The sequence below is a fragment of the Triticum urartu genome, chromosome 1 (genome assembly GCF_003073215.2).
Source record: "Triticum urartu cultivar G1812 chromosome 1, Tu2.1, whole genome shotgun sequence".
In the NCBI taxonomy this organism is placed as follows: domain Eukaryota; kingdom Viridiplantae; phylum Streptophyta; class Magnoliopsida; order Poales; family Poaceae; genus Triticum; species Triticum urartu.
Window position 1 is genome coordinate 334,874,505 of NC_053022.1, and position 144,179 is coordinate 335,018,683.

At 45.2% G+C, this 144,179-nt stretch overlaps 2 protein-coding genes and 1 long non-coding RNA gene across 4 annotated transcripts; 1 reads left to right on the forward strand and 2 right to left on the reverse strand.

Annotated features, from left to right (window-relative positions):
• Positions 1 to 17,675: 17,675 nt before the first annotated feature.
• On the reverse strand, positions 17,676 to 37,574 carry LOC125510608 (peptidyl-prolyl cis-trans isomerase PASTICCINO1). 2 transcript variants are annotated; one of them, XM_048675837.1, is made up of 20 exons: positions 37,303 to 37,574; positions 36,695 to 36,779; positions 35,819 to 35,888; positions 35,234 to 35,331; positions 34,926 to 35,048; positions 33,221 to 33,253; positions 32,869 to 32,927; positions 27,933 to 28,014; positions 27,363 to 27,521; positions 26,412 to 26,469; positions 25,565 to 25,713; positions 24,855 to 24,952; positions 24,713 to 24,782; positions 24,397 to 24,456; positions 23,553 to 23,609; positions 21,039 to 21,107; positions 20,784 to 20,861; positions 18,711 to 18,812; positions 18,563 to 18,634; positions 17,676 to 18,176 (listed from the first exon to the last, which is right to left on the reverse strand). In XM_048675837.1, the coding sequence occupies exons 1-20, from the start codon at positions 37,371 to 37,373 to the stop codon at positions 17,895 to 17,897; spliced, it is 1,875 nt and encodes a 624-aa protein (XP_048531794.1). In that variant the 5' UTR covers positions 37,374 to 37,574; the 3' UTR covers positions 17,676 to 17,894. The 2 variants fall into 2 exon arrangements, with proteins under 2 accessions (XP_048531794.1, XP_048531802.1); XM_048675845.1 differs by lacking the exon at positions 21,039 to 21,107.
• A 6,639-nt stretch (positions 37,575 to 44,213) lies between these two features.
• Positions 44,214 to 47,802, reverse strand: LOC125510623. The gene is made up of 2 exons (XR_007284676.1): positions 46,906 to 47,802; positions 44,214 to 46,625 (listed from the first exon to the last, which is right to left on the reverse strand). It is a non-coding gene; the product is annotated as an uncharacterized LOC125510623 (long non-coding RNA).
• A 4,037-nt stretch (positions 47,803 to 51,839) lies between these two features.
• Positions 51,840 to 117,097, forward strand: LOC125532859 (serine/arginine repetitive matrix protein 1-like). Its single transcript, XM_048696744.1, has 3 exons — positions 51,840 to 52,144; positions 116,464 to 116,822; positions 116,898 to 117,097. The coding sequence occupies exons 1-3, from the start codon at positions 51,840 to 51,842 to the stop codon at positions 117,095 to 117,097; spliced, it is 864 nt and encodes a 287-aa protein (XP_048552701.1).
• Positions 117,098 to 144,179: the final 27,082 nt, after the last annotated feature.

Sequence of the window (144,179 nt, forward strand, 5' to 3'; positions counted from 1 at the left end):
CTAAATAACTCTGTTTTAGTTAGCTTAATCTTCTGTTAGTCCACTGTCCATGACAGGTGGGCCCCCAATGTCAGTTTTGACCAGTCAACCGGGTTGTTGACTGCTGATGTCACACATACGTCATGCTGATGTCATAATGAATTTTCTGTTAAATAATAATTCCAGAAAATACTTTAACCTTTAGAAATTCGTAGAAATTAAACCGTAGCTCGGATGAAAATGTTTTCTATATGAAAGTTGCTCAGAAAAATCCAATGAATCCGAATGCGCTGTCCATTCACCTGTCACATGACCCTAGCATGCTGAACATGGAACCATCCCCTCTCTTCCACCTATCTGGAATTTGTCTAACGTCGGGAGTTCATCCTCGGATGTTTATCCCCTCCGTCTGCAACGTGTAGTACTACGTTAGGACAACCCTAGCTCTGCCTATCGTCATGTAATGCTTAGTGATGCATCTATTTGCTCTGTATTTACTGTTTCTTCCCCCTCTTCTCTCTGGTAGACCCCGAGACCGATGCCGCCCCTGTGATCGACTACGTCGACGACGACACTTCTTCCTTTTCAGGAGAGCTTCCAGGCAAGCAAACCCTCCTTGAGCATTCCGATATCGCCCATTTCTTTCCCTCTCATGCTTGCATTAGAACTGCTACTGCTTTCTATATGATCCTACTTTGATGCATAGCCTGTTTTTGTTACCTGCTTATTGTTACCTTACCTGCTTATCCTAAACTGCTTAGTATAGGTTGGTTAGAGATCCATCAATGACGCCCACCTAGTCCCAGTTGCCCCGCTTTATGCTCGATGACTCGATCAACGTGATCGACGTCCCGGCCCCGACACCGCACATCACCAACCCCCCTAGTTGAATGACTCTGTAGAGTTACCATCGAGTGCCGAGGGTGGAACCTCATACATCACTCCTGATGAGACCTCTGTAGTGTAGCTATTCGGTCGTGGTCATCGAGGGTGATTTCCTCCTTAACCACTTCCGATATGGCTCTGTCGTGAAATCCCTCAAGTGTGAACCTCGAGGGTGGATCCTCTTACGTTCACCTTGATGATTAAATCGAGTGGAATTCACCGGGGGTGATTCCTCGGGGTTTCCCCTTGATGTTTGGACACACAGATACTTGGACTTTACAACTGTTACTTGGAAAGGCGGGTCGACCCTGAGGGGTACCCGTGAGTGATGTGGAGACGGGTTGACCTGGAGGGTGCCCGCGAGATACTTACGAGGCGTGGCCGGGCATTCTTAGCCCTTGCCACAAGTACTCGAGACGGGGCGACGGGGTCACATCTTTCATGAGTCTCTGCTTGTTACCGTGCGTTCCTAATCCACTACGATTTGGATATTTGATCTGAGGGGCCTTTGGCCTGATAGCACTAACCATCACGTGGGCAGTGTATGGGCGTTCTGCGTCGTATGCATCAGCCGAAGCTAAATGTTAGCGACTGAGCGGCGTGTGCTGGGTTGGACTGCGTAAGCACCTGCCTTGTTTAAGGAGGTAGCTAGGTCTGCTCACCGACCGCCCTCGCAACGTGCAGGAGTTCCCGGGGCGATGGTCCATGACCCCTGGGGGCATAGGTTTAGTTCGGCGTGCTGGCCTCTCTATTAAGCCTAAGTCCGCTTGCGGCGTATTGTTTGGCCGAGGTCGGGCATGACCCAGGAAAGTGTGTCCGGCCGGAGTTAATCGAGCGTGGTGGGTAAGTTGGTGCACCCCTGCAGGGAAGAAAACATCTATCGATAGCCTGTCCTACGGTAACGGACACTTGGAGTTGTATCCCAATCGATACAACTAGAACTGGATACTTGAGATGAGACATGGTTATGAGAAATGGATAGTATGCCTCTGGGATTGCTTTATCGCAGGGAGTCGAGAAAGGATCTCTGGCCGAGGTTGATAACACTACTACTTTACATTATGTTGATCTGTACTCTTCTATATGCTGCAAGATGCTTGATGTAACATCCCAAATTTTCAATTTGGAATGTTATACATTAGATCATCATTGCATATCATATTTTATTTGCGATTGGTTTTGATCCCAGAAATTCTACGCAACTCAAGGACCCACGTAGAGAGTTGGGGATTTCGTTATTTTCATATTTGAGTTTTCTCAAATTTTGAGAATAGGATCATTTGATTTTATTTATTTTATCGTCAATTATTTCTATTACAAAAATATGAGAGAGGGAATAAAATGACTTTCTCAAAATAAAGAAATATTGAGGATTTAATAATAAAATCAAATAAGATTTTATTTCGGAGTTTTTCGTTATTTTATTTGAATTTACGAAAAATGTGCGTTTTTCAAAATTGCATTTAGGCCCCAAATAAATGTTCACCTTGTGCGGCTTGATTTTAGAAGCCCGTAAAAATTTATTTAGGAATTTTTGGAGTCCGTTTAGTATTTCTTTTTATTTTTCTTCTGCGCGTAATATATAAAAAAACAGCGAACCGACCTAGGGCCGTGTCCGACTAGGACTTCCGGCCCGTTAGGATATATAAGCCGGGGGGGAGAGGCCCAGCCCCAGCCAAACCCTAGCCGAGCCGCCGCCGGCGCCCCAGCGCCCGCCGCCGCCGCCCCACCGCGTCGCCGCCGCAAGCCGCCCGAGGTCAATCACCGCCTCGTTTTCCGCGCCGATTTTTTTTATTTTTTTTCGAAAAACCATTCGGTTTTCCATCGGTTTTTTATAGTTCAGTTTTTTTTAAATAGATCGGATTTTCCGGTTTATTTAAATAGCGAGCGTTCGTCCGTTCGTTCGTTCTAGCGAACGTCCGTCGATTTTCTTTTTCTCGGATTTAATCCGCGATTTTTCTGATCGCAATTCCTGATCCGATTTTCTTTTTAGTATAACTTTTCGCTCATTTATCGGAATTAGGCGATTCAAGCGCCTAGAGTTTCGTCTCGAAACCCTCTATCCGTTTAATCAACTTAAAAAAGTTTTTGCTACTGTAAAATTTGCCCTAGATCCAGATTAGTAGAACGAAGTTGTTTTCTTTTGTCGTTTGACTTTCGTTGCTTCGTTCGATTTGATTCTTTTTGCAAACCGGAGTTCTTAAGTTGAACCTTCTGGTTAGATCTCTTATTTGAGTTTTACTCATGCATTAGATGAGTACTTATTGTATTCTTGTTTGTTGTTTGCGATAGAGTACCCGGAGTGCGCCGCTTGTTACTTCGAATCGCTAGGTTTCCCGGATCATCAGCAAGGCAAGTAACACTTTGATCATACCTTTCCTACTACCCAGTTTTATTGCATTAGATCAATCCTCACACATTACATGATTAGTATCTAATTAAATTGTGGGATGGGAAGTAGTTGAGGTAGTACCTATTACCTGTTTATTATCAAACCTTTGGGAGTTACTTCTACGTTTGCTTATTATGCCATGCTATGCTAGTAGACGCGGATTGGGTGAGTGATATCCATGACAGATGTGAGTTTGTTAATTAATGGTTTATCTAAGGTGGCAACTTAAACACACGTCTGGATGGATTGAGGCACCTGGGTATTCCAGGACTTGCCTGTTTTTCTTTTCGACCGACACCCAGGCTCAAAGGGATCATGAGACTATTCATACTAGAAACTTCCGTGTGCAGCCACAAGCTATTATGGGCTCTAGTATAGTTGACTAAGTCGTGCGAACTCTTACAGTGGTTGACTAGCAGATGTAGGGGATGTAGGTGGTACGGTCTACCCGATCGTAAGGTGCTAGCGCTTCTGAAAAACTATGTCTCGGTCATCCGTCTTCTCAAACACCATGTAGTGCGAGAAACCAAACGGAGGCGATCGAGTCTTGTGGGGAAAAGTGCGCAAACCTCTACAGAGTGTAATAAACTAATCATGGTTAGCCGTGTCCCCGGTTATGGACATCTTGAGTATCTAGTACTTGGATTATCATGTGAATCTCAACATGTTACTCTAAATTAATTTTGTTGGGTTTTGTTAATGATATTTTTAATTGGGATTGAGAATGTTGTCAACCATTCTCAATGTTTAACAACCACTATGATAGTAATTAAATTTATTCCTTTGTAGTAGGGAAAATTGGCTTTTCGCGAAACTGTAACCATAGAGCTTTCCACCAGCCAAATATGAATATAGTATAGCTGTTTCATTCCATTATTCTCTATGTGTTACCTTGCCAGCATATTCCATGTGCTAACCCGTTTCGGCTGCAACGTTAATGTTGCAGACTTTTCAGACGATGATTAAGGAGTTTTTAGGTCGTGGTTCTATACTCAGTGATGCCGTTGGAGTTGATGGACTCACTTATCTTCCAAGCCTTCCGCTGTTATCGTTATTAGATGGACTTAAGCCATATTTATTGTAATAAGTCTCTATGGAGACACTCGATGTAATAAGTGTGTGATTGCTACTCTGTTATAAATCCTCCGAGTACTATGTGGTGTCAGCATTACTGATCCAGGGATGACACTAGAGCACAGAGATCAGACTGTTTGAGGTCAGGTCGCTACAGAGATGGTATCAGAGCACACGCTGACTGTAGGACACGACCACTAAGCTAAAGACCTAGAACACTATTCACCCTCTTCTCTTCTGACTCCTCATCTTTTCCACTCTTTTAGGATGGCGGATGCAAGGAATAAGTTCACACAACCGGATGAAGATACACCCTTTGGACGACACTTGAAGGAAGTCACTAGATACCTGAACATAGGAGTACCAAGCTTCACCGGAACCTACAACGCCACTTTACCTGAAGAAGAGCGCTGGATGATTCAAGTTCAAGTTCCAGGAAGAACGTTCATGCCAGTCACTGAGCCCATCGAGTTTTCTTTTGATGCACCAACTTGGAGTCTAGGAAAGAGCATGGCAGCACATATCGCCATGGGACGCATTGGAGAAGTCTACCGCAATGATCTCAAGGATAATATCTACCAGATTTGTGGGCGCCAAGATGAGCACTGGGAGATGATCGGCACCCGAAAGGATAGATCAATTGCAGCTTTTATCCAGGAGTTAAATCAGCACATTCGATGACAGGAGAACCAGATGTGCGCCGACATGATAGATCTGAAGAAGGCTAAGACAAGAATCAAGGAACTGGAGGAAGAACTCAAGGCTACATGTGAAGATTATGAAGAGGAAATTGAAGTATTGGTGGACAAAAATGCCGACCTAACAAAGAAGATCGGGATATTTATGGGAGGCCCTACACCAGTAGACGAAGATGAAGAACCCAAGGAGATTCACCAGGAAGACTACATCATCATCGACGACACCGATTCGGATCCAGACGATAGTGATGATGATTATGTTGATGAAGCTGGAGCAGATATCATGGAGTCTGCAACCGAAGAATATTACTAGTAGACCACCTCATCAGTAGTAGTAGTAGTCCACCATGTAAATATAGTAGTCCGAGCACTTTTGCGATAGTTAGATCGATTGTATGCCCTTGTTTGATTGAATGAAGTGAATTGTTTGCTTTTGCCTCATGTGCATATGGGTAGTGTTTTCTCTTTAGACCCCCTCTATTCTTACATCTCATCTTTTCTAAACCCTCAGATGCCTCCGAGACGTGACCCCGGGTTTGCCTTTCCACCGGAGCTCACCCAGTTGATCCAGCAGCAGAACACATTGATGCAGTTGCTAGTCCAGAATCAGAATCAGGGGAACAACAACAACAACCCACCACCACCACCACCTGTTGATCACTTAGCCCGTTTTTCTTAGGCTGAATCCGCCGGTGTTTTCCAGTAGCACCGAGCCGATAGTAGCAGATGATTGGCTCCGCAAGACAGCTAGAGAGTTGACCACAGCAGGATGCACGGATGCGGAGAAGGTGAAGTTTGCCGCACATCAACTTGAAGGACCCGCAGCATCATGGTGGGAGAATTTCACAGCCACTTTCCCTGTCGACACTGTCACATGGGACCAGTTTCAGCAGGCTTTTCGTACTGCCCATGTTTCAGTAGGAGCTATGGCCATGAAGAAGCGTGAGTTTCGCAACTTGCGCCAAGGAGGACGGACAGTTGGCCAGTATGTGGAGGACTTTAGTAAGCTAGCACGTTATGCCCCAGATGACGTCGCTACGGATGCAGCGAAGCAGGAGAAGTTTCTAGAAGGACTGAATGATGAGTTGAGCATGCAGTTGATGGTAGCAACCTTCAACAACTATCAGGAGTTGGTAGATCGTGCTCTTATGATTGAAGGAAAGCAGCAGCAAATTGAGAACCGCAAGAGGAAGTATGGACAAGGGAAATACAATTCAGGAGCTCAGCAGAAGCCACGTTTTACCCCTAGACCGGGAGGACATTTTCAGCATACCCATGGAGGAGGTAGCTCGCATAATCACAATGGCACCAGGAATGGTAATGGGAATGGAGGAAGCAACGGCCAGAATCGCACCAACCCATCAACCCCAGCTAAGAAGGACCTAAGCCAAGTCACTTGCTTTAAGTGTTCAAAGACAGGACATTATGCCAATGAATGTCCTGAATTACAAAATGGAAATGGCAATGGAAGCTCTGGGAAGAAGCCGAACCCTTTCAACAGGGGACAGGTGAACCACGTTAACGTGGAGGAGGTTGAAGCTCAGCCTGATGCAGTAATAGGTAAGTTTTTGGTTAAGTCATTTACTGCACTCGTTCTTTTTGATACTGGTGCATCGCATTCATACATCTCAAGGGGATTTGTGGATAAGTATAACCTGTCAACCCAAGCCCTTAGGTCACCCATGTTAGTAACCTCGCCTGGAGCAGAATATATGGCTAGTCGATGGTGTGATCGGTTACCATTAAGGATTGGTAACTATGTTTTTCCCTCAGACCTAATAGTATTGGAATCCAAGGATTGGATGTGATATTAGGCATGGATTGGTTATCAAAGTATGAAGGGAATATTGAATGTGCTAGTAAGTCAATTTTGCTTACCACACCAGAAGGGAGAAGGATCAAGTATGTATCCCGACATGTGCCAAAGAGGACACAAGTAAATTGCTTAACAGGAGTTGTGCAGGAGGAAGTACCAGTGGTAAGGGATTTCCCTGAAGTATTTCCAGAAGAGTTGTCAGGCATGCCACCGGATAGAGATATTGAGTTTTTGATTGAGCTATTGCCAGGCACAGGGCCAATATCAAAGAGACCATATAGGATGCCAGCAAAGGATTTGGTGGAAATTAAGAAGCAGATTAAGGAGTTACTGGATAAAGGATATATTCGCCCAAGTTCTTCGCCTTGGGGATCGCCAGTGCTTCTAGTGGAGAAGAAGGATGGATCGTTAAGGATGGTTGTTGATTATCGAGGATTGAATGAAGTTACGATCAAGAACAAGTACCCACTACCAATGATCAATGATCTGTTTGATTGATTGCAAGGAGCTAAGGTATTTTCCAAGATCGATTTGCGATCGGGATACCACCAGTTGAAGATTCGAGAACAGGATATTCCTAAGACAGCTTTTACCACCAGGTATGGGCTGTACGAGTATACCTTATGTCATTTGGTCTGACTAATGCACCTGCATATTTTATGAACATGAACAAAGTGTTTATGGAGTTCTTGGATAAGTTCGTCGTGGTGTTCATTGATGATATCCTGGTTTACTCGAAGAATGAAGAACAGCATAAGGAACATTTGCGATTGGTACTTGAGAAGCTCAGAGAACATCAGTTGTATGCCAAGTTCAGCAAATGTGAGTTTTGGTTGAAGGAAGTAGGATTCCTCAGACACGTTATATCTGGAGAAGGAATAGCAGTAGATCTCGCTAAAGTTGATACCGTGACCAAATGGGAAGCACCGACCACGGTTGGAGAGATACGGAGTTTTCTGGGACTTGCAGGATACTACCGGAGATTTATTGAGAATTTCTCGAAGATTGCAAAGCCTATGACTGAGTTGTTGAAGAAGGATACCAAGTTCGAATGGATTGAGGAATGTGAGGCTAGTTTCCAGGAGTTGAAGAAACGTTTAGTTACCTCACTAGTGTTGATTTTGCCAGATCAAACCAAGGACTACGAGGTGTATTGCGACGCTTCACGTCGAGGACTTGGAGCAGTGCTTATGCAGGAAGGGAGAGTTGTTTCATATGCCTCAAGACAGCTTAAACCTCATGAGTTGAATTATGCTACGCATGATTTGGAGTTAGCAGCTGTAGTGCATGCATTGAAAATATGGAGACATTTCCTCATTGGAAACCATTGTGAGGTGTACACGGATCATAAGAGTTTGAAATACATCTTCACATAGAAGGAGTTAAACTCAGACAAAGGAGATGGTTGGAGCTCATCAAGGATTATGATATGAGATTGCATTACCATCCCGGAAAGGCTAATGTAGTAGCTGACGCATCGAGCCGTAAGAGCCATGTCAATACACTAATGATGGGAGAAATACCAATGGAGTTAGCAGAAAATCTTCGTGAAGTATGTTTGGAAATAGTTCCAAGAGGCTATGGAGCAGCATTGGAGATTCAGTCAACCTTGATGGATAGAATCAGAGAAGCTCAGAAGACTGACAAGGAGATTGCCTCTATTAAGGAGAAACTAAGCAAAGGAAAGGCTAAAGGATTTCGTAAGGATGAGCACGACACCCTATGGTTTGAAGACCGTGTTTATGTGCCCAATGACCCGGAGATTAGGAAGTTGATTCTGCAAGAGGCACACGATTCACCATATTCGATTCACCCAGGAAATACCAAGATGTATTTGGATTTGAAAGATATTTTCTGGTGGACCGGAATGAAGAAAGATATTGCGGAGTATGTAGCAGTTTGTGATGTGTGTCAGAGAGTAAAGGCAGAGCATCAGAAGCCAGCAGGATTGTTACAACCATTGCCGATACCCGAATGGAAGTGGGATAAGTTAGGCATGGATTTTATCACGGGATTACCCAGGACTCGTTCAGGCTATGACTCGATTTGGGTTGTAGTCGATCGGTTGACGAAAGTAGCTCATTTCATCTCGGTAAAGACCACTTACACCAGTGCTAAGTTGGCAAAGATATACATGACCAGGATCGTATGTCTGCATGGAGTTCCGAGGAGTATCGTATCAGATAGAGGAACCCAGTTTACCTCAAAGTTCTGGAAGTAGTTGCATGAAACTTTGGGAACCAGGCTAGAACTCAGTACAGCTTTTCATCCACAGACAGATGGACAGACCGAGAGAGTCAATCAGATTTTGGAGGATATGCTGAGAGCTTGTGCGCTAGATTACGGATCTAGTTGGGACGACAATTTGCCATATGCAGAGTTCTCTTACAACAACAGTTACCAAACCAGTTTAAATATGGCCCCTTTCGAAGCTTTGTACGGAAGGAGGTGCAGGACACCGTTGTCATGGGACGAAGTTGGAGACCGCCAGTTGTTTGGACCTGATTTGATTAAAGAGTCTAAACAGAAGGTGAAGTTGATTCGCGACAGGCTCAAGATAGCCCAGTCCAGACAGAAGAGTTATGCAGATTCTAAACAGAAGGAGACAGTTTACAAAGTTGGAGATAGAGCTTATCTTCGAGTATCTCCACTTCGGGTAACAAAGCGTTTTGGAGTTAAGGGAAAGTTAGCGCCACGATTTGTAGGACCATATCGAGTTTTGGAGCGTATGGGAGAAGTGGCCTATAGGTTGGAATTGCCTGAAGGATTGTCAAGAGTTCATGATGTGTTCCACGTTTCCCAGTTAAAGAAGTGTCACGCAGAGATGGCTGACATACCCTTGAGAGACACAGTGCCTTTGGAAACAATTCAGTTTGATAACGATTTGACTTACGAGGAGAAACCAATTAAGATCCTCGAGTTTGCCAGCCGAGTCACTCGCAGCAAGGTTATCAAGTTTTGCAAAGTTCAGTGGAGCAACCACACGGAGGATGAAGCCACCTGGGAGCGAGAGGAAGATTTTCTCAAGGACCACCCTCACCTATTTTCTAGCCAACCCGAATCTCGAGGGCAAGATTCATCTTAAGGGGGGTAGGCTTGTAACATCCCAAATTTTCAATTTGGAATGTTATACATTAGATCATCATTGCATATCATATTTTATTTGCGATCGGTTTTGATCCCAGAAATTCTACACAACTCAAGGACCCACGGAGAGAGTTGGGGATTTCGTTATTTTCATATTTGAGTTTTCTCAAATTTTGAGAATAGGATCATTTGATTTTATTTATTTTATCATCAATTATTTTTATTACAAAAATATGAGAGAGGGAATAAAATGACTTTCCCAAAATAAAGAAATATTGAGGATTTAATAATAAAATCAAATAAGATTTTATTTTGGAGTTTTTCGTTATTTTATTTGAATTTAGGAAAAATGTGTGTTTTTCAAAATTGCATTTAGGCTCCAAATAAATGTTCACCTTGTGCGGCTTGATTTTAGAAGCCCGTGAAAATTTATTTCAGAATTTTTGGAGTCCGTTTAGTATTTCTTTTTATTTTTCTTCTGCGCGTAATATAAAAAAACAGCGAACCGACCTAGGGCCGTGTCCGACTAGGACTTCCGGCCCGTTAGGATATATAAGCCGGGGGGAGAGGCCCAGCCCCAGCCAAACCCTAGCCGAGCCGCCGCCGCCGCCCCAGCGCCCGCCGCCCGAGGTCCGTCGCCGCCTCGTTTTCCGCACCGGTTTTTTTTTTGAAAAACCGTTCGGTTTTTCGTTGGTTTTTCCGTCGGTTTTTTTTATAGTTCGGTCTTTTTAAATAGATCAGATTTTCTGGTTTATTTAAATAGCGAGCATTCGACCGTTCGTTCGTTCTAGCGAACGTTCATCGATTTTCTTTTTCTCAGATTTAATCCGCGATTTTTCTGATCGCGATTCCTGATTCGATTTTCTTTTTAGTATAACTTTTCGCTTGTTTATCGGAATCAGGCGATTCAAGCGCCTAGAGTTTCGTCTCGAAACCCTCTATCCGTTTAATCAACTTAAACAAGTTTTTGCTACTGTAAAATTTTCCCTAGATCCAGATTAGTAGAACGAAGTTGTTTTCTTTTGCCATTTGACTTTCGTTGCTTCGTTCGATTTGATTCTTTTTGCAAACCAGAGTTCTTAAGTTGAACCTTTTGGTTAGATCTCTTATTTGAGTTTTACCCGTGCATTAGATGAGTACTTATTGTATTCTTGTTTGTTGTTTGCGATAGAGTACCCGGAGTGCGCCGCTTGTTACTTCGAATCGCTAGGTTTCCCGGATCATCAGCAAGGCAAGTAACACTTTGATCATACCTTTCCTACTACCCAGTTTTATTGCATTAGATCAATCCTCACACATTGCATGATTAGGATCTAATTAAATTGTGGGATGGGAAGTAGTTGAGGTAGTACCTATTACCTATTTATTATCAAACCTTTGGGAGTTACTTCTACATTTGCTTATTATGCCATGCTATGCTAGTAGACGTGGATTGGGTGAGTGATATCCATGACAGATGTGAGTTTTTTAATTAATGGTTTATCTAAGGTGGCAACTTAAACACACATCTGGGTGGATTGAGGCACCTGGGTATTCCAGGACTTGCCTGTTTTTCTTTTGGACCGCCACCCAGGCTCAAAGGGATCATGAGACTATTCATACTAGAAACTTCCGTGTGCAGCCACAAGCTATTATGGGCTCTAGCATAGTTGACTAAGTCGTGCGAACTCTTACAGTGGTAGACTAGCAGATGTAGGGGATGTAGGTGGTACGATCTACCCGATCGTAAGGTGCTAGCGCTTCTAAAAAACTATGTCTCGGTCATCCGTCTTCTCAAACACCATGTAGTGCGAGAAACCAAACGGAGGCGATCGAGTCTTGTGGGGAAAAGTGCGCAAATCTCTGCAGAGTGTAATAAACTAATCATGGTTAGCCGTGTCCCCGGTTATGGACATCTTGAGTATCTAGTACTTGGATTATCATGTGAATCTCAACATGTTACTCTAAATTAATTTTGTTGGGTTTTGTTAATGATATTTTTAATTGGGATTGAGAATGCTGTCAACCATTCTCAATGTTTAACGACCACTATGATAGTAATTAAATTTATTCCTTTGTAGTAGGGAAAAATTGGTTTTCACAAAACTATAACCATAGAGCTTTCCACCAGCCAAATATGCATATAGTATAGTTGTTTCATTCCATTATTCTCTATGTGTTACCTTGCCAGCATATTCCATGTGCTGACCCGTTTCGGGCTGCAACGTTAATGTTGCAGACTTTTCAGACGATGATTAAGGAGTTTTTAGGTCGTGGTTCTATACTCAGTGATGCCGTTGGAGTTGATGGACTCACTTATCTTTCAAGCCTTCTGCCGTTATCGTTATTAGATGGCCTTAAGCCATATTTATTGCAATAAGTTCTCTATGGAGACACTCGATGTAATAAGTGTGTGATTGCTACTCTGTTATAAATCCTCCGAGTACTGTGTGGTGTCAGCATTACTGATCCAGGGATGACACCGGAGCACAGAGATCAGACTGTTTGAGGTCTGGTCGCTACACTTGAAGATGCTTGAAGATGCTAGTCTTCGATAGGCTAGGCTTTCCCCTTCTTTCTGGCATTCTGCAGTTTAGTCCACAGATACAGCCCATTTCCTTCGATACAGATGCATACTTAGTTTAGATCTGATGTAAATCTTGCGAGTACTTCGGATGAGTACTCACGGCTGCTTTGCTACCTCTTTTCCCCCATACCCGTTTGTTGCGACCAGATGACGGATCCCAGGAGTCAGACGACACCACTGATGATTACTACTACCCCGAGGGTGCCTACTACAACGTGACGGCCGCTGACAACTTGGAGTAGTTAGGAGGCTCCCAGGCAGGATGCCTTGCCTTTTCGAACGTAGATGCTTTTGTGCTAGCCTCCTTAAGGAAAACTTGTTTAACTTATGTCTGTACTCAGATATTGATGCTTCCGCTGACACTTGTGTATTCGAGCTTATGTATTCGAGCCCTCGAGGCCCCTGGCTTGTAATATAAAGCTTGTATTATTTTAACTTGTGTCTAGAGTTGTGTTGTGATATCTTCCTGTGAGTCCTTGATCTTGATCGTACACATTTGCGTGTATGATTAGTGTACGATTGAATCGAGGGCGTCACATGTGGGGCCAGTCTCGCCAGGAGTAACGACCACCGGCGGGTGTGTCCGGGGCGTTACAGATCTCTTTGCTCTTGTACATATTGTTTGCAAGAGGAAATCATAAACATGAAGGTACATTTCTCATTCCTTTTCGGTCTGATGCATATAGCCAAGATACATGTAACTCATTACTCACTCTGTCATGTTGTGCATTCACATGTCTTCTAATTCTATCATTGCATGACTGCACACGTGTAGGGGGATCTTATGCAAGTACATGTTCCTCCAAAGCTTTAATGTACTACTCATCATATCATTACTTGAAGCTTTGATGTATGTTGTCATCAATTACCAAAAAGGGGGAGATTAAAAGCACAAGTGCTCCCTTGGTGGTTTTGGTAATTAATGTCAACATATATTTTGTTGGACTAATGGTTTTATCTAGTATATTTCAGACAAGTTCAACAGTGGTATGGAAAGGACAAGAGGATGTGGACCCCCTTCAAAATGCTAAGGACATGGATCGGCAAAAGCTCAAGACTCTACATTTTTGGTTAAGTGATCCAAGATCACATTGAGATAGGAAAGCCAATACTATTAAAAGGGGATGAGGTGTTGCTTAATGGTCTATTTGCTCGAGTGCTTAGTGATATTGCTCGAAAACCTTTAGCCACTTTCTCTATCCAAATATGTCCAAACCCTACATTCCAACGCGGCCCCACCGAAATTTCCCTATCCGGAGCCACCGGGTTCATCTGGACACCGCCACACCCAATCCTTAACAAATCGGATCCACCGATATGGTTCTCGGTCCCACTGGTTTTGCCTGCCCAACCTTTTGTAACCAGTTGCAACTATTTTGGTCTCACCGAGTTTTGCAATCGGTCCCACCAAGATGCTTGGTAAACCTTCTATAACTTGTTGCATTTATTTCAGTCTCACCGAGATTTGCAATTGGTCCCACTGAGACGGCATGCCAACCTTTCTATTTCCTTATTGCTTCACTTTGGTCCTACCGAGTTGATGCAATCGGTGCCACCGAAACGAGGCTTGCCCTAACCATTGCACATCGGTTCCTCCGAGTTGTTCCAGTCGGTCCCACCGAGATTCCTAACGTTCATATCTTTTACACAGGTCGGTGCCACCGAGATTTCTAATTGGTGCCTTCGATTTGGGTCAAAAGTGTGTAATGGTTGGATTTTGTGTGGAGGCTATAAATACCCCTTCACCCCCTCTTACTTAGTAAGAGAGCCATCAGAACATGCTTACACTTCCACTACTCATTTTCTGAGAGAGAACCACATAGTCATGTGTTGAGATCAAGAGAACCCATTCTACCATTTGAACCTTGATTTCTAGCATTCCCCAAGTTGCTTTCCACTCAAATCCTTCTTCCACCATAGCCAAATCTGTGAAAGAGAGTTCAGTGTTGGGGAGACTATCATTTGAAGCACAAGAATAAGGAGTTCATCATCAACACACCGTCCATTACCTTTTGGAGAGTGGTGTCTCCTAGATTGGTTAGGTGTCACTTGGGAGTCTCCGACATGATGTGGAGTTGAACCAGGAAGTTTGTAAGGGCAAGGAGATCGCCTACTTCTTGAAGATCTACCCGAGTGAAGCAAGTCCTTCGTGGACAATGGCCGTGGTGGGATAGACAAGGTTGCTTCTTTGTGGAGCCTTCGTGGGAGGAGCCCTACATGGACTCACGCAGCCGTTACCCTTCGTGGGTTGAAGTCTCCATCAACGTGAACGTATGATAACACCACGTATTAGAACCACGCGTTTGCACACTCCATTTCCCATCCCCCTTACATTCTTGCAGTTACATGCTTTACTCTTTTCGCTGCCTATACTCTTGTCATGCTTGTATGAAATGTATCGTGTGCCTTTTAACATGTGCTAAACTCAAGCTTAACTTGAAGAATTGTAAAAACTGTCACTTTTGTTTATTAAGGTCTAATCACCCTGTATAGACCCCTCTTCTCGATCTTTCAAGTCTCCACCTAGGCCGACCCACACAAGAGTAACAAGCGGTGTAAAAAGACCACAAAAATAAATCACATTATCCTGGTTTCGAACTCCCGATCACCTCTAATGGATGCGCGTATGAAACCACTCCAGCTGACCAGCCCTAGTGATGAGTAGGCAACACGAAATACTTTAGAACAAACTGCATTGGCCGATCCGAATATTTCCCCTTTTTTTCAATCATTTCACGGAAAATCTGAAAACTTTTAAAAACAAACATTTTTTTAAAGAACATAAACAAAATTTGAAAAAATGCCCAAATTTTGGATTTGTAACCAAATTTTAAAACCAGAAGAATGTATGAATTCATGCACAAATTCTAAAAAACGGGATTTTTTTTCTCAATTCCATTTTTTCACAAACACGAACAAGTTTTTAAAAAATGTGACCAATATGTGAATTGGTGAAAAAATTTAAAATTGGGATTTATTATGAATTTCGCAACAGATTTTGATACGGAACTTTTTTTAAACATGAAAATTTTGGACAAAAGCGAACATTTTTTTAATCTGTAAAAAACAAATTGAAACTGTGAACAAAATATGAGAAAGCGAATATTTTTTCAATTTGTGAACTAAAGGTGAAAACAGGAACATTTGTTGAACTTATGTTTGTTTATTGAAAAAGAGAACATTTTTTCAATTATTTGAACATTTTTTTGAATTTTCAAACAAAATTGAAAACATGATTTTATTTGAACTTATGAGCCTTTTTGAAAGGCAAACATTTTTTTGAAGTATGAAGACATTTTTTGAATTGTGACGAAAAATTTAAAAACAGGAACATTTTTTGATATTCCGAACATTTTTTGTAATTTAGAACAATTTTAATATTCTGAAAAACAAAAATGGATACAAAAAATGAGAAGAAAAAATGAATTAAAAATGAAAAAGAAGTAAACATGACAAAGGAAAAAAGATAACGAAAATAGAATCAGATAACTAAAAACAAGAAAAAAGAAAAACTAAAAACTAAATAATAATAATGATAATAATAATAATAAACCAAACAAAACCATAAAAGAAACAGCAGGAAAAAATAACGAGAAAAAAGTCAGACCTAGACCGGTTGGGAACCTTTTGGGAACTTTTGGAAGGTTCCCAAAACCCAAAATCGCTAATTAAGGAGTACTCGTTGCAAAGAACACTTCACTTTCTCAGGTCGCGACAAGTGGTGCACATGCAGCGCGCCACTTATCGCAATCTGGGAGTTTTCCCTTTTTTCGTAGATCCGTTTATTCAAAACGTTTTATCTTTTAAACCATGCGTCCAAATCTTGAACCGTTTTCATCATTGGATTCCTCACGTCGAGATCTTCAAAAGTAGATCCCATGTTGATAGGTTTTGACGAACTTTTTTCATGAAAAACCGAACGAAAAAACCGGCAAAAAAACCGAACCGGGAGCATGGTTTTTTTTTCTTTTCCAAAAGAGGCACGCCCGTGCCTCTCGCAAAATCACACCGTGCCTCTCGTGGAGGCAAAACTGTGACTCCATGGAAGGAGAAAAAATAGAAAACACGTTTTTTTCGTTTCCGAGAGGCACGGCCGTGACTATCGCGAAAGCACAACCGTGCCTCTCGCAGAAGCAAAACCGTGACTCTCATGAAAGAAGAAAAAAAGAGAACGCGTATTTTTTCCTTTTCTGAGAGGCACGGTCGTGACTCTCGCGAAAGCACAACCGTGCCTCTCGCGGAAGCAAAACCGTGACTCTCGCGAAAGAAAAAAAAACGCGTTTTGTTTTTCTCTTTCTGAGAGGCACGGCCGTGACTCTCGCGAAAGCACAACCGTGCCTCTCGCAAAACCGTGACCCTCGCTAAAGAAAAAAAAACAGAAAACACGTTTTTTTCGTTTTCGAAAGGCATGGTCGTGACTCTCGCTAAAGCACAACCGTGCCTCTCGCGGAAAAAATAGTGACTTTTGCGAAAAAAATAGTGACTTTTGCGAAAAAAATGGAAAACGTGTTTTTTTCGCGCAAAATTTTTTTTGATCAAAAAACTAAGAAAAACCGGAGGAAAACCAAAACATCGAAAAAACCCGAAAAAAACCGTTTAAAAAGCCAAAAACGTGTGTGGAAAAATAAAAAAATAAAAAAAATCCGGAGGAAACATCCAAAGCGCGACACGTGACGAATGACTGAGAGCGCGTCAAGTGGCGCTGATCATTGCGAGGCTCCCGAAGGAGCGCTCGTTAACTAGTTGCTCCCCCCAAAACCGGGATCAGTGAAACGCGCAAACGGGCGGGCCCATTTAATCGCTCGCCTCGCCATGTCTGTGCGTTTGCACACAACTTGCCGCAAAGAGCGTAGTATAGGGTTTCCCCTCTAATGACGCTGAACAATAGGCTGGTGCAGGTCGTTAAGAGGGCTTAGCGACCGGAATACAGTGTTAGAGGGCTATGTAGCCCATAAAAAATCGATAGATTCAGACGTTAGTTTTGATGGATTATGTGTACGCATAAAACTGACTTGGGAATCACATCTACAACATTAGGGTATGTTGTTTCTAACTTTGATTTATACACTATTGGTATTTTTACTCTGTATGTTGCAACAACTAACATTCATGAAATGTCATTGGGGTATATATTTCGCTTCAAGCGGAAGTACAAACAAAGTAAGGAAAAATATACAGTATATAAGTTCGCTTCAACAATGCATTAGCAGACACAAACGGCAATCAATTTTCACTGTTACAACAACCGGTGCTTACTCACGATTTTTCAGTATCACTCCAGTCCATATATATTGGTAAGATTTTCATAATGTTACAAGATTAATTCTGTATAAGTGAGGACTGTATATGTGAAAAAATTCCTTGTTTACAACTAAATCTCTCGTTACTGCTGGCTGCTCAGAGTATTGTGCACCTGTTCAGACCAAGGGAGGAGAAAATCCGCCTCGCAGAAGGCCAGATGCGGCCAATAAGTCCTGGCCTCTCTTCATCAAAGGCATGATCTGACTCTGCACTCGGAGGACTAGACTTCCCGCTTCCATTTCTATCCCTACTTGTCACTGCCTCGCCAGACCCTGCCGTGTCGCCACCATTCTTGGACTCCACACCAACTTCAGATATCTCTCCTGGCTTCTTGTCAAATAGTCCTTTGAACTGCTTCCTTGCCTTCTTTTCAATTTCCTTTGTTTGTGCATCAACTGTTAGTTACAAACTTTGAACACTATTCCCTCCGTTCCTAAATACTCCCTTCGTTCCTAAATATAGATCTTTGTAGAGATTTCACTATGGACCACATTCGTATGTGGATGCATTTTAGAGTGTAGATTCACTCATTTTGTTTCATATGTAGTCCATAGTGAAATCTCTATAAAGACTTATATTTAGGAACAGAGGGAGTATAAGTCTTCCTAGAGATTCTAATATGAAGTACATACCGACTAAAATGAGTGAATCTACACTCTAAACTACGTCTATATACATCCGTATGTAGTCCATAGTGAAATCTCTAGAAAGACTTATATTTAGAAATGGAGGGAGTATGAGTTTGTGCATGTTCTGTTGCATACCTGTTCCTTCTGTTTAAGTTTAACAAGGGCCGCTGTAGCATCAGGTTCCGAGGACTTATCAACGGTTACCATCTAATGAAGCGATGCCATTACATATAGATTAGGCCTCTACCAACCAAACATGATTCTGAAGCATGGTGCCACTAACCTTCTCAAAATCGTTCTTTGCATCATCAAAGTCCCCACCTAACATGTATGACATTCCTCGGCGGTAGAGTGCTTTGACATGCACAGGATTTGCATCAAGCACCTGTTCAAACACAAGTAAATCAAAACAACAGCAGGATAATAATGTGAACCTTGTGCAAATCTATACTTTGCAGAGGCTGATGTAGCAGACTTGAATGGAGTTCAGGAGGTGAAGTGCAAAATTGCAATCCATGAGGGAGTAGAGCAAAACTGTAAGTCCATTTGACCTTTGATCCCCCAACCCTAGTCCATCCGACCTTCACCCAATGGGCCATGTGGCTGTTTTCATGGTAGCACTGTCACAACCTAGATTATGGAGCGCATAGTGGTGGATGGTAGGAGGGCGAGGGCGAGGGAGTTTAGGCTTGGCGCCTTGAGGATAGATCTGTTCTGGAGGAAAAACGTCCCCTTTTACCGAAAAAGGCTTTCACCCCGCTTTATATATAAAGCAACGATTCTCAACAACCCGGTACAAACACCCGCCAACACTACACACGCACACCCAAGGCAAGATACATAGGCGCTGAGCGCAGCAACAACATCCCTAGAGCTACGAGAGCAACCGGGGTCCTCAACCGTGAACACGCCACCGTGAAGAGATGAAGCCACATATGACGAACCGTGCCTTCAGGAAGGAAACGGCACCAGAGCACCGCCACCGCCTAACCCGAGGATTAGAGTTTCCCCTGGAGCAACACGACGGGCAATGATACCCGCGACGACGCCTTCAAGGGAATGAGCTTCGCCGCCGCCGGTCCGTCCGAAGATAGAACAGGTTTTCAGCCCGGCCAACACTCACCGCCACCGAACACCACACCCCGGCGACCACGCCGCCCACACGGCCATGGCCACCGGGCAGCACCAAGCCATGGGCTCTGCCCATGAGCACCACGGAACCACCACCAGGGCCACCGCCCCGACATCCAAGACCTTGACACCCCACTCGAGACCTCCCGCTACCCCAACCAAAGATACCCCAACCAAAGATACGGGCGGAAAGGATCCACCTTTCGCACCCCTGGGCTGCCCCCAACGCCTCCATCGACCCGTCCTGCGGCACCGGGCGCGAGGCGAGGTCGGTCCTGCTGCCGGGCGCGAGATGAGCTCGGTCCTTGCTGCCGAGTGCGAGACGAGCGATGGACCGTAGCCAGGGGAGGACCGAACCTTCGACGATGGTAGCAACCAGACGACGAGGAGAGTGACCGAAGGTCGAAACGGGCCGCCTACAAACGAGCCGACGCCGAAAAAACAGCCGCCGCCGCAGCCGAACTGCCGTGATGTCGGCTCAACGAATGGAAGCCGCCACACCCAGAGGGCCGAGCCACCCCGCCGCCGCCGCCCACAGCCGGAGCAGCCACCACGCCGGGCCACTGCGCCAACCCGTGCCGCCCGCCGGAAAAATGCATCAGATCCGGCGGGCGCACACCCACCACCAGCAGCCCTAGCCTGCCTCCAGCCCCCGACTAAAACCAGAGGAGAAGAAGGGCGAGACCCACACCGCTGCGCCGCCACCTCCGCCAGCAGACCACCACCGCGGAGATGACCGCCCGCAGCCCGCACCCACCGCGTCTGGATCTGGCAGCCTGCCTTCACCACACTGGCCGTGCACCACCAGGGCATGCCTGTCACGCCGCCATCGCACCCGCGCGCCACCACCAGCGCCGATGCGACGCCGCGCGGTGGAGCCCCACGGAAGCGCCGCCACCAGGTCCAGGGCCGTCGGTCCACGCCGACCACCCCGCATGAAGAGACGAGAGAGGCCCCGCCGCCGCAGGCAGCGATCGGGCTTTGCCCGGCCCCGCCCTCTGGCAGCGGGGAGGGAGGATCCCCTTTTCTCTGTTTATTTCTTCAATACCTAATTACATGTTAAATTGTATAGCTTTATAGTGCAGCTTGGCAGTAGGCTAGGGAAGACTTGAACCGACTCAACTAATCAAACAAACTAGACATGGAAACCAATAAGGACCTATCCGGACGGGTCCAGTACCCCATGGCGTGAGAAGCTATGCCCAAGTTCCTTTCAGTGAATTACCTTATTGCACGCTTCAATAGACTTCCTGTACTCACCCATCTTCTGGTAGCAAGCAGCTACATTTAGATGTAGAGAACTCTGCATTTGTAACAACATAAAAGGTTTAACAGCAACAAGTAGAAAAACATATACTACTAATGGGAGGAGAAATGTGTGTGCGCGTGGGGTGGTGGGGTGGTGGGGCGGGGGTGATCTAGTGGTCAGTGCATCAATCGGTATGGTAGGAGAAAGCTGGAAAATAGAGTATCATCGTACTCTTGAATTGGCAAAGATTTTCCCCTCTTCATCGTCTTGAGGATGCACGTGGTTATACTCCCTAAGCAACTACATCCATAGAGGGTAGGGAAACCAAAGTCAGCAAAAAGTTTAAGAGCTGTTGGCATGGCTTGTTTCACATCCAAGCATTTTCTTTTGACAAGCAAAGTAAGTTTTAGCATGACTTTTCTTTTTATAACTGGAAAACAGAAGGGGAGCCCCAAAATAAAAGGGTACACTATATTAAAAGAAAATGAGCACAAAGGTATCCACAGCATATTTACAGAAGGAAAAAATTAATGGACCCAAACAAAAGGGGGGAAACAAACATGGATTTCCGTGGACACCTGCATGGAGTTGCATACTTTGTGCTATCTCACTGAATACATGGGGCTGCACAAAAAAATCTAGAACTGACAAAAAAGATCTCCCAACCCCCCTGTAAAATGCTTTTTGCCATATACTTTGCATCATGTGAGCTAAGCTCCGCCAAAATAATAATCTTAGTACAATGAGATATCCTGAACTCCAGCACATTTATCCCAACAACATGAATTGCAGAATTTGCATGGAGCACCATGATTAAAATGAGAGTCAATTTATAATTAAGAACCACAACGGCATGCTCATGCCGTGACGTTGGCATAGCTGTGGTGTTATCTCTTGTTTATTGTCAATATCGCTTTAATTCATTTACATTTAACATTTAGATTCAAATTGAAGAATTTCGACACTTCGCACAAACCTCAGGCTCCACTGAGAAAACTAGTGGTGCGGAGCACCCTAGGGTCATCACCATGGCTTTGGCTTCATTGCCAACACATCACATATACTAAGGTGAATTCCATCCTTTATGTGTGTCTACTTGGTTCTCTCATGGGTGATATACTACTTGACCCTCCTTCATGCATACATAGGTTTGAGCTGAGCTTCACGCAAGTCAAGGAGGAGTGCGCACAAGAGTACGCCCACACCATACACAGATAAGCTTGGAAGCGGAGATGGAAGAGAGAAGATGGGCAGCTGGAATCCAGTAGCCAGACTATCCAGCCTATAGCCGGACAAAAACCTCCTCTGGATCACCATCTGGCCCTTCGTCTGGCTACCACGCGCAAGGCAACGGAAGCTAAATTGGTGAAGTTAGACTGCCTGGCTTGGAACCCGGACAGTACAGCTCCTAGAGCGAGCCCTCCGAGTGGCGCCTGTGGAAGCCCTGATCCGGACGAGTTGCAGGCTTGCGACCCGGACAGGCCAGCATGTGCCTGCGTGCAAATCTGGCCCACGAGCTATGTATCCCCTCTCTCACCTCCCCCACTTAGCTCTTCGTAGCTAGGACTATATATACCTTTCCCCCACCTCCTCTCTAGGGTTAGCAAAGCAGAAACTAGATCTTGAGAGAGCATTGCTCCTTGACTCCTTGTACCTCCTCTTAGAGGATCAAGCCCTCCTAAGGGAGAAGAATCCCTTTGGATTACCAGGACCTCCACATCCTTTGGATTGGAGAAGACCATCTCTCAAGACCCTCACATATCTTAGAGATTGGGGAAGGACTACCCTAGTTATCCTTTATTTTCTTTGTTTTTCTTGGATCTACATGCACCTCATGTATTGGCTTGTGATCTGAGGGATACTTGGTGTGGATCTTGTCCAATTAGTGTTCTCTCGTGTTTTCTTGTGGATTTGTCCCGTGTTCTTCGTGAATACAGACAATACACCCCAAATCCCTCTCCAATTCGTGAAGATCAGGCCACCCTAGGGGTTGGTCCTACATCAACCAGTTTACTAGATCTCGTCAGTTTTGGACAAGACAGGTTTCCCTCAACCCCAACCCTTTTTTGTAAAAGAAAAGGAAGTGCATGGTGCACTTCTCCAAAAATCTGAAATGAACTCAGCAGATGTAGTGTCAAATTTAATCTGTATATTGAGCAATCAATTCTGGTGGGTAGCAGATGAACTTAGGCACTTAGCACATGCTATTTTGGCCTATTTTTAGCTCTTTTGGACTTTGCTTGTTCTTATATGTTGTCAGAATGTTAAACTTGCATAAAGAATGTTTATCCGCCTTTGTTTTCGTTTTCAGGGCTTGTTGAGCTGTGCCCTCAGCAGAACCCTCCTGTACTCTATGCTGTGTGACTTTGTGTGTGTGTGTGTGTGTGTGTGTGTGTGTGTGTGTGTGTGTGTGTGGGTGGGTGGGTGGGTGGACATTTGTGATACCTTGTGGCCGTGGTGGTTTGCTTTATTTATAAAGCGGGGCGAAAGCCTTTTTCGGTATATGTTGTTAGAATGTTAAACTTGCATAAAGAATCAAAGGGAAATAATATAACACCGACATACAACATGAATAGACTGGCTACTCTTCCTGGCCATGCCCGGGAACATCTTTGCAAACAAGAATAGTTGTTTTTAGGAAAGATGTAGAGACACAGATGAATATCGCTACCTAAGACTCAATTTATATAATAAATAGAAGTAATCAATTTATTGCACAGCAACTTCAAGTACCAGTGGACATACCTTCTCGTATTTTGCTTTTGCAAGTTCAAATTTTCCTTCTTTAAATAGTCTGTTACCCTGTGAAAGCGATTCTGTTTAAAGTCAGTTGTCTAAAATCTAAAACAATAATGAAGTACCAGATCAAAATTATGAAATACTTTGTAACTAAGTGCTGGTTGAATGTAGGCTCAAACTCTAGCAAAAAAGAGAGCTCAAAATCACTATAGACTAGACCCAGCTGATGGCCCAAAGGAAAGCTCAGGATTCTCATAAGCCTATACATCTAATGGCATCTTAAACCAAATAACCATCTTCAGGATTGCAAGACACTTGGTTGAAATTCATTTGACATGTTGCTCTAGCAAACAACATTTAAATAGCAGTTGAAATAATTTGTCCAAATAGAAAGGAAAGAGAGAAACTAAATTTTTATGCAAAGATGTCTCATAAGTTTCTTGCATATACCCATTTTCTGCAAAAGTGCATTTACGACAGTCTTGTTGAAGTGTATATGAGGATTGCCTAGCCATTTCCATCAGCCCGGACTTTTGGTTGTGTTGGCTAATGCATGAAGCTTAACATGGTATCAGAGCCCAAGGTCTTGACTTCAAGTCCTGACTTTCGCAATTTATCTAAAAATTGCTGCTGCCCCCCTCTCTGTCCACGTATAGGCCTCTCACGTGTTGACTTCCCGCGTCACAAGTGAGAAAAGGTGTTGAAGTGTATATGTGGATTGCCTAGCCCGCCTAGCCCTTTCCATCAGTTCAGACTTTTGGTTTTGCGTTGGCTAGTGCATGAAGCTTAACAAGTCTCACTCGAATACAAATTGGCGGGATTAAAGATAATATAATCATTGTAAGTATACCGTGTTCTTAATTTTATCTGCCTCTTCCATGATTTCTTTGAAGGTCAAGCCAGTCCAATCCTGCATTTGTACAATGATCATTTGAGAAAAGAAAATTCACTAGTTAAAATCATATGACAAGCATAACCAAAGAAAAAATATATTAAATATATAAATAATAGAAATAATTCCGTAGGTAAATGTTGCACTGAGTTATGAGAAAGCTCCCAAGGGAAACTATTAGCATTTACCTGTGCACATATGTGACGCATGTAACACAGTCTATTATGGTACTATGACACCATAAAAAGCAACAGAAAAACAAATGGTTTCATACCTTGGGAACTTCAAATCCAAGTAATTCAATTTCCCACCGAACATGAGCTCCTTCAGGAACATTCGCTGGCCTGTTGCACCATATCCGATTATTCAAAAAGCTTCATTGCCAAAAAAATTACGAATGTAAAGGTTGATACGACCTTGGGAATTTATCATACGCAAAATCTGGAGGGCAGGTGACAATAGATTTTTCACCAGGAAGCATTAGTCGAACACACATTTCAAATCCTTCAGGAACCTACGACAATGCATCAAAACATCTGTTACTCTTCTTCAATTGATAGGATGAAACATATTTTAACATTCAATACTAGAGATATGTAGTAACAGAATTCTAAGAGAAAACGATAACAGGAAGTGTATAGAAGTATTGCTCCCTCCGTCCGAAAAAGCTTGTCCCTCAAATGGGACAAGCTTACATCCATTTGAGGGACAAGCTTTTTCGGACGGAGGGAGTACTTATGTGATAACAAAGTCCCATTTTATTTTTTCAAGTAAGTATGTAATAGTTCTAAGAAAGGACAATAAGTATACAGAACCATCAATTTGGAAGCGAAGCCCTGAAACCCTATTGGGAGTTCAAATTATTAACATATACAAAGTTTAAAGGTCGATGCCATATGTGATCAACTTTCACAGTTTCTGTATTGTAAATTCTTATTTTTGAACTAAATAAAGTCTAAGTGATACTTTAAAAAATAGGAAACAAAAGTAGGATTCGGAGACCCATGGTTCTCGAAACAAAATGGTCGGTATTATTTTTGTTGTCCATTTGCCACATTCTGATAGCAAGATTTAATAAAGTAACTAAGATTGATTATGTAGATAAAATAAAAGCTATAATATTTACCAATCCTTCTCCAGAACAGAACTCCAATGGTTCCCCATCATTATCAATTTGTGTATCATAAAATACTGACTTTGGTTCATCAAGGAGCATCCCCTTGTAATGAACTCTTAACAAGCTATCATGAAGGGGGCAGTCCATAGGAAATTCACCTGATATTTTGGAAGAAAACAAAAAGCAGCTTAAGTAAGCGTGTTACATGGTAAAACAAGAACGGGAAATGATAACTTCATGTACTACTCATCAAGATTAAAAATCTACAATGACCACCCTATTAACGAACTTGCACTTATAAAGTAAAATTAACATGATAAATAGCAAATAGTTTTGTCTAATTTCTCACTCCTTAGTTATGTTCTTAATCTGTATTCCAGTATCCTTTTAGACCTATTACTTGAATCAAACAGAAAACCATCCATCATTCCAAGTAAAAAAAGGACAACAGGAGATAGGGAGATTTTAAACAAAATAGACAAATGTGCTATTACATTTATTACCTTTTAGATCTGTACTTAATGGATTTTCTACTAATAAAGTAAAACATTGAAATTCTTCAAATGGTAAAAAGAGCTAAAAAATGTGTATCCTCTAAAGTATCACAGTAACCAAGCACAAGAAAATCGAAAGGTACCAGTTTTCAGTAGGTGGACACACAGGACAGAAAGTAACACTTCCGGTATAGTTCTGTGAAAGATAAATTTTGCTACACTACAAAGGACAGAGGGAAGAAAGCAACATTTATAGTATAATTCTGTGAAAGATAAATTTTGCTACACTACAAGGGTTAAAGGTGTTGGGACCAGAGGGGACATAGGTAGTATCAACATGTAAAATACAAAAGGTTACCAACCACTTCCATCAACTACACGGCGCTTTATGAGGCGTCCATCACCAAGCATATCCCTCACCTATTATTACATCACACAAACTGTTAGCATAACTTTGTATGTTATACGCATAGTTATAGCTAAAAGAAGATTCTAGTGATGAACAAATGAATCACAGTAAAGTATAATACAATTAGGTGCGTATTCGATAAAGTAAACTAGAGTAAGAAGCCTTCAGTGTGTTGTATCTACACTACCAGCTATAAGAACCTGTGTGCATTGAAAAGTTAGGTAAGCTGGAGTACCTATGATGGCCCTATCACCCCTTACCAAGTGAATTTATTTTTATAAAAAAATGTCAGTTATCCATATTGGATATTTTAGGCCATGACACAACTCTAGTATCAATATCCAGTTCTCTACTGCTTCTTTAAATGAGCCAGAAAATCATAATAATTCGATTTTGGTCTTCAACTTTCTCAAGTAACATGAGATTTCCAAATTTCCTAGGTAATAAATTTCTTCGATGTATTTTAAAAGCCACAAATATTGATGGTTTGCCAGTCGTTAGTTGTGATTGGTTAGATATGGAAATTGACTAGGCTACCTTGCATGCTTTAGACTTTTGATGAAGCGAATTGTGGGTCTAGCGCCTTGATTTAGATTTATGTTATAATGGATAGTAGACCATGGTGTGGCATCACAAATGATGGGTAACAAATTACTTCATTATACAGCCCATAAAATCAGTTGTAGTGTAGTATATGAATCATAGTCATTTGGTGATAAAAGAAAGTATGACCAGACAAACTTCATCATCCTCAAGGAGAGCATGTAATTCCATCAAAAACACAGCCCGAATAAAGCAGGAATACTATGGTATGTAACGGAAACCCCCTAGAAGACCATAGGCCGTAATTCAAATTCTAAACAAGTGTTTAATGGAAGTGTCTAATAGCTAATTATGACTATACCTGAGTAAACTGAACAAGTTCCACCTCAAAATGAACTTCTTCAAGGCCTTCAAGTTGCGGCATTACTGAGGACTCTGTCAAATAGGTACTGGTAACATAAATAGTTGCTTTTTCCTTGCGTGCCATTGTTCCAATTCCCATCTCAAGGCCTTTAGGTGCCTAAACTAAAACAGGAAAAAAAATGCATAGCAAACAGAAGTTAGGAGAATCAATGGGAATGATATAGCTTTTTATGCATTTTAGAATGATAGAATCAGCAGATGAGTTTTACATTACACCAAGTATGCTAGACCTAAACTAGATAGCCCAAATAATTCGTACAGTGGGCACCATGTGGTTCTCAAATACTCCCTCTGTAAAGATATATAAGAGCGTTTAGATCACTGAAGTAGTGATCTAAATGCTCTTATATTTCTTTACGGAGGGAGTAAGTTGCAAATTTGGACAGAAGTGTTTAGACAAGCGCATGATATACCTATATCTTGCATTCCTATAAGATACAATAGAATGTCCAAAAGCGCAAAATTAATACCCTATGCTGTTACTACATGCAACAAGGATGCCACTGACCTCAGATTTACCCAAAGTGAAGAAATATGGCACTTCTTTACTGGGAAGAATTTCTTTTCCATCTGCTGTTCTTGCAGTTATCCTGGAGATGACAAACAAAAATGTCCTAGTTAAATTATTTTTCATAAGAAGGTAAGTAATATCATAGTAGGCTGAATATGTAAATGCAACTGTTAGGAAATATGCAACTTGTATTTCCTGGGGGCCAATGGCCAGTATATATATAGATGTACAGGTGGTAAATATGCATGAAACCCCTCATACAACAGGGAAATTATACAAGCTATAATGGAACATAGTATAACTCTAACCCCCCCCCCTCCCTCCCCCCTCTTCAAACTCAGGGTGGATCCACAACACTGAGTCTGGAGAGATAAAATCCATGTTGCGCTCTAGTCTGGGCCTTCGTAAAATCCGCCAACTGTAACTCGAAAGGCACATACTGAAGAGGAATAACCTAATCCTGCACAGCAGCACGCACAAAAGAAGCATTAACACCAATATGCTTGGGGAGCTCATGCTTCACCTGCACTGTTTGACAGGAGGGGAGTGGGTGTAGTGACAGAAACACCAAACTCCCGAAGTAAGTAACCATCATAACCAAGTCATAACGCAGCCTCCGCACTCAAATGGGAAACTGCAGTCTGTTTCTTCATCTTCCACGCGATGAGAGAACCAACAAGAAAATAAGAAGAAAGTGAACGGCTATCTGAGGGACCACTAGCCCACGAAGCATCTGAATAGGTCTGAAGCTGTAAAGAACTGGAGCAGGAAAAGAAAAGACGTTGAAAGATCGTGCCACGAAGATATCGTAGAACACGAAGGTGACTACAGTGAACCGAAGTGGGAGCAGAAACAAACTGGCTCAAAATGCCCATGACGCGTCAGATCAGACAAGGGACCATCAGAAGCACGGAGTTGAACATTGAGCTCCATGAGAGTGTCAACAGTGCACTTATCAGTAAGAGCAACACGAGCAAGAAGATCCTAAATATATTTCTCTTGGGAAATAAAGAAGGTATCAGAGGTAGAGGAAACCTCAATCCCAAGAAAATAGCAAAGAGAGCCAAGATCAAACATAAGAGACTGCTCACTAAGACATGCCTTAACAAAGGCATGTCTTAACAAAGGCATGCTCACTAAGACTGCTCACTAAGACATCCTTAACAAAGGCATGTACTCATGGTTGTCACCGGTGATGATCATGTCATCAACATATAGAAGAAGAGTTGACCGAGTCGGCCCGATCTGTGGAGGGTGACAAAGCATCCCAATCTCCGAAGAGCGTTGACCGGGGCGGCCAGATCTCTGGAGGGGACGAAGCAGCCCAATCAGGAGGCAACGCTGACCGGGTTAGAGAAGTAGTGGGCTGACAGAGGAAAAGGGCAGCTGCAGTCGGCCGAAGAGCGGCAGCCGATGCAAGATGGGAAGCAGCAACCGACCAAAGAGGGGAGAGCAGCGGCTCGACAACCACGTGATTAGGCAGTCACTTTATGGTTTTGATCAATTGGGGTTGCACAGTCGACAACCCAACATGCCAACTGTTAAGCTTCATGCACTAGCCAACGCAACCAAAACTCCGAACTGATGGAAAGGGCTAGACAATCCACATATACACTTCAACACCCCCCCTCACATGTGACGCGGAAAGTCAACACATGGATAGACTCAGAGGTATGGCTCAAGAGGCCTATACGTGGACAATGGGGGGCGACAACAATTTTTGGATAAATTGCTAAAGCCATGACTTGAACTCAAGACATTAGCTCTGATATGGCTAGGCAATCCACATATGCACTTCAACACCCCCTCTCACATGTGATGCGGGAATTTAACACATGAATAGACTCGGAGGTATGGCTCAGAGGGGGGCAGCAACAATTTTTAAATAAACTATGAAAACCAGGACTTGAACTCAAGACCTTAGGCTCTGATACCATGTTAAGCTTCATGCACTAGCCAACGCAACCAAAAGTCCGAAGTGATGAAAAGGGCTAGGCAATCCACATATACATTTCAACACCCCTCTCACGTGTGACACGGGAATTCAACACATGAATAGACTCAAAGGTATGGCTCAAGAGGCCTATACGTGGACAGGAAGGGGGGAGCAACAATTTTTAAATAAACTACGAAAGCCAGGACTTGAACTCAAGACCTTAGGCTCTGATACCATGTTAAGCTTCATGCACTAGCCAACACAACGAAAAGTCTGAACTGATGGAAAGGGTTAGACAATACTTCAACACCAACATCATAGAGGAGGTCAGGGTATACTTTCTTTGAGAAATAGTTATTCCTTTCCAGACTTGACCACTTCTATACCAAGAAAGTACTTGAGTCGACCAAGATCTTTAACTTCAAAGGTCTTACTCAGACACCCATTTAACCTTGCTATCTCTCTGTCAACATCACTGGTGATAATGATATCATCAAGATAAACTGCAAGGATGTTTATTTTCCCTTTAGAGTTTCTATAAAACAATGTATGATCACCATTGCATTGTCCATACCCCATGTCACACACCGCCCGTCTAAACTTGTCAAACCAAGCTCTTGGAGACTGCTTCAGTCTGCAATGGGCTTTCTTCGGCCTGCATACCTCGCCAACAGTCTCGGAAGTCGAGAACTCACGTGGAATCTCCATGTATGCCTCCTCTTGCAAGTCCCCATGCAAGAAGACACTCTTCACATCAAGTTGGTGTAAAGGTCAGCCAAAATTTGCTGCACATGAGATCAGAACCCTCCCGGTGTTCATCTTTGCTACTGGAGCAAAGGTCTCATAGTAGTCAATGTCGTATGTATGGCTATCCCCACCCCCCCACCCCCCCGGTCGCCGCCACAAGCTTTTCTTTGTACCTTTCAACCTTTCCTTCTGCATTTTGCTTCACAGTGTATACCTACTTGCAGTTGACTGCCTTCTTTCCTTTTGGAAGGGGTGTCAGTACCCATGTCTTATTCTTACGCAGAGCCTCCAGCTCTGCCGCCCGCCACTTTGAGTCCTCCTTGCCTTCTTCTAGTCAATCGGAATTGACACAGACTGAAGAGAAACAATAAATGCTTTGTGGGCTGGAGATAATGCTTCATGGGAGACGTAATTTGCAATATCATCGTCATCGAATCCATACCGTTTCTCCGGTATCCCTGCTGTTGCTCGAGTTCTCCTCAAAGCAATTTTCTCCTTTAATTGATCCTTTAGCCCAATCCCCGTCAGAGGAGATGGAGATCACATCATTATTACCCTGTTGTTCCGTCAGTGGTTGATCTAGTTGCTCCCCTTGATGTGCAACACCATCATCTCGCTTCCGTGAATACACCTTTAGCTACTCCTCTTGCTCTGCTGTCCACCTTGGCACACTACCAATCTGAGCTGGTGCACGGTTCCGTGAATACACCTTTAGCTCTCCTCTTGCTCTCTTGCCCACCTCGGCACACTACCAGTCTGAGTCTGTGTGCCAACCTGCACATCATCAGTGGAAGCTGGTGCTTGCATCGCAGGAGCCACATGAGTTACTAAAGGTGATTGTTGCATCTCCATTTGTGTGTACTACTCTCCCCTCTTGACCAATCTCCGGAGGAGACATTGGTCAAGTTCTTCAAACAAGACACTGAGATAAGTTTTCTCACCATAAAGGGTTCCGATTCACGGAACGTAACATCCATGCTCACAAATGTCCGTCTCTCAGACGAACTCCGGCATTTGTACCTCTTTGTCCTGAAGAATACCCAATAACAAAACAAGTGCAACAAAACACCTTGGGGAGAACTGGGAATTTATTTTCTGTGAAAACCAACTCACACGGTGATTTCATACCCGTCACCCGGGATGGCATGCGGTTGATGAAGAAGGTGGCCATCATGACAGCTCCACTCCACGGGATCTTGGGCATATTCAGGATGAACATCAATACTCATTTGCAGTTTCAGATTCAGTCACAATCACTCTATTGACAAGAGACTCCATCTCGTCTTCTCCTAGCTGTGCCACGAGTCTGCAGTAGGCTACAGCCAAGTGAACAAAAAGAGCCCTAAGTCTAACCATTGGGCAGGACGGTGTGACCCAAGGGTTTGCCTATTTCGTGTCTAGGAGGTCGAGTATGGATGGGGTATCATTGAGGAAAAGACATGTTTCCTTCGGTTCCAAATCCATGATGGAGCTTGTCCCGTGCCTCAGCGCAGAGGGAGTGGCCACAACCATTGTTCTCAACAAGTCAGCGAATTCTTCGCCGCCCGCCGGAGATGCCGCTGTTGCCGTAGATCTTATCCATGACAGCGCCTTGAACCAAACTAGATGCCAAAAGACGCAGTCGATCATGTCTAGGAGGTCGAGTATGGCTGGGGTATCATTGAGGAAAAGATATGTTTCCTTCGGTTCCAAATCCATGATGGAGCTTGTCCCGTGCCTCAGCGCAGAGGGAGTGACCACAACCATTGTTCTCAACAAGTCAGCGAATTCTTTGCCGCCCGCCGGAGATGGCGCTGTTGCCGTAGATCTTATCCATGACAGCGCCTTGAACCAAACTAGATGCCAGAAGACGCAGTCGACAAGCAGGTGGGTTCATTTACTCGTGGTTTTTGAAGGGAAACTGCAAGGGAAGCCCCCAACAGTATAAATAGGAACACAAATTCATGTCCATGAGGACTTGAACCCAGAAGTAGGATTGCATTCACTCCCCCGACCAAGTGAGCTAGGCTCACGTCCTTATAGTCTCAGTGGTTTGTATCCCCTCATCCCTTTCTGTGCAAATTGACCATTATATGTTTGTATCATCAAATGCAACTACAATTTCAGTTTACACTTCAGTTTTCTAGTAGTCATATTAAAGAAGTCAATTATGTAGCATTTGGGCACTAACCATAAAGAAAGAAAAACTATGTGCTAACGCTGCCAAGCACTAAGCAAATTTATTAGATTTAGAGTAAAATAAACATTTACCGTGCTGTCACTTCATATGGTTCTCTAGGTGTTTCCCACCCCTTGCCTTCATCAACTATCTGCCACATCCAAAGGGCAATGATAAGTTTGCCACAATGCTGAAGCATCTGCTCTCATTTACTTGACCTCTTATTGTATAACCAACAAAAAAAGTCTAACATGGGAGTAAAGGATGCCGATAACATTTGGGGAATCCCAAACTGAATATATGAATCCTTTTACTATGCTAACTTTGGAAAGCACAAAAAATATCAAACAGGTGCTCCAAACATAAATAAAATAAAGTATTTAAAAATCCCAACTGGATAAAACTGAATATATTTTATGCTATCAATATAGAATGTCTGTTTACCTTCTTTACAACCCCTAAATCCTCAGTCACGACCTGAAAGAGAGAGAAAACTAGAGTCAATAACCGAATCGAATGTGGCAAATAATATTATTATGTGTCTGATTGGTATTCTCTGTGACAAGAGAGTGCCACAAAAGCTTAAAAGGCAAGTTCGACAGGACGGCGGTTCGACCCGTAATGTTGTATGACGCTGAGTGTTGGCCGACTAAAAGGCGACATGTTCAACAGCTAGGTGTGGCGGAGATGCGTATGTTGAGATGGATGTGTGGCCACACGAGGAAGGATCGAGTCCGGGATGATGATATACGAGATAGAGTTGGGGTGGCACCAATTGAAGAGAAGCTTGTCCAACATCGTCTGAGATGGTTTGGGCATATTCAGTGCAGGCCTCCAGGAGCTCCAGTGCATAGCGGACGGCTAAAGCGTGCGGAGAATTTCAAGAGAGGTCGGGGTAGACCGAAGTTGACATGGGTGGAGTCTGTTAAGAGAGACCTGAAGGATTGGAGTATCACCAAAGAACTAGCTATGGACAGGGCTGCGTAGAAGCTTGCTATCCATGTGACAGAGCCATGAGTTGGTCGCGAGATCTGATGGGTTTCACCTCTAGCCTACCCCAACTTGTTTGGGACTAAAGGCTTTGTTGTTGTTGTTGATGTGACTGATTGGTACTAGGCATTGCAGTGAGTACAAAGCCATGGAGTCAGGAAATCAACTACCTGGGGCATAGTTTTAAAAACCGGACCGGACCAGCGGTCTGATCAGAAAAATCAGAACCGGAGCCTTGTCCGTTTTTTATGACGCATTGGTCTTTTAGTAAAAAAAACAGGGAAATATTAAGAAAATGGTGCATAAACTAGGGATCAAACCCTTGACCTTGAGCCATGGCACTCTAAAGGCCGAATAACCAACTGGGCTAGCAACACTTTGTGATTTATTAATGGATTACATCAAATATTATGTCTACCCATTTGATCTGGGGTCATTTTTTCTGAAAAATTAGCTTAAATATTGCTGTTTTTGGTTGTCAATTAACCAATGAGCTGGTGGTCTGACCGTTGAAAATCTGAATCGACAGTCTCACCGGTTCGGTTTTTAAACCATGACCGGGGGTTAGAAGGAGAGAAAAATAATTAGGGCATCGACTTGGCGAATGGAGCTTATATGAACCATATGTTTATCTGACCAACATGCTTACTTGCGTGTTGCACTTAACTCAATAGTTCCCATAGGGGATGCCATGTCATGATCGATATCATTCACCTAATCATGAAAGATAGAAATACAAATCTCTATCGTTCACACAGTTTATTATGCTGTATACTGATACATTACACATATGGTGATGTTGTAGTTCTTCGTGAGATATATTGGCCCAACATCCTAGATGGTAACAGAAATAATCGGTAACCATGAAAGCCATCATTATGGTGTGGGGCAAGCATCGTGTGCAAACAGTAGCAATGATGTGCACGGCAACAGCAGAAGGATGCATGCAGGGCGAACAGCTCTTTTAGGTGGCTATTATGTTGCGAACAGAGTCTTAATTAACATAAATTGCATAACTCTTCAGACTCATATCATGCTGAAATTGATCGATTTAGAAGTACAAAAGGAAATTAATGGCTGAAAATATATCAGAACCATTGTACCATCATGATTCCGAAATATATACAACGTATCATGCTCCAATCATAACAAGACTAACCTTGGCTTTAAAGAAATCCAACATCTCAACCTCAAACTGAAGCTCATCATCTTTTGGGAAGCCATCTGGAGGTGTAACCGGGCAATCATCCTCTGCATAGTGTATTTTCGGCTCCATTTTAAACTGAAAAGATAGATTGTGACCACGGGGTGGGGGGGGGAGGGGGGGGGGGGGGGATTAGAGACAGCAGTAGATATTTGCAAATTCAGGACATGCATATTTGAACCATAGCATTCTCAGAAATATGTGCCCTTCCTACAACATTCTTGTTATTTAATTTACAAGTTGCACTCTGTTTAACAGAATACCATAGCAATTTCACCCTTCAGCATCGTTGGAAAGCCTTCAGCAAAGCCAAGGATCATTTTGCTTTTCCCCAACACAAATCTGAGTGGGATTCCTTTTCCTGTTATAATAATAATGGTAAAACGAGATGATTAGAGCCCCAATACACTGAGCTGAGTACCTAAAAAAAGAGAAAGGTATAGATACTAATAAATGCATGTGGCAGTGAAAGTGAATTATAAGATAGATATCCTAACAAAAGTTTTTACATTTATCTCGTCTAACCTAATATATGTCGTAATGCAAGATGAAAGGAAGCATAGTGTAAGTGCTTTTACTGGAAGGGTTAACAAGCAAAGCTCGATATCACTGAACTGTTTTTTTTCTTTATTCGCAGCATGCACAAACTTTAATGTTATATCTGCTATTAGAAGACTGCAAATCTGTAGCTTGATACTTGAAAGCTACACCGACTGGAAGATGGCTATGGAAGCACTAAATTTCTATGAAGATAAGAATCTGTCGAGTCCGAAGCATCCTGATGGTGTTTGTAAACTAAAAGAACTGTATATATGTAGTGCTGTGCTAAATGTGTTTTGCCTAATCACCTCCATGTTCCCTTCTTGTAGAATTCACAACAATGCCCTCCATGGTTCGAATAGTGCAATGAAGTATGACCTGCAAAATGACTAGAATTAACAAAGAGTTTGACCACGAAATGTCCCACTGTCTCCTATAACAAAAAAAAAAATCAGAGATTGTCCAGTGAAAGGTCGAGAAAGCCATCACGAGGGCCCTGAACATTTATAGGACATAAAGGCACATGATTTCGTCTGTATTATCTTGAGTGCTGAACAGCACCTCAAAATTTGAGCCGTGATGTGATCATCCGTTTTTAAATGAATAGATGGATATTGCACAAATTGATGATTGGCTCGATCAACTAGAATTAAAGGACTTCTTCATTATTCAACAATAACAGTACAAAGGCCCTAAACCCTAAAACCTTTTTATATTAAGGTAAAGCATTTCATGAAAACCTTTGCAGGAAATATTTCCATTGAGCACCAGCTTTTTGTCATATGACTTCCAGTATTTAGTGATGTAGAACTAGAGGTATTTGTCATCAGAAAATACATAGAGTTATAAAGCCAGCCCAGCCCACCCGGTGACGAACAAACTTCTATCCTGAACAAACATCATTCAGAGACATCGTTACTAGGTACTCTCAATTCAATGTACATACTTATTCTTGACATTGTTTGTTTTGAGGTTGCTTACCACATACACCATGTGGTCAATGTACATACTTTTTCAATTGTTCATAAGTTAGACTAGCAGTAGCAATAAAATTCTCGAGAGCATTGGGCTTCCAGAAAGGCTGAGGGTAGTAAGATGGCAAAAGTTTGATTCACAAAGCCCTATGTCACAATAGTCTGCAGCAAATAAAGGTTTGGAACGAAGGGAAAATAACCGGCCCTGACCTGATCTCCATCTGCAGGAGTCGCGTCTCCCCTGCCTGACCGGATAACCGCCTTCATCAAACTCCCAGGAGTAAGCTTCTCCCTCCTGCAGCACAACCAAGGCATGAATAAAACCCATTTGCAGCTTACTACTCCCTCCGTTCCTAAATATTTGTCTTTCTAGACATTTCAAATGACTACTACATACGGATGTATGTAGATATATTTTAGAGTGTAGATTCACTCATTTTGCTCCGTATGTAGTCACTTGTTGAAATGCCTAGAAAGACAAGTACTCCCTCTGTTCCGAATTACTTGTCTTAGATTTGTCTAGATACGGAGGCATCTAGCACTAAAATGAGTCTAGATACATCCATATCTAGACAAATTCAAGACAAGTAATTCGAAACGGAGGGAGTATTTAGGAACGGAGGGAGTACATTACTAGGTAGCTAAGTAAGAACTTCCGCGACTCTGCCCCTGTTATCCAGCTAAATTCCGCACGTTGAACAAATTCTCTCTGCCCAATTTTCTGATGCATGCCTCGCTGCAGAGTCCCTAGCCGTACGGATTGCCGCGGGGGGGGGGGGGGGGGGGGGGGGGGGGGGGGGGGGGGGGGTAGTGCTGACCTCTTCTCGGCCGCCTCCTCGGCGGGCGATTTCTTCTTGGCGGGAGCCGGCGGGGGATCGTCGTGGGACATGGCTGAAGCTCGTGGAACAGCGGCTGATGCAGATACGGAAGGAGGAGGGGATCGATCTCCTCTCCAATCGCGTATGTGTGCGTTTAATGGCAGAGCTGGGAGCAGTTGAGGTAGGGGCAGCGCCGCTCACCTAGACTAGACTGGGTTGGACTTGGACGCTTCAACGCTCACGGCCGGCGAAGGATCCAAAGAAAAACCACGCGATCCGGTTGGCCAAACATCGCATAGGTCCATATAAGTCCATAAGACCATCTCCCCCCCAACAGACCCTCCTCAGACGATTTTGTCGCGCCGGCATCGGAAAAACGGCCCAGTCACGCCAAAAGAAGCCTCGTTTTTCGCCGGCTCGGGGCGAAACTGGTGCCGGCGGACCCAGGCCGAACCCGGCTTCCTGGGCGTTTGGGGCGCCGGCACAAGCAAAAAGGACGCGTGGGTCCGCCCTGTCGGCGAGGCGAGCGCCTGTTCCCGCCGCTTCTTCCCGCGTTTTCCCCACTTCCCTCCCGTACTCTTCCTTCCTCCCGCCAAACTCCCTCCCGCTCGCCTCCCTCCCAGTCGGCCGCCATGCCACCGAAGAAGTACGTCGCCCCCCGCGCGGTGGCAACCGCGACCGCCTCCGTCGCCCAGCCGAAGCAGAGGAAGCCGAGGGCGCCGCCGACCAAGCCACCGGGCATGACAAATGCCGAGTGGAGGGCGGAAGTTCAGTGGCGGGAGGCTGTCACCGCCGACCGGCGGAACAGGGCCATCGCCAAGAAGGCCCGCGACAACGCGGCGCGCGCGGCTGCGGCTGCCTCGACGGGCCAAATCGAGGCCGAGGCGGCTCACGCGGGGATGACGAATCCACCCGGAAGCCACGCCCTGGGGTCGGCAAGGCGCCGAATTCAAGTACCTCCACGTCTACAAACGCATTGACAAATGCGAGAAGTGGGCAAAGTTCGACGCACCCTCGACAAGGCCAAGGAGACCTACAAGCCGGACACGCCGACTCCTGGCGCATCGGAAGGGCGGCCGGACGGCAACAAAGTTGCCAAGAAGGGAAAATACGCCGACACGGCCACCGCTCGAGTGCAGGAGTCCATCGAGCACTGCCTCGCCGACGCGCAGGCCCGGGCCGTCCTTCGTGAAGAGAAGACCGAGGCGCGGTGGTCGGCGTTGATGTCGAGTGGCGCCGTCAAGCTCGACCTGCTCCGGACGAACGTCGCTGCGAAGAAGAGAAACACCGACCTGGCTTTCCTGCTGGGCGGGACGGACATGCTCCAGAGCACCGACGAGGCGGTCAAGACGTGGTACTTGGCGGAGCGTGGCCTCATCCTGAACCAGCTCCCCTCAAGAAGGCCGCCGACGCCGATGCCGACGCACACGCCGACGCCGCCGCCAAGCCCGCGTGACGACGCCTCCACGACGCCCAGCACCACCGAAGTCGCGCCGGCGCCGCCCAGCGCAGAGGCTGCTCCGACACCGCCAAGCCCACGCACGCCAACTCCGCCGACACCTGGGGCAGAGCCCGCTGAGTGATGCGCACGCGAACTTCTGTCGCTCTATTTTTTTGTACGCCGAACTGTGGCTTGCGATCGCCCGACTTGTGGCGCCTTTTGTGAGCGGGAACGACCAAGTTCGAATTTTTCGCGTCCTGGAGGCGGCGCCTGGGGGCGTGACTGGGAGCTAGGTCGCCCCCAGGGGCCGAACTAGCGTCGGTTCGCCTTCAGACCGCCCTTTTTTAGCACCCTGGGGGCCGAACGACTGGAGATGCTCTAAGTCCTACTAGCACATATGCCCGTGCCTTGCAACGGGGAAAACTAATGTTTTGCACAAGCATAATGTCCCACAGTATCGGATTCATTATGAAGAACATGTTGCAACGCATCATCGTCCTTCTACAAAATGAACATAAAAAAATGGTAAACGTTTCCAGACGGCGCGCCGGCCGAAGATTCGACCGGTCACGCACGCCTCGTGAGATAAAAACAAATCCACGCATCTAGTGAAGCCCCGCACCGCTCTGTCCCTTTCTCTTCCTTATCTTCTTCCTCCGTTCTAGATTTTTCTCGCTACAAATTCCCATCGGCCATAAATCCCCTTCGGGGCTACCCACCTCTCCCTTTCCTTCTTCCGCCTCCTTCGCCATGGGCGCTCCCCACCTCTCCTCTCCTTTCACCTGAAGCCGTGCTAGCTGGGGGTCCCCGGGGGCCGTGCTGCGACGGGCAGCGGGAGGTGTTGGACCTCCGGTGGCCGAGCTGCGACGGGCTTCTCCAGCGCCGATCGGCAGCTTCGACCCAAGCTGCAACGGTCTGCATCCAGTGCCGGAACCTGCGCGTCCTGGATGCTACCACTGGCTGCAGCGATGCTAGAACCAGCACGACAGCAAACTGCAACCCCGGTTGCGTCAAGTGCTGGAACCAGCGATCTCCGATGCTACTACCGACTATGTCGGGTGCTGGAACCAACTTCATTTTTTGCTGGAACTTGCTTCTTTTTTTGCTACAATTATGTTTTGTTTTTGCTGGAACTGGCCCATGCTTTTGCTACCACTCACCCGTCCAAGTTTTTGCTACCAGGTGATTTTCGCTGCAACTGATGAACCATTTTGCTACAACCGTTTTGATTTTTTGTTACTACTGGTGTTTTGTCGATTTTTGCTACATCCATCTTCTGTTTTTCCTGTCTTTTTTTGCTACAACCATATTTTGATTTTGCTGGAACTGAAGACATTTTTTGCTACATCCACCCACGGCGGTGTTGCTCAACGGCAGCGATGGCTTTTTTTGTTACAACCGTCTCAATTTTTTGCTACTACCGGAGATGCCATTTGCTACCATCAGAGTTTTTGCTACTGCCAGAGTCTTTCTGGAAGCATCAGGAGTTTTTGCTACCACCCTTTGTTTTTGTTGGAACCATCCTAAAAATTTGCTACCACCGTCTTTTGATTTTGCTGGAACCGTCATTTTTTGCTCCGGTGTCGGCGGTGAAGGCGGGTGGTGTTTTGGTTCGCCAGAGGCGGTGAGGCTGCGAGCGCCGGCGACAAGCAGGGGCAGTGGTGGTCCAAGCGAGAGCAGCACATGCCAGCGTGCGGGATCCCGCGAGCGGCGGCGGCGCTTGCTTTTTTGTTTCTCCTCTTTTTTCCCGTGGGGAGGATGGCGATAGGAGATGCGGGGCAGATCTGACAGTTACGCGCGTCCAGATCGAGCGGCTCTGGTTTGACTGGCTGAAACGTTCCGCCGGTGCGCCGGCGCAGAGTACTGCCCTAAAAAAATACGTCGCAATTTAGTCGTGTTCATATTTTCTTTATGGGGTGTAATGTCCCACTGATTTCATTTAAATACAATCCTTTTTAATGACATTTAAGTATGATCCTTTCATAATTACCATGAAGTCCTCACCTGTTTTAGTCGGAAATCAAATCCTTCCTTTTCTAATTTAATAGCCCCAACACATTAAGGCCTATAGATCCTTTCTTTTAATTATCCTACCTTTTTACCTCAAATCCTTCATATAGAATTTATTAAGACCACAGTCTTTCTAATAGTTATTCCACCAATTTACCCATAATCCTTTCTTTAATTAGCCACATTTGTTTAAGTATTATATTTAAGCCCACAATCCTTCCTTTATTAGCTCACTCGCTTAATTAGCTCTCCCTAAACATGAGCCTTGGACCTCACCCTTCCCCATCACCCTTCCCCATCTACAGGAACGAAGGGCGATTTGTGCGAACCCCGGGCTCTCCACCTCGCCATTGCCGAATCGGCGGCTCCCTCGCCCTCCGCCGGACGCTCCGGCGGCGGGAGGACTGGGGAGACCCGATTTGCAGCGTGTACATAGTGTAGGAGTGCCTAGGGAGCCAGCCGGTGGCGCCGTGGAGGCGGCAGTGCGACTTGATCGGCTTTTTGCAGTTGTTGGTCTCCCCTTCGACGGCGAAATTCCGGTGGACCAGCTCCTTTCTTCGTGCTCGCTGCTCGGTGGAGAGGCCGTGCACGGTTCCCCCATGCCGGAGATCGAGGGATGGCGATTCCGGCGATTGAAGATCTGGAGAAGGAAGGCGATGTTGAGCGGTGCAACGACGACGGCGGCCATGGGTGTAGGTCCTCAGGGACCGTTGATCGGAGACTTTCTGTTTTGCACGGGGGCTGCTTCGATCCAAGGCGTCAGCGAGCAGCGGCGAACGACGCGTCACCGGCTCGTCCACGGCGTCGGCGTAGTCGGGTTGCAGAGGGGCTTGGTTGTAATTTCCTTTTCTGTGTGGACTTTCAGTAATTTGGCCGTTTAATATCAACTCCTTTTCTCGCAAAATAAATAAATAAACATGATGACTGCCACTCGTATATTTAGAGTGAGTTGGGATTAGTAAATATGAAAGGTGCATAAGTCTTTGTTGTTACATCTAAGAGATAGACAAGAGGTCTTGTGTTCAATTCCCACAATGTTGATTTATTTTGAACCAATTATTTTTCGCGGTCTCTCTATGAAAGCCCATAAAAGACCCATCAATATACAAGTAACTGGCCCAGATCACTTAACGTGTGTAAACCAAACGTAAAGAACAAAACCAAACCGAGAATATCTATTCCTTTTAATAGTAGGTATAGATAAGCGCGTAGGTCGCGCTGGAGCAAAGCCAACGGGATAGATAAGTTTTCTTGTTTACTATGGCGCACAAAGCTAAAGGTAATGTAGATCCGAACACTTTGTCAAATTCGAACATGAATATTATTTTGCAAAAGTGTTTTTTATAAAGCGAACACTTTTCAAATTTGAGAAGAAAAATAAAAAGCTCGAACATTTTCTGAATATGTGAACAAATTTAACACCTTTTGAAAATCACGAACATTTTTAATATGTGAACAATTTTGTGTTAAACGGAAATTTTTTTGAAGCTCTGAACAAAAATTTGGAATTGCATACATTTTTCGAATCCGTGATCAATTTTTGAAACAAGAACATTTTTTCAAACTCAGAAGAAAATTTGAAAATGAAAATATTTTTTAAATTTTCGACCATTTTTTAAAAAACATGAACAGTTTTTATGAAATCAAGAACATTTTTTAAAACTGTGAAATATTCTTAAAACAGTTAAAAGGAACAGGAGAAAAAAAGCAGAAACAACGAAAAAGGAATATGAACATTTTTAAATTCCAAAAAATAATTTGGATATATGAACTTTTTAAAAATTGGCGAACACTTTTTGGAACTCCCAAACCAAACTAGAAACAGAGAAATTTTTACAGATTGCAAACAAATTTTGAAATGGAAACAATTTTGAAACAATTAAACAAAATTGGAAAATACGAACATTTTTCTTAAATTTTGCGAATGAATTTTGAAAAAGGAACATTTTTTCAAACTACTAAACAAAATTTGGAAGCGCGAACATTTTTTCAAATTATGAACAATATTTGAAAGGTGAACATTTTTATAAAATATGCGAACATTTTTATAAAAAATGGAGAATTGTTTTTTGAATTTGGAACAAAAGATAATAACAGGAACATTTTTTAAACTTCTGAACATTGTTTGAATTTTTGAACAAAATTTGAAATTTTTAAGAACAAGAAAGAGAAGAAAAATGAATTACAAAGAAATAGAAAAAATGAAGTAAAGAAACAGATATACGGAAAATAAAAGGTTTTTTTAAAACAAGAACATTTTATGAAACTACGGAAGAAATTTGAAAACGTGATTTTTTTGGAAACACAAACATTTTTTGAAAAACGAGAATTTTTTCGAACTCCCAAATTTTTATAAATTCATTTTTTTTATAAATATGTGAAAGATTTTCAAGAAACGCGAATATTTTTTGAAATAAAAATGAAAAGGATAAAAAGGAAAGAAAAAGAAATAGAAAAAAGGAGAGAAAAGAAAAAAAGTAACATGAAGAAAAAGAAATTGAGACAGGAAAAAAACCGGTTCAGGAACATCCTAGAAAGTTCCCAAAACCAGAAAAAACCGGTTCAGGAACCTCATGGAAGGTTCCCAAAACCGGGATGGCAGAAGCGGTGGGCGGGCCGGCCCAGATCGTCCCTTGCTCGCGAATGTGTGTGCGAAAGCTGAACAACTTGACAACATGCGTCACATAGGATTTTCCCTCCTAACCGGCACTTACAGAGTGTGAACATAATTTTGGCCGTGGCTTCAAATTTTATGAATGTGTTATGAGTTATGACAACACATTCTTTATGGGTACTGACTAGGATTATAGTGAGCTGCCCTAGTGATGGGCACCATTTTGAATTATCGACTAATGTAACTTTGGTCTTAATAAAAAGCTTCAAATGTTTTGGTTCAAATATATACTTTTCCATATTGGTTGGGTGACGTGGTGATCAAAGAATTTGAGTTGCAGGGTGATCTATCAATGAATTGAACTTTATTGAAAAAGCACTCGTTACCAATCGAAAGTTTATTATACCTATAAAGCCTTACTAGCAGGTAGTGCGCGGCGGCACGCCGCGCCATAAGGACTCCATAAGGACTGATAAGCCATTTAGTTTTTTTTGTTGTAATATTTGGTAAGTCGTCCCAAGATTTGATTCGTTGTAGAGTAGTTCATACAAGAAAGGGTACATCTATTTGGTACATACATAGGTGATCTATACAACATGTAGTGATAGTAGGTACTCGATGCAGAATTACGAAGCTCTTGCTCTCTTCTTATACCTATGATGTTGATCCCACAGCCGGGTTTGTCTCTCTGATGTAGTGGTAGTGAAATAACCACTGCTGGTCGCAATAGACATATCATCACCAACCAACCTACCCAAGCCGATCCACGCAAGCATGCCTCTTCCTCTTTGCTAGGTGAGTAATCTAAAGAATAGCAATACATACAACATTGTAATTCAATAGAAATCAGGTTAAGAAGCAATATATTCATTCAAAAGCAGCAAACAGTACACTTGAAATATCAATGAAGCACACATGTGCAATACTATGGAACAACCTCATATTATCCGAAAGCGTTTGAAATTCTCTAATTGTTATACGCCATTCTAACATTATTTTCTTGAACAACCTTTCTACCTGTCCCAGCCATATCATACATGCAAAAAACATACTTCAGTACATAGGCTGCTATAGCCAAATATGGACACCAGGTGTCCAATAATCAAGACCATAACATCATGACAGAGAAGAAATAGAACTTGGACCTAGTCAATATCATTATCTCAATCTGAGACGAATGCTCTCTCTCTCTCTTCAGATTTACTGAACGTGGTTAGTACTGAAAATAGAGCCCAATCTCTAGCATAAATCATATTTTTAACGAAGCATGTAGGTGAATAAAATCCAAGCTGCTCCATGGAAATGAGTGGCTAACTCAATACACAAGTGGAACTTGAATTTTAAGCTAAAGAAGAAATGAATGAGCTCGGAAATTTGGAATAAACCATTGAGAACTCAAGTGAATGATCTCACTTGAAGCCTGGGCCTTGGCAATTCAACATGAACATGTCTTCTCTGCCTACCAAGAAACTGCAATGTTTCAATCATCTTCTTGCTAGCTACAAATTTTGCAAGACACTGGAAACATATAAGGGAAGGGACGACAAAACATAGCAAATAACAAGGATATACATTGGTTCAAAGGGAAGCAAAGAAATGACATCTACTATGGCCCAGTTTTGGAGACCATTAATCAGTTAAGCAAATAGAAAAATATTTACATAGTATATAGTGTAACAGTAGGACAGTATATTATTCACCAAAAGAGCGCTTCTGCAAGCACAAGAGCCACTCCAATTTCCCAAGGAATTCAAAAAATTAACTTCTATCAAGGTGAACAGTTGTTGTGTTCTTTTAACCAATTCAATTAAAACGCATTATGTGCAAGGCGGTACAACTCATCTCCTCTAATTATAATATGGATATACTGCATAACAAAGGAAACCTTATTTAGAGCTACAGCTACGAAATTAAAACTCCAATTGACCACTGAACCTTACAACATAGCCGTTAAGTATAGAGAGACACATAAAAACCTGGATCTGCTACAAAGATGGTTCTTGTACGATTAGCTGAATATATAGTACTATAAACGCTAAGTGCAACTATGCAAGCTTTTATCTACCAATCACAAAAATACAAATGGCAATAGTAAATGATATTAAGCAATATAATAGGTCAAGAGCGTAGTTGGCTTGGCTCTGAATTTACCCTTCACCTTGCTGCCATGGCATAAATGCTATGAAACTGAATCACAAAAATACTTGAAGAGATAGCTGCAGAACCGTAAAGAGCATAAAACCTCATGTGAATACGTTTGGAATATTAATCTTCTCTATCAAAATTTCCAGAGAGAAAATTAATAGCTGATTGTGAGGTCCAAATTCAGTTACATAACCAACAAATACTCTCAAATTAAATTCACAAAAGCACCAGCTTTGAACTATGGAGTAAATAGAAAAATCTACAAAAAAGAAGAGTCTCAACAGAATAGGGAAGGCTGTGTTATCAATGGCCCCACATACAGGAGCTTCCATCACATACAGAAGCTTCCATCAAAAGGCTTGAAACCTGCAAAGTAATGTACAAGGATGCTCCATCTCATGCATAAGCTTTGTCAGTGTCACTATGAAAAACCTTATTTACATACTTCAGTCTTTACTGTCCGAGGTTTTTCAGGCACATGAATATTGGTGCTGCCTGCAATGTTCACAAGCGATAGCAGACGATTGGCAATGCTATATCTGAAAATTTATAGTAATCACTGGAAAATCTTGCACAATGAAATGAACTCATAGAAACTGAGAGCAGATCCATTATTCTAAGAACACCCATCATATGTCATTTGGGATCAATAAAATTTTCTTCTTGTTCTGTTACTGGTTTGCAATTAAGAGCCTTCATTTTTCACTTCTCTAAACGACTCAAATGAATACCAGGCACAAATTTATTGTCTTGCATCCATGGCTCTAGAGTGCTTGCGTACAAACCGAATAAACACATGTAAAAGCTAATGCTAGGAAAAGAAATCCATAGACGAAATCTACTGAACGCAGAACTCATGTAAACTTATTTTCGAAATTCAGACAGAGCAGGCACACACCAGCATACATGGCCGCCATCCGCCCCGTCGACGCCTGCTCGCAGCGGCCGAGCGGGCACGCCGGCGGCCGCAGGCCACCGAGGCTCGCCATGAGCGTGAATATGACCAATGAGGCAAGGACTGCGCGCACGCATGGCATGAAGTGGCCAGAGGAGCAGATGAACGCATGTGCATACAGTAAATCGATTAATTGTCAGTTCTTGCCACTTCGTCCACTGCAAAATTATGTGCTGCAAAGTAAATCCCATATACTACAAAATAAACAACATGAGATCAACTTTTTCTTGACAGTAAGAAACAGCAAATCATCAGATCAGCCAAACTTATCTCAAATCAACAAATTTCACTGAAACCACATGGAAACCTTCCAATTTTCAGAAGAAACAGAAATCAAGAATAGAAGCTCGAACTAATTAGTCACATCACTCATCCATCCCAGAAACTTTGTAGATCGAAGCCTTTAAACAGGAGTCTGTACCCAACTACGAAGCTCACCTTTGGATGAATAATATGGGGATTTGGCCTCACCGATGGGAGCGGTGTGTCATACGACTGGATGCCCGTGGTCACCCTCACATCGGGCCAGTCCATCTGACGTTGTTGTTCCCTCGCGTGCATATTGGACCTTGTGTGGCTCCCCGCCGGGCGGATCTCACCACACAATACGGACCTGACCGGCCATCGTACGGGCATCATAGCACCATGGGATGGCGACGGCGAGGCTCATCACAGTGGGCAGCAGTGAGGTCCATCTCCCACAGCTCCCGACGCCGCCGCCACGCCTCCTTTGGCCACTGCACCATCCCCGCTCCTCCCCTCATCCATCTCGCACCTATCCATCACTGAGGCGGGGAGACTGGGAGCTGGGGCGCGTAGACGCGTCGGATACGACGCTAGCCTAGCCGAGGCGACAACTCCCTCCGACGATGGCGTGGGGAGGGCTCCGATGGTGAGGGTCACCGGCGGCCTCGACGGGCGCTTTTGGAAACAGGACAGGCCGACAGGGGGATGGGGATGGACGGGAGGGAAAGGGATTAGGTGACATGCACTTGACTTGCGGCCTAAATTCATATTTAAACATTGTAAAAAAATTTGAAAAAAATCATGCATGTTCATAGCACATATTAAGATAATCCCTAAAAAATTCATATCAAAATTCGAAACATACATCAAGAAGCAAAAAAGAGAAATCACCGTGTGACTTGCGGCCTAAATTCATATTTAAATACTGTAAAAAAATCTGAAAAAAATCATGCATGTTCATAGCACATATTAAGATAATCTCTAAAAAATTCAGATCAAAATTCGAAACATACATCAAGAAGCAAAAAAGAGAAATCTGTTATAAATAGTTGCGAATGGTTCTCTGTATACTATTCACATATGAGTTTCTCTTTTTTGCTTCTTGGTGTATGTTTCGAATTTTGATCTGAATTTTTTTAAAATTATTTTAATATGTGCTATGAACATGTATGATTTTTTTAGATTTTTTTACAATGTTTAATATGAATTTGGACCGCAAGTCACACGATGACATGTAAAGGTGCATGTCACCTGATCCCTGTCCATCAGGGACACCGAGAGATGAGCCCGTCGGGTGGACTTCTTTTATATCCGCAAAGAGCGGCGGTGTCACGAGATTGGACTCGAGGCTTCGAGAGAGACAAGAAAAATATCTACAAAATCGCAGCGCAGGACATGTACAGCCCAGAAGGCCTAGTCAAAGTGCAAACCGCTTAAGAAAACACACGTGAAAAACGCTACAGGCCTGAGATAAAAGAAAATATATGATCGAAGGTTCTACCATGCGTCACACTTGTCAAATCCACACGGTGGGATAGAAACGTGGCAAGCGAAGGAAACGAAGCACTTTGTCACACGTGTAATTTTTACAGGCACCGTGAAAAAAATTCAAAAAAACCAGGGAAAAGAATCCCTTACGGGCCTAGTCTTCTTAGTATTTTGAGTTTGATCAGATAAGATTTTGGTAAATGTTGTTTGCATCCTTTTCAATTACCAATCCTATTTGTGGTTTTGCTGAACTAGTGTCGATTGTCTAATCTGTTAATTTTATATGAGGAAAACGACCGTTGCTGATGGGCTGATATTTTTTCACACGTCTCTTTGTTCTGATATCTCCCATTTTGAATTATTGGCCCTATATAGTTTTTGCTCCCGCGTGATTATCCATCGATCGCCATCTATCTTGGGTCACATATCAACCTCTTAATGTGGATTTCCAGCAGAAGCTTCTGGCCTAATTCATTTCCGTGTCATTGATAATTAGTATGTACCATAGCGAGTAAAAAGGTAGTCTTCCAAATGCCCTCTTCACGAACTCTGATTTGGTGGTATCCTAACCTCAAATCGAGTTTAGAGAATACCGAGGAACCAACGAGTTGATCATACAGATCGTTGATCCGGGGAAGCGGATATTGTTCTGAATTGTTGCATGGTTGATAAGTCGGTAGTCTTGGACCAAACGATTTGTACCATCCTTGTTCTTAACAAAGAGAGAAGGGGCACCCCATGCGGAAGAGCTAGAACGAATGAATCCTTTGCAAAGTGATTCTTCGATTTCCTTCTTAAGCTCGAGAAGTTCATGTGGTGGCATCTTGTATGGGCGCTTGGCGATAGGAATGATGCCCGGTTTCAAGTCTATGACAAACTTGACAGCTCTGGCAGGGGGTATTCCTGAAAGTTCTTCTGGAAAGACATGCTGGAAGTCACGGACAGCCGAAATGTTCTCGATGCTAATCAGCAATGATGCATTCAAAGCATTCACCGCGTATATCTGGGTTTCGGCATTCTGGATTAATTGAGTTGTGTAGTTGACTATCTGGCCAGAAGGGTGTATGAGCTCAACTGTTTTGGCAGCACAGTCGATCAAAGCATTGTGGATTTTCAACCAATCGGTACCAAGAATGACATCTATGTTGGAAGGTCCAAGGGAAATAAGAGAAGCACAGAAGACTAGACCTTCAATTTTGATTTGGTTATGGGGGCTTACCATTGTGGTTTGCCACTTGGAACCCAAGGATTGCATCGCTAAAGGAGTGGGCAAATATTCCATGGCGAAGCCGTGCAGCTGTGCAAACTGCCGGGACACAAATGAATGTGATGCTCCTGAGTCAAAAAGAACAGAAGTTGGAACTGAATTAACTAGGAGGGTTCCCATCACAACGGTTGGTTCATTCTGAGCTTCTTCTGCTTTAACATGGTTGGCATGACCAATTACAATAGCAGATGGTCTGACATTGGAATATCTGGCCTGGCGAGCTTGTGCACCATGACACCGATTCAGGCGACATTTGATAGCACACTGTCCTGGCTGTCCACACTTGTGGCATAAACCACCATTAGGAGGAGGGGCCATAGCACTGGGTTGTACACCTTGAATCTTGAGTTGCTTCGGCGATGGGGGAAGACGAGGTGCAACATAAGAAGGCCTCAGTGCTGGAGCAGGTTGGTGATGTACATTGTGCGGAATCCACACTCTGCGCTTCTGAGAAGACGGGCCCGAAGATGAACCAACGTCACGAGTGTGTTTGAGCGAATCCTAGTACTCGGTCTGACTAGTTCCTGCCTGAATAGCTTTGCTGATAAGTGTTGCAAAGTCTGTGAATTCATGGATACTAAGGGCATGTTTCAAATTAGGATCTAATCTTTCTCGGAACTTCTCCTGCTTGCGTGCGTCGGTGGAGACGTCATCTTCAGCATAGCGAGACAGTTTATGAAATTCCCTCTGATATTCATCCACTCTCATCTTGCCTTGAGTGAGGTTCAGGAATTCCTTCTTCCTTTTGTCCACCAGTCCTTGAGGAATGTGTCGTGCACGGAAGGCAGTCTGGAATTCAAGCCAAGTGGCGAAGGTTCCAATAGGGAGCATACGCCCGTGGCTTTCCCACCATTGTGCAGCTGGACCCTTCGGGTGAAAAGCCACAAAGGTGACGTAACTGACAGGGGCAACATTAGCTGACTCCATCTCGAATAGGATGCCATGAAGCCAATCGTCGGCATCCATAGGATTGGAAGAGTTGCGGAAATGGAAGGGTCGAGGCGCACAAACTCCTGAAGTGAGATCAGGTCAGGCTCCTAACGAGCGTTGTTGTTTCCCATGCGGTCCACTAAGCTCTGTTGGGAAACATTGCATGGAAAACAAAAAAAATCTATGCACACGCAAGATCTATCAAGGAGATGCATAGAAAGGGGAGGGGGAGAGTGTGTCTACATACCCTCATAGACCGTAAGCAGAAGCATTTCACAACGCGGTTGATGTAGTCGAACTTTCTTCGTGATCCAACTAATCGAGTACTGAACATATGACACCTCCGCATTCAGCACACGTTCAGCTCGGTGATGTCCGGGCCTTCTTGATCTAGCAAGACGGCGAGGGAGTGGATGAGTTCCGACAGCACGACGGTGTGGTGACGATGATGGTGATGCGATCTTCGCAGGGCTTCGCCTAAGCTCTATGAAAATATGACCGAAGGAGTAAATGGTGGACGGGGGCGCCGCATACGGCTAAGACAATCTTGTAGTGTGCTAGGCTCCCCCTCTCCCACATATATATAGGTGGGGGGAGGAGGCAGCCTGGAGGCACCCCAAGTGGGGCTGAATCCCACTTGGGGTCCTGCCCCAAGTCGCGCCCCCTGCCATGTATGAGTGCAGGAGGAAGGAAGGGGAGGGTGGCGCCCCCCCTTTTCCTTTCTCACTTGAGGAGGGAAAGGAAGGAGGGGCCACCCTCCCCTTTACTTCACCTAGGGCTTGTTGTCCAAAAAGGGGCGCACCAGAGGCTGGTCTGTCCCCCCCTTTTGTAATGCCCCGAGCTCGATGTGCCAGGTGTCGTCCAGTTATTCGTTGTTGTTACCATGTCATTGCTTGCGTGTCATGCATTGCATATCATGTCATCATGTGCATTTCATTTGCATACGTGTTCGTCTCATGCATCCGAGCATTTTTCCCGTTGTCCGTTTTGCAATCTGGCGCTTCGTTCTCCTCCGGTGGTCAATTCTACCTTTCTTTCATGTGTGGGGATTAAACATTTCTGGGTTGGACCGAGACTTGTCATGCGGCCTTGGTTTACTACCGGTAGACCGCCTGTCAAGTTTCGTGCCATTTGGACTTCGTTTGATACTCCAACGGTTAACCGAGGGACCAAAAAGGCCTCGTGTGTGTTGCAGCCCAACACCCCTCCAATTTGGCCCCAAACCCACCTAACTCTGCTCCATCATCTAGAGCGTTCGATCACGATCGCGTGGCCGAAAACCGCACCTCATTTGGACTCTCCTAGCTCCCTCTACCTATAAATATGTGGCCATCCCCGAAATTTTCGCGGATGAACCCTAAAAACTCCTCCTCTCGCGCCGCCGGACGTGTCCACACCGCGCCGGACGTGTCCACCGCCCGCCGCCACCTCACTCCCACCAATGGGGAGCCGCCACCTCAGCCGCGCCGCCGCTTCGGGCCAATCCCCGCGCGCCACCTGGCCTCCTCCTCCCTCCTCCGCCGCCACGGGCCAGGGCGGCCCAGATCTGGCCCGCGGGGCCCGGATTCGCCATCGCCCGACCGTGCGCCCCCGCGCCTCCGCCCGCCATTCGTCGCCGGCGCCGCCCATCACCGCCTCCGCCCTACGCCGTCGCCACCTTGCGCCTCCCCGCGCCGCCGCCTGCATCGCCGCGCCGCCGCACGCGCTCCACCGGCGCCGCCCCTCGCCTCCGGCCGCCGCGCTACCGCAAGCACCGTGCCTCGCCGCCCGAGACGCCGGCCATCTCCTCCGCCGCCTCGTCGCGGGTCACCGCCGCCCTCTGCGCCGTCCCTCGTCGCCGGAACCTCGCCGGAGTTCGCGCCACCTCGCCGGAGTTTCGGTCCGGCCGGATCTGGATCAGATCCACCAACCCCGCCATCCAAACGCCTCCCCATGTCCCGGATCTAGCCATCCCGCACCACCTCATCCCGCGTTGACTTTTCGCGGAGGTAAAATTCCGTTAAGTCCCAGTTTTCTCAGATCCAAGTGCCTCTGTTCATAGCTCCGTAACTTTGCATTCGTAGCTCCGATTCATGCATATAGCATATCAAAATGTTCATCTCAGAGAGTACATCATTTCATTCCATTGCATCATTTTCATTTGAGTTCATCTTGATGCCCGAAATTCTGTTCGAAGAGGGCTGCTTGAGTTAATTGTCAGATCTGCTACTCCGTTTAGTACTTTTGTCGTTTTTGCCATGATTATTGTGTGCATGATATGCCCATGAGTTCTACATGTGTTTTGTTAAGGGTTTTGCCATCTTTCCAGAGGTGCAACCCATGTATTTTTAGGATGTGTGTGGTGTCTTGTGCAAGCTTGCAAAGTGGTGCACTTGCTAATTCTGTTTTCAGGGACTTAGTAATTTCACTAAGTCCTGGAGCTGTTTATCTCATGTTGCCATATGTTCATGTTGTTTCCTAGTGATCCGTGCCTCTTTTGAGGATGATCAGTAAGGGAGTTTTGTTAATATTGTAGTGCTCTATCCATCCATGTCTTTTTTTGCAATTATGGAGCACCCTAGCTTGAGTCAATCGAGCTCTACTTTTGCTACTTTGTGAATCTGGACAGATTGTCAACTTGTTTGCAATTTTGCCGGTGAAGTTGTAGTTGACCCGTGCATGCTATGCTATTGTTATTGCCATGTCTAGCTTGTGTTTTGTACCTTCTTTAAGGGTGTATGCTTGTCTTGCCATGACTTGCACCGTAGTGAGTGCATCAAGCTCGTAAACATGCCTACTTGAGTTATATTTCAGCATGTGCCAGTTTTCACTAAGTATGAAAACTGATTATGTTTTTGCTATGTTCACATGCTTGCAATTATATTTTCTGATCCCTTTTGGCTCAAGGTCACTAAGGGACTTTTGTTAAGCTCTTTGAGTATCTCAATGCCATGCTTTACTTTTCCATGATCAGGTCCTGTAGCATGTAGTTTTGTTACTCCGAAGAGGGCTACCTGATCTGAAATTCCAGACAAGTGTTGATTTCACTTAAGTCTGAGATCTGTTTGCCATTTGCATTTTTGCCATGCTTGTTTGAACCTGTTGATGGATGATTTGGCCGTAGCTCAGTGCTAGACTTTTGTTAAGCATGTTGTGTGCATCCCTGCCATGTATTTTGTTGTCTTGTTTGGGTGCTGTAGCATGTTCCTTTCATTGCATTTAGAGGCCTACTTGCTGTAAATCGCAGACCGGTGTCATTTTTGAATTGCTTGCCATTTCCAAACCGTAACTCCGATTCCGGCGTTCTTTATATCGTTTTCAAGCGGTTTCATCTCATCTTTCCAGTGGCACACTTGGATTTCCAAGTTGAGGCCAGGTTCATGCGTTTTCCTGTCATATCTTGCATTTGGCATCCCGCATCGCATCCCGCATAGCATATCATCATTTCATCATATTGCTTGTTCTTGCACATGGTTGATTGTATCCTTGTTGCTTGTTTGTCTTGTTTGGGTAGATCCGGGAGACGAGTTCGCTAACGAGGAGCCCGTTGAGTTTGCTTTCGAGGATCCAGTCAACTATGACAACTGTGCAGGCAAGATGATCATACCCTCGAAATCACTACTATCTTTGCTATACTAGTTTGCTCGCTCTTTTGCTATGCCATTGCTACGATGCCTACCACTTGCTTGCAAGCCTCCCAAATTTCCATGTCAAACCTCTAACCCACCTTTGTCCTAGCAAACCGTTGATTGGCTATGTTACCGCTTTGCTCAGCCCCTCTTATAGCGTTGCTAGTTGCAGGTGAAGTTTGGAGGTCGTTCCTTGTTGGATCATCTTTTATGTACTTGTTGGGATATCATTATATTGCCATGTTATCTTAATGCATCTATATACTTGGTAAAGGGTGGAAGGCTCGGCCTTTCGCCTAGTGTTTTGTTCCACTCTTGCCGCCCTAGTTTCCGTCATATCGGTGTTATGTTCCCAGATTTTGCGTTCCTTACGCGGTTGGGTTATAATGGGAACCCCTTGACATTTCGCCTTGATTAAAGCTTTTCTAGCAATGCCCAACATTGGTTTTACCATTCGCCACCTAGCCCTTTTCTTTCCCTTGGGTTCTGCAGACTCAAGGGTCATCTTATTTTACCCCCCCGGGCCAGTGCTCCTCTGAGTGTTGGTCCAACGGAGCGATGTCCGGGGCTACCAGGGGCAACTCTGGGCTGGCCTACCCGACGCCTGGCTCATTTGAGTGTGCCCTGAGAAAGAGATATGTGCAGCTCCTATCGGGATTTGTCGGCACATTCGGGAGGTGTTGCTGGTCTTCTTTTAACCTGTCGAAGTGTCTTGAATTACCGAGATACCGAGTCTGATCAGAACGTCTTGGGAGGAGGTCTATTCCTTCGTTGACCGTGAGAGCTTGTCATGGGCTAAGTTGGGACTCCCCTGCAGGGATTGAACTTTCGAAAGCCGTGCCCGCGGTTATGGGCAGATGGGAATTTGTTAATGTCCGGTTGTAGATAACTTGAACCTTATTTAATTAAAATGAATCAACTGAGTGTGTTACCGTGATGGCCTCTTCTCGGCGGAGTCCGGGAAGTGGACGCGGTGTTGGAGTAATGTTTGCGCAGGTTGCTCTCTAGTTTCTCGCTCGTGCTTTGCCTCCTCTTCTCGCTCTCCTTTGCGAATAAGTTAGCCACCATACTTGCTAGTCGCTTGCTGCAGCTCCACTCATATTTTACCTTGCCTTACCTATAAGCTTAAATAGTCTTGATCCGAGGGTGCGAGATTGCTGAGTCCCTGTGGCTCACAGATTACTATTACACCAGATGCAGGGCCTGATGATTCCGCTCCAGCAGACGCGTATGAGCTCAAGTGGGAGTTCGACGAAGACTCTCAACGTTACTATGTTTCCTTTCCCGATGATCAGTAGTGGTGCCCAGTTGGGGGTGATTGGGACCGTGTCGCATGTTGGGTTCTCTTTTATTTTGGCGCCGTAGTCGGGCCATGAGTGTTTGGAGGATGTAATGTTATTTATGTACTTGATTGACGTGGCGAGTGTAAGCCAACTATGTAATCTCCCCTTTATTATTTATATTACATGGGATGTTGTGAAGATTGCCTAACTTGCGACATATGCCTTCAATGCGATTATGTCTCTAAGTCGTGCCTCGACACGTGGGAGCTATAGTCGCATCGAGGGTGTTACAAGTTGGTATCAGAGCCTTCCCTGACCTTAGGAGCCCCATTGCTTGATCGTTTTAGCGGCCGAGTTGTGTCTAGAAAAATGTTTTGAGTCTTTTAGGAATTATATATCGGAGAGATTAGGAATTCTTTTTACTTCCCAGTCTCCTCATCGCTCTGGTAAGGCATCCTGACGTAGAGTTTTGACTCTTCTCTTCTCAAATTTCACTAAAAAAAATTTTAGGATCACGCGGGTATCTTGGAATCGTTCCGATGGTTTTATGATGAGAACATTGTCTTGGTGCCTCCTGTCAGGGGTTTAGTGGAAGTGGCCCGGGGAGTTGAGCTCTGAGGTGTTGTCATCATAATTTTATCGTTGCAGTTCTGGAATACCTGAGTTTAGTACGCCGACATCGAAAATCTCTTTTATGCAGTTCGTTGGTGAGATAACCTCGACGCCACCCAGTACTGGGGTGGGAGTTCGGGAGTATCGCCATAACTCGTATAACGGATGCTTTTCGAAGGTTGAGGTCGATGATTTACGAAGGTTTCTTGGTTATGTGTTGAAGGATGGATACAGCTGGATGTAGGATTTGTTAGTTTGGGTGAGATATTATGCTTCCCCTGTATCCCCAACACCTGATTGCATAACCGGAAAATTTCGGGAGTTTCATAGGTGGGAATTCAAGTAGCTCTTAGAATTTCTTTCCGACGGATGTATGATATGAAATTGGGGTTCGACGTCTAGTGGTCCGCCTATTCACGGTCGGTTTTACAGTGGTCTCGTTGTGTCTTAAAGAGTCCTTGGCTATGCTGACTCGGGGACGCTTCATATGTCATGTGCACTGCCTTGTACATGATGGTGCTGTACGGTCGAGCTCGTGTAGGCCCCACCACGAAAACTTCGGACGAAATCTCTATCATATGTTTGTTCTGGCTTATTTTGCAAGCCAATCCTTTGTTTTGTTTTGAGTTGGGGTATTCGAGTTGCTTCAAAGTCAAATGTTGATCCCATACCTTTCCTAAGCGGTGTTCTCATACTTCGATGTGAATACTAATCTTTCTCGATCATCGAGTTTGTCATTTCAATTTCTTTTCACCGGCGTGTTTCTCTTCAAGTGGATCCGATCATTTCAACAACCACAAGATCAAGTATCAGTTCTTCTCAATGGTGTTTGTTTCATCCGTCTCCAAGTTGCCTTTGTTTTTCCCGCCCACCCACCCTTTTTCTTCAAGGACCCAGATTTCTTAATCACTATCCATTTTATTGATGGAAGTCTCTCCATTCTTTTTCCTTCATGTTTTTACCCGGTGTTCCTCATGAAGATGTTCTACTAGTTTGTCATTCTTCATTCTTTTCTTCTCCGGTGGATTCAATTCAAGCTTTCGGTGTTGATCATATCTTTTTCCTCGTTTCAAATACCCTATCATGCTGGTGCTCCTCATATTCTTTCACTTCTCGCTATTCATTTGTTCCGGTGCCCTGAAGATATCTCAGAAGGCTCGCCTTGTCATCCAAGATCCGTTCAACCTATTTCGAGGATGTTCCCTCATTCAAGTCATTTAATTCAACCGGTGCAATCTCCCTTCCAAATGATTCTACGGTGTTTCTTTTGAGTGGGCCCTAACCCACAGGTCTTTCCCAGGATCTTACCTGACTCTTCTTATTCTCCCGGAGTTATTCTCAAATTCATTTCAAGTTTGGCGTAAGAATAAATTGCCATCAGTCAAATGTCTTTCTCCAAGATCGGTTAAATTCTTTTCATCGTTGGTTCAACCTCTTCGTTTTGATTCTTCCGGAGTACCTAAACGATTCTTGGTGGTGTTTCTCGTTGTCATTCTCATCTTTTGAAGACCGAAGAAGCGTTTCTCTTTAATCTTGCTCCATTCTCTTCAAGATTCGTGATTCTAGTTTGTTGCCATCCTCTCGTAATTGTTTTGATCGTGAGAATTCTTTTCACCCATCCGGAACAATTCAAGATTCTTTTCAGTTTGTTTCTCCGGAGTCCATCATCTCAGAATTTATTCATTCTCAGCTTTCAGCTATGGTTCTCTAAATCTTACCGGTGTTTCGTTCAAGTGATCTCTTCGTTCTCATGTATCTAAATTCTCTCAAGCATCTTCGTTTAATTACTAATTCTTCCTGGTGTGTCTTCATGTTTTAATCGTTCTTTTTAATTCTTACAGTGGTTCGTTCAAGATTCTTATTACCTTGTTATTATATCAATTCATTCGTGGTTTCAATTCTACCGGTGGTTCATTGAAAACCTTATCATGTTTGCGCTATATCTATCTTAATCCTTTCTACGAGAATAAGTAGTACGGCAAATCCACTACTTGTCATCAATTTAAATTGGTGAAGGATAAGCATAACGTAATTCTTATTCTTGTTCATCCAAGTGATTAATTCCTTATTCCGGAGGTGCATCAACTTCTTGATTCCAATTGCGTTCAGCTTTTCTTTTCCCAGAGTTTCAAGATCTCTCTTTTATCTCGTCGCAAGCTTCATCTAATCATTGCAAGGCTTCAACCTTATTCTTTTAATCCTCCATTTCGTTTGATCTTTTTTTTACCGGAGTTTTCACGAAGGCTCGACGTGGTGAGTCATCAAGTATTTAATTCCTTCTCGAAGTGTTCATCGAGATTCTTTTCTAAGGAGCTCAAGCATTCTTCATATTGCAATCCGGAGTGCAATTCTTTCTTCCGTATCATTGGAGATGGTATTGTGTCATTCTTGATAATCTGAGTTCATGTTTCATGATTCGAATGTTGTTAAGAATGAGATATTTAAATCCATCAACCTCTTCATTGGAATTATCTTGGGTTATATTTCACCTAAAACTTCCCCTAAGGATTGTTGCTATCTATGGTGCTTATAACTGACCCAAGTTCTTCATTTATCCTCCCGGTGAAATAAGTTTCTCGTCTCCTTGTTCATATCAATACAATTTTTTCCCGTGAGTGGCAGGTTGTCACCTCATAATTTGAGATGTATTCCATAAGACCATATCAACCTTATTCTTTTCGTTGGTCCGTTCGACCCTTCTCCTAAAGATGCCTTCTCAAGCTCTTTTGTGGCAGAAGTTGGCATTTTTTTTCTCCATCCTTCTATTTCAATTATCTATCTTCTATTCTTTTGTTTCGGAGGTATTGTGATGTCGCTCTTCTCAACCCATCATCTCTTTTGCCTAAGATCATGTTCTTTTCATGATTGTCCATTTAACCGGAGTGTCGTGTCCTCTGCTCAAGCTCCTTTTCTTCCTATCTAGTCTTTCATCTCTTTTCAACCGGAGTGCCGCCAGAATTCGTTCTTCCTTATTTCTTTTTCTAACGGAGTGTTTGCAACTTCGTTCATCTTCGTCGTATTCTTTTCTCGAAATGGCTTAACCTTTTCAGGGTTCTTTGGTTTCACTCGTTTGTCAATGAAGCAACTTAGTTTTACCTCTCCTCTTTTCTCTTTCGTTTTTTCCTCCGGTGCCATTCTAGATCTCGGGACGAGATCCTCTCATAGTGGTTGAGTGTTGTAACGCCCCGATCCCGATGTGCCAGGTGTCGTCCAGTTATTCGTTGTTGTTACCATGTCATTGCTTACGTGTCATGCATTTCATATCATGTCATCATGTGCATTTCATTTGCATACGTGTTCGTCTCATGCATCCGAGCATTTTTCCCGTTGTCCATTTTGCAATCCGGAGCTTCGTTCTCCTCCGGTGGTCAATTCTACCTTTCTTTCATGTGTGGGGATTAAACATTTCTGGGTTGGACCGAGACTTGTCATGCGGCCTTGGTTTACTACCGGTAGACCGCCTGTCAAGTTTCGTGCCATTTGGACTTCGTTTGATACTCCAACGGTTAACCGAGGGACCGAAAAGGCCTCGTGTGTGTTGCAGCCCAACACCCCTCCAATTTGGCCCAAAACCCACCTAACTCTGCTCCATCATCTAGAGCGTTCGATCACGATCGTGTGGCCGAAAACCGCACCTCATTTGAACTCTCCTAGCTCCCTCTACCTATAAATATGTGGCCATCCCTGAAATTTTCGCGGATGAACCCTAAAAACTCCTCCTCTCGCGCCGCCGGACGTGTCCACACCGCGCCGGACGTGTCCACCGCCCGCCGCCACCTCACTCCCACCAATGGGGAGCCGCCACCTCAGCCGCGCCGCCGCTCCAGGCCAATCCCCGCGCGCCACCTGGCCTCCTCCTCTCTCCTCCGCTGCCACGGGCCCGTGCGGCCCAGATCTGGCCCGCGGGGCCCGGATTCGCCGCTGCCCGACCGTGCGCCCCCGTGCCTCCGCCCGCCGTTCGTCGCCGGCGCCGCCCATCGCCGCCTCCGCCCTACGCCGCCGCCGCCTTGCGCCTCCCCGCGCCACCGCCTGCATCGCCGCGCCGCCGCACGCGCTCCACCAGCGCCGCCCCTCGCCTCCGGCCGTCGCGCTGCCGCAAGCACCGCGCCTCGCCGCCCGAGACACCGGCCATCTCCTCCGCCGCCTCGTCACGGGTCACCGCCGCCCTCTGCGCCGTCCCTCGTCGCCGGAACCTCGCCGGAGTTCGCGCCACCTCGCTAGAGTTTCGGTCCGGCCGGATCTGGATCAGATCCACCAACCCCGCCAGCCAAACGCCTCCCCATGTCCCGGATCTATCCATCCCGCACCACCTCATCCCGCGTTGACTTTTCGCGGAGGTAAAATTCCGCTAAGTCCCAGTTTTCTCAGATCCAAGTGCCTCTGTTCATAGCTCCGTAACTTTGCATCCGTAGCTCCGATTCATGCATATAGCATATCAAAATGTTCATCTCAGAGAGTACATCATTTCATTCCATTGCATCATTTCCATTTGAGTTCATCTTGATGCCCGAAATGCTGTTGGAAGAGGGCTGCTTGAGTTAATTGTCAGATCTGCTACTCCGTTTAGCACTTTTGTCATTTTTGCCATGATTATTGTGTGCATGATATGCCCATGAGTTCTACATGTGTTTTGTTAAGGGTTTTGCCATCTTTCCAGAGGTGCAACCCATGTATTTTTAGGATGTGTGTGGTGTCTTGTGCAAGCTTGCAAAGTGGTGCACTTGCTAATTCTGTTTTTAGGGACTTAGTAATTTCACTAAGTCCTGGAGCTGTTTATCTCATGTTGCCATATGTTCATATTGTTTCCTAGTGATCCGTGCCTCTTTTGAGGATGATCAGTAAGGGAGTTTTGTTAATATTGTAGTGCTCTATCCATCCATGTCTTTTTTTGCAATTATGGAGCACCCTAGCTTGAGTCAATCGAGCTCTACTTTTGCTACTTTGTGAATCTGGACAGATTGTCAACTTGTTTGCAATTTTGCCGGTGATGTTGTAGTTGACCCGTGCATGCTATGCTATTGTTATTGCCATGTCTAGCTTGTGTTTTGTGCCTTCTTTAAGGGTGTATGCTTGTCTTGCCATGACTTGCACCGTAGTGAGTGCATCGAGCTCGTAAACATGCCTACTTGAGTTATATTTCAGCATGTGCCAGTTTTCACTAAGTATGAAAACTGATTATGTTTTTGCTATATTCACATGCTTGCAATTGTATTTTCTGATCCCTTTTGGCTCAAGGTCACTAAGGGACTTTTGTTAAGATCTTTGAGTAGCTCCATGCTATGCTTTACTTTGCCATGATCAGGTCCTGTAGCATGTAGTTTTGTTACTCCGAAGAGGGCTACCTGATCTGAAATTCCAGACAAGTGTTGATTTCACTTAAGTCTGAGATCTGTTTGCCATTTGCATTTTTTCCAAGCTTGTTTGAACCTGTTGATGGATGATTTGGCCGTAGCTCAGTGCTAGACTTTTGTTAAGCATCTTGTGTGCATCCCTGCCATGTATTTTGTTGTCTTGTTTGGGTGCTGTAGCATGTTCCTTTCATTGCATTTAGAGGCCTACTTGCTGTAAATCGCAGACCGGTGTCATTTTTGAATTGCTTGCCATTTCCAAACCGTAACTCCGATTCCGACGTTCTTTATATCGTTTTCAAGCGATTTCATCTCATCTTTCCAGTGGCACACTTGGATTTCCAAGTTGAGGCCAGGTTCATGCGTTTTCCCGTCATATCTTGCATTTGGCATCCCGCATCGCATCCCGCATAGCATATCATCATTTCATCATATTGCTTGTTCTTGCACGTGGTTGATTGTATCCTTGTTGCTTGTTTGTCTTGTTTGGGTAGAGCCGGGAGTCGAGTTCGCTAACGAGGAGCCCGTTGAGTTTGCTTTCGAGGATCCAGTCAACTCTGACAACTGTGCAGGCAAGATGATCATACCCTCGAAATCACTACTATCTTTGCTATGCTAGTTTGCTCGCTCTTTTGCTATGCCATTGCTACGATGCCTACCACTTGTTTGCAAGCCTCCCAAATTGCCATGTCAAACCTCTAACCCACCTTTGTCCTAGCAAACCGTTGATTGGCTATGTTACCGCTTTGCTCAGCCCCTCTTATAGCGTTGCTAGTTGCAGGTGAAGTTTGGAGGCCGTTCCTTGTTGGATCATCTTTTATTTACTTGTTGGGATATCATTATATTGCCATGTTATCTTAATGCATCTATATACTTGGTAAAGGGTGGAAGGCTCGGCCTCTCGCCTAGTGTTTTGTTCCACTCTTGCCTCCCTAGTTTCCGTCATATCGGTGTTATGTTCCCGGATTTTGCGTTCCATATGCGGTTGGGTTATAATGGGAACCCCTTGATATTTCGCCTTGATTAAAGCTTTTCCAGCAATGCCCAACATTGGTTTTACCATTCGCCACCTAGCCCTTTTCTTTCCCTTGGGTTCTGCAGACTCAAGGGTCATCTTATTTTACCCCCCGGGCCAGTGCTCCATTGAGTGTTGGTCCAACTGAGCGATGTCTGGGGCTACCAGGGGCAACTCTGGGCTGGCCTACCTGACGTCTGGCTCATCTGAGTGTCCCCTAAGAAAAAGATATGTGCAGCTCCTATCGGGATTTATCGGCACATTCGGGCGGTGTTGCTGGTCTTGTTTTAACCTGTCGAAGTGTCTTGAATTACCGAGATACCGAGTCTGATCGGAACGTCTTGGGAGGAGGTCCATTCCTTCGTTGACCGTGAGAGCTTGTCATGGGCTAAGTTGGGACTCCCCTGCAGCGATTGTACTTTCGAAAGCCGTGCCCGCGGTTATGGGCAGATGAGAATTTGTTAATGTCCGGTTGTAGATAACTTGAACCTTATTTAATTAAAATGAATCAACTGAGTGTGTTACCGTGATGGCCTCTTCTCGGCGGAGTCCGGGAAGTGGACACGGTGTTGGAGTAATGTTTGCGCAGGTTGCTCTCTAGTTTCTCGCTCGTGCTTTGCCTCCTCTTCTCGCTCTCCTTTGCGAATAAGTTAGCCACCATACTTGCTAGTCGCTTGCTGCAGCTCCACTCATATTTTACCTTGCCTTACCTATAAGCTTAAATAGTCTTGATCGCGAGGGTGCGAGATTGCTGAGTCCCTGTGGCTCACATATTACTATTACACCAGATGCAGGGCCTGATGATTCTGCTCCAGCAGACGCGTATGAGCTCAAGTGGGAGTTCGACGAAGACTCTCAACGTTACTATGTTTCCTTTCCCGATGATCAGTAGTGGTGCCCAGTTGGGGGTGATTGGGACCGTGTCGCATGTTGGGTTCTCTTTTATTTTGGCGCCGTAGTCAGGCCATGAGTGTTTGGATGATGTAATGTTATTTATGTACTTGATTGACGTGGCGAGTGTAAGCCAACTATGTTATCTCCCCTTTATTATTTATATTACATGGGATGTTGTGAAGATTGCCTAACTTGCGACATATGCCTTCAATGCGATTATGTCTCTAAGTCGTGCCTCGACACGTGGGAGCTATAGTCGCATCGAGGGTGTTACACCTTTGGCCCATTAGGCCCATACACTTACCGGGGGCGTCCGGAACCCCTTCCGGTGACCGAATGACTACCTGGTGCACTTCGAAACACTTCCGGTGTCCGAATACCATCGTCCTATATATCAATATTTACCTCTCGACCATTTTGAGACTCCTCTTCATGTCCGTGATCTCATCCGGGACTCCAAACAACATTCGGTCACCAAATCATATAACGCTATATCGTCAACGAGCGTTAAGCGTGCGGACCCTACGGGTTCGAGAACTATGTAGACATGACCGAGACACCTCTCTGGTCAATAACCAATAGCGGAACCTGGATGCCCATATTGGCTCCTACATATTCTATAAAGATATTTATCAGTCGAACCTTATGACAACATACGTAATTCCCTTTGTCCATTGATGACCCACAAGTATAGGGGGTCTATCTCAAGATGGCAATATTCCCCGTGGGGATGGGTACCCGCGGGGATTTATCCATCATGGAGCGGGGATGGGGGACAAATTAGCCCCATGGATATTGTTTGGTGGGTACCCGTTAATCTCGCAGGGCGGGGATGGATATGAAATTCCCCCCGTGGGGACTCCATGGATACCCAAAAACTATGACATTCGTACTACAAATGCAGAATATATAGATTAATACCTAGATATTTTACACAATTATTTTTCTACACCTCTCCCAACAACCATTTCTTCTCCAATCTCACCTATCCCAGTCAGCTTTGAAATCCCCATGGATACCCGACGGGTACTGGATACCCGGTATTAACGGGGATGGGGGCATTTTGTCCCCGCGAAGCTTCACGGGGATCGCGGGTATGGGGATTGGCGGGGATCGGGGCGGGGATGGTGGAGTCATCCCCGGTCATCCCTGTCCCCGTTGCCACCTTGAGATCTATCGTAGTCCTTTCGATAAGTAAGAGTGTCGAACTCAACGAGGAGCAGAAGGAAACGACAAGCAATTTTCAGTAAGGTATTCTCTGCAAGCACTGAAATTATCGGTAACAGATAGTTTTGTGATAAGGTAATTCGTAACAGGTAACAAGTAACAAAAGTAAACAAGGTGTAGCAAGGTGTCCCAATCCTTTTTGTAGCAAAGGACAAGCCTGGATAAACTCTTATATAAAGGAAAGTGCACCCGAGGACACATGGGAATTATCGTCAAGCTAGTTTTCATCATGCTCATATGATTCGCGTTCGTTACTTTGATAATTTGATATGTGGGTGGACCGGTGCTTGTGTAGTGCCCTTACTTGGACAAGCATCCCACTTATGATTAAACCCCCTCGCAAGCATCCGCAACTACGAAAGAAGAATTAGGTAAACCTAACCATAGCATTAAACATATGGATCCAAATCAGCCCCTTACGAAACAACGCATAAACTAGGGTTTAAGATTTTGTCACTCTAGCAACCCATCATCTACTTATGCCTTCCCCTAGGCCCAAACAATGGTGAAGTGTCATGTAGTCGACGTTCACATAACACCACTAGAGGAAAGACAACATACATCTCATCGAAATATCGAACGAATACCAAATTCACATGACTACTTATAACAAGACTTCTCCCATGTCCTCAAGAACAAACGTAACTACTCACAAATCATATTCATGTTCATAATCAGAGGGGTATTAATGTGCATAAAGGATCTGAACATATAAACTTCCATCGAATAAACCAACTAGCATCAACTACAAGGAGTAATCAACACTACTAGAAACCCACAGGTACCAATCTGAGGTTTTGAGACAAAGATTGGATACAAGAGATGAACTAGGGTTTGAGAGGAGATGGTTCTGGTGAAGATGTTGATGGAGATTGAGCCCCTCTCGCAGAGAGGATCGATGGTGATGATTTCCCCCTCCCGGAGGGATGTTTCCCCGGTAGAACAGCTCCGCCGGAGCCCTATATTGGTTTCGCCAAGGTTCCGCCTCGAGACGGCGGCGCTTCGTCCCAAAAACTTTCTTATGATTTTTTCCAGGGCAAAAGACACCTTATACAAGAATATGGGCATCGGGGGGCTTCCAGGTGGCCCACGAGGCAGGGGGCGCGCCCTCCACCCTCGTGGACGGTGGGTGACCCCCCTCTGGTGCTTCCTTCGCCCAATATTTTTTATATATTCCAAAACTGAATTTCGTGGAGTTTCAGGACTTTTGGAGTTGTGAAGAATAGGTCTCTAATATTTGCTCCTTTTCCAGCCCAGAATTCGAGCTGCCGGCATTCTCCCTCTTCATGTAAACCTTGTAAAATAAGAGAGAAAAGGCATAAGTATTGTGACATAATGTGTAATAACAACCCGTAATGCAATAAATATCAATATAAAAGCATGATGCAAATGGACATATCAACTCCCCCAAGCTTATACCTCGCTTGTCCTCAAGCGGAAGCCGATATCAAAAAATATGTCCACATGTTTAGAGATAGAGGTGTCGATAAAATAAAATACAGACATGAGGGCATCATGATCATTCTTAGAATAGCAACATATATAGTCATATGATTTCTTATGCTAAAGTAACAATCTATTCACAATGTAAAGTATGAATCAGAAACTTCATTGAAAAACTAGCAAACTATAATCTCAGTCATTGAAGCAATTACAATTTATCATAACATCGGAAAGAGTCAATATAAGAGCTTTTCAGCAAGTCCACATACTCAACTATCATTTAGTCTTTCACAATTGCTAACACTCACACAATACTTATGGGTATGAAGTTTTAATCAGACACAGAGAAAGATAGGGGCTTATAGTTTTGCCTCCCAACCTTCGACCTCAAGGGTAATGTCAACAATAATAGTTTATGATAACCCACATCCAATTGGATATATATATATACCTCAATCCACCCCGCATGCCGGCGCCACCATGACCCTCGCACCTCCCCACGCGCCACCGCTGCTCCACTCCGCCTCACCAGCTACCTACCTCTCCCCCACCCGAGTCCGGCTTCTTACTGCCGCCACACGGATCTAGCCTCCGTACAGGATCCCGCCACCGCGTTTGTCGCTTGTTGGGCACGAGGACGCGTCGGAAGCTGACCGTCCGTGATCTCCGGCCAACGAGGCGCGGCAGCCACCCCTCCCCTGTTTCCACGACGCTCGACCCGGAAGCCCGCCGCCGGCGCTCCTCCTCCCCGACCCCTTCTTCCCTGATCCACCCCGCCTCCATCTCCGGTGACGCGATCCACTAGTCTCCTTCCCCGGCGCGAGCCACCAGCCCGACCCTCGTCGGCGTGATGCCCCTGCGCGCCGTCGTGGCACAGGCCCCCACCAGGGATCCAGCCGCGACGTACTACTCAAAAGCGAAGGACAACGACGAGATTCTCTCCTTCGGCACCGGCGTCGTCGCTCTCGGCTACCTACTGCGTAAAGGACATTCATAGGCCACAAATCCAGTGGATGCTAGCACGTAGGAAGTGGTGCTGCCGCGGTGAGTTACTCCATTAGAGTGAGGACAACGACACTTCTTGCAGCAAAAAACTGCAGCATTCTTCAGTATATTTCCATAAATATTTAAGGCAATTTGTCTGTATCAGTTCAACAGAAAAAATTGGCAGCAGTTCCACCGATACATGCCTGGAAGGAAACTTTGTATGAGCACAAGTCACACCACCCCTACATCGAGTCTCCGGCTTCTAAGGGAGTCGATGAGGTCACCTGGGCTCCTGCGAGAAGGGTGACAGGGTCAGCAAGAACGCAGATATCCCCAAGATGGCCAGAATTGGTGCGGCTTGATTTGGCTCACTACAGCGGCTCCTCTCCTCTGTCGCTCTTGCCGGCCAAGCCAAGCTGGACATGGATGTGTGGGTGTGCATGCTCACTATGAAGTCCGTTCTAGGCGACCTCTTTTGGTTCGATGTGTGTGCTCACTGTGTGGGTCGCCATCTCTCTATCCTGCCAAGCTACACCAGCACTTGTTGTTTCCTCTCCCTGCTGCAATTAGTGTTGTGAGCGATGGACAAGATGGAGGCATGGAGCTAGCGACTGGATATGGGAAGGGAGCTGCTACTGCACTTGGTCTGCTCGACAGCTGCCGTTGTGCCTGTACTTGGACGGCTGCAGATAGTGCAACCGAACGTCCGTGTGTGTTTTTGGCATCCCATTTTTACAGTTGATGCTAATGAACATTCGTCCATGTTCTTTTGTAGTGTTGCTATCTACTAGTAAAAATCATTGATTTTCAATTGGTCATTTCTTGTACTAGAACATCAGGTGCTTGTGCTAATGTCCGTGAGACCAAAATATATGAAACCATATGCAGAGTAGTACTAAATGATGATAACAAGATAAATTAAAAATAAATATTATTCATTGGATTCTGATTTAAGTGGACTTGTTCTCACAAGTGTTATTTCAAGTAGATCGGTATCTAAAAAGTTCACGCAAAACGCGATCCTGGAATGATTGAAATCACGAGAAAGTCGTGGAATAAAAATTACACTCTTCTGTATTTGTTCTACATCTTTTGCTACTTGAAAAAAAAGTTGATGAAGTTCATGTATTACTGTCGTTGAAAAATCTATAGAAAAAGTAACTCAGGGGCATTCGTCAAAAACTAAAAGTTCATGAAAGAAACTCGGGGGAGGTTAGTGATATCTTAGTTGACATGACAACCCTTGCAAGTTCAAATATAAAAACCCTTGAAGTTCAACAACAACAAAAATTATAGAGTTAAAAAGCAAAAATGTCATGTTCAAACATTGTACAACATGTCCTAGGGAAAAAATGTGATGTTCTAACAAAACATTAGTCTGAAAAATCATGTTGTACAGTTTCTTGTTATGTATTATTTCCTAAAGTTCAACAATATGTATGGATGCAAAAAACTAGTATTTGTTGGTTTCAATTCAAAAACTACAAAACAAAGAAGCCCAAGTAAATTCAAATACTAGAACAAAAAGAAGTCCAACAAAGGAGAAAAACAACACAAAACATACACGCTGGAAAAAATAAGAAGAAAACAAAGCTCGCCGAGATAAATGTTAACTCCGGAAGTTTAAGAAAAGAAAGAAGAAGTTATAAAAAAATAACAAAGTTCTATTCAAAATAACGAACAAGTTCGATGTTTCTAAAAAACCTCCAATTTTCACATTTCTAAGAAAATACACAATGAAGTTCAAATAAAAAAGGTATAGTAGTTCAATGCCTATAAAAAACTCAAATATTTTCACGTAACCGAGAGAAATTCAGGTTGATAACTGCGAGAAGTTCATGTACTACACAGTGTGCATTGTATGAAAAAAAGAATGAAAAAGTAAAGGCTAAAATTTCATTGCTATAAGTTCAAGTGCTCAGCCCGAGGAAGATCAAAAATTCTTATGAGAGAGGTTGAACAAAAATACGTGACAGAAGTTCAAGGTGAAAACAGCGGGAAATTCAAGCAAAGGCTAAAATTTCATTGATAGAAGTTCAAGTGCTCGGCCCGAGAAAGTTCAAAAATTCTTGTGAGAGAGGTTGAACAAAAATACGTGACAGAAGTTCAAGGTGAAAACAACGGGAAGTTCAACTACTACACGAAATGCATTTCAGATAAGAATATAAGCATAGAAAACTAAAAGCTTCAAAGGTTTGTTGCAAGAAGTTCACGTGCTCCTCCTGGTGAAGTTCGAGATCTCTAGTGCGAGACGTCCAACCTTCAGTTACATGTTAAAAAAAAGTAAAAACGATGTTGTTTTTGCCATTTTTAATATTGCTCTCAAACGGTAACGAATTTGTGACGGTTGTCTTGATGAAAAATTTAGTTGCTCGAAGTTCAAGTGACCTGCCCGGGAAAGTTCAAAAAAGGATTTTCGCCATTACTAACAAATAAAACTAAGAATTTCAAATTTAAAAAATGGTGAAGTTCGATGTCTATAAGAAATGCATATTTTTCTCATAATTTTTCCCGTTACTAACGAAAAAACCAAGAAATTCAGTTCGAAAATATCCAAGAAGTTGTACGATGTTTATTACAAAATTAGCATTTTTCCCGTTACAAATGAATGACACCAAGAAGTCCAAATTGAAAAAACCAAGAAGTTCAATTTAAAAAAATACAATAGTTCAATGTATATGAAAAAAATTAGATTTTCCTCGATAATAAATAATAAACCAAGAAGTTCAATTTCAGAAAATAGAGCAGTTCAATATTTATCACAAAAACTTAAATTTTTCCCATTGCTAACGAATAAACCAAGAAGTTCAGTTCGAAATAACGAAGAATTTGTATAATGTTTATTACAAAACTAAGATTTTTTCCATATAAAAATCGAATGCAATTCTTTACACAAAATATAAAAAGGTGAAGTTCAAATTGAAATAATAGAGAAGTTTCAGAGTTTATTAAAACCTAGGATTTACCTGTTGAAAAAATAAAAAACACAGCGCCATTTTTTGCACTTTTAAAAACAACTCATAAATGAAAAGAATGGTTGCTAGAAGTTCAATTGCTCGGCGAGGGAAAGTTCAAAAATTTCTTGTGAGAGAGGTTCACCGTGTACTTAGATGTCCAAAATAAATAAAAAATATGTTGTTTTTTGTGTTTTAAAATAATTCTCTCAAACCAAAGAGAAGTTCAAAAGTGATGACAACCGGAAGTTCACGTGCTACATGGTGTGTATTTCATATAAGAAAAATACAATACAGTGAAACAAAGTGAAGTTCAAACAGACATTCCCCAGAAGTTCAACTACTTCACCCGGTGCAAAAAGCAACACGTCAAAAAACAGCACGTAAAAAACAGAGTGAAGTTCAAACAGACATGCCCCAGAAGTTCTACTACTTCACGCAGTGCCTTTCCGTTTGCGATGAACGCAGAAATCATGATCTCGCCATTTTCTAATTTACCTCAAAATGGCAGGAATATTATTTGTGTAAATTCAAGTCCTCGGTCAGAGAAAGTTAAAAAATATATTGTGAGAGATGTTTGTACAAAAAGAATATCATTTGTGTAACACTGATGAAATGGATGAGAAAATTACAAACGAAAATACGTCACAGAAATTCAACGTGAAAACAGCAGGAAGTTCACCTACTACACTGAATGAATTCCAGATGAAAAACTTTCAAAATCGTTGCGAGTATGAAAAAATGATCAACACGGGAAAGTTGCATGTTTACAGTAGCTTTCCACTGGTATATATCACTTGCTCAATTCCGGTGAGTGGATAGAGAGCTACGGGCAGTGGATGGAGAGCTACGAGAAAAAAAACACGTGAAAAACAGAGTGAAGTTCAAGTAGACATGCCGAGAAGTTCAGGTTCTTCACGCGATGCATTTTCGAAGAATCTGTTTCGCGATAAAGGCAGAACGAATGATCTCGCCATTTTCGAAATTACTTGAAAACGGCCAGGATTGAGAGAAAACCATCAACATGAAAAAGTTTCACATTTTCCGTAGCTTTTCAGCGGTATATTATTTGCCCAATTCCGATAAAGTTTGTAGAAATTACGGCAAAAATACGTTTTTAACCATTTTCGAAACTGACTTAAAACCGTAATGAATTAGGAGAAACAATATATACAGAAAAGTTTCGCATTTCTTCAAGCTTTCCAACGCCATATCATTTGCTGCATTTGGACGTACGGTTAAAAAATTAGCTCGAAAATACGAACTCGGTGGAACTTGTACCGTTTTCTAAATTACTTTTAAACCATTCAAAATTAGAAAACAGTTTTAACATAAAAAATTAGCGCATTTTTATAAGCTTTCCAACGCCATATTATTTACCTTAATTGGATTAGCCGTTTAGAAATGGCGTCAAAAATACGAACTCGGGTGTTCGGTTTGCGAAATTTTCCGAATTACTCTTTAACCGTAGGGAATTAGAGAAAACTTTCAATATGTGGAAGAAGCGGTTTCACAGCAGCTTTCCAACGCCATATTATGTGTCTCATTCCGATAAACGGTTTAAAAATGCGATCGAAAATACGATTCACGTTTTTTGTATGAAGAAAAAACGGTTTTCAAAACTGCTCTTAAACCGCTTACATTTTGCCAAAAATTTAACTTGGGTCATGATACTGATGTCCATAGCTATCCAACGGTATATCGCAAGCCCCATTTGGACACCTTTTAGCTGAAGTTCAACCTAGTACTCGGGGAAGGTCAGACGCGTTACTCGGGAAGTTCATGTTGTGATCAGAATATTATTCTGATCCCGTGATCAGAATAGTGTTTATGTATATATATATATATATATATATATATATATATATATCAGGATCTTTCCAACACATAGTGCTTGCCAAAGGATAAAGTGTAAAAAGGAAAGGTGGAGATCACCATGACTCTTGTATAAGGTATAAGACAAAAATAAAAGATAGGCCCTTCGTAGAGGGAAGTAGAGGTTTTCATGTGCTTTTATGGTTGGATGCACAAAATCTTAATGCAAAAGAACTTCACTTTATATTGCCACTTGCGATAGGGACCTTTATTATGCAGTCCGTCACTTTTATTTCTTCCATATCACAAGATCGTATAAAGCTTATTTTCTCCACACTAATGAAGGAAATATGCCCTAGAGGCAATAATAATGTTATTATTTTATTTCCTTATATCATGATAAATGTTTATTATTCATGCTATAATTGTATTATCCGGAAACATAATACTTGTGTGAATACATAGACAAACTAAACGTCACTAGTATGCCTCTACTTGACTAGCTCGTTAATCAAAGATGGTTATGTTTCCTAACCATAGACATGTGTTGTCATTTGATTAACGGGATCACATTATTAGGAGAATGATGTGATTGACATGACCCATTCCATTAGCTTAGCACCCGATCGTTTAGTATGTTGCTATTGCTTTCTTCATGACTTATACATGTTCCTATGACTATGAGATTATGCAACTCCCGTTTGCCGGAGGAACACTTTGTGTGCTACCAAACGTCACAACATAACTGGGTGATTATAAAGGAGCTCTACAGGTGTCTCCAAAGGTAAATGTTGGGTTGGCATATTTCGAGATTAGGATCACTCCGATTGTCGGAGAGGTATCTCTAGGCCCTCTCGGTAATGCACATCACATAAAGCCTTGCGAGCATTGCAACTAATAAGTTAGTTGCGAGATGATGTATTACGAAACGAGTAAAGAGACTTGCCGGTAACGAGATTGAACTAGGTATTGAGATACCGACGATCGAATCTCGGGCAAGTAACATACCGATGACAAAGGGAACAACGTATGTTGTTATGCGGTCTGACCGATAAAGATCTTCGTAGAATATGTGGGAGCCAATACGAGCATCCAGGTTCCGCTATTGGTTATTGACCGGAGACGTGTCTCGGCCATGTATACATTGTTCTCGAACCCGTAGGGTCCGCACGCTTAAGGTTTCGATGACAGTTATATTATGAATTTATGAGTTTTGATGTACCGAAGTTAGTTCGGAGTCCCGGATGTGATCACGGACATGACGAGGAGTCTCGAAATGGTCAAGACATAAAGATTGATATATTGGACGGCTATATTCGGACACCGGAAGTGTTCCGGGTGATTTTGAAGAAAACCGGAGTGTCGGAGGGTTACCGGAACCCCCCGGGAGAAGTAATGGGCCTTATGGGCCCTAGTGGAGAGAGAGAGAGAGAGGGGCGGCCAGGGTGGGCCGCGCGATCCCTCCCCCTCTGGTCCGAATTGGACTAGGAGAGGGGGGCGACGCCCCCCTTTCCTTCTCCCTCTCCCCCTTCCTTTCCCCCTCCTAGTAGGAGTAGGAAAGAGGGGAGTCCTACTCCTACTAGGAGGAGGACACCTCCTCCTTGGCGCGCCCTAGGGCCGGCCGGCCTCCTCCCCTTGCTCCTTTATATACGGGGGCAGGGGGCACCCCTAGACACACAAGTTGATCCACGTGATCGATTTCTTAGCCGTGTGCGGTGCCCCCTTTCACCATACTCCTCGATAATATTGTAGCGGTGCTGAGGCGAAGCCCTGCGACGGTAGAACATCAAGATCGTCACCACGCCGTCGTGCTGACGGAACTCTTCCCCGACACTTTGCTGGATCGGAGTCCGGGGATCGTCATCGAGCTGAACGTGTGCTAAAACTCGGAGGTGCCATAGTTTCGGTGCTTGATCGATCGGGCCGTGAAGACGTACGACTACATCAACCGCGTTGTCATAACGCTTCCGTTGTCGGTCTACAAGGGTACGTAGATCACACTCTCCCCTCTCGTTGCTATGCATCACCATGATCTTGCGTGTGCGTAGGAATTTTTTTGAAATTACTACGTTCCCCAACAGTGGTATCAAAGCCTAGGTTTTATGCGTTGATGCTATATGCACGAGTAGAACACAAGTGAGTTGTGGGTGATATAAGTCATACTGCTTACCAGCATGCCATACTTTGGTTCGGCGGTATTGTTGGACGAAGCGGCCCGGACCGACATTACGCGTACGCTTACACGAGATCGGTTCTCCCGACGTGCTTTGCACAAAGGTGGCTAGCGGGTGTCAGTTTCTCCAACTTTAGTTGAACCAAGTGTGACTACACTCGGTCCTTGCGAAGGTTAAAACAACACCAACTTGACAAACTATCGTTGTGGCTTTGATGCGTAGGTAAGATCGGTTCTTGCTAAGCCCGTAGCAGCCACGTAAAACTTGCAACAACAAAGTAGAGGACGTCTAACTTGTTTTTGCAGGGCATGTTGTGATGTGATATGGTCAAGACATGATGCTAAATTTTATTGTATGAGATGATCATGTTTTGTAACTGAGTTATCGGCAACTGGCAGGAGCCATATGGTTGTCGCTTTATTGTATGCAATGCAATTGCGCTGTAATGCTTTACTTTATCACTAAGCGGTATCGATAGTCGTGGAAGCATAAGATTGGCGAGACGACAACGATGCTACAATGATGATCAAGGTGTCGAGCCGATGGTGATCATGACGGTGCTTCGAAGATGGAGATCACAAGCACAAGATGATGATGGCCATATCATATCACTTATATTGATTGCATGTGATGTTTATCTTTTATGCATCTTATCTTGCTTTGATTGACGGTAGCATTTTAAGATGATCTCTCACTAATTATCAAGAAGTGTTCTCCCTGAGTATGCACCGTTGTGAAAGTTCTTCATGCTGAGACACCACGTGATGATCGGGTGTGATAGGCTCTACGTTCAAATACAACGGGTGCAAAACAGTTGCACACGCAGAATACTCAGGTTATACTTAACGAGCCAAGCATATACAGATATGGCCTCGGAACACGGAGACTGAAAGGTCGAGCATGAATCATATAGTAGATATGATCAACATAGTGATGTTCACCAATGAAACTACTCCATCTCACGTGATGATCGGACATGGTTTAGTTGATTTGGATCACGTGATCACTTAGAGGATTAGAGGGATGTCTATATAAGTGGGAGTTCTTTAGTAATATGATTAATTAAACTTAAATTTTATCATGAACTTAGTACCTGATAGTATCTTGCTTGTTTATGTTTGATTGTAGATAGATGGCCCGTGCTGTTGTTCCGTTGAATTTTAATGCGTTCCTTGAGAAAGCAAAGTTGAAAGATGATGGTAGCAATTACACGGACTGGGTCCGTAACTTGAGGATTATCCTCATTGCTGCATAGAAGAATTACGTCCTGGAAGCACCGTTGGGTGCCAGGCCTGCTACTGGAGCAACACTAGATGTTATGAACGTCTGGCAGAGCAAAGCTGATGACTACTCGATAGTTCAGTGTGCCATGCTTTACGGCTTAGAATCGGGACTTCAACGACGTTTTGAACGTCATGGAGCATATGAGATGTTCCAGGAGTTGAAGTTAATATTTCAAGCAAATGCCCGGATTGAGAGATATGAAGTCTCCAATAAGTTCTATAGCTGCAAGATGGAGGAGAATAGTTCTATCAGTGAGCATATACTCAAAAATGTCTGGGTATAATAATCACTTGATTCAATTGGGAGTTAATCTTCCAGATGATTGCGTCATTGACAGAATTCTCCAATCACTGCCACCTAGCTACAAGAGCTTCGTGATGAACTATAATATGCAAGGTATGAATAAGACTATTCCCGAGCTCTTCGCAATGCTGAAAGCTGTGGAGGTAGAAATCAAGAAGGAGCATCAAGTGTTGATGGTCAACAAGACCACTAGTTTCAAGAAAAAAGGCAAAGGGAAGAAGAAGGGGAACTTCAAAAAGAACAGCAAGCAAGTTGCTGCTCAAGAGAAGAAACTCAAATCTGGACCTAAGCCTGAAACTGAGTGCTTCTACTGCAAGCCGACTGGTCACTGGAAGCGGAACTGCCCCAAGTATTTGGCGGATAAGAAGGATGGCAAGGTGAACAAAGGTATATGCGATATACATGTTATTGATGTGTACCTTACTAATGCTCGCAGTAGCACCTGGGTATTTGATACTGGTTCTGTTGCTAACATTTGCAACTCGAAACAGGGACTACGGATTAAGCGAAGATTGGCTAAGGACGAGGTGACGATGCACGTGGGAAATGGTTCCAAAGTCGATGTGATCGCGGTCGGCACGCTACCTATACATCTACCTTCGGGATTAGTATTAGACCTAAATAATTGTTATTTGGTGCCAGCGTTGAGCATGAACATTATATTTGGATCTTGTTTAATGCAAGACGGTTATTCATTTAAATCAGAGAATAATGGTTGTTCTATTTATATGAGTAAAATCTTTTATGGTCATGCACCCATGAAGAATGGTCTATTCTTATTAAATCTCGATAGTAGTGACACACATATTCATAATGTTAAAGCCAAAAGATGCAAAGTTGATAATGATAGTGCAACTTATTTGTGGCACTGCCGTTTAGGTCATATCGGTATAAAGCGCATGAAGAAACTCCATACTGATGGACTTTTGGAACCACTTGATTATGAATCACTTGGTACTTGCAAACTGTGCCTTATGGGTAAGATGACAAAAACACCGTTCTCCGGTACTATGGAGAGAGCAACAGATTTGTTGGAAATCATACATACAGATGTATGTGGTCCGATGAATGTTGAGGCTCGTGGCGGATATCGTTATTTTCTCACCTTCACAGATGACTTAAGCATTTGAAACATAAGTCTGAAACCCCCCCGGGAGAAGTAATGGGCCTTATGGGCCCTAGTGGAGAGAGAGAGGGGCGGCCAGGGTGGGCCGCGCGCCCCCTCCCCCTCTGGTCCGAATTGGACTAGGAGAGGGGGGGCGCCCCCTTTCCTTCTCCCTCTCCCCCTTCCTTTCCCCCTCCTAGTAGGAGTAGGAAAGAGGGGAGTCCTACTCCTACTAGGAGGAGGACTCCTCCTCCTTGGCGCGCCCTAGGGCCGGCCGGCCTCCTCCCCTTGCTCCTTTATATACGGGGGCATGGGGCACCCCTAGACACACAAGTTGATCCACGTGATCGTTTTCTTAGCCGTGTGCGGTGCCCCCTTCCATCATACTCCTCGATAATATTGTAGCGGTGCTTAGGCGAAGCCCTGCGACGGTAGAACATCAAGATCGTCACCACGCCGTCGTGCTGACGGAACTCTTCCCCGACACTTTGCTGGATCGGAGTCCGGGGATCGTCATCGAGCTGAACGTGTGCTAAAACTCGGAGGTGCCGTAGTTTCGGTGCTTGATCGGTCGGGCCGTGAAGACGTACGACTACATCAACCGCGTTTTCATAACGCTTCCGCTGTCGGTCTACAAGGGTACGTAGATCACACTCTCCCCTCTCGTTGCTATGCATCACCATGATCTTGCATGTGCGTAGGATTTTTTTTGAAATTACTACATTCCCCAACAACTAATAGATCATACATATTTAAAGAGCATTTTTATTGCTTGCAACAATGACAACTTACTTGAAGGATCTTATTCAATCCATAGGTAGATATGGTGGACTCTCATGGCAAACCTGGGTTTAAGGATATTTGGAAGCACAAGTAGTATCTCTACTTGGTGCAAAGAATTTGGCTAGCATAAGGGGAAAGGAAAGCTCAACATGTTGGATGATCCATGACAATATAATTTATTTCGGATATAAGAAAACATAACCCATTACGTTGTCTTCCTTGTCCAACATCAACTTTTTAGCATGTCATATTTTAATGAGTGCTCACAATCATAAAAGATGTCCAAGATAGTATATTTATATGTGAAGACCTCTCTTTCTTTACTACTTCCTGTTAATTGCAACGATGACCAAAACTATGTTTGTCATCTCTCAACAACTTTTATTCATCAAACTATTTATATGTGAAGTCATTACTCTCCATAAGATTAATATGATCTCTTTATTTCTTTTTGTTCTTTCTTCCCCCTTTTTTATTCCCTCAAGATCATAGCAAGATATCCAAGCCCTTGACTCAAAACTAATCTTTATTATATATAGCTCACAGACTCGGTTACATAGATAAGGATCAACACAAAAACTCAAAGCTAGATCATACTAAACTTTATTCTACTAGATCAAGATATAACCAAAAGGATCTAACTAAGAAAAATGGTAAAGATAGAAGTGTGATGGCGATACAATACCGGGGCACCTCCCCCAAGCTTGGCAGTTGCCAAGGGGAGTGCCCATACCCATGTATTTATGTCTCTTTCTTCGGAGGTGGTGACGATGGAGTTGTTGATGATATAGGCTTGTCGTCCATCTTCCAAGGCATAGGCTAACCATCATAGAAGGATGATCGAGTCTCCGGGATCCTCAAATCTGCAGCCAAACTCATCCTCTTGAATCTATATTCATACTCACAATTTTGGTTTTGCAGGTCATAGATCTGGGCTTGGAGGTGTTCGATTTTCTCGTGAAGCTTGAAGATGGTATCCCCAATTTTCTTGGCATCCAGCTTGTGGTTGTTGGTGAACTCCGCGATCATCATGTGGTTGGCGTCGAGTCCGCGTTCCACCATCCCTTGGCACTTGAAAACTTGTTGCTCCATTGCTTCGAGTCTTGTCTCCACGCTTCCGGTCCTCCTTGGTCCCTCAACATCGCGGATGTGTAGCACCCCGTGGGTGTCAAAACCGGCGGATCTCGGGTAGGGGGTCCCGAACTATGCGCCTAAGGCGGATGGTAACAGGAGGCAGGGGACACGATGTTTTACTCAGGTTCAGGCCCTCTTGATGGAGGTAAAACCCTACGTCCTGCTTGATTTATTCTTGATGATATGAGTATTACAAGAGTTGATCTACCACGAGATCGGAGAGGCTAAACCCTAGAAGCTAGCCTATGGTAGGATTGTATGTTGTCCTACGGACTAAAACCCTCCGGTTTATATAGACACCGGAGGGAGCTAGGGTTACACAAGGTCGGTTACAAAGGAGGAGATATACATATCCGTATTGCCTAGCTTGCCTTCCACGCCAAGTAGAGTCCTATCCGGACACGAGACGAAGTCTTCAATCTTGTGTCTTCATAGTCCAACAGTCCGGCCATAGGATATAGTCCGGCTGCCCGGATACCCCCTAATCCAGGACTCCCTCAGTAGCCCCCGAACCAGGCTTCAATGACGATGAGTCCAGCGCGCAGTGTTGTCTTCGGCATTGCAAGGCGGGTTCTTCTCCATATTTTGAACGTTCGTAAAGCAGTGTCCGGTCCCATAAATGTTTGGACCTCTTGGCTTCCGTGCCCAATAAGGGCTATCTCCCACACGTCGAATGAATACGAGGCGCCAGGGCGTTTTTACATTTGCCCCCCCCCCTAGCTAGATAAATAAATTGTCTATTAAAGGGATGGGGATTCTTAGATCCGATCCATACCATCCTCCCCCCAACGAGAATCCATCAGAGCGCGTTTCGGAAAGATCCATTCCAGCATGGCCGACCTCCGCAGCTCCTCCTCCCGCCCCCATAGCCCTAAGCCCGGTGATTGGGAGAGGTGTTCAGTCCCACATAGTTGATTGGTCGAACTGCAGACCAAGGGATTTCTCCCTCCGGCGTATATGGTGCCCGTCCGAGCTAGGCTCGCCACCTACAATGGCGGGGAGCAAGCGGAGAGCTTCCCCAGCCCCTCTATGGGGGAGCGGATATGCCTTGTCCCCTATCTATTGAGGGGACTCGGATTTCCAATTCATCCATTCCTCCGCGGGCTCCTGGAGTTCTACGGCCTCCAATTACACAATTTCACCCCTGCCTCCATCCTACATATCACCGGCTATGTTGCTCTCTGCGAGTTGTTCCTGGGCTGCGAGGCTCACTTCAAGCTGTGGAAAAGGCTATTTTGCCTCCTCCCTCGCACACAGAGGGGGTCACTTTATCAAGTGGGCGGAGCTGAAATATGGCGCATCGCTGGTACCGGATACCTGTCCGGTACCCCGAAGAAGTCGTCCGAAGACTGGCCTTCGGAAAGGTTTTATATGGAGGACGTTCCCCTTCCGGACCCTGTTCGGCGGGGTCTTCCTGAGTTCAGCAATGCTCCTCTGAAGAAACGCCAAAGTTGGCGCCCACAGAGCCCCCAGGTGGAAGACAACGGAGAAGTTCTCTACCTGATGAACCTAATTAAAGCACTGGCTCAATCAGGATTGACAGTAATCGAAGTTATGTCGATTTGCATAATGCGGGGAGTGCAACCACTTCAATATCGTGGGCACCCCTTATGGTGTTTTAACGGGGCGGACGACGCCACCCGCTGCGGGCGTAAGGGTCCGGACAATGCTGCCGCTTTAGCAAAAATTCTGTCCTAATTGTTCAAGGGAGAGGAAGAGGAGTTCATCCGCATCAAGCCACGGGATGGATTCTCCATGTACAATCCTCCAAGCTGGGTAAGTCATATCTTCTTACTCCCATTTTTTCCGCATTCTGTGTCATAAGTATTCACCTTGCCACTTTGCGGCAGGAACTACGAAAAGCCATAAAGGAGGTTAGCAGCCCTTCTCCACAACCAGAGGATCCTGACCGGGCCCTCGACTCCAGACTTGAAGAAGATCTGGTTATATTCATGGAGCTGATAGACCGGCAGCTCTATCAGTGAAGCTGCGATGATGCCATGGTGGCCATTACGGCCGACTATCCCGGACTGCTTCCTACATCGCACGTAAAAAAACCAAAAAAAATCCCAACTCCAAAAACTAGGATCCCCTGTTAGACACTTCACCTACCATATACATATGGCGTTTTTACAGGGAAGGCATTCGGGACGCCCTGCCGGACCCACAACAACTTGCCAACAAGAGGCACCGAGGCCGGGCAGGCCAAAAAGGAAGGCGGTCAGGACGGAGACGCCGGCGCAAAGGTATAATAAAAACCCCGCTCCATGGTTGTCGTCTTTCTCGAAATGTAACGACGCCCGTGTTTCTTTAACAGAAAAAACACTCGCCGGAATATGTCCAGCGATGCTGCTAATCATGCTTCCACCAGTCGGGCGCCAGGACCGGACATAGAGGCGGAAGCCGATATGGGACGGGCGCCGGATAATCCCCCTACAGAGGATGCGGATAGATTATCCGCTACAAACTCAGAAGTGGAAAGCGCCATGAATCATAGGCGCCGTCGGGCCGTACTCCGTGATGCTTGTTTCTCACCAGAGGCATTTGATGCCTTCAATTCTGGAGAGGCGTACCTCCGTGCTGCTCAAGATGGTCTAGCCAGAGCCACAGATCGGTATGTAAAGGATGTACGGGTAAGTAAATCTGATGATTTATATGTATCAGTAGCCCCTGAGACTTGAAACAGTTAGCAGAACTGATTTAAGGATCATCTTTATTGTGCAGGTTCTTACAGAGAAGAATACTAGGCTGTCACAGGAGCTGGAGGAATGCAAAACCCAACCGCGGGCTGCTGTTGCCGCATTGTAGGAACCGAAAAAGTCTCCTGCTGGTAACATTTACTTTAAAGAATGATGGTTACCATATAGTGTGAGGCGTGGTTGCAGATCTAACAATAGATGTTGCAGATGAATCCGGAGAAAATCCGGAGGACCAACATGTCGTGCAACAACTAGAGGCTGGCAAACGCGTGCTGACTGAGGTTAGGCGGGAGAAAACAATATCCAAGACGCCAATATCAAGCTGAGCGTGGAACTAAAAGACGTTTGAGCCCAGCTTGCAGACTCCGAGAAGGAGAATAAGAGGCTTCGGCGCAGCATTTTCAGTAAGTGCTTGAACGAATCCTTTTTGAAGGAGTTCGGTGAAGAAGCCGACTAACAGCGTTATGTCTGTAGGTATGCTGACGGGTCGTCCCGCGGAGGAAATGCCCGGGTCTGCGGGTGATCTGCTATCTGAGCTCTCACATCTGCATGAACAAGTTCGGCAGGTGATTCAAGGTGTTGCCCAGGCCTTGTGGCCATCCGTCTCCCTGCCAGAAGGCGTTGCAGAGCTTACGGAGAAGCTCAAGGGAGCACGGCGGCGCTTCCGATTATGGAAGATATCGGCCTGCCGACAAGGTGCCAGAGAAGCCTGGACCATGGTGAAGACGCGGTATACCAAGGCTGACCCAAATCACATGGCCGAGGTCGGACCTGTGGGGCCCGACGGAAAAGAGATCCCCGTTAGCTTAGTTTATGGGCAAGTAGAATTAGCCACAAAGTATTCCCAATAGGATTGTAGGCTAGACCACCTGTTGGATGGTATAGAAGAGGAATTTAGTCAGTCTGCATGACTATGTAATTAAAGTGACATGTATAATGCCTTCTAGCCAGATTGTAGATCATTTGTCTTGGCAGACCTTTTCGCTTCAACCTCGGGACCCGATAGTCCGGAGTGTATCCGAATACCCGCGCAGATATATAAGAACCGGGGTATGCGTGGATACCAGGCGTAGGGGTCATTAGTGCTTGAACGGACAAGTGCCCAACTAGTTATGTTATATTACATGGGTAGTAAGAAACATCTTCCAGGGAGAATAGTTTCGTTAAGGGTTCCTTTCCCTGGGTATGTGAGGGAGTCCTGGATTAGGGGGTGTCCGGATAGCCGGACTATACCTTCGGCCGGACTCTTGGACTATGAAGATACAAGATTGAAGACTTCGTCCCGTGTCCGGAAGGGACTTTCCTTGGCGTGGAAGGCAAGCTTGGCGATACAGATATGTAGATCTCCTACCATTGTAACCGACTCTGTGTAACCCTAGCCCTCTCCGGTGCCTATATAAACCGGAGGGTTTTAGTCCGTAGAACAACTACAATCATACCATAGGCTAGCTTCTAGGGTTTAGCCTCCTTGATCTCGTGGTAGATCTACTCTTGTACTACCCATATCATCAATATTAATCAAGCAGGACGTAGGGTTTTACCTCCATCGAGAGGGCCCGAACCTGGGTAAAAACATCGTGCCCCTTGTCTCCTGTTACCATCCGCCTAGACGCACAGTTCGGGACCCCCTACCCGAGATCCGCCGGTTTTGACACCGACATTGGTGCTTTCATTGAGAGTTCCTCTGTGTCGTCGCCATCAGGAAGGATGCCTCATCCCGTCTTTAAAGACGGCACCGTTGCTAAGGGAGCTTTGGCTGTCGGCCAAACTCTCCGGCTAGGTGGTTTCCTTATGACCGCCTGTTCGGCTGCTGCGCCGACGATGACCTCTCGGGTCATCGAAAGCAATCTTCACGTCAGCTCGGAATTCGCCGAGCAACTAGATCCAATGGAGCTCTCTTCCCTAAACGAGCTCTTGGATCGCATCGCCGCCCTGGGAGTCGCTACGGATTATGACCAGATTGGGCTTAAACCCGATCTGAGAGAGATTAACTCTCCCCAGGTCACCCATCACGTTGCCGTGGTAGAGGGACAGTGCAGCGACCCTTCATCTATCTTAAGGACTAGCTACGTCCGGATTCCCGATCCCTCCAAGCCGGATACCCACGGAGGGGAGGACATCACTCAAGACCTGAACTTAAAGTTAGGCGACGGGCTAGATTCATTGGATAGCATCCAAGAATCCAAACTTCCGAGTTCAGAAACTCCTTGGCCCCTGGGTCTCAGATTGGGTGAGGTTTCGGATTTGATTCCACCCACCCACCCGTACATAAGCGATCTATCCCAAATTAGGCAAGAGCCCGAAGAAACAGTACATCATTACTGGGCCAGATTCCTCCTGGTTATGAACAGGATAAAGGACTGCCGCGAGGAAGACGCAATTTCATTCTTCTGCAATAATTGCACGGACAAGGGAATCCTCAACGCCATAAGTCGCCGTGATATTACACGCTTCGCTGACTTGGCGTCCATAGTACGAAAGTACTGTGCGATGGAAAGCGCCTGGAAAACCAAAATAAAATTTTGGGACAATCCGGCCCTGAATACAAACCCAATCCGGAATAAAAGGGTGCATCATCGCCAGACACCCGGGTTCAATACTAAAAAGCAAAAGCCCTCTATAGGGCACAGAACCGTACTGGAAGGATGGCTTAATGGACCCTGTAAAATTCACAGTGCAGAGGGCGCCACACCAACTCACAGCCTTAGAGCATGTTGGATACTCCAGCAGGTGGCAAAAATTGGCGAAGATCTCCTAATTCCAGAAGCCACAGAAAGCCACCCCAGAGACATCAGTACGGTATTAACATTCTTCGAGACTTTCGCATCAAATAATATGCAAAAAAGAACACTCCGCAGCCTTGCCGAAGTCTACCAAGTAGCAACAATAAACCCATGGAGTGACACGGCTATTACTTTTAACGCCAGTGATGAAGCTAAATTCCGAACAGCCCGAGCACCAGCCGCATTGGTCCTCAGTCCAATAGTGGACAACTTTCGTCTTACCAAGGTACTCATGGATGGCGGCAGCGGACTGAACCTCATTTATGAGGAAACCCTTCAAAAAATGGAAATAGACTGGAACCGCATTGAGCGAAGCAGCACAACCTTTAGAGGAATAATCCCCAGTCGGGAAGCATGCTGTACAGGAAAAATCACACTAGATGTGGTGTTCGGCACGCCGGATAATTACAGGTCCGAAGAGGTCACATTCCAAGTGGCCCCGTTCAGTAGCGGATATCACGCTCTGCTAGGGCGGGAAGCGTTTACAACCTTCCAAGCAATAACCCATTACGGGTACATGAAGCTCAAGATGCCCGGGCCTAACGGAATCATCACTCTCGCTAGTGATCCGGACATAGCACTCCGCGCTGAAAACAAGACAGCCGCACTGGCCCTCGAGGCGCTATCCGAAGCCCTAGCGGCTGAGGAACTGACTGCGCTACGCTCCACGGTGAATAGGGACGATGTGATACTCGACAAAAGATCCAAGTCCACCTCCTTTAAACCGGCGGACAAAATAGTCAAATTCCAGGTCCATCCAACAGACCCCAATAAAACAGCTTCCATCGGGGCACAGTTAAACCCTGATGTAGACGCCGCACTGCGAGGGTTCCTACGAGAGAACTGGGACATTTTCGCCTGGCACCCTTCAGACATGCCAGGAATCCCACGTAGGCTGGCCGAACATAGCTTAAATATCCTAAAAGGATTCAAGCCAGTCAAACAGGCTCTTCGGTGTTTTATCGAACCTAAGAGACAGGCCATGGGAGAGGAACTAGCCAAGCTATTGGAGGCCGGATTCATCAAAGATATAAAACACCCGGACTGGCTAGCAAACCTGGTGATGGTACCAAAGAAGGACAAATCCTGGCGCCTGTGCGTTGATTTTAAAGACCTTAACAAGGCTTGCCCAAAGGATCCCTTCCCTCTCCCCCGCATCGATCAAATTATCGACGCTACCGCAGGACACGATTCGTTGTGTTTCCTCGACGCATACTCTGGCTACCATCAAATAAAGATGGCAGAGTCAGACCAAGCCGCAACGGCATTCATCACACCATACGGCCCATTCTGCTTCAACACAATGCCCTTCGGGCTCAAAAACGCCGGCGCAACATATCAGCGCATGATTCAGACATGTCTGGCAAACCAGATCGGCAAAACAGTGGAGGCATACGTAGATGATGTGGTCGTTAAAACAAGACATGTCGAATCTCTAGTAGACGACTTGAGGCTAACATTCGATAACCTTCGAACATACGACATCAAGCTCAACCCGGAAAAATGTGTTTTCGGCATTCTAGCCGGAAAGCTCTTGGGCTTCATTATATCCGGTAGAGGAATTGAAGCAAATCCAGCCAAGATCCGAGCTCTGTCACAATTGGATATCCCGAAGGACCTCAAACAAATACAAAAATTAACCGGATGCGTGGCGGCTCTAAGCCACTTTATCTCCCGCTTGGGAGAAAAGGCCCTACCCCTTTACCGCCTCCTTCGGCGCACTGAACACTTCGAGTGGACGGATGCAGCCACGGCCGGACTCGACGAAATAAAAGCCATCTTGGCAACAAACCCAGTCCTGGCCGCGCCAAACATTGGCGAACCAATGCTATTATACATTGCAGCAACCCATCAGGTCGTAAGCGCAGTGCTCGTTGTTGAACGAGAAACGGATGGACACAAATTCCCCCTTCAAAAGCCGGTCTACTATGTGTCCACTATCCTTACTCCGTGCAAGTCACGGTACCCGCATTATCAAAAGATTGCGTATGCGGTATTTATGGCATCCCGGAAGCTGCGACACTACTTTCAAGAGTGTTCAATAACAGTAGCCTCGGAAGTGCCACTTAACGATATTATAAACAACCACGACGCGATGGGCCGGATTGCAAAATGGGCCATTGAGCTCCTCCCGTTTGACATAACTTACAAGCCACGACAAGCTATCAAGTCACAAGTTTTGGCCGACTTCGTCGCAGAATGGACGGAGGCCGAACTCCCTAAAGAGTACGGCACATATTCAAACTGGGTCATGCACTTCGACGGCTCCAAAATGTTGGCCGGTCTAGGGGCTGGCGTCGTTTTGACGTCCCCCACAGGAGACACAGTTCAATACGTACTCCAGATAATGTACACAGACTCCAACAATGCAGCCAAATATGAGGCCCTTTTACATGGTCTCCGGATGGCAGTATCCATGGGCATTCAACGCCTAGAGGTGCTCGGGGACTCGAACCTCGCAATATCCCAAATAAATGGAGACTCTGATGCCAAGGATCCAAAAATGGTAGCTTATCGCAATGCCGTCCTAAAAATGTCAGCTCGGTTCGAAGGGCTCGAATTTCACCATATAGCCCGGGAAAATAATCAGGCAGCAGATGTCCTGGCACGCATCGGCGCAAAACGCGATGTAGTCCCCCCCAACATCTTCTTGGAAAGGCTGTTCAAGCCATCCGTAGCATGGGAAGGGGAACCCGGCAATAACAGCCCGGACCCAACCGCACTGCCCGACACCGAACACTCTGACATAATTGGAGGCTCTGCCAATGAAATAACACCTTTAGCCCACGTAATAATGGCCGTCGTCGCCCCGTGGACAGAACCATTCCTCGCCTACCTTACTAGGCAGGAACTCCCCGAGGACCAAAATGAGGCACGCTGCATAGTACGGCGATCTAAAGCCTATAAAGTCCATGAGGGAGAGCTTTATAAGAAAAGCACTACCAGAGTCCTTCAAAGGTGCATCTCCGAAGAGGAAGGGCGGAACCTCCTGGCTGAAATTCATGCCGGACTCGGCGGTCATCACGCTGCAGCTCGGTCCCTTGTAAGCAAGGCCTTCTGTACAGGCTTTTATTGGCCGACGGCCCGCGCAGACGCCCAGGACTTAGTCCAACGATGCGTCGGTTGCCAGCTTTTTGCAAACCAAAGCCATATGCCTCCCACCGCCCTCCAAACTATCCCCATCACTTGGCCCTTCGCGGTCTGGGGGCTTGACATGGTTGGACCCCTTAAAAGCGGAACCCATAAGAAAAAATACTTACTGGTCATGGTGGATAAGTTCACCAAATGGATAGAAGCCAAGCCTCTTAAGTCGGCCGAATCCGGACCGGTGATAGACTTTATATCCGGGGTTGTACACCGTTACGGCATCCCCCACAGCATCATCACTGATAATGACACGAACTTTACGGCCGACGAGGTAAAACTCTGGTGCAAAAACATGGGCATCAAGCTCGATTATGCTTTCATCTATCACCCACAAACTAACGGCCAGGTTGAACATGCAAATGGTCTTATCATGAGCGGCATCAAACCCAGATTAGTGCGGTCCCTTAAGGAATCTAATACGCACTAGGTAGAGGAGCTCGACTCCATACTCTAGGGGTTGCGAACCATGCCGAATCGCACCACCGGATACACACCATTCTTCATGGTGTACGGTGCGGAGGCAGTTTTGCCCTGCGACATAATTCATGACTCACCTCGAGTGCGCGTGTACAAAGAAAGAGAAGCCGAGCTCGATCGGCAGGACAGTTTGGACGCCTTGGAGGAAGGACGTGACGTGGCAAAAGCCCGTTCCGCATTCTATCAACAGCAGGCTCGAAGATACCAAAGCAGAAAAGTACGGGCCAAAAATTACAACATTGGCGAATTAGTTCTACGCCTGCCGAACAAGAAAAAGGACAAACTCAAGCCCAAGTGGGAAGGTCCCTTCATAATTGACCAAGTCCTGACTGGTGGAGCGTACCGCCTGCGAGATGCATCGGATAACCGACTCGGGCCGAACCCATGGAACGCAACCCGTCTCCGAAGATTCTATGCCTAGCGCCGGACTCTGTGTTCGTCTCCTTCCTCTATCCATTTTTTATATACTTTCTGTCTTACATTTCTCTCCTTCTCCCCTCTCTCTCTTATAGCCTTTAAAGGCTCATAAAGTGACGCGCTATCCGCACTCATTAAACCTGGGGGCTTCTTTAAACAGAAGCTTATTTATACGGGCTTCATGCCCAACACATGTGTCACACTTCCACATGTACCTTTTATTCACCATTATATGCATCGATATGACTTAAGTTTTGGCCAAGCTGGGTTGCCTGGCTCCTGTGCTTACCCCTACGTTCCCGATTGTTGGGCTAGGTGGTAAAGGGAGCACCTCTGCGATTGTTACTGCCGGCTCAGCCGGATGTGTACCTCAGACTGGGTGAAGCCGAAAGCTAGCGTTCTTAAGGGAATATTCGGTCGGTGAACTAAAGATGATCTTTTTTCACTTATTTATCTATACGCCCCCAGATGTTTTTCCTGCGTCTCTTTTCGCAGAATGGACATGCACTTTAGGGCATGCCTCCCAGGGAAAGGAACCCCTAACGGAACTATTCTCCCTGGAAGATGTTTCTTACTAACCATGTAATATAACATAACTAGTTGGGCACTTGTCTATTCAAGCACTAATGACCCCTACGCCTGGTCTCCATGCATACCTCAGTTCTTATATAACCGCGAGGGTATTCAGACACACTCCGGACCGTCAGGTCCCGAGGTTGAAGCGAAAAGGTCGGCCATGACAAACGATCTACAATCCGGCTAGAAGGCATTACACATGTCAATTAAAATTACATAGTCAATCTGACTGATTGTATTCCTCTTCAATACCATCTAACAGGCTGTCTAGCTTACAGTCCTATTGGGAATACTTTGCGGCCAATTCTACTTGGCCGTATACTAAGCTCACAGGGATCTCCTTCCCATCGGGCCCCACGGGTCTGACCTCGGCCATGTGGTTTGGGTCAGCCTTCGTGTACCGCGTCTTCAACATGGCCCGAGCCTCCCTGGCGCCTTGACGGCAGGCCAACATCTCCCACAATCGGAAGCGCCACCGCGCTCCCTTCAGCTTCTCTACAAGCTCTCCAAGGCCTTCGGGCATGGAGACGGATGGCCACAAGGCCTGGGCGACGCCTTGCATCACCTACCGAACTCGCTCGTGCAGTTGTGAGAGCTCGGGAAGAAGGTCACCCATAGAAACGGGCATTTCCTCTACAGGACGACCTGTTAGCATACCTACAGACATTACTCTGTTAGTCGACTTCCTCGCCGAACTCTTTTTTTTCAAAGTTCGTTTAAGCACTTACTAAATATGCCGCGTCGAAGCCGCTGATTCTCCTTAACGGAGTCCAACAGCTGGGCACGAACATCCTTCAGTTCAACGCCCAGCTTGGTGTTGGCATCTTGGAGATCGTTCGTCTCCCGCCTCACCTTTGTCAGCACACTCTCACCAGCCTTCAGCTGGCGTAGGAGTTGTTGCTTTTCCGGATTCAATCCGGCGCCATCTGCAATTTCATTTGTCAAATTTGCACCCACGCCACTCTTCGCAAAATACTTATCTTTTGAAGCGTATATTACCAGAGGGGGTCTCCTTGGGCTCCCCTGCCGTGGCTAGTGCGGCCTCAAGTTGGGCTTTGCACTCTTCCAGCTCCTGGGATAGTAGGGTATTCTTTTCTGTAAGAACCTGCATAACAAATGATCCTTAAATCAGTTATTCTAACTGTTTCAAGTCTCAGGGGCTACTGGTATATATATAATTACCAAAATTTTCTTACCCGTATGTCTTTTACATATTGCTCCGTGGCTCTGGCTAGACCATTTTGAGCGGCACGGAGGTACGCATCTCCCGAATTGAAGGCATCCAATGCCTCTTGGGAGAAACAAGCGTCGCGAAGAACTGTCTGGCGACGCCTGTGGTTCATGGCACTCTCCACCTCGGAATTAGTGGCAGACAGCCTGTCCGCATCCTCTATCGGAGGAGCGTCCGGTGCGCGCCTTGTGTTCGCCTCCGCTTCCGGACCAGGCTTTGGAGCCTGGCTGGTGGAGGCGCGATTGGCAACCTCTCCGGATATAGTCCGACGAGGTCTCTTCGTCCTGAAGAGAGCACGAGCGTTAATATGCCTTGAAGGAATAACACCTGGGAATAAGATGGCGCGCTATACCTTTGCGCTGACGTCTCAGTCTAGACCGCACTTCTTTTCAGCCCGTGGGGCCTTGCCGCCCCTCGTTGGCTAGTTGCCGCAGGCTCGGCCTCCCGTCTCAAGGACCTCCCCTACAAAACACGGTTGTCATACGGCAATCGAAAACACGCGAGGATAGATCCCTTTTCAAAGTGCTGGGACTTCGGTCTTAGTTACCTATGAGGTTGGGAGTAGCCCTGGGTAATCGGCCGTAATGGCCACCAAGGCGTTGTCCTTGCTCAATTGATGAAACACCCCATCAATCAGCTCCACAGATAAGTCCGGATCCTCTTGAGAGGCCGGGTCGAAGGACCGTCCCGGATCCTCGGGTTGTGGAGGAGGGCTGTTTATTTCTTTAACAGCCTGGCGCAGTTCCTGCGTTGAAGTCGTTAGACTGAATATTTAATGATGGGAATATAAAACGGGTGGGCAAGTAAAAGTGTCCACTTACCCAACTTGGTGGATTGTACATAGAAAATCCACCCTGTGGGTTGACGCGGAGAAATTCCTCCTCTTCTCCCTTGTACAAAGCGGACAAGATCTTTATTAGAGCGGCAGCCGAATCCGGCCCCTTACGGCCGTGGCGGGTGGCGTCGTCCTCCCCGTTGAAGTCCCACATGGGGTGGCCTCTATACTGAAGCGGTTGCACCCCTCGCATGATGCATGCGGCCATGACCCCGATCATGGTTAGTCCGGAATGAGCTAACAATCTTATCCGGCCCATCAGGTAAATAACGTCCTTGTCGCTTTCCCTTTGAGGGCTCCGTGGACGCCAGCTTAGGCGCTTCTTTAGGGGAGCACTGTTGAACTCAGGGAGGCCGATCCGGACAGGATCCTGCAGCGGGACGTCCTCTATATAAAACCATTCCGAAGGCCAGTCCTCGGACACCTTCTTTGGGGTTTCGGATAGATATCCGGTCTCGGCGATGCGCCACACTTCGGCTCCGCCCACTTGATATATTGACCCCTTCTGAGAACGGGGCACAAGGCAGAATAGCCTTTTCCACAGCGCGAAATGAGCCTCGCAGCCCAAAAACAGCTCGCAAAGGGCTACGAAGCCCGCGATATGCAATATGGAGGCAGGCGTGAGGTTGTGCAACTGGAGGCCATAGAACTCCAGGAGCCCCCGAAGAAACGGATGAATTGGAAATCCGAGCCCTCTTATTAAGTAAGGGACAAGGCATACCCGCTCTCCTTTGGAGGGATTGGGGGCGCTCTCCGCTTGCTCTCTGCCATTATAGGTGGCAAGTCCGGCTCGAACCGGGACCATATAGGCCGGGGGGAGAAATCCCTTGGTCTGGAGCGTCACTAGCTCGCTGTGCGGGATGGAGCATCTCTCCCAATCTTCGGGCTGAGGGCTGGAAGGACGAGAGGAGGAGCTGCGGCGGCCGGCCATGATAGAATGGACCTCTGTCGGATACGCTCTGATGAATACTCGCGGAGGGGAGAAGGTGTGGTTTGGATCTAAATCCTTGTCCCCTTAAATAGGCGGCTCATTCACGTGGCTAGGGGTGTAAATGTAAAAACACCCAGACTTTTCGTATTCGTTTGACACGTGGAAGACGACCATTATTGGGCGTAGAAGCCAAGGAGGGCTACATTTACAAGAAACCGGACATTATTCAACAGGTACACAAAATTTGGAGGAGAACCCGCCTTGCAATGCCGAAGACAATTTGCGCGCCGGACTCGTCGTCATTGAAGCCTGGTTCGGGGGCTACTGAGGGAGTCCTGGATTAGGGGGTGTCCGGATAGTCGGACTATACCTTCGGCCGGACTCCCGGACTATGAAGATACAAGATTGAAGACTTCGTCCCGTGTCCGGAAGGGACTTTCCTTGGTGTGGAAGGCAAGCTTGGCGATACGGATATGTAGATCTCCTACCATTGTAACCGACTCTGTGTAACCCTAGCCCTCTCCGGTGCCTATATAAACCGGAGGGTTTTAGTCCGTAGAACAACTACAATCATACCATAGGCTAGCTTCTAGGGTTTAGCCTCCTTGATCTCATGGTAGATCTACTCTTGTACTATCCATATCTTCAATATTAATCAAGCAGGACGTAGGGTTTTACCTCCATCGAGAGGGCCCGAACCTGGGTAAAAACATTGTGCCCCCTGTCTCCTGTTACCATCCGCCTAGACGCACAGTTCGGGACCCCCTACCCGAGATCCGCCGGTTTTGACACCGACAGTATGCATGCCCTAAGGTGCATGTCCGGACTGCGATAATAAACGCAGGAAAGAACATCTGGGGGCAGATATTGAAAATAAAAATCATATTTTGCTCACCGACCGAATATTCCCTTAAGAACGCTAGCTTTCGGCTTCACCCAGTCTGAGGTACACATCCGGCTGACCCGGCAGTAACAATCGCAGAGGTGCTCCCCTTATGCCCTAGCCGAATTAACGGGAACGTAGGGCATAAATACAAGAGCCAGGCAACCCAGCTTGGCCAAAACTTAAGTCATATCGATGCATATAATGGCGAAAAAAGGTACATGCGGAAGTATAACACATATGTGGGGCATGAGGCCCAGATAAATAATTAAGCTTCTGTGAAAGAAGCCCCCAGGTATGATGAGCGCGGCTAGCGCATCTATAATGTGCAAGCGGGGCACAAGTTGGCCCTTGAAGGCCTAGAGAAAGAATAAAAGAAAGAAAGAAAGAAAAACAAGACAGATAATATATATGCAAAAAATGGACAGAGGAAGGGGACGAACATAGAGTCCGGCGCTAGGCGTAGAATCTTCGAAGCCTGGCCGCGTTCCATGGGTTTGGCTCGAGTCGATTAGTCGATGCATCCCGTAGTCAGTACGCTCCACCGGTCAGAACTTGGTCAATAATGAAGGGACCTTCCCATTTGGGCTCAAGCTTGTTCTTTTTCTTATCCGACAAGCGTAGAACTAGTTCGCCAACGTTATAAGTTTTGGCCCGTACTTCTCTGCTTTGGTATTTGCGAGCCTGTTGCTGATAAAATGCGGAACGGGCTTTTGCTACGTCGCGCTCCTCCTCCAGGGTGTCCAGACTGTCCTGCCGATCGAGCTCGGCTTCTCTTTATTCATACGCACACCCAAGGTGAGTCATGAATTATGTCACAGGGCAAGACTGCCTCTGCGTCGTACACCATAAAGAAGGGTGTATATCCGGTACTACGATTCGGTGTGGTCCGCAGCCCCCAGAGTACGGAGTCGAGCTCCTCTACCCAGTGCGTGTTAGACTCCGTTAAGGAACGCACTAATCTGGGTTTAATGCCGCTCATTATAAGACCGTTTGCTCGCTCAACTTGGCCATTGGTTTGTGGGTGATAGACTGAAGCATAATCGAGCTTGATGCCCATTTTGCTGCACCAGAGTTTTACCTCATCGACAGTGAAGTTCGTGCCGTTGTCAGTGATGATGTTGTGGGGGACGCCATAACGGTGTACGACCCCGGATATGAAGTCTATCACCGGTCCGGATTTGGCTGTTTTAACAGGTTTGGCCTCTATCCATTTGGTGAATTTATCCACCATGACCAGTAAGTATTTTTTCTTGTGGGTTCCCGCTTTAAGGGGTCCAACCATGTCAAGTCCCCAGACCGCGAAGGGCCACGTAATGGGGATTGTTTGGAGGGCGGTGGGTGGCATGTGGCTTTGATTTGCAAAGAGCTGGCAACCGGCGCAACCTTGGACCAAGTCCTGTGCATCTGCCCGGGCCGTTGGCCAATAGAATCCTGTACGAAAGGCCTTGCTTACAAGAGCCCGGGCTGCAGTGTGGTGACCGCCGAGTCCGGCGTGAATTTCTGCCAAAAGGTTCCGCCCTTCCTCTTCGGAGATGCACCTTTGAAGGACTCTGGTGGTGCTTTTTTATACAATTCTCCCTCATGGACCATGTAGGCCTTAGATCGCCGCACTATGCAGCGTGCCTCATTTTGGTCCTCCGGAAGTTCCTGCCTAGTTAGGTAGGCCAGGAATGGTTCTGTCCACGGGGCTATAATGGCCATTATTACGTGGGATGAAGGTGTTATTTCGGTGGCGGAGCTTCCGATTGTGTCAGAGTGTTCCGTATCGGGTATTTTGGCCGGGTCCGGACTATTGTTACCAGTGTCCCCTTCCCATACTACGGATGGCTTGAACAGCCTCTCCAATATGTTGGGGGGGACCGCATCGCGTTTTGTGGCGATGCGGGCGAGGATATCCGCCGCCTGATTGTTTTCCCGAGCCACATGGTGAAATTCGAGCCCCTCAAACCGAGCTGACGTTTTTAGGACGGCGTTTCGGTAGGCCGCCATTTTTGAATCCTTGGCGTCAAAGTCTCCATTTATTTGGGATATTGCGAGGTTTGAATCCCCACGCACCTCCAGGCGTTGAATGCCCATGGAGACTGCCATCCGAAGACCATGCAACAGAGCTTCGTATTCGGCTGCGTTGTTGGAGTCTGTATACAATATTTGCAGTACATACTGAATGGTATATCCGGTTGGGGACGTCAGGATGACGCCAGCCCCTAGACCAGCCAGCATTTTAGAACCGTCTAAGTGCATGATCCAATTGGAGTATGTGCCGTACTCTTTAGGGAGTTCGGCTTCCGTCCATTCGGCGACAAAGTCGGCCAATACTTGCGACTTAATGGCTCATTGATGTTTGTATGTTATGTCGAACGGGAGGAGCTTAATGGCCCATTTAGCAATCCGGCCCGTAGCGGCGTGGTTGTTTATAATATCATTAAGTGGCACTTCCGAGGCTACTGTAATCGAACACTCTTGAAAGTAGTGTCGCAGCTTCCGGGATGCCATGAATACCGCATAGGCTATCTTTTGATAGTGTGGGTACCGTGATTTGCATGGAGTGAGGACAGTGGATACATAGTATACCGGCTTTTAAAGAGGGAATTTATGTCCGTCAGCTTCTCGTTCGACGACGAGCACTGTGCTTACAACTTGATGAGTTGCCGCAATGTACAACAACATTGGTTCGCCGATGTTTGGCGCGGCCAGGATTGGTTGGTTGCCAAAATGGCCTTTATTTCTTCCAATCCGGCTGTGGCAGTGTCCGTCCACTCGAAGTGTTTGGTGCGCCGAAGGAGGTGATAAAGGGGTAAAGCCTTTTCTCCTAAGCAAGAGATAAAGCGGCTTAGAGCCGCCATGCATCCAGTTAACTTCTGGATTTGTTTGAGGTCTATTGGGGTAGCCAACTGTGACAAAGCTTGGATTTTGGCCGGATTAGCTTCAATACCTCTACTAGAGACAATGAAACCCAGGAGCTTTCCGGCTGGTACGCCTAAAACACATTTTTCTGGATTGAGCTTGATGTCGTATGTTCGGAGGTTGTCGAATGTGAGCCTCAAGTCGTCTATCAAAGAGTCGACGTGTTTGGTTTTGACAACCACATCATCTATGTATGCCTCTACTGTTTTGCCGATTTGTTTCTCCAGACATGTCTGAATCATGCGCTGATATGTTGCACCGGCGTTTTTGAGCCAAAAGGCATTATGTTGAAACACAAGGGACCGTATGGTGTGATGAATGCCGTTGCGGCTTGGTCGGACTCCGCCATATTGATTTGGTGGTAACCGAAGTATGCGTCGAGGAAACACAATGACTCGTGTCCTGCGGTAGCATCAATAATTTGATCGATGCGAGGGAGGGGGAAGGGATCCTTTGGGCAAGCTTTATTGAGGTCCTTGAAATCGACACAAAGGCGCCAGGATTTATCCTTCTTTGGTACCATCACCAGGTTTGCTAGCTAGTCCAGGTGTTTTATTTCTTTGATGAATCCGGCCTCCAATAACTTGGCTAGTTCCTCTCCCATGGCCTGTCTCTTAGGTTCAGAGAAACGCCGAAGAGCTTGCTTGACCAGCTTGAATCCCTTTAGGATATTGAGGCTATGCTCGGCCAGCCTGCGTGGGATTCCTGGCATGTCTGAGGGATGCCAGGCGAATATGTCCCAATTCTCGCGCAGGAACTCTCGTAGTGCGGCGTCCACGGCGGGGTTTAACTGTGCCCCGATGGAGGCTGTTTTTGTAGGGTCCGTTGGGTGGACTTGGAATTTGACTATTTTGTCCGCTGGTTTAAAAGAGGTGGACTTGGATCTCTTATCGAGGATCACGTCGTCACTATCCACTGTGGAGCGTAGCGTGGTTAATTCCTCAGCCGAGAGGGCTTCGGATAATGCCTTGAGGGCTAGTGCGGCTGTTTTGTTTTCGGCGCGGAGTGCTATGTCCGGATCACTAGCGAGGGTAATGATTCCGTTGGGCCCGGGCATTTTGAGCTTCATGTACCCATAATGGGGTACGGCTTGGAAGATTGTGAACGCCTCACGTCCTAAAAGGGCGTGGTATCCACTGCTGAACGGGGCCACTTGAAATGTAATTTCTTCGGACCTATAGTTCTCTGGCGTACCGAATACCACATCTAGTGTGATTTTCCTAGCGCATCGTGCCTCCCGACTGGGTATGATTCCCCTGAAGGTTGTGCTACTTTGCTCAATGTGGTTCCAGTCTATTTCCATTTTTTGAAGAGTTTCCTCATAGATGAGGTTTAATCCGCTGCCGCCGTCCATGAGTACTTTGGTGAGTCGAAAGCCATCCACAATTGGACTGAGGACCAGTGCGGCTGGTGCTCGGGCTGTTCGGAATTTAGGTTCGTCACTGGCATTGAAGGTAATAGCCGTGTCACTCCATGGATTTATTGCTGCTACGTGGCAGATTTCGGCCATGCTGCAGAGTGTTCGCTTGCGCCTATTATTTGACGCGAAGGTCTCAAAGATTGTTAACACCGTATTGTTATCCACGGGATGGTGCTCTATCATTTGGTATAAGAAGATCCTCACCACTTTTGGCCACCTACCGGAGTATCCAACATGCTCTAAGGCTGTGCGTTGGTATTGTATCCGCTACACTATGAATTTTGCAGGGTCCGTTAGGCCATCCCTCCAGTACGGTTCCATGCCCTATAGAGGGTTTTTGTTTCTTTGCAACTAGCTCAGGTGTCTTATGATAGCGCACCCTTTTACTTCAGACTAGGTGTATATTCGGAGCCGGATTATCCCAAAATTTCGTTTCAGTTTTCCAGGCGCTTTCCATCGCATAGTACTTTCGTACTATGGACGCCAAGTTAGCGAAGCATGATATGTCACGGCGACTTAAGGCGTTAAGGATTCCCTTGTCCGTGCAATTATTGCAGAAAAGTGAGATTGCATCTTCCTCGCGACAGTCCTTAACCTTGTTCATCACAAGGAGGAATCTGGCCCAATAATGATGTACTGTTTCATGGGGCTCTTGCCTGATGTGGGAAAGATCGTTTATGTCTGGGTGAGTGGGTGGATTTGAGTCCGAACCCCTACCTGATCTGAGATCCAGGGGCCGAGGAGTTTCCAATCTTGGAAGTTCGGGTTCCGGAGTGCTTCCCAATAAGTCTGGACCGCTGCCTGATTCTAGGTTCAGGGCTTGGGTGATGTCCTCCCGTAAGCGGGTATCCGGCTCGGAGAGCTTAGGAATCCGGACATAGTTAGTCCTCAAAATAGAGGAAGAGTTGCCGCATTGTTCCTCCACCACCGCAACGTGACGGGTGAACGATGGAGAGTTAATCTCCCTTTGATCGGGTTTAAGCCCAATCCGATCATAGTCCGTAGATACTCCCAAGGCAGCGATGCGATCCAAGAGTTCGTTTAAGGAAGAGAGCTCCATTGGATCCATCTGCTCGGCGAATTCCGAGCCGACGTGGAGGCTGTTTTTGATGACCCGAGAAGTCATCGTCGGTGCAGCGGCCGAACAGGCAGTCATGACGAAACTGCCTAGCCGGAGAGTTTGGACGACAGCCAGAGGTCCCCAGGTGGTAATGTTGTTTTTAACAACGAGATGAGGCATCCTTCCTTACGGCGACGTCACAGAGGCAATGTTGGTGTCAAAACTGGCGGATCTCGGGTAGGGGGTCCCGAACTGTGCGTCTAAGGCGGATGGTAACAGGAGGCAGGGGACACGATGTTTTACCCAGGTTCGGGCCCTCTTGATGGAGGTAAAACCCTACGTCCTGCTTGATTTATTCTTGATGATATGAGTATCACAAGAGTTGATCTACCACGAGATTGGAGAGGCTAAACCCTAGAAGCTAGCCTATGGTATGATTGTATGTTGTCCTACGGACTAAAACCCTCCGGTTTATATAGACACCGGAGGGGGCTAGGGTTACACAAGGTCGGTTACAAAGGAGGAGATATACATATCCGTATTCCCTAGCTTGCCTTCCACGCCAAGTAGAGTCCTATCCGGACACGAGACGAAGTCTTCAATCTTGTATCTTCATAGTCCAACAGTCCGGCCAAAGGATATAGTTCGGCTGTCCGGATACCCCCTAATCCAGGACTCCCTCACACTCCCTCACTCATCTCAATGGTTTGAGGGTGTTGCAGCACCTTCGCGAGGTAGGGGTTGATGACCTTCTCAAAAAACTTGTCCTTCGGGGCGCTTGAAGACGTCATGGTGATCTAGATCTATCAGAAAAACAGCTCGAAACAAGAGCAAGAGATATTTGCGCGGTACGGTGGTCAAAACCTTTGGGAGATTATATAATGAATTTTTACTGACCTAAAGAAGTATCGTGCAAGAAAACGGAGTCCGGAGGGCACACGAGGTGCCCACGAGGCAGGGGGCGCACCAGGGGGTAGGGCGCGCCCTCCACCCTCGTGGACGCCTCGTGTCCTTTTCGGACTACTTCTTATTTTACTATTTTCTTAAATATTCCAAAACGGAGAAAATTTTCTATTAGAACTGTTTTGGAGTCGGTTTACTTACCGTACCACATACCCATTCCTTTTCGGAGTCTGAAACATTCTGGAAAGTGTCCCTTATGTACTCCTCCAGGGTTACGGTATTAATAACATTGGTTTCTGTCAGGAACATAGTATTTCAAAAAAAATCCTACGATCACACAAGATCTATCTAGGAGAAGCATAGCAACGAGCGAGGAGAGTGTGTCCACGTACCCTCGTAGACCGAAAGCGGAAGCGTTTAGTAACGTGGTTGATGTAGTCGAACGTCTTCGCGATCCAACCGATCCAAGTACCGAACGCACGGCACCTCCGCGATCTGCACATGTTCATCTCGGTGACGTCCCTCAAACTCTTGATCCAGTTGAGGCTGAGGGAGAGTTCCTTCAGCACGACGGCGTGGTGACGGTGATGATGAAGTTACCGGCGCAGGGCTTCGCCTAAGCACTATGACGATATGACCGAGGTGTAAAACTATGGAGGGGCACCGCACACGGCTAAGACAAATCTTGGAGTGCCTTTGGGGTGCCCCACGTATATAAAGGAGCGGGGAAGAGGAGGTCGGCCTAGGATTCCCAATCCTACTTGGAGTCCCCATCCTTTTCCAAGAGGGGAGAGACGGAATGAGTAGGAGAGGGAGAAGGAAAGAGAGGGGGGCGCCGCCCCCTCCCTAGTCCAATTCGGACATGCCATGGGGGGGCGCGGCCACCCCTTGAGGCCCTTCTCTCCTTTCCCGTATGGCCCATTAAGGCCCACTACTTCCCTCGGCAAATTCCCGTAACTCTCTGGTACTCCAAAAAATACCCAAATCACTCGAAACCTTTCCGATGTCCGAATATAGCCTTACAATATATCGATCTTTACGTCTTGACCATTTCGAGACTCCTCGTCATGTCCGTGATCTCATCCGGAACTCCGAACAACCTTTGGTACATAAAATCACATAACTCATAATACAAATCATCATCAAACGTTAAGCGCGCGGACCCTACGGGTTCGAGAACTATGTAGACATGACCGAGACACATCTCTGGTCAATAACTAATAGCGGAACCTGGATGCTCATATTGGCTCCTACATATTCTACGAAGATCTTTATCGGTCAAACCGCATAACAACATACGTAGTTCCCTTTGTCATCGGTATGTTACTTGCTCGAGATTCAATTGTCGGTATCCTCATACCTAGTTCATTACCGGCAAGTCTCTTTACTCATTCCGTAATACATCATCACGCAACTAACTCTTTAGTCACATTGCTTGCGAGGCTTATAGTGATGAGCGTTACCGAGAGGGCCCAGAGATACCTCTCCGACAATCGGAGTGACAAATCCTAATCTCGATCTATGCCAACTCAACAAACACCATCGGAGACACCTGTAGAGCATCTTTATAATCACCCAGTTACGTTGTGACATTTGATAGCACACTAAGTGTTCCTCCGGTATTCAGGAGTTGCATAATCTCATAGTTATAGGAACATGTATAAGTCATGAAGAAAGCAATAGCAACAAACTACACGATCATAGTGCTAAGCTAACGGATGGGTCTTTTCCATCACATCATTCTCTAATGATGTGATCCCGTTCATCAAATGACAACACATGTCTATGGCTAGGAAACTTAACCATCTTTGATTAACGAGCTAGTCAAGTAGAGGCATACTAGGGACACTCTGTTTGTCTACGTATTCACGCATGTATCAAGTTTCCGGTTAATACAATTCTAGAATGAATAATAAACATTTATCATGATATAAGGAAATATAAATAACAACTTTATTATTGCCTCTAGGGCATATTTCCTTCAGTCTCCCACTTGCACTAGAGTCAATAATCTAGTTCACATCGTAATGTGATTTAACACCAATAGTTCACATCTTTATGTGATTAGTTCACATGTCCATGTAACTAATACCCAAAGGGTTTACTAGAGTCAATAATCTAGTTCACATCGCTATGTGATTAACACCCAAAGAGTGATCATGTTTTGCTTGTGAGAGAAATTTAGTCAATGGGTCTGCCACATTCAGAACCGTATGTATTTTGCAAATTTTTCTATGTCTACAATGCTCTGCACGGAGCTACTCAAGCTAATTGCTCCCACTTTCAATATGTATCTAGATCGAGACTTAGAGTCATCTAATCGGTGGTAAAAGCTTGCATCGACGTAACTCTTTATGATGAACTCTTTTATCACCTCCATAACCGAGAAATATTTCCTTAGTCCTCTAAGGATAATTTTGACCGTTGTCTAGTGATCACTATTGTACTCCCTTGCCAAAATCATGCTAAGGTATACAATAGGTCTGGTACACAACATAGCATACTTTATAAAACCTATGACTGAAGCGTAGGGAATTACTTTTCATTCTCTTTCTATTTTCTACCATGGTCGGGTTTTGAGTCTTTACTCAACTTCACACCTTGCAATACAGGCAAGAACTCCTTCTTTGACTATTCCATTTTGAACTACTTCAAAATCTTTTCAAGGTATGTACTCATTGAAAAATCTTATCAAGCGTCTTGATCCATCTCTATAGATCTTGATGCCCAATATGTAAGCAGCTTCACCGAGGTCTTTCTTTGAAAAACTCCTTTTGATGCGAAGCATCCTACGGTCATCCCCATGGACCTACCATCGTCTCACGAAGTGCCAAGAGGACCTATGACTCGAGCTAGAGCTAGAGCTCTCGAGACCGAGGTGACTTCTCTCCTTAGTGATATTACATATGATTCTCTCGAGACATGGCTACTACCTAAGTCCGAGTTGTTGTGCATGATTAGGTACCAAGAGGACCCTCATGAAGATGCATGTGAAGATGGACAAGCCGCCAAGTCCATGGATGAAGAGAACCAACGAAAGGAGAAGAAGGCAGCTCCAAGGCCCGGACATCCGGCCCCAACCCCGGACATCCGGCTGCTGGAGACATCCACTATAACAACGGTCCAGCAACCAAAGCTACAGGACCCAGACATCCGGCCCCGCTCCAGCCTGGACATCCAGCCACTGCCCAGAAATCTGGCGCCCGTCGCAGAACACACCTGAAGTTGAACCACTTCAGCCCGGACATCCGGCCACCCCAGCCTGGACATCCGGCCCCTCGTGAAGGCCCAAACATCCGGCCCGACGCCCGAACGTCTGGCCCCGTCTGTCTGCGCACAGTAAAGGGCCGAGGCCCATGTACCCTTTCGCCCCCCTAGACTATATATACTCTCCTCCTAACTACGTTTTAGGGTTAGCAAAGTAGTAGCTCATTAGAGATAGAGCTTTGCTCATCCATTACGGATCTACTCCACGAGAGAGACCGCGGCACCTCTTCGGAGAAGATCCCCTTGGATTCAAGACCCCCTCTTGGGTGGCCCCATCAAGACCTCCTTTGGAGAAGAACTGGTTACCGTGTATCGTCCCTTGTTGATCGTGGATCTTTTATCTCCTTTTGTGTTCATGGATCTAGCGCATGTGTGATCATACTTGTTGGTTTGACTGTTTCTCTTGTGTTCCCCTTTGTGATTTCCCCTCGTGTTCTTCGTGTTCATCGCGGGATCCGCTCCTTTCATGAAAGATCAGCCATCTAAGGTTCCACCCTACATCATCTTGGTATCTATAGCCATGTTGATCATGATTTCGGAGCCTTCCCGTTGTGTTTCTAGCCTTGTTTTTGTTGATTTTGTCCCTAATTTGAAAATTCCCCACAAAAATAGCCCCCCAATTTTTTTGTGATTTGTTGGTGTGATGAAGTTCTGTTGGATTTGATCCGCGGATTTCATGTGTTGCAGGTAGATCTAGCTTTCCTTCATCTTTTCCCCAATTTCCATCCACAAATTCCTCTGAATTTTGCCCCAGATTTGACCTCTCCACGCGAAGTTCATCGAGTTCGTCCACGGATCCAGAGCCCGGACATCCGGCCCGACAACCCGGACATCCAGCCATCAAACCCGGACATCCATGCCCACATACACTTTCGCATACCACCACCACCTCCGCATAGCACCGCCATATACCGCATACACCACCATCGCTTACCACTACCAACTCCGACAATTTTGTCACGTTTTGCTTTGAGAATTTGAGTTGCGGTTCCGTGTCCTATTGTGTTTCAGCTATTTAGGTACGGGTCAACATCAACATCACTGCCGCTCATCTTCGCCACGGATTCGTCATCGACAACGACCACTCCACCATCTTGACACCATACCGTAAGCATGAATGGTAACTCGTCTTGGTATAGTGATACATCATTCTTGCCATTACATTGATAGCCATCATAGCCCAATTTTGCGTATCTTACCCATCGAGACTAGCCTTCGAGTATTGCCGGCAACATGAGTTGTGCACATTAGTGATCATACTTCCTATAGCATACATACATATCATTGGTGCATCTCTTGGTATCATCTCTTGTGTCACAAGGTTGTCATAGCATACACAATTGCTATCTTGGTTCGTGAAGCATTGCATGAGAAAAGAGCTCAAACAACAAAGAGCCAAACAAGCTTTTAAGCAAAAGGGAAAGATAAGCAAAGAGCTTTTAAGCAAGAACCATAGCATTATACAACATTAAGATTGTCATACTAGATCATCTTGGATCATATCATAGGAATACCATACATAGAGCATACTTGGAATAGAAGCCGTTGCATTTTTGCTTAGTAGGTTGTGCACAAGTCTTCGTATCCGCCTATGGTGCAATCGTGCTAGCGTCTCTCTAGTGTTGTGCAACAAGAGCATTTTCGTGGATTCCACATTTTGGCTCATCTTGGTTGCACGACCCCATTCATCTCTTTGCGTGTGTGTTTCCGTGTACCATACTTTGCTATTAGTCTACTTATTGCATTGCAAATTTGCGAATCTTTTCCAGCATTATTGAAGCTCACTAACAATTGCATCAAATTTTGTGCCACCATCCTAACCGAGCTCCACCATAAGCTTTTACTTATGTAGGTGTGAGAAACCGACAAGAATTGGTACCAATTGTGCTATTTCCTTGTTCCACATTGGAGTGATCTTTGATCCATCTTCAACATCGATCAAGGTACATTTTGTATAAGTTCTGCTCCTTCTCCCACTCACATATTTGTTTGGAATGATGGATAGGCCAAGTACTTCTACCAACCCACTCTTCATCGGGCAAGACGACGACATGAACTCCTATGTCACAAAGAGCCACCTCTTTGGTGCACAACGTGCTTTGCATCAAGAACAACAAGCAATGAGCGAACGCATCGACAACCTCGCCACCGACTTGCGACTCTTCAAGCAACGTACAAGAGACTACTTGGACCACAAGCTCGATGACCACAAGCAAGAGAATGATGCAAGAATGGACGAGATTTGTGCTTTGTTGCTCAACCGCTCTTCTTCCACTTCGTCCTCATCAAGACGGAGCCGCTCAAGTCGACACTCTGACTACACCATCTCCAGCTCAAGTACACCAACATCCAACACTCTTCGTCGTGCCACACGCCAAGATCGTCAAGCCAACCACAACCCTCTACACGACAACAACTCTCAAGAACAACGACATCGTCAAAATGAAGCTACCTTTGCGCAAGCATGAGAACAACAACGACAACGCCAACACGAAGAGGAAGAGCGAGCGTGACTACACCAAGAATCACAAGATGCCGAGGCACAACGTCAAGAGCAACAATTACGAGAAGCTCAAGCACTTGAGGTGCAACAAGCCCTCCGAGAATCAAGTTGAGCCGTAGCCAACCGAGGCCGACAAGCTCGTGAACATCAAGAAGCACTTCACGAAGAAGTTCACGAACGAATATATCAAGCTCACGTGCAACGTCAAGCTCGACAAGTTCCTCCACAAGCTCACCAAGAACATCAAGTTCAACAAGAACAAGAAGACATTGGAAATCCTCCAAGACAAGAGCGAGTTGTGAGAGACGATCCTCCTCGTCTAGGACGTCATCACCTCGACCCGAACACAATGAAGAGCAACGCTACGGCAAGCTAAAGTTCACCATGCCCAAGTTCAATGGCAGCAATGATCCCGAAGAGGGGCATTGAAGGTCGACAAAATCTTCTACTTGCACAACTTGTTGGGGAACGTAGTAATTTCAAAAAATTTCCTACGCACACGCAAGATCATGGTGATGCATAGCAACGAGAGGGGAGAGTGTTGTCTACGTACCCTCGTAGACCGATAGCGGAAGCGTTATGACAACGCGGTTGATGTAGTCGTACGTCTTCACGGCCCAACCGATCAAGCACCGAAACAACGGCACCTCCGAGTTCTAGCACACGTTAAGCTCGATAGCGATCCCGGACTCTGATCCAGCAAAGTGTCAGGGAAGAGTTCCGTCAGCACGACGGCGTGGTGACGATCTTTATGTTCTACTGTCGCAGGGCTTCGCCTAAGCACCACTACAATATTATCGAGGACTATGGTGGAAGGGGGCACCGCACACGGCTAAGAGAACAATCTTAGAGATCAACTTGTGTGTCTAGGGGTGCCCCCTGCCCCCGTATATAAAGGAGCCAAGGGGGGGGGTGCGGCCGGCCCTAGGAGGAGGCGCGCAGGAGGAGTCCTACTCCTACCGGGAGTAGGACTCCCCCCCTTTCCCTAGTTGGATTAGGACTTGGGGAAGAAGGAAGAGAGGGAAGAAAGGAAAGGGGGGCGCCGCCCCCCCTCCTTGTCCAATTCGGACTTGGGGGGGGGGGGGTAGGGGCGCGCGGCAGCCCCTAGGCCTCCTCTCCTCTTCCTCCACTAGGCCCATTAAGGCCCATTAGGTTACCGGGGGGTTCCGATAACCTCCCGGTACTCCAGTAAAATGCCGATTTCACCCGGAACACTTCCGATGTCCAAACATAGGCTTCCAATATATCAATCTTTATGTCTCGACCATTTCGAGACTCCTCGTCATGTCTGTGATCATATCCGGGACTCCGAACTAACTTCGGTTCATCAAAATATATAAACTCATAATGAAACTGTCATCGTAACGTTAAGCGTGCGGACCCTACGGGTTCGAGAACAATGTAGACATGACCGAGACATGTCTCTAGTCAATAACCAATAGCGGAACCTGGATGCTCATATTGGCTCCCACATATTCTATGAAGATCTTTATTGGTCAGACCGCATAACAACATACGGTGTTCCCTTTGTCATCGGTATGTTACTTGCCCGAGATTCGATCGTCGATATCTTAATACCTAGTTCAATATCGTTACTGGCAAGTCTCTTTACTTGTTCCGTAATACATCATCTCACAACTAACTCATTAGTTGCAATACTTGCAAGGCTTATGTGATGTGCATTACCGAGAGGGCCCAGAGATACCTCTCCGACAATCGGAGTGACAAATCCTAATCTCGAAATACGCCAACCCAACATGTACCTTTGGAGACACCTGTAGAGCTCCTTTATAATCACCCAGTTACGTTGTGACGTTTGGTAGCACACAAAGTGTTCCTCCGGCAAACGGGAGTTGCATAATCTCATAGTCATAGGAACATGTATAAGTCATGAAGAAAGCAATAGCAATATATAAACGATCGGGTGCTAAGCTAATGGAATGGGTCATGTCAATCACATCATTCTCCTAATGATGTGATCCCGTTAATCAAATGACAACTCATGTCTGTGGTTAGGAAACATAACCATCTTTGATCAACGAGCTAGTCAAGTAGAGGCATACTAGTGACACTCTATTTGTCTATGTATTCACACATGTATTATGTTTCCGGTTAATACAATTCTAGCATGAATAATAAACATTTATCATGATATAAGGAAATAAATAATAACTTTATTATTGCCTCTAGGGCATATTTCCTTCAGTCTCCCACTTGCACTAGAGTCAATAATCTAGTTCACATCGCCATGTGATTTAACATCAATAGTTCACATCACCATGTGATTAACACCCATAGTTCACATTGACATGTGACCAACACCCAAAGGGTTTACTAGAGTCAATAATCTAGTTCACATCGCTATGTGATTAACACCCAAAGAGTACTGAGGTGTGATCATGTTTTGCTTGTGAGATAATTTTAGCCAACGGGTCTGTCACATACAGATCCATAAGTATTTTTGCAAATTCTATGTCTACAATGCTCTGCACAGAGCTACTCTAGCTAATTGCTCCCACTTTCAATATGTATCTAGATCGAGACTTAGAGTCATCCAGATCTGTGTCAAAACTTGCATCGACGTAACTTTTTACGACGAACCTTTTGTCACCTCCATAATTGAGAAATATTTCCTTATTCCACTAAGGATAATTTTGACCGCTGTCCAGTGATCTACTCTTAGATCACTATTGTACTCCCTTGCTTAACACAGTGTAGGGTATACAATAGATCTGTTACACAACATGGCATACTTTATAGAACCTATGGCTGAGGCATAGGGAATGACTTTCATTCTCTTTCTATCTTCTGTTGTGGTCGGGCTTTGAGTCTTACTCAATTTCACACCTTGTAACACAGCCAAAAACTCTTTCTTTGACTGTTCCATTTTTGAACTACTTCAAAATATTGTCAAGGTATGTACTCATTGAAAAAACTTATCAAGCGTCTTGATCTATCTCTATAGATCTTGATGCCCAATATGTAAGCAGCTTCACCAAGGTCTTTCTTTGAAAAACTTCTTTCAAAACACTCCTTTATGCTTTGCAGAATAATTCTACATTATTTCCGATCAACAATATGTCATTCACATATACTTATCAGAAATGTTGTAGTGCTCCCACTCACTTTCTTGTAAATACAGGCTTCACCGCAAGTCTATATAAAACTATATGCTTTGATCATCTCATCAAAGCGTATATTCCAACTCCAAGATGCTTGCACCAGTCCATAGATGGATCGCTGGAGCTTGCATATTTTGTTAGTACCTTTAGGATTGACAAAACCTTCTGGTTGCATCATATACAACTCTTCTTTAATAAATCCATTAAGGAATGCAGTTTTGTTTATCCATTTGCCAGATTTCATAAAATGCGGCAATTGCTAACATGATTCAGATAGACTTAAGCATAGATACGAGTGAGAAACTCTCATCGTAGTCAACACCTTGAACTTGTCGAAAACCTTTTTGCGACAATTCTAGCTTTGTAGATAGTAACACTACTATCAGCGTCTGTCTTCCTCTTGAAGATCCATTTAATCTCAATGGCTCACCGATCATTGGGCAAGTCAATCAAAGTCCATACTTTGTTCTCATACATGGATCTCATCTCAGATTTCATGGCCTCAAGCCATTTCGCGGAATCTGGGCTCATCATCGCTTCCTCATAGTTCGTAGGCTCGTCATGGTCAAGTAACATGACCTCCAGAACAGGATTACCGTACCACTCTGGTGCGGATCTCACTCTGGTTTACCTACGAGGTTCGGTAGTAACTTGATCTGAAGTTACATGATCATCATCATTAGCTTCCTCACTAATTGGTGTAGTAGTCACAAGAACAGATTTCTGTGATGAACTACTTTCCAATAAGGGAGAAGGTACAATTACCTTATCAAGTTTTTTACTTTCCTCCCACTCACTTCTTTCGAGAGAAACTCCTTCTCTGGAAAGGATCTATTCTCAGCAACAAATATATTGCCTTCGGATCTGTGATAGAAGGTGTACCCAACATTTTCTTTTGGGTATCCTATGAAGATGCACTTCTACGATTTGGGTTAGAGCTTATCAGGTTGAAACTTTTTCACATAAGCATTGCAACCTCAAACTTTAAGAAACGACAGCTTAGGTTTCTTGCCAAACCATAGTTCATACGGTGTCGTCTGAACGGATTTAGATGGTGCCCTATTTAACGTGAATGTAGCTGTCTCTAATGCATAACCCCAAAACGATAGCGGTAAATCTGTAAGAGACATCATAGATCGCACCATATCAAGTAAAGTACGATTATGACATTTCGGACACATCATTACACTGTGGTGTTCCAGGTGGCGTGAGTAGTGAAACTATTTCACATTGTTTTAACTGAAGGCCAAACTCGTAACTCAAATATTTTACTTCTGCGATCATATCGTAGAAACTTCTATTTTTGTTACGATGATTCTCCACTTCACTCTGAAATTCTTTGAACTTTTCAAATATTTCAGACTTGTGTTTCATCAAGTAGATATACTCATATCCGCTCAAATCATCTGTGAAGATCAGTAAATAATGATACCTGCTGCGAGCTTCAATATTCATCGGACCACATACATCAGTATGCATGATTTCCAACAAATCTGTTGCTTGCTGCATTGTTCCGGAGAACGAAGTCTTAGTCATCTTGCCCATGAGGCATGGTTCGTAAGCATCAAATGATTCATAATCAAGTTATTCCAAAATTCCATCAGCATGGAGTTTCTTCATGCGCTTTACACCAATATGACCTAAACGGCAGTGCCACAAATAAGTTGCACTATCATTATTAACTTCGCATCTTTTGGTTTCAATATTATTAATATGTGTATCATTACGATCGAGATCCAATGAACTATTTTCATTGGGTGTGTAACCATACAAGGTTTTATTCATGTAAACAGAACAACAATTTATTCTCTTACTTAAATGAATAACCATATTACAATAAACATGATCAAATCATATTCATGCTCAACGCAAACACCAAATAACACTTATTTAGGTTCAACATTAATCCCGAAAGTATAGGGAGTGTGCGATGATGATCATATCAATCTTGGAACCACTTCCAACACACATCGTCACTTCACCCGTAACTAGTCTCTGTTTATTCTGCAACTCCCGTTTCGAGTTACTAATCTTAGCAACTGAACTAGCATCAAATACTGAGGGGTTGCTACATATCAATAACATGTATATAAATATACCTTTGTTTACTTTGCCATCCTTTCTTATCCGCCAAATACTTGGGTAGTTCCGCTTCCAGTGACCAGTCCCTTTGCAGTAGAAGCACTTAGTCTCAGGCTTAGGACCAGACTTGGGCTTCTTCACTTGAGCAGCAACTTGCTTGCTGTTCTTCTTGAAGTTCCCCTTTTTTTCTTTGCCCTTTTCTTGAAACTAGTGGTCTCGTCAACCATCAACACTTGATGTTTTTCTTGATTTCTACCTTCGTCAATTTCAGCATTACGAAGAGCTTGGGAATCGTTTCCGTTATCCCTTGCATATCATAGTTCATCACGAAGTTCTACTAACTTGGTGATGGTGACTAGAGAATTCTGTCAATCACTATTTTATCTGGAAGATTAACTCCCACTTGATTCAAGAGATTGTAGTACCCAGACAATCTGAGCACATGCTCACTAGTTGAGCGATTCTCCTCCATCTTTTAGCTATAGAACTTGTTGGAGACTTCATATCTCTCAACTCGGGTATTTGCTTGAAATATTAACTTCAACTCCTGGAACATCTCATATGGTCCATGACGTTCAAAATGTCTTTGAAGTCCCGATTCTAAGCCGTTAAGCATGGTGTACTAAATTATCAAGTAGTCATCATATTGAGCTAGCCAAACGTTCATAACGTCTACATCTGCTCCTACAATAGGTCTGTCACCTAGCGGTGCATCAAGGACATAATTCTTCTGTGCAGCAATGAGGATAAACCTCAGATCATAGATCCAATCCGCATCATTGCTACTAACATCTTTCAACACAATTTTCTCTAGGAACATATCAAAATAAACATATGAAAGCAATAACGCGAGCTATTGATCTACAACATAGATATGCTAATACTACTAGGACTAAGTTCATGATAAATTAAAGTTCAATTAATCATATTACTTAAGAACTCCCACTTAGATAGACATCCCTCTAATCCTCTAAGTGATCACGTGATCCAAATCAACTAAACCATGTCCGATCATCACGTGAGATGGAATAGTTTCATTGGTGAACATCACTATGTTGATCATATCTACTATATGATTCACGCTCGACCTTTCGGTCTCCGTGTTCCGAGGCCATATCTGTATATGCTTGGCTCGTCAAGTATAACCTGAGTATTCCGCGTGTGCAATTGTTTTGCACCCGTTGTATTTGAACGTAGAGCCTATCACACCCGATCATCACGTGGTGTCTCAGCACGAAGAACTTTTGCAACGGTGCATACTCAGGGAGAACACTTCTTGATAATTAGTGAGAGATCATCTTAAAATGCTACCGTCAATCAAAGCAAGATAAGATGTATAAAAGATAAACATCACATGCAATCAATATAAGTGATATGATATGGCCATCATCATCTTGTGCTTGTGATCTCCATCTTCGAAGCATCGTCATGATCACCATCGTCACCGGCGCGACACCTTGATCATCATCGTAGCATCGTTGTCGTCTTGCCAATCTTATGCTTCCACGATTATCACTACCGCTTAGTGGTAAAGTAAAGCATTACAGCGCAATTGCATTGCATACAATAAAGCGACAACCATATGGCTCCTGCCAGTTGCCGATAACTCAGTTACAAAACATGATCATCTCATACAATAAAATTTAGCATCATGTCTTGACCATATCACATCACAACATGCCCTGCAAAAACAAGTTAGACGTCCTCTACTTTGTTGTTGCAAGTTTTACGTGGTTGCTACGGGCTTAGCAAGAACCGATCTTACCTAAGCATCAAAACCACAACGATAGTTTGTCAAGTTGGTGCTATTTTAACCTTCGCAAGGACCGGGCGTAGCCACACTTGGTTCAACTAAAGTTGGAGAAACTGACACCCGCTAGCCACCTTTGTGCAAAGCACGTCGGGAGAACCGGTCTCGCGTAAGCGTACGCGTAATGTCGGTCCGGGCCGCTTCGTCCAACAATACCGCCGAACCAAAGTATGACATGCTGGTAAGCAGTATGACTTATATCGCCCACAACTCACTTGTGTTCTACTCGTGCATATAACATCAACGTATAAAACCTAGGCTCGGATGCCACTGTTGGGGAACGTAGTAATTTCAACAGATTTCCTACGCACACGCAAGATCATGGTGATGCATAGCAACGAGAGGGGAGAGTGTTGTCTACGTACCCTCGTAGACCGACAGCGGAACCGTTATGACAACGCGGTTGATGTAGTCGTACGTCTTCACGGCCCGACCGATCAAGCACCGAAACTACGGCACCTCCGAGTTCTAGCACACGTTCAACTCGATGACGATCCCCGGACTCCGATCCAGCAAAGTGTCGGGGAAGAGTTTCGTCAGCACGACGGCGTGGTGACGATCTTGATGTTCTACTGTCGCAGGGCTTCGCCTAAGCACCACTACAATATTATCGAGGACTATGGTGGAAGGGGGCACCGCACACGGCTAAGAGAACGATCTTAGAGATCAACTTGTGTGTCTAGGGGTGCCCCCTGCCCCCGTATATAAAGGATCCAAGGGGGGGGTGCGGCCGGCCCTAGGAGGAGTCCTACTCCTACCGGGAGTAGGACCCCCCCTTTCCCTAGTTGGATTAGGACTTGGGGAAGAAGGAAGAGAGGGAAGAAAGGAAAGGGGGGGCGCCGCCCCCCTCCTTATCCAATTCAGACTTGGGGGGGGGGAGGGGCGCGCGGAAGCCCCTAGGCCTCCTCTCCTCTTCCTCCACTAGGCCCATTAAGGCCCATTAGGTTACCGGGGGGTTCCGGTAACCTCCCGGTACTCCAGTAAAATCCCGATTTCATCCAGAACACTTTCAATGTCCAAACATAGGCTTCCAATATATCAATCTTTATGTCTCGACCATTTCGAGACTCCTCGTCATGTCCGTGATCATATCCGGGACTCCGAACTAACTTTGGTACATCAAAATATATAAACTCATAATGAAACTGTCATCGTAACGTTAAGCGTGCGGACCCTACGGGTTCGAGAACAATGTAGACATGACCGAGACATGTCTCCAGTCAATAACCAATAGCGGAACCTGGATGCTCATATTGGCTCCCACATATTCTACGAAGATCTTTATCGGTCAGACCGCATAACAACATACGGTGTTCCCTTTGTCATCGGTATGTTACTTGCCCAAGATTCGATCGTCGGTATCTTAATACCTAGTTCAATCTCGTTACTGGCAAGTCTCTTTACTCGTTCCGTAATACATCATCTCACAACTAACTCATTAGTTGCAATGCTTGCAAGGCTTATGTGATGTGCATTACCGAGAGGGCCCAGAGATACCTCTCCGACAATCGGAGTGACAAATCCTAATCTCGAAATACGCCAACCCAACATGTACCTTTGGAGACACCTGTAGAGCTCCTTTATAATCACCCAGTTACGTTGTGACGTTTGGTAGCACACAAAGTGTTCCTCCGGCAAACGGGAGTTGCATAATCTCATAGTCATAGGAACATGTATAAGTCATGAAGAAAGCAATAGCAATATACTAAACGATCGGGTGCTAAGCTAATGGAATGGGTCATGTCAATCACATCATTCTCCTAATGATGTGATCCCGTTAATCAAATGACAACTCATGTCTGTGGTTAGGAAACATAACCATCTTTGATCAACGAGCTAGTCAAGTAGAGGCATACTAGTGACACTCTGTTTGTCTATGTATTCACACATGTATTATGTTTCCGGTTAATACAATTCTAGCATGAATAATAAACATTTATCATGATATAAGGAAATAAATAATAACTTTATTATTGCCTCTACGGTATATTTCCTGCACAACTATGAAGAAGAGAATAAGATCACGATGGCATCCCTTGAGTTCCAATACTATGTACTCGTTTGGTGGGAACAAGTCAATGAGCACCGAGAGGCAAAAGGTGAACCACCCATCACTACTTGGGCGCAAATGAAGGATGTCATGAGAGCATGCTTCGTGCCAACATACTACAACCGCGACCTTTTCAAGAAACTCCAACTCCTCAGGCAAGGAACCAAGAGCGTTGAAGAATACTACAAAAAAATGGAGATTGCAATGATACGAGCCAATGCCATGGAAGATGATGAGCAAACTATGGCACGTTTGTTGAATGGACTCAATTATCCCATCAAGAAGATCGCCGACTTCCAACCATACTCGAACCTCATCGAGCTAGTGCATCAAGCTACCAAAGAGGAACGTCAAGTGCAAGATGACTTCAAGTATGCCAAGTTCTCATCCAAGTCATACGGTTTCTCCAACACCCAAGCTTCAACGACTCCAACACCTTCTAAATCAACTAAGCCTTCTACAAGCAACACCGACAAGTTGAGTTACAAGAAAGCTTCGACAACCTCAAGTCATCCTCCTACTACGAGCAACTTCAAGCCGAGAGCTTCATCATCATCTACCCCAACCAATGAGACCGTCAAGACAAGTTCCTTCAAATGCTTCACACGTGGAGGCCGAGGACACAAGTCCTTTGAGTGTACCAACAAGAGGACCATGATCCTCAACGACGATGGTACATACAACTCCATGAGTGAAGGAGAAACGGAAGCACTTGAGCAAGTCGCCATGCACCGACAAGTGAACGATGAAGAGGAACAAGTCTTTTGTGATGAAGATTCAAGTCCCGCTCTCGTTGTCTCCAAGGTCTTGACTCTTTAATATCACCAAGAAGAAGACCAAAGATGCCACATATTCCATACCAAGGCCGACATCAATGGAAGGTCCGTCAAGGTCATCATCGATGGAGGGAGTTGTCATAACTTAGCAAGTGAAGGACTTTGCTCCAAGCTCCAATTGCCCAAGACGAAGCACCCACATCCCTACAAAGTTCAATGGCTAAGCGACTCCGGCACTATACAAGTCGAGCATAGAGTGAGAGTCTCCTTCAAAATCGGAGCTTACGAAGACACTTTGGAGTGTGATGTCATTCCAATGACCGTTTGCCACCTTCTTCTCAGACAACCATGGCAATTTGATAGAGGTGTCATCCACAACGGCCGAACGAACCACTACATCTTCAAGATGAAAGGAAAGGAGTACGTACTTCGCCCTATGTCTCCAAGCCAAGTGATCGCCGACAAGCAAGCCACCCACCGTGGAGAGAATAGTGAGAGAGTGAACCACCAAAAAGAGAGTGAGCGCCACAAGCCCAAATTGAGTGCCTCCACGATGAGTGAAAAAAAGAACCTAGTTCTATTTGCCACCAAAAGTGAGACAAGAGAAGTGTGTGAGAACCCATCAAGTGTCCTACACTATGTCCTTTTGTGCAAGGACGAGGCATCAAAAGCTAACACCTCTCACGATCTACCTCTAGTGTTGTCTTCTCTTTTGCAGGAATTCCAAGATGTTTTCCCCGACGAGCTACCTCCATGACTACCTCCACTACGAGGCATCGAGCACCGCATCGACCTCATCCCCGGAGCACCACTTCCGAACAAAGCTCCCTACCGAGTCAACCTCGAAGAAACCAAAAAAATACAAAGGCAAGTAAAACATCTCATAGACCATGGACATGTGCATGAAAGTTTGAGTCCTTGTGTCGTTCCGGTCATTCTTGTGCCAAAAAGAGACGGTAGCTTTCGCATGTGTTCCGTTTGTAGACCTATCAATGCTATCACCGTTCGCTATAGGTACCCCATTCCACGCCTTGATGTTATGCTTGATGAACTTAGCGGTGCCACTATCTTTTCCAAAATTGATCTTAAAAGTGGTTACTATCAAATCCGTATACAAGAGGGTGATGAATGGAAAACCGCTTTTAAAACAAAGTTTGGTTTGTATGAGTGGTTAGTCATGCCTATAGGTTTATCGGAAGCACCGGGTACTTTCATGTGTCTTATGAATTATGTGTTTCACCCTTACATTGGTGAGTTTGTTGTGGTCTACTTCGACGATATCCTTATTTATAGCAAATCTCTCAAAGATCATGTCACCCATGTTCGAACCGTTTTGCAAACTCTTCGAAAAGAGCATCTCTATGCTAACATGGAAAAAAAATGCCTTTTTGGCGTTGATAAGCTCATTTTCTTGGGTTTTGTTGTATCCTCTAAGGGTGTTCATGTTGATGACTCTAAGACCAATGCTATTAAAACTTGGGCACAACCAATCAACTTGCATCAAGTGCGTAGCTTCCTTGGTTTAGCCGGTTTCTACCGTAGATTTGCGAAGAACTTTAGCACCATTGCTTCACCCTTGCATGCTTTGAGCAAGAAGAATGCACCCTTTGTTTGGGGACCATCCCAAGATACCGCATTCAATGAGCTTAAGAATTTGCTTCCTCATGCTCTCGTGCTTGCTTTACCAAACTTTGACAAACCCTTTGAGATTCATTACGATGCTAGTGGTAATGGCATATGAGGTGTGTCAATGCAAGAGAAGCGCCCCATAGCCTACTTTAGTGAGAAACTTTCCGGAGCACAACTCAATTACCCCATCTATGACAAAGAGTTATATGCTCTAGTGCGAGTTTTGCATGAATGGGAACATTATATTCGCCCTCATGAATTTATCATTCATACCGATCATGAAACGCTTAAATACCTTAAGGGTCAATCTAAGTTGAACAAGCGTCATGCTAAATGGAGTGAATTCATTGAGTCATTTCCTTATGTCATCAAGTACATTAAATGTAAGGAAAATGTTGTGGCGGGGGCTCTTTCCCGCATATGCATGCTTGTTACTCAACTTGAATTGGATGTCATTGGCTTTTAGCACATAAAAGACTTGTATACGCATGATCCTACTTTTGCTATTTCTTATGCCAAGTGTTCGACGCATACCTCTTGGGCGATCTTACAAAAAAGCCCCTCTGTTTTCAAGAATTCAACCCGCAGTCCCTGTTTAAGTGGATCGGGGAAAACGATTCGTTTTTGCACAAAACACCCTGTCGTTTGGATTATTCAACCCGCGGTCCGAGCAAATTTGGGTAAAGAAAAAAACACGACCAAAGGAGGAGAACGGGCTCGCCTCCTCTCCCTCTCGCTCAAGTTCCTCGCCGCCGCCGCCACCACCCACGCCGGCAGCTTCCGGCGAGCTCCGACGCCGCGCAGCACGCCCCCCAACTCCCCACAGTCCGCTCCTCCCTACCCTCCGGCCAGATTCTCCGCTCCCGGCCTCTACCGCCCGCTCGAAACGCCACCCCCATGGCTAGGGTTTCGGGCAGGGCTTCGCCGGCGCGTCTCCGGCGGCCCAGGTTCGTCCCTCCTTCCTTCTTGGCTGGGATCCACCACCCCTACACGTCACATTCTCTTCATGTCCTCTGCTGCAGATGCAGATGGAGCACGCCATGGGAATTCCCCATCCACCATGGTCGCCGCCATCAAGGGCTTCTTCACGGAGATGTGGAGGACGCCATGGACCTGCAGCTCCAAGGTTCTATCTTGTCCACATCCCCTCCCCTCCCCTTCCCGTCCCTTCCTCATCTCGTTTCCTTCCCTTCCCATGCAGGTCAACAGGGAGGAACCCTAGCCATAAGCACCTCCTCGGATGACGCCTCTGCTACACCAAGATAGGTCAAGCAACCCCCATCTACTCTCTGTCTCTCCCATTAGCACAAGTCCAGTTTTATTTTGAACAAAATTCTGCTACTACACAAACAAGTCCATTAACAGATCTATTTTTATTTAATTGATATCCTTCCAAACACAAACAGTGTATTATGATGTGCTATTTTCATTTTTGTGCTTTTATTTGTAAGCTCATAAAATAGTTACACTAGAAATGCCATGTAAGTTCTTAGTGAGCGAGTGGATTACACTTGTGTAAACCCAAAAGTGGCAGAGGCGAGTTTCCTCTTAAGCTTTGTAATATTCCTTATTTCTTCTTAACAGAGATATATATGATATCTACATGGCTGCTATGCTACTTTTTTTGTGTGATGAATCATTGTGAGTTTCGAAGAAACTTCCAATGTTACCTCCGCCAAGTTTGCCGGCAGAAGAAGCACATCCATTGAGCCGTTCAATGTCGCCTGCGGTGGCTACACCAGAGGTATGTATCCCCTTGAAAGCTAATCAGTTGATAGAAATAGAAGCCCCTATTTCAGTTTATTGTTTCTGAATTGGTGCTACTTCTGATGGCTCTTGTTTCAGTTTATTGTTTCTGAATTTATACTTTGAATTTAGTAGATAGAAGCCCCTGAAATTTGACCCATCTATGTTATGTCACATCCAACAGATAAAATCATATTTTTGTGTGTGTTATGCACCAAGATGGCTTAGCATCAGATGTTTCCTATGACAATTTATACTTTGTTTTGTGGAACAATTCATACAAGGGTGCACAATATGGCAAAGTATATACGCAATTCTTGTAATTCTAAAATAATATGTTGCCCAAAATGAACAATTTATGTAGTTGCAAATTTTACTGGAGCGATTTCCACCGAAGGAAGTGATGTTCACAGTCGTAGTTTTATGTTTTGATCTATTTTTCCATTTTATTTTTTTACAAGAGCGAACTCTACATGATGCAAGCTAACTCCCAAAGCTTATACACACTAACTGCTACTGACTCCCAAAGTGAACACATTTTATTGGATAACCGCTGGACATTTAGTGGCTAACTGAACAAAATCGATAATGTGTAAATTACTGAAACAAAAAGTGGACCGAGCACACAACGTTGTACTGGTGTGGTTTTTCAGTCGGCTAGCTTCTACAGTCATCCAAGAGTAACACTAACTGCTGGAGCCAGGGTAGAAAGATAATGAATGAATTCTGATTTACAGAATGATCTTGTTAAAGGGTAGAAAGAGCTTTTGTTCAACTTTTCCCTCGGATGTTGGTTTTACTTGCTGATAGTTAATCCCAATGTAACCTGTTTGTATTCATGTATGTAGGAGCTGATAGGCCTTCTTATTTGACTTGTAGATGCACACCAAGCGTTTTTCTTTTGATGTACTTTACGCACCTATTTGTTCTGGAGATGCTCCTTTTGTGCATTCATTTCAGACATTATTTTATAACTTCCGTCCATTGAGAAATTCTGATTTAGTTGATTTATCTATGCGCTTTGTGTTAAGTAAAGATAACCTTATGTGAAGAACTGAAGATAAGTCAGACAGGGTTACCATAACTTTTGTCCATTCACACAAATGCTGATGGCCGGGTTGTGTTGATCTGATTAGTGTTGGCGGACAATGTAGTTTACGATTGCTTTTGTTTCAGTTTATTATTTCTGAATTGCCCAGTAGATAGAAGCTCGCTAGATTATGGTGATTAGTCCAACATTGTTGGATATTTCTTCAATCAACATCAATCTGTGTAACCTTTCATTGGATGTAGGCCACTGGTACCTGCTGCTTTTCTGATAATAGTAAACTCCAGGAGTTCTCAGTTTATACATACTTTCAGAGATTTGTACAGTTCAGACAAGTAATACTAAATTGCTATAATTTTTTGATTTGTGATAGTGACCACCTGCGCATCGTCTCTGTGGCAGCTGTGTGTCGTGGCATACATACTTAAACTCTGAACTCTATTCAATGGTGTTGTAAAAACATTGGCTCATAGGTTTTGTTAGTAACTATTATTCAAAACATTTTCTTTTAACTCAAAGTCATTTGTGATTCACATCGAGAGTGTGGAGGGTTTAAGTCCAGAAATACTAGCTGACTGCCAATGAATTAATGATTAGACATTTTTAATCCTATTTACTTGTCCTCTAGGGTAACCATAGTAGCATCTTGAGCCCAAGAACAGTGTTACTGCCATTTAACGCCGCGATGTTTTAGCTCCAGGAATTTGGACCCTCCTGCGATAAGAATCAGTTGAAAAGGTTGGTCTATGCTACTTCTCTAAGGATGATTAGATGTGCTTTGTTGTTAATTGTAGTGATAGTGACTATGATTGAATTGGTAAGATGACAAATTGACAGTTATTGCTTGATGATCTTACTCTTTTTCGTCACATTGCATACTTCTTAGATGGGAATCATCGAATGTATACATATATGACAGTTATAACTTATAGGGGGGACACCGTATTAACTGTATTTTATTCCTAATTGAGCAATCTTATAGGGGGGGGGGGGGGGGGGGGGGGGTTATTTCTTTTATACATCTGGCATCAATTTGTTCCTTATGAGGAAGATTTTCATGTGGTAGTCATATGCTTTGCGTGCAACTGTTTGTATGCTGCAAACCTGGGTTGTGCAGGCAGCATCTGGTTTCTTCATTTGCTATTTTTATGTAGTTATGTTCTCGAAAGCAATTAAATTTTTCATCTTGCACCTGAGACAAACCTAGAATCTAGATCACAAGGGAAATATGATGTGAATCACTTTTTCTATTGTTTCTAAAGTTAGTTATGGTCGTCAGAATTTATTAAGCATCATATCTTTGATATGGCGGTCTACCTTTCCAAAAAGTTGTAGAAATTCTCACTTATTCTGCTTCAAGATGCTATAAGACTAGCTTAATCTGTAGCAAAGAACATTTTCTTGCTTAACCTTAGTTTCACTCTGAACTAAATGTGTGTTTTCATCCTTTTTACAGGAAAATTCGTGCAACAGGGATTTGACCCTAAACTCTTTTGATTATACAAACTACAAAGTGATCTAATTTCCATTTTCTCCCTATGCAGTCAATCAAAAGTCTTATTGGCACTTCTTGCTGCTACTACATTCATGATGACCACTGTGTCAAGCCTTCCAAGTATCTCTCTCCTGATGTTTACACAAGGGAGACGCTACTAAGGAAGCAGAACATGGAGAAGTTTTCTTGATGTTTACACAAGGGAGATGATACTAAAGAAGCAGATCGCGAAGAAGTTTCAATGAATTAGAGAGTTATAGATGCCAGCTGGTCCTCTACATATATGTTACCTGATAAAAATAAGAAAAATGCATGTGCTGCATTCATTAAGGCTAATAGCTCTCAATTTTGCCAATGGTAATGGGCTGTTGGGTATCAACCGAATGACAATAGTGGCCTGAGGGGTGGTAACATGGTTGCCTCTTGCGGAATAGCCATTTAGATATTATTTTGTTGTGTAATCTTAATCTCCATCCAAATCATATTTAATTTGTATGTTAATCTTCTCCTGGTGGAACGCATGGGCATGTTTCCTATACCATATGTGTATGATTTAAAATCAATAAGCAACTCAAGAAGTGGGTCCTAGGAAGGAGAGAGAAGGAATTAAAAGGAGCAAATTCGGCTATTATATAAGCAGAAAGGAAATAAAATGTTCCACTCATAAGGAAAGATAAGGAATAAAAAGGAGTAAATTTGGCTCTTATAAAGCAGAAAGGAAAGAAACATAAATTTCGATTGTACTATCATGAGCGAGAAGGAAAGAGAGGGAGTAAAATTCGCTCTTAAATGAATGGAATTATGAGGAAAAGAGTTAAAGAATGATGCTGTTGTTGGCTGTGAATGGGCTGAGACGAGGGACCAATTAAAATAAATGAGCATCATCGGTTGCACCTGCACATATTCAATGGCCCTCCTCTTCTCACATTCACATACAAAAGGTTGGCTGGCACCTTCATATTTTTGATAATGTTTGTTTGAATCTTCTGTGGGTTATTATGCTTGGCCACGTTTATATTACATCCAATATTATGTGTACTCATTTGATGTAAGGTTATTTTTAATAACTTTAATATTCAGTTTTTTTGTCGCGGATGAATTGTTGAACCGGCGGTCCAACCGGTGACAGCCGCAATGGTTCGGTTGCCTGTTCGGTTCTTAAAAATTTCGATGGCCGTGGAGGAAGAATACGACATAGTTCGCTGCTGGAAACATGCCCAAGTTCATGATAGAGACGAAAAAGGTGATTGTTCAACATCCTACAAATCCGTTTGCATTTAAATATTTTGAATGTAAAAAATGGATTATTTATTAAACTTTTAAAAAGTATACAACAATTTCACCATCTGTACATCCCATTGGGAACACACACACCACTCCTTTTCCACCCGGTGATAGTACAAGTGGAAGGACACGCCATCGAAGGACATGACTATGACTTTCTCAGTTCTATTCTACATAGTCCAGACAACAACAATCTGATTTTTAAATGCAGACACACAGAGTGTGTTGTTTTTAAGAGAAAGACTATTTCAAATTGTTTTTGGTCTGAAAAAAGGTTCACCATTTTTATATTCAATATTTCCAAAAAATGTATCAAATTGTTTTTTAAATGGTTGCATTTAAAAATGTTCTATTTTAAAAAAAACTCAATATTTTTGAAAAGCATGTGTTAAAAATGATGATATTAGAAAACCCTCATTTATAAAAATTATCAGAAATTAAAAAATTTTACTTTCTAAAAAGAAAAAAAATCATGTTTTCGCAAAAAATAAAAAATAAAACCAACTGACAGACAATTCCATGCACAACTACTCTTTCATCAAATGAAGGACGTTTTGCTCTAAAAAGGAAAAACAAATGAAGGACGTTAAGGTGGCTTCTTCACATCCACACATCTTACTCCAAAAAGAGATAATCATAATGGAATATAACAATTGTTGTGTAACGGCACACACAAAGCAGATTTTGTGATTTTTTTTGGTCCGTTGCATCGCACGGGCATTTGTACTAGTTACATCAAAGATAGATATCTTATGAGAGCTAACAAACTTTGCATCCCCGAGTCTTCTCTTCGTTTGTTACTTTTGCAGGAATCTCGTGGAGGAGGACTAATGGGACATTTTGGATGCGACAAGACATTCGTTGCGCTCTCCAAGAACTATTATTGGCCCAAGATGTTTCGCGACGTCAACCGCTTCACCAACCGATGCTCTACATGTCGCAAAGCTAAGTCTAAAACTCAATCCCATGGCCTTTATATGCCTCTCCCAATTCCATATCAACCATGGGAAGATATTAGCATGGATTTTGTACTTGGATTGCCTAGAACTAGAAATGGAAAGGATTCGGTATTTGTTGTTGTGGACCGATTTTCTAAGATGGCACATTTCATTCCTTGCAACAAGATAGACGATGCTTCACATGTTGCCAATCTCTTTTGTAGGGAAATATTATGACTACATGGAGTGCCAAAGACGATTGTCTCGGACCGCGACGTCAAGTTCTTGAGTTACTTTTGGAAGACCCTATGCGCCAAGCTCGGAATCAAGCTACTCTTCTCCACGGCGTACCATCCCAAAACCGACGGCCAAACGGAGGTAACCAACCGCACACTCTCCGCTCTACTTCGCGTGTTAATCAAGAAGACATCAGGGAGTGGGAGGAGTGTCTACCTATCGCCGAGTTCGCCTACAACCGCACAAGACACTCAACTACTGGCAAGTCCCCCTTCGGGGTCGTCTACGGATTCAACCCATTGCCCCCCTTGGACATTCTCCCTCTACCACTACAGGAGCGCATCAATATGGACGCAAGTGCACGTGTGAACCATCTCAAGAAGGTGCATGAGGATACAAGGCTCACCATCGAGCTCCAAGTACAACGACTTGCGACCAAGCTCAACATCAACAAACACCCCATGGTGTTCAACATTGGAGATCTTGTGTGGCTACACCTTCTCAAGGACCGCTTCCCCCATGAACGCAAGTCCAAACTTCGACCACGAGCGGATGGACCCTTCAAGGTGCTTGAACGTTACAACAACAACGCCTACAAGATCGACATTCGACGCGACAAGTACTCCGCGAGCGACATCATCAACGTCAAAGATCTCTCGCCCTACCATGGTGACGAGGATTTCGATCCGAGGTCAGATCTTCCCCAAGGGAGGGGAGATTATGCGGAGCATCCTACGGTCATCCCCATGGACCTACCATCGTCTCACGAAGTGCCAAGAGGACCTATGACTCGAGCTAGAGCTAGAGCTCTCGAGACCGAGGTGACTTCTCTCCTTAGTGATATTACATATGATCCTCTCGAGACATGGCTACTACCTAAGTCCGAGATGTTGTATATGATTAGGTGCCAAGAGGACCCTCACGAAGATGCACGTGAAGACGAACAAGCCGCCAAGTCCACGGATGAAGAGAACCAACGAAAGGAGAAGAAGGCAGCTCCAGGGCCCGGACATCTGGCCCCAGCCCCGGACATCCGACCGCTGGAGACATCCACTACAACAACGGTCTAGTAGCCGAAGCTATAGGACCCAGACATCCAGCCCTAGCCCCGGGCATCCGGCCCCGCTCCAGCCCGGACATCCGGCCACTACCCGGAAATCCGGCGCCCGTCACAGAACACACCCGAAGCTGAACCACTTCAGCCCGGACATTCGACCACCCCAGCCCAGACATCCGGACCCTCGTGAAGGCCCGAACATCCGGCCCAACGCCCGGACGTCCGGCTCCGTCTGTCTGCGCACAGTAAAGGGCCGAGGCCCATGTACCCTTTCGCCCCCTAGACTATATATACTCTCCTCCTACCTATGTTTTAGGGTTAGCAAAGTAGTATCTCATTAGAGATAGAGCTTTGCTCATCCATTATGGATCTACTCCACGAGAGAGACCGCGGCCCCTCTTCAGAGAAGATCCCCTTGGATTCAAGACCCCCCTTGGGTGGCCCCATCAAGACCTCCTTTGGAGAAGAACCGGTTATCCTGTATTGTCCCTTGTTGATCGTGGATCTTGTATCTCCTTTTGTGTTCATGGATCTAGAGCATGTGTGATCATACTTGTTGGTTTGAGTGTTTCTCTTATGTTCCCCTTTGTGATTTCCCCTCGTGTTCTTCGTGTTCATCGCGAGATCCGCTCCTTTCGTGAAAGATCATCCATCTAGGGTTCCACCCTACATCACCTTTCAAACACTCCTTTATGCTTTCTAGAAAATTCTACATCATTTCTGATCAACAATATGTTATTCACATATACTTACAGAAATGCTACAGAGCTCCCATTCACTTTCTTGTAAATACAGGCTTCTCCAAAAGTCTGTATAAAACTATATGCTTTGATCAACTCATCAAAGCATATATTCCAACTCCGAGATGCTTGCACCAGTCCATAGATGGATTGCTGGAGCTTGCACACTTTGTTAGCACCTTTAGGATTGACAAAACCTTCTGGTTGCATCATATACAACTTTTCTTTAATAAATTCATTAAGGAATGTAGTTTTGATATCCATTCGCCAGATTTCATAAAATGCGGCAACTGCTAACATGATTTGGACAGACTTTTAAGCATCAATACGAGTGAGAAAATCTCATCGTAGTCAACACCTTGAACTTGTCGAAAACCTTTTTCGACAATTCGAGCTTTGTAGATAGTAACATTACTATCAGTGTCCGTCTTCCTCTTGAACATCCATTTATTCTGAATGACTCAGCGATCATCGGGCAAGTCAATCAAAGTCCATACTTTGTTCTCATACATGGATCCCATCTCAGATTTCATGGCCTTAAGCCATTTTGCGGAATCTGGGCTCGTCATCGCTTCCTCATTGTTCGTAGGTTCGTCATTGTCTAGTAACATGACTTGCAGAAAGGATTACCATACCACTCTGGTGCAGACCATACTCTGGTTGACCTACGAGGTTTGGTAGTAACTTGATCTGAAGTTTCATGATCATCATCATTAACTTCCTCACTAATTGGTGTAGGCATCACTAGAACTAATTTCTGTGATGAACTACTTTCCAATTCGGGAGAAGGTACAATTACCTCATCAAGTTCTACTTTCCTCCCACTCACTTCTTTCAAGAGAAACTCCTTCTCTAGAAAGGATCCACTCTTAGCAACAAAGATCTTGCCTTCAGATCTATGATAGAAGGTGTACCCAATAGTTTCTTTTGGGTATCTTATGAAGACACACTTCTTCGATTTGGGTTTGAGCTTATCAGGCTGAAACTTTTTCACATAAGCATCGCAACCCCAAACTTTAAGAAACGTCAGCTTAGGTTTATTGCTAAACCACAGTTCATACGGTGTCATCTTAACAGATTTTTAGACGGTGCCCTATTTAACGTGAATGTAGCTGTCTCTAATGCATAACCCCAAAACGATAGTGGTAAATCGGTAAGAGACATCATAGATCGCACCATATCTAATAAAGTACGGTTATGACGTTGAGACACACCATTACGCTGTGGTGTTCCAGGTAGCGTGAGTTGTGAAACTATTCGACATTGTTTCAACTGAAGGCCAAACTCGTAACTTAAATATTTGCCTCCACGATCATATCGTAGAAACTTTATTTTCTTGTTACGATGATTCTTAACTTCACTCTGAATTTCTTTTAACTTTTCAAATGTTTCAGACTTGTGTTTCATTAAGTAGATATACCAATATCTGCTTAAATCGTCTGTGAAGGTCAGAAAATAACGATACCCGCCACGAGCCTCAACACTCATCAGATCACATACATCAGTATGTATTATTTCCAATAAGTCAGTGGTTCGCTTCATTGTTCCGGAGAATGGAGTCTTAGTCATCTTGCCCATGATGCATGGTTCGCAAGCATCAAATGATTCATAATCAAGTGATTCCAAAAGTCCATCCGCATGGAGTTTCTTCATGCGCTTTACATCAATATGACCTAAACGACAGTGTCACTAGTATGTTGCACTATCATTATCAACTTTGCATCTTTTGGCATCAATATTATGAATATGTGTATTACTAGGATCAAGATTCAATAAACCATTCACCTTGGGTGTATGACCACAAAAGGTTTTATTCATGTAAACAAAATAACAATTATTCTTTAACTTAAATGAATAACCGTATTGCAATAAACATGATCCAATCATATATATTATGCTCAACGCAAACACCAAATAACATTTATTTTAGGTTCAACACTAATCCCGAAGGTAAATGGAGTGTGCGATGGTGATCTTATAAACCTTGGAATTACTTCCAGCACACATCGTCACCTCGCCCTCAACGAGTCTCTGTTCATTTCGTAACTCCTGTTTCAAGTTACTAATCATAGCAACTGAACCAGTATCTAATACCTAGGGGCTACCATGAACACTAGTAAAGTACACATCAATAACATGTATATCATATATACTTTTGTTCACTTTGCCATCCTTCTTATCCACCAAGTATTTAGGGCAGTTCCGCTTCCAGTGACCATTTCCTTTGCAGTAGAAGCACTCAGTTTCAGGCTTGGGTCTAGCTTTGGGCTTCTTCATGGCAGTGGCAACTTGCCATTCTTCTTGAAGTTCCCTTTCTTTCCCTTGCCCTTTTACTTGAAACTAGTGGTCTTGTCAACCATCGACACTTGCTGCTTTTCTTGATTTCTACCTTCGCCGATTTCAGCATCGCGAAGAGCTCAGGAATCATTTTATGTCATCCCTTGCATATTATAGTTAATCACTAAGTTCTAGTAACTTGGTGACAGTGACTAGAGAACTCTGTCAATCACTATCTTATCTGGAAGTTTAACTCCCACTTGATTCAAGCAATTATAGTACCTAGACAATCTGAGCACATGCTCACTGGTTGATCTATTCTCCTCCATCTTGTAGGCAAAGTACTGTCAGAGGTCTCATACCTCTCGACACGGGCATGAGTCTGAAAACTAATTTCAACTCTTGGAACATCTTATATGCTCCGTGGCATTCAAAACATTTTTGAAGTACCGGTTCTAAGTCGTAAAGCATGGCGCACTAAACTATCAAGTAGTCATCATACTGTGCTTGCCAAACGTTCATAACGTCTGCCTCTGCTCCTGCAATAGGTCTGTCACCTAGCAGTGCATCAAGAACATAATTCTTCTATGCAGCAATGAGGATAATCCTCAGATCACGGAGCTAGTCCGCATCATTGCTACTAACATCTTTCAACATAGTTTTCTCTAGGAACATATCATAAATAAAATGGGGAAGCTATACGCGAGCAATTGATCTACAACATAGATATACAAATACTACCAGGACTAATTTCATGATAAATTTAAGTTCAATTAATCATATTACTTAAGAACTCCCACTTAGATAGACATCCCTCTAGTCATCTAAATGATCACGTGATCCATATCAACTAAACCATGTCCGATCATCACGTGAGATGAAGTAGTTCTCGATGGTGAACATCACTATTGTCAGTGTCAAAACCGGCGGATATCGGGTAGGGGGTCCCGAACTGTGCGTCTAAGGCGGATGGTAACAGGAGGCAGGGGACACGATGTTTTACCCAGGTTCGGGCCCTCTTGATGGAGGTAAAACCCTACGTCCTGCTTGATTTATTCTTGATGATATGGGTATTACAAGAGTTGATCTACCACGAGATCTGAGAGGCTAAACCCTAGAAGCTAGCCTATGGTATGATTGTATGTTGTCCTACAGACTAAAACCCTCCGGTTTATATAGACACCGGAGAGGGTTAGGGTTACACAAGGTCGGTTACAAAGGAGGAGATATCCATATCCGTACTGCCTAGCTTGCCTTCCATGCCAAGTAGAGTCCTATCCGGACACGGGACGAAGTCTTCAATCTTGTATCTTCATAGTCCAATAGTCCGGCCAAAGGATATAGTCCGGCTGTCCGGAGACCCCCTAATCTAGGACTCCCTCAGTAGCCCCTGAACCAGGCTTCAATGACGATGAGTCCGGCGCGCAGTGTTGTCTTCGGCATTGCAAGGCGGGTTCCTCCTCCGAGTACACCACGGAAGAGTTTGAATACAAGGATAGTGTCCGACGCTGCAAAATAAGTTCCACATACCACCGTAGAGAGAATAATATTTCCACAAATCTAATTTGCTGACTTGTTTTGGCAACACGACATTATACCATGGCCTGGTGATTATTCGAACCGTTTCCTTTAACTAGCCCCGCACATAACGCGAGGCAGTTTTTTGACACGTCTCGTCAAAGCAGAGATCGTGTTCCCCTAATTACGGGATTCTCATCAATACGGTCATGGGTAAACCAACCGTGCCTAGGACTCCTAGATTTTAGGCAAGTCCCAAACAGCCACTAGGAGGACGCTTGATATTCACCCTCTTTATAAAGGGACAAGGCTTTTACTTTTTCCCCTCCCGTGCTTAATCGAATCCTTCTCCCGCTTCGAGTTCTAACACCCAAAGCACAGGTCAGGTGCTTCGGACCTTCAATCGTTTTCGGATCTAGCTTTCAAGGCCGGTGTATGCCCTCCTCCGTTACGGAAGAGGATATCAAGAAGTTGAGGGAGGCTAGATACCTGACCGCCGAGGTTTCGCATCGGCTGCCTGCCCGAGGGCAGGTCGTCCCTACTCTCGAACCCAACAAGAACGTTGTGTTCATCTCCCACTTCTTCCGAGGTCTAGGCCTCACTCTGGATCCCTTCGTTAGGGGTTTGATGTTCTATTATGGGCTAGATTTCCACAATCTAGCCCCGGACTCCTTTCTCCACATCTCGGCATTTATTATCGTATGTGAGGCCTTCCTCCGCATTACCCCTCACTTCGGCCTGTGGCTCAAGACCTTTAACGTGAAGCCGAAGATGGTCGAGGGGCAGCATGTAGCGTGCGGAGGCGCATTAATAAGCAAGATCGCTGGAGCTCCATGGCCAAAGGGTTCCTTTCCAGAGGTGTTCAGATTATGGCAACGGGAGTGGTTTTACATCACAGCTCCCAGAAGTGCCAAGTGGGTGGCTGCCCCTGCTTTCCACTCGGGCCCTCCACCACAACGGATGTCATGGATTAGCAGAGGGCTGAGCTGGGGTCCAGCCAAGGACGTGCCTATACTGCAGAGCCGCATTCAAGATCTCTTCGAAGGAGATTTCAATCTGGTTACGGTGGTGCAAGTCATGCTGGTTCGTCGAGTCCAGCCTTGCAAACGCCGGCCCCTCCGCATGTGGGAGTTCAACCCAGAAGGACCGCGCACTATTCAGAATTTCCTTGGCCTGACGCACGAGGAGATGTATAAATCATTCTTCGGACCCAAAATAAAGTGTCCGGATACTACCGAGGACGTGGGCCTGAGCAGCAATCGCACCGCCGACCAAGTAAGTAATCCTCTAGCCGAACACACCATCTTTCATTTATCATGACGTCATTCTGAGAAATCGCTCTTTGACCAGGACTGGTTAACAAAGGCGAAGATGATTCGGTGTTCGGCCCCCCTTCCTGAGGGTTTGGATAATCTGGTACTGGAAAAGATGCTCGAGCTAGCACCTTGCCCGGAGCCCTCAAAGGAAGATAAAGGGGGGAATAATGAGGGCGAAAGCGGGCCCCCATCGCTACCAATTCCAACTGAGGGAATGAGCGCCTTCGTGAAGGAGGATAACCAAGGGGAAGAATCTGACCTCCTCTCGCTTCGGGGAAGGAAGAGGACTGCCTCTGAAGATCCGGAAACCAAGGCTTCCAAACAGGAGAAGAAATCTCCAATAGAGGGTCCTGCCTTGGGGGGTGCTCTTGCCGCACAGAGTCCGCGCGGGGATCAGCCCTCTAACAAGCCGCAAGTGATCAAAAAAATACTTAATAGTAAAGATATCCTACCTTACTTCCGAGAAAATAACCGAAGCGTTTATCTTGCACTTCGAATCTTAGCCCTTCTCAACAGAGCTCGTCTTCAGGGGACCTTCTTCCGGAGATGATGGAGAGCGAAACACCTCCTCCGGACTCTCCCGCTCAAGAAGCGGGCGACCTTGAAGTGTCGTCACGGAGGGCCTCCCCGGATCCGGTGAGGCCAGAAGATACTCCTATGGTCACCCGAAGTCCCCAGTATCCGGCTCTTGAAGAGAGCAAACAGAAGAATCCGACACCGTCTGGTATGCGGTCGGATGTACTGAGGGAGCTGTTGGAGCGAGCGGCCATCTCAGAAGAACACCGTATGTTGATGGGTACGGTGATGGAAAGAATTTCGTCTGCCGAAAGCGGATTGCATGAAGCCTTTACGAGTCTACTGACGGGCTTTGAGGTACGTGAAATGATATACTTTTTGATAGTACCGCACATTTTTAGGTGTGCCCTGTGTAGATAGTAGCCCCTGAGACTCTGGTTGTCGTCGAGAACGGCGGCGAACAGAGGATCGTAGTCCCAGGTTGATAACCAAACCACCTTTATGTGCAGGTGGCTGGAGCTCCGATAGCTGGACGGACTCATGAGATTACCAAACTAAAGCGGCAACTGGATGCGGCGGATGCCGACATCGAGCTTGTTAATAAGCGGCTTGATGAGGCACAAGGTAAGTGATATTTTCTGGTGAATGTCACATAGTAAGAGCAGTGTAATGCCAGTATCTTTAATATGTTGTGACTGTAGATGGAGCTGCCACCGTGGAGACCCTTCGGGCGGAACTTGCCCGAGCCAAGGAACAAGCAAGAATTAGTAATGCGGCCGCTTTAAAGGCGGACGAAGACTTAATAGCCGAGAAGGCCGCGCATGGCGAGACTAAAGAGAAGATGGCCGAAATGGATGTAAAGTTAAAAGACACGACCGACCATTGCCAGTTCCTTGAAGAAGAAAACCAGGCGAAGGCGACGGACCTTGAAAAGGCCACGATGGCAACCAAAGACACCCGCTCTGCCATGAGAGCGAGGAAGGAAGAGCTGCGTGAAGCCGGGGATATTGTGGCTGGAAAGCCTTTTATGCTGCGGAGGAAGTTTGGAGATCCGCGGTATGCTCCTCTGGATCGGCTGTGGAGTTCGGCAGACGCATACTTGGACTTGGCGGCGAGCGCTGTTGATGCGGTCGAATACTTCCAAGATCAGACGGATCGTGAAGTGGACAAGCTGTTCTTGTCGCAATTCAATGTTCCAGAGCGTCCGCTCCCATTGACTGATCAGCTTGCCGAATGGGCCGAACTCAATAGATTGTCCGGACTCGCCATGTGGTCCGTCGTAGATCATCTGTGGCCGGAGAGGCCGCCGAACAACTATTTCAGCTTGGTGCAGCAGTTCCTTGGTGCGGTATCGCGTATTAATGCGATGAAGAGGTCGGCGTGCATAGAAGGCTCGCGGATGGCCCTTGCCCGTGTCAAAGCATACTGAGCGGAGATGGATGCCACTACTGTTGCGGCACAGGGTTCGGCCATAGGCCGAGTGGCTGCCGAGCACTATTTCGAAGAAGTTCTCGAGGGTGCTCGTTTGATAGAGGCCCAGTGCTCGAAGAATATTATGTTTGAGTGACATGTATTCCCATTGTAAAAACAATGTTTATGAAATTTATTAAGGCTGTATTTATACTTTTGCCTGAAAGTAATATGATGCCTCCTGTGCGGCCGTTTATGTATATATGTATATAACCTGAAAGATTGCAGTCGTCGGCTTCAACCCCCACGCATATAATGCGGAGGTGTTTTTGCAGAAGACGCGTGTTCACACTTAATCCAACGTCCTGGTCCTATTAAGGAGGTGATAGCGCAACGAATGAGGCAACCAGACTATAATGCTTTAACACTTCCACTTAGCCATAGGAGTTTGACGGTGGGGCTACTATATAGCCCCTGGTGGCTCCGCACTCTCCCGAATTCGGGGAGCGTACATGCCTGGCCGGGAAACGGCCCTTTGTTAAGGCGAAGGAATTCTAACATTCCGATAGGTCATCGAGTGGTTGAACAGTCTCACGCTATATCATGACAGTCAGTTTTCGGCTTTCTCTACTGAGGTGCTCGTCCGGATGAACCGGGGCACAATCGCAGTAGTTCTCCTGGTGCCGCCTTAGCCGATAGAGCGGAACGTAAGGCAGCAAAACACAGGAGCCGGGCAAACCCAACATTTGACCAAAGACATGATTCGGAGATGATGCATATAAGGCCAAACTCGCGACGCCGAACACTCCCTAAGGTATTCGGTCTTTATGGTATAAACCGGGCCTAAACAGTGCCCTTTGTAAGAAGCCCCTGGTGTCCAGGTACGTGCATTATTCTGACATGGCCACATGCCAAGACGTCAGCATCCTTCTCAATAGTACTTAGAATCCGAGGGATGTGTATCAACAAGAGACAATAAGAAATGTTTACGCAGGGTCTTAATCTAAAAAGAATCCTTGGAACGGGTCCCTGCTGCACGTCCACGCCTGTGTCTCTGTTGTGCCGTATCCTGGACGGGTGTAGCACGATGGTCATCTGTAAAAGAGAGGAACTTAGGTGAAAAGTTGTCGTGCAAAAAGGTAGGTTATATTAAAGAAACCATGTACAATTCAAGATGAGCGAAAATTGCCACTTGTTTACGCGCGTGGAGCCCCTTGTTTTTATAACAGGGGTGTGGCCATCGAACCTGTATGGATTACGTATAGCTGCGCCGGACTCGTCTGACCGTGTCTGTGGTCTTGACGACCTATCAAATGCTTTAGTTGGTGAGGCCGTTTTAGTGTGTGGCTGCCAAGGCAGTCGCACTCTCTTCGGCGCGCAAGGATCGCTCAATATTTCCACTTATTGTAATGATGCCACATGGACCGGGCATCTTAAGCGTGAGGGAAGCGTAATGCGGTATTACGTTGAAGCGAGCGAAAGCTTCGCGTCCGAGTAGTGCTTGATAGCCACTTTGGAACGGAGCAATGTGGAAGGTTAAATTTTCTCTACGGAAGTTATTGGGGAAGCCGAATATAACCTCTAGTAGCAGGGAGCTCGTGCAATGAGCCCCTGAGCCTGCGTTACTCCTCTAAAGGTAGTATTGTTGTGGCGAATTTTTGTTGGGTCTATCCCCATTTTGCGGACTGTGTCCTGATATATCAGGTTTAGACTGCTGCCACCGTCCATCAGGACTCGTGTGAAGAGGTATCCGTCAATTATTGGTCTAATATCAAGGCAGTCCATCCTGCACGCCGGATACTTGCTAAGTAATCCCGATGGTCGAAAGTGATCGGTTGAGACGACCAGTGGCAGGACTCCGCGGTGATAGGCCCTTGGGCATATTTCTCTGGGAGTGCCGCTTTGTTTCTCCCCTTGATCACGTGTAACACATTTACTGTTTTGACTTCTGGTGGAAATTTATTTTGTTCCCCAGTGTCTTGCTTGAGAGTCCTATCCTCGTCTTCGCTTGGTGTATCCCCCCCCCTTATGTACGGCGTTGAGCTTGCCGGACTGCTTGAAGACCCAACATTCTCTGTGGGTATGATTTGCAGGTTTATCGGGGGTGCTATGGATCTGACATATTTGGTCCAGAATTTTGTTTAAGCTGGACAGTTCATCTCTGGCGCCTTTAGGGGGCGGCTTTTGTTGACCTGGCCGAGAGCTTCTGAATCCGGCGTTTACTGCCGTGCTCTTCGGGGTGTCTTCTTTATTCCGGCGCTTATTATTTTTGCTGCGTCGTGATTTCCCGTTTCCGTCTCTATCTTCGGATGTACTTGGGTCGCTAGTGCTGCATCGGGCTAGCCAGCTGTCCTCGCTCGCGCAAAAGCGGGTCATGAGGCTTGTTAATGCTGCCATTGTTCTCGTCTTTTCTTGGCCGAGGTGTCTGGCAAGCCATTCGTCTCGGACGCTGTGCTTAAAGGCTGCCAAGGCTTCGGTGTCCGGACAGTCGACTATTTGGTTCTTTTTAGTAAGAAACCTATTCCAAATCTTTCGGGCTGACTCTCCGGGCTGTTGAGTTATATGACTCAAATCGTCCGCATCCGGAGGTCGGACATAAGTCCCTTGAAAATTCGCCCGAAAAGCATCTTCGAGCTCTTCCCAGCTTCCAATGGAGCTTTCGGGGAGGCTTTTAAGCCAGTGCCGAGCTGGCCCTTTGAGCTTGAGGGGTAAGTACTTGATGGCATGGAGATCATCTCCTCGAGCCATATGGATATGGAGGATATAGTCCTCAATCCAGACCCCAGGGTCTGTTGTTCCGTCGTATGCCTCTATGTTTACGGGTTTGAATCCCTCTGGAAATTCATGGTCCAGCACCTCATCGGTGAAACATAGGGGGGGGGGGGGGCGGCACCCCTGTATCTGGGTGTACCGCGTTGTTCGGATGTTTGTTGTGTTGCATCGTATGCTGGAGCGCGCTTGCGTGGTCCATAGATGGATCTGGTTGCGCCGTCCTTTTGATGCGAGCCCTCGCGTGGATCGCGTATTGGCTTATGTGCGACGTTTTTTGCCGCTCTATGTTGGCCGTGAGGTCGTCTATCCAGCCAGATGGCCATTTTAATTTTTGGTTGCGGGGGATCTAAGGCCTCCTCATCGAATTCAGGTAGCAACTTCTGCTTCGGGTAGCTCTTGGTGGGGCGATTACCGCTGTACTTCGCTGCTGTGTTGAGTACTTTACTCCATCTGATTCTGAGTGTGTCTTGCGCAGCTTTGAGCCTTTGCTTCTGCTTTTTTAGACTCCTCGCGGTGGCAACAAGCCTTTGGTGGGCATTCTGTTGCTTCAGGTGTCTGTCCGGTGTGATGTCGTCCGGACTATTATCTTTGACAGAGTCGGGTTGTTCGGTTTGATTATCCGAGTTGCCGTGGACAGGCGATGGTTCGCCCCGCTCTAACGCCGGGTCTATATGATCGTTGTTTCTACTGAGGCGGGATTTGGAGCGGCGCTTACGCCGCCGCTTTGACTGCTTCTCGAGGGGACAACCCTTCGTTGCGTCCTTCCGTTCCTCGTCGTCGTATTCTTTTGGTGTGTCCATCATGTATACGTCATGTGATGAAGTGGGCGTCCAGTGCCCTGTGGGCAGTGTTTCCTGCTCGTCTCCTGCATCGTCGTCCATACCGTCGATGTTTTCGGAGTCGAAGTCGAGCATGTCAGTTAAATCGTCGACAGTGGCTACAAAGTGGGTGGTGGGTGGGTGGCCAATTTCTTCGTCATCCGCATCCCAATCCTGCCGGACATAGTTTGGCCAGGATCCTCCTGACAAGGAGAGAGACCTTAATGAGTTCAGTACGTTGCCAAAGGGCGAGTGCTGAAAAATATCCACGGAGGTAAACTCCATGATCGGGATTCGATAGGCACGAGCGCAAGCGGTTCGGAGTCCGTGGCCGAAGAAGGATCCGGCAATTTGACAACACGGCTCTCGTGAAGGGTAAGGTCGATATTCGGCTCGATCGCCGCTGAGGGTACGGCCTCCGTGGCGGGGTCTATCCACCCGTCCATGGGTGGCGCGATCGGCTCCGGATTGAGGGTCGGAGTGGTTGCCGGTGCGATTTCCTCGACATCGTCCGATGGCAGAGCCAAATCATGCTCATCGTGACCGTGCGGCGCACTCGGCAGGGGCTCGAATCCATCGAAGATCAAGTCTCCGCGGACATCGGCCGTGTTGTTTAAGCTTCCAAATCTGACCTGATGGCCAGGGGCGTAGCTTTTGATCTGCTCCAGATGGCCGAGCGAGTTGCCCCGCAGTGCGAAGCCGCCGAACACAAAGATCTGTCCGGGGAGAAAAGTCTTGATAGAGGCTAAGGTGTCCCGATGTTTTGATGAGATGGTGGCTATCGTTTTCTGTGGGAGTCAACCTTGACGATCCGACTACGAACGTGCGAGACGTCGCGCCTTAGCAATCGCTAAACCAACTTCCGAGGGTTATTGACCACGCCGGAGCACGATCAACCTGACCACGAGGGTCTGTTTCCTGCGAGCAAACGAAGAACAAGCAAGAAACTGAGATTGCAATCGGGATATTGCGAATATAAGATGAAAGCTTTATTGATCAAGGTGGGGTTTTGTGATTTCTTGGTCTGGTCGTTGGACACAAACGAAGTACGCGAAGTTGCAGCTATGGCGAACTTTTAATCTAAACAAAACCCAAAGTCTAAACGACGCCCTAAGGGCTGTATATATGGAGGAAGAGGGGGGAATTTCGTGGCCCTTGAGGGTGGGGTCCGAAACCAACCCTAACTCTTGTTTCCCCACACATACGGACTCTAAAAATAGCCTATACTTAAGTATTTCGAAATTACATGGGCCTGGCCCATTAATAAGGTGACGCAGCACCTAGAATAGCCTATGGACGAATATTATGAAGTGGCATCTTGTATATTTCGTCCAAGGCTTCATGCACTCCTTATGGCGGCTTCAAAGTCCTGAAATCATCACTTGTAACTCCGTTCTTGATCCCCTTGCGCATGCCATCAACTCCATGCGTGTTCTTGCTCCAATGTTCATCCTTCTCCAAGCTAGGCCCTTCATTTGTAAGCAAAACAAATGTATCCAATTTAGGCAGCATCATAATCTCATGAACATTAGAATCATTACCAAGAAACGAAAGTACCTGGTAATTTAATTGGCGTGCACGAGCTCTAGTAATTGGTCTAGTATATGTAACAGTAGGGGCTGTGGGTGTAACAATGGTATTGATGTCCTCATCAAGTCTCACCCTGGACTACATCGCTATCAATGATCGTAGGAGCCATCAAGCCTAACGGCGACGACACAGAGGAACTCTCAATGAAAGCACCAATGGCGGTGTCAAAACTGGCGGATCTCGGGTAGGGTGTCCCGAACTGTGCGTCTAAGGCGGATGGTAACAGGCGGCAGGGGACACGATGTTTTACCCAGGTTCGGGCCCTCTTGATGGAGGTAAAACCCTACGTCCTGCTTGATTTATTCTTGATGATATGGGTATTACAAGAGTTGATCTACCATGAGATTTGAGAGGCTAAACCCTAGAAGCTAGCCTATGGTATGATTGTATGTTGTCCTACGGACTAAAACCCTCCGGTTTATATAGACACCGGAGAGGGTTAGGGTTACACAAGGTCGGTTACAAAGGAGGAGATATCCATATCCGTACTGCCTAGCTCGCCTTCCACGCCAAGTAGAGTCCTATCCGGACACGGGACGAAGTCTTCAATCTTGTATCTTCATAGTCCAACAGTCCGGCCAAAGGATATAGTCCGGCTGTCCGGAGACCCCCTAATCCAGGACTCCCTCAACTATGTTGATCATATCTACTATATGGTTCACGCTCGACCTTTCGGTCTTAGTGTTTCGAGGCCATATCTGCATATGCTAGGCTCGTCAAGTTTAACCCAAGTATTCTGCGTGTGCAAAATTAGCTTGCACCCGTTGTATGTGAGCATAGAGCTTATCACAACCGATCATCAGGTGGTGTCTCAGCACGAAGAACTGTCACAACGGTGCATACTCAGGGAGAACACTTATACCTTGAAATTTTAGTAAGGGATCATCTCATAATGCTACTGTCGTACTAAGCAAAATAAGTTGCATAAAATATAAACATCACATGCAATCAAAATATGTGACATGATATGGCCATCATCATCTTGTGCCTTTGATCTCCATCTCCAAAGTACCGTCATGATCTCCATCGTCACCGGCATGACACCATGATCTCCATCATCTTAATCTCTATCAACGTGTCATCACATGGTCGTCTCGCCAACTATTACTTTTGCAACTATTGCTATCGCATAGCGATTAAGTAAAGCAATTATATGGCGCTTGCATCTTATGCAATAAAGAGACAACCATAAGGCTCCTGTCAGTTGCCAATAACTTTAACAAAACATGATCATCTCATACAACAATTTATATCTCATCACGTCTTGACCATATCACATCACAACATACCCTGCAAAAACAAGTTAGACGTCCTCTACTTTGTTGTTGCAAATTTTACGTGGCTGCTACGGGCTTCTAGCAAGAACCGCTCTTACCTACGCATCAAAACCACAACGATTTTTCGTCAAGTGTGATGTTTTAACCTTCAACAAGGACCGGGCATAGTCAAACTCGATTCAACTAAAGCTGGAGAAACAGACACCCACTAGCCACCTGTGTGCGAAGCATGGCGGTAGAACCAGTCTCATGAACGGGGTCATGTAATGTCAGTCTGGGCTTCTGTTGGGGAACATAGTAATTTCAAAAAAATTCCTATGCACACACATGATCATGGTGATGCATAGCAATGAGAGGGGAGAGTGTTGTCCACGTACCCTCATAGACCGAAAGCGGAAGCGTTTGCACAATGCGGTTGATGTAGTCATACGTCTTCACGATCTGACCGATCAAGTACCGAACGTACGGCACCTCCGAGTTCAGCACACGTTCAGCTCGATGACGTCCCTTGAACTCTGATCCAGCCAAGATTTGAGGGAGAGTTCTGTCAGCACGACGGCGTGGTGACGATGCTGATGTTCTACCGACGTAGGGCTTCGCCAAAGCACCGCTACGATATTATCGAGGTGGACTATGGTGGAGGGGGGCACCGCACACGGCAAAGAGATCCAAGAGATCAATTGTTCTCTAGAGGTGCCCCCCTGCCCCCATATATAAAGGAGCAAGGGGGGAGAGGCGGCCGGCCAGGAGGAGGCGCGCCAGGGAGGAGTCCTACTCCCACTGGGAGTAGGACTCCCTCCTTTCCTAGTTGGAGTAGGAGAAGGGGGAAGGAGGAGGGAGAGATGAAGGAAAGGGGCGCGCCACCCCCCTCCTTGTCCAATTCGGACTAGAGGGGTAGGGGGTGCGCGGCCTGCCCTGGCCGCCCCTCCTCTTCTCCACTAAGGCCCATCTTGGCCCATTAAACCCCCCCCGGGGGGGGGGGGGTCCGGAACCCCCGGTACTCCGGTAAAATCCCGATTTCACCCGGAACACTTTGATATCCAAATATAGGCTTCCAATATATCAATCTTTATGTCTCGACCATTTTGAGACTCCTCGTCATTTCCGTGATCACATCTGGGACTCCGAACTACCTTCGGTACATCAAAACACATAAACTCATAATATAACCGTCATCGAACTTTAAGCATACGGACCCTACGGGTTCGAGAACTATGTAGACATGATCGAGACACGTCTCCGGTCAATAACCAATAGCGGAACCTGGATGCTCATATTGGCTCCTACATATTCTACGAAGATCTTTATCGTACAAACCGCATAACAACATACGTTGTTCCCTTTGTCATCGGTATGTTACTTGCCCGAGATTCGATCGTCGGTATCTTTATACCTAGTTCAATCTCGTTACCGGCAAGTCTCTTTACTCGTTCTGTAATACATCACCCCACAACTAACTCATTAGTTACAATGCTTGCAAGGCTTATAGTGATGTGCATTACCGAGTGGGCCCAGAGATACCTCTCCAACAATCGGAGTGACAAATCCTAATCGCGAAATACGCCAACCCAACAAGTACCTTCAAAGACACCTGTAGTGCACCTTTATAATCACCCAGTTACGTTGTGACGTTTGGTAGCACACAAAGTGTTCCTCTGGTAAACGGGAGTTTCATAATCTCATAGTCATAGGAACATGTATAAGTCATGAAGAAAGCAATAGCAGAATACTAAACGATCGTGTGTTAAGCTAACGGAATGGGTCAAGTCAATGACATCATTCTCCTAATGATGTGATCCCGTTAATCAAATGACAACTCATGTCAATGGCTAGGAAACATAACCATCTTTGATCAACGAGCTAGTCAAGTAGAGGCATACTAGTGACACTCTGTTTGTTTATGTATTCACACAAGTATTATGTTTCCGGTTAATACAATTCTAGCATGAATAATAAACATTTATCATGATATAAGTAAATAAATAATAACTTTATTATTGCCTCTAGGGCATATTTCCTTCAGTCTCCCACTTGCACTAGAGTCAATAATCTAGATTACACAGTAATGATTCTAACACCCATGGAGCCTTGGTGCTGATCATATTTTGCTCGTGGAAGAGGCTTAGTCAACGGGTATGCAACATTCAGATCCATATGTATCTTGCAAATTTCTATGTCTCCCACCTGGACTTGATCCCGGATGGAGTTGAAGCGTCTCTTGATGTGCTTGGTTCTCTTGTGAAATCTGGATTCCTTTGCCAAGGCAATTGCACCAGTATTGTCACAAAAGATGTTCATTGGACCCGATGCACTAGGTATGACACCTAGATCGGACATGAACTCCTTCATTTGCTACTTCCGAAGCAGCTACGTACTCCGCTTCACACGTAGATCCCGCCACAATGCTTTGTTTAGAACTACACCAACTGACAGCTCCACTGTTCAATGTAAACACGTATCCGGTTTGCGATTTAGAATCGTCCGGATCAGTGTCAAAGCTTGCATCGACGTAACCATTTACGACTAGCTCTTTGTCACCTCAATAAACGAGAAACATATCCTTAGTACTTTTCAGGTATTTCAGGATGTTCTTGACCGCTGTCCAGTGATCCACTCCTGGATTACTTTGGTACCTCCCTGCTAAACTTATAGCAAGGCACACATCAGGTCTAGTACACAACATTGCATACATGATAGAGCCTATGGCTGAAGCATAGGGAACATCTTTCATCTTCTCTCTATCTTCTGCAGTGGTCGGGCATTGAGTCTTACTCAACTTCACACCTTGTAACATAGGCAAGAACCCTTTCTTTGCTTGATCCATCTTGAACTTCTTCAAAACTTTGTCAAGGTATGTGCTTTGTGAAAGTCCAATTAAGCGTCTTGATCTATCTCTATAGATCTTGATGCCCAATATATAAGCAGCTTCACCGAGGTCCTTCATTGAAAAACTTTTATTCAAGTATCCCTTTATGCTATCCAGAAATTCTATATCATTTCCAATCAGCAATATGTCATCCACATATAATATTAGAAATGCTACAGAGCTCCCACTCACTTTCTTGTAAATATAGGCTTCTCCAAAAGTCTGTATAAAACCATATGCTTTGATCACACTATCAAAGCGTTTATTCCAACTCCGAGAGGCTTGCACCAGTCCATAAATGGATCGCTGGAGCTTGCACACTTTGTTAGCTCCCTTTGGATCGACAAAACCTTCTGGTTGCATCATATACAACTCTTCTCCCAGAAATCCATTCAGGAATGCAGTTTTGACATCCATTTGCCAAATTTCATAATCATAAAATGCGGCAATTGCTAACATGATTCGGATAGACTTAAGCATCGCTACAGGTGAGAAAGTCTCATCGTAGTCAATCCCTTGAACTTGTCGAAAACCTTTTGCAACAATTCGAGCTTTATAGACAGTAACATTAGATCCATTTATTTTCAATGGCTTGCAGATCATCGGGCAAGTCAACCAAAGTCCACACTTTATTCTCATACATGGATCCCATCTCAGATTTCATGGCCTCAAGCCATTTTGCGGAATCTGGGCTCACCATCGCTTCTTCATAGTTCGTAGGTTCATCATGGTCTAGCAACATAACCTCCAGAACAGGATTACCGTACCACTCTGGTGCGGATCTTATTCTGGTTGATTACGAGGTTCAGGAACAACTTGATCTGAAGTTTCATGATCATCATCATTAACTTCCTCACTTTGGTGTAGGTGTCACAGGAACCAGTTTCTATGATGAACTACTTTCCAATAAGGGAGCAGGTATAGTTACCTCATCAAGTTCTACTTTCCTCCCACTCACTTCTTTCGGGAGAAACTCCTTCTCTAGTAAGGATCCAAATTTAGCAACAAAAGTTTTGCCTTCAGATATGTGATAGAAGGTGTACCCAACAGTTTCCTTTGGGTATCCTATGAAGACACATTTCTCCGATTTGGGTTCGAGCTTATCAGGTTGAAGCTTTTTCACATAAGCATCGCAGCCCCAAACTTTAAGAAACGACAACTTTGGTTTCTTGCCAAACCACAGTTCATAAGGCGTCGTTTCAACGGATTTTTATGGTGCCCTATTTAACGTGAATGTAGCCATCTCTAAAGTATAACCCCAAAATGATAGCGGTAAATCAGTAAGAGACATCATAGATCACACCATATCTAGTAAAGTATGATTACGATGTTCGGACACACCATTACGCTGTGGTGTTCCGGGTGGCGTGAGTTGCGAAACTATTCCGCATTGTTTCAAATGAAGACCAAACTCGTAACTCAAATATTCTCCTCCATGATCAGATCATAGAAACTTTATTTTCTTGTTACGATGATTTTCAACTTCACTCTGAAATTCTTTGAACTTTTCAAATGTTTCAGACTTATGTTTCATTAAGTAGATATACCCATATCTGCTTAAATCATCTGTGAAGGTGAGAAAATAATGATACCCGCCGCGAGCCTCAACATTCATCGGACCACATACATATGTATGTATGATTTCCAACAAATCTGGTGCTTGCTCCATAGTTCCAGAGAACGACGTTTTAGTCATCTTTCCCATGAGGCACGGTTCACAAGTACCAAGTGATTCATAATCAAGTGGTTCCAAAAGTCCATCAGTATGGAGTTTCTTCATGCGCTTTACACCAATATGACCTAAATGGCAGTGCCACAAATAAGTTGCACTATCATTATCAACTCTGCATCTTTTGGCTTCAGTATTATGAATATGTGTATCACTACTATCGAGATTCAACAAAAATAGACCACTCTTCAAGGGTGCATGACCATAAAAGATATTACTCATATAAATAGAACAACCATTATTCTCTGATTTAAATGAATAACCGTCTCGCATCAAACAAGATCCAGATATAATGTTCATGCTCAACGCTAGCACCAAATAACAATTATTCAGGTCTAAAACTAATCCCGAAGGTAGATGTAGAGGTAGCGTGCCGACCGCGATCACATCGACTTTGGAACCATTTCCCACGCGCATCGTCACCTTGTCCTTAGCCAATCTTTGCTTAATCCGTAGTCCCTGTTTTGAGTTGCAAATATTAGCAACAGAACCAATATCAAATACCCAAGTGCTACTGTGAGCATTAGTAAGGTACACATTAATAACATGTATATAACATATACCTTTGTTCACCTTGCCATCCTTTTTATCCGCCAAATACTTGGGGCAGTTCCACTTCCAGTGACCAGTCTGTTTGCAGTAGAAGCACTCAGCCTCAGGCTTAGGTCCAGACTTGGGCTTCTTCTCCTGAGCAGCAACTTGTTTGATGTTCTTCTTGAAGTTCCCCTTCTTCTTCCCTTTACCCTTTTTCTTGAAACTGGTGGTCTGATGTCTACTAAACAACCTTCTTCTTGTAGACGTTGTTGGGCCTCCAAGTGCAGAGGTTTGTAGGACAGTAGCAAATTTCCCTCAAGTGGATGACTTAAGGTTTATCAATCCATAGGAGGCGTAGGATGAAGATGGTCTCTCTCAAGCAACCCTGCAACCAAATGACAAAGAGTCTCTTGTGTCCCCAACACACCCAATACAATGGTAAATTGTATAGGTGCACTAGTTCGGCGAAGAGATGGTGATACAAGTGCAATATGGATGAAAGATAAAGGTTTTTTTAATCCAAAAATATAAAAACAGCAAGGTAACTAATGATAAAAGTGAGCACAAACGGTATTGCAATGCATTGAAACAAGGCCTAGGGTTCATACTTGCGCTAGTGCAAGTTCCGTCAACAATAATAGCATAATTGGATCACATAACTATCCCTCAATATGCAACAAAGAGTCACTCCAAAGTCACTAATAGCGGAGAACAAACGAAGAGATTATGGTAGGGTACGAAACCACCTCAAAGTTATTCTTTCCAATCAATCCGTTGGGCTATTCCTATAAGTGTCACAAACAGCCCTAGAGTTCGTACTAGAATAACACCTTAAGACACAAATCAACCAAAACCCTAATGTCACCTACATACTCCAATGCCACCTCAAGTATCCGTGGGTATGATTATACGATATGCATCACACAATCTCAGATTCATCTATTCAACCAACACATAGAACCTCAAAGAGTGCCCCAAAGTTCCTACCGGAGAATCACGACGAAAATGTGTGCCAACCCCTATGCATAGGTTCATGGGCAGAACCCGCAAGTTGATCACCAAAACATACATCAAGTGAATCACATGATATCCCATTGTCACCACAAATACGCACGGCAAGACATACATCAAGTGTT

Excerpts from the sequence above, each read along its gene's own strand:
- LOC125532859 (XM_048696744.1), top strand. The coding sequence starts at position 51,840 with ATGGGGAGCCGCCACCTCAGCCGCGCCGCCGCTTCGGGCCAATCCCCG. Across the intron at positions 52,145-116,463 it reads CCTCCGGCCGCCGCGCTACC|TCCCTGTTTAAGTGGATCGG; the intron begins GCAAGCACCGTG and ends TTCAACCCGCAG. Across the intron at positions 116,823-116,897 it reads GCGCGTCTCCGGCGGCCCAG|ATGCAGATGGAGCACGCCAT; the intron begins GTTCGTCCCTCC and ends CCTCTGCTGCAG.
- LOC125510608 (XM_048675837.1), bottom strand. The coding sequence starts at position 37,373 with ATGTCCCACGACGATCCCCCGCCGGCTCCCGCCAAGAAGAAATCGCCC. Across the intron at positions 32,928-33,220 it reads ATTTAGGGGTTGTAAAGAAG|ATAGTTGATGAAGGCAAGGG; the intron begins GTAAACAGACAT and ends TGGATGTGGCAG. Across the intron at positions 24,953-25,564 it reads TCTGTTCTGGAGAAGGATTG|GTTCCTGAAGGATTTGAAAT; the intron begins GTAAATATTATA and ends GCATTGTCGTAG.